This window comes from Pelophylax lessonae, assembly GCF_965119305.1.
Source record: "Pelophylax lessonae genome assembly, chromosome: 1".
In the NCBI taxonomy this organism is placed as follows: Eukaryota; Metazoa; Chordata; class Amphibia; order Anura; family Ranidae; genus Pelophylax; species Pelophylax lessonae.
In genome coordinates, this window is record NC_138768.1 from 69867965 (window position 1) to 70012143 (window position 144179).

At 44.3% G+C, this 144179-nt stretch overlaps 1 protein-coding gene across 3 annotated transcripts; it reads right to left on the reverse strand.

The window, feature by feature from the left end:
* Positions 1-567: 567 nt before the first annotated feature.
* ZFR (zinc finger RNA binding protein) lies at positions 568-106087 on the reverse strand. 3 transcript variants are annotated; one of them, XM_082251815.1, is made up of 21 exons: positions 105948-106087; positions 73287-73416; positions 63447-63528; positions 54671-54950; positions 53893-54037; positions 50897-51118; positions 48614-48861; positions 45923-46114; positions 40007-40283; positions 36268-36455; positions 32429-32548; positions 25639-25784; positions 22263-22425; positions 21433-21638; positions 20394-20544; positions 17636-17777; positions 13166-13263; positions 12242-12337; positions 11828-11939; positions 10811-10908; positions 568-794 (listed from the first exon to the last, which is right to left on the reverse strand). In XM_082251815.1, the coding sequence occupies exons 2-21, from the start codon at positions 73321-73323 to the stop codon at positions 615-617; spliced, it is 3183 nt and encodes a 1060-aa protein (XP_082107941.1). In that variant the 5' UTR covers positions 73324-73416; positions 105948-106087; the 3' UTR covers positions 568-614. The 3 variants fall into 3 exon arrangements, with proteins under 3 accessions (XP_082107941.1, XP_082107940.1, XP_082107942.1); XM_082251814.1 differs by having other exon boundaries at positions 50897-51142; XM_082251816.1 differs by lacking the exons at positions 568-794; positions 10811-10908; positions 11828-11939; positions 13166-13263 and having other exon boundaries at positions 50897-51142.
* Between the last annotated feature and the right edge of the window lie 38092 nt (positions 106088-144179).

Here is a 144179-nt window from a genome sequence, read left to right on the forward strand (position 1 = left end):
CGAAAAAAAAAAAAAAAGTGTTTTAGTTTTCACACAATACATACATGTGTATCGATTTAGAGAGACAAAAACTTAAAAAGAATTAGTGAAGGCTCATGCCATATCTAATAAAGTAACTTACAACTAAAGGAAGCGGTCCCTTTTCCCCTGCCGCATTTTACTGTTATTTAGGCTTTATTTTAATAAAACTTAAAAACACAAAACCGAAGCACAACTGAAAATTAAATACTACAACTACAAGATAAAAAGACACTGCACAGGGAGTGAGTGGGCATCCCAGTTGCCCTAAAACTTAATCAAAAATTACCTATCCAGATCACAAGGGGACGGCAAGTCTAAAGACATGCACGGCCCTTAATGAACAGTAAACTGTGTTGGTTATATTCATCTGGCCAGGGGAAAATAGCTTCTAAATTTTAACAGCTATACAAATATTTAACCTATTAACAACCCCAGAGGTTCTACATCAGTGCGAAGCAAGGTAACAATGCAACAGTTGTGCCAGGACATGTAACCCTGCCGCAGACATGATGGAAGACCTCTATTAGTGGAAATGTATCTTTTGTGGGAAACGGAGCACGAGCTGTGCATGGGTTGGCATCTTTGTGCCCTTTTTAGAAGTTATCATAGTCTTTTTTGTCCTTCTTCCCTTCGGCTTCAAAACTGTCCACACCATCGCTGTCTCGCCTTCGCTTGCGATTATTGTGAATGTTAAAGCGCTGGTTCATCTGGGACAGTGGATCCATTCCAAGAACTTTGTGGATCTGTCTAAACGCAAGGAGCCTGAGTGCAAACTGGCAAGGAAAGTGAAAAAACAAAAAAAGTAAAGTATTAACAATAGGAAGGGAAATGAATCTATCGCAAATACATTTTCTGATGAGCTACGGCATATGTTTGGTTACAGAACTCTCATTAGCATTAAAAAATTAAATACTTGTCCATAAAATTCATGTCAAAATAGCCTTATTAGCTTTGTCAATAAAAATCCCTTAAGGATTTTTGAGTTACAACGGCTGAGCTCAGTTAAGGGAGCACCCTTGAGAGAGGGGCATGTCAGCTAGGGAGCTCCCATCCAGTTTTGCTTTATTGAACACTCTGCCATTTTCAATTTTCTAATAGGATGCAGGTGGTCCCTGACGCTCAGCATTCTTGGTTGTTAGGATGCAGGATGTTTCTGTTGCCTAGCATTCTTCATTTCCAGGATGTCTGCTGCCACCTAGGGGGTCCTTGGCTGCGAAGATGTGGGCAGTTCCTGTCACTTAGCATTCTTGAGTGATAGGTCACAGCCCAGCATAATTGGTTATGGTACAACAAAGACAAGACAGGGAAATATATATATATATATATATATATATATATATATATATATATATATATATATATATATACACACACACACACACACACACACACACACACACACACAGTGGGTACGGAAAGTATTCAGACCCCCTTAAATTTTTCACTCTTTGTTATATTGCAGCCATTTGCTAAAATCATTTAGGTTCATTCCTCTTCCTCATGAATGTACACATAGCACCCCATACTGACAGAAAAACACAGAATTGTTGACATTGTTGCAGATTTATTAAAAAAGAAAAACTGAAATATCACATGGTCCTAAGTATTCAGACCCTATGCTGTGACACTCATATTTAACTCAGGTGCTTTCCATTTCTTCTGATCATCCTTGAGATGGTTCTACACCTTCATTTGAGTCCAGCTGTGTTTGATTATACTGATTGGACTTTATTAGGAAAGCCACACACCTGTCTATATAAGACCTTCCAGATCACAATGCATGTCAGAGCAAATGAGAATCATGAGGTCAAAGGAACTGCCTGAAGAGCTCAGAGACAGAATTGTGGCAAGGCACAGATCTGGCCAAGGTTACAAAAAGATTTCTGCTGCACTTAAGGTTCCTAAGAGCACAGTGGCCTCCATAATCCTCAAATGGAAGACATTTGGGACAACCAGAAACCTTCCTAGAGCTGGCCGTCTGGCCAAACTGAGCTATCGGGGGAGAAGAGCCTTGGTGAGAGAGGTAAAGAAGAACCCAAAGATCACTGTGGCTGAGCTCCAGAGATGCAGTCAGGAGATGGGAGAAAGTTGTAGAAAGTCAACCATCACTGCAGCCCTCCACCAGTCGGGGCTTTATGGCAGAGTGGCCCGACGGAAGCCTCTCCTCAGTGTAAGACACATGAAAGCCCGCATGGAGTTGGCTAAAAAAACACCTGAAGGACTCCAAGATGGTGAGAAATAAGATTCTCTGGTCTGATGAGACCAAAATAGAACTTTTTGGGCTTAATTCTAAGCAGTATGTGTGGAGAAAACCAGGCACTGCTCATCACCTGTCCAATACAGTCCCAACAGTGAAGCATGGTGGTGGCAGCATCATGCTGTGGGGGTGTTTTTCAGCTGCAGGGACAGGACGACTGGTTGCAATCGAGGGAAAGATGAATGCGGCCAAGTACAGGGATATCCTGGACAAAAACCTTCTCCAGAGTGCTCTGGACCTCAGACTGGGCCGAAGGTTTACCTTCCAACAAGACAATGACCCTAAGCACACAGCTAAAATAACGAAGGAGTGGCTTCACAACAACTCCGTGACTGTTCTTGAATGGCCCAACCAGAGCCCTGACTTAAACCCAATTGAGCATCTCTGGAGAGACCTAAAAATGGCTGTCCACCAACGTTTACCATCCAACCTGACAGAACTGGAGAGGATCTGCAAGGAGGAATGGCAGAGAATCCCCAAATCCAGGTGTGAAAGACTTGTTGCATCTTTCCCAAAAAGACTCCTGGCTGTATTAGATCAAAAGGGGGCTTCTACTAAATACTGAGCAAAGGGTCTGAATACTTAGGACCATGTGATATTTCAGTTTTTCTTTTTTAATAAATCTGCAACAATGTCAACAATTCTGTGTTTTTCTGTCAGTATGGGGAGCTATGTGTACATTCATGAGGAAGAAAAATGAACTTAAATGATTTTAGCAAATGGCTGCAATATAACAAAGAGTGAAAAATTTAAGGGGGTCTGAATACTTTCCGTACCGTGTGTGTGTGTGTGTGTGTGTGTGTGTGTGTGTGTGTGTGTGTGTGTGTGTGTGTGTGTGTGTGTGTGTGTATATCTAAATGGATTTTTGTAAAATCTTACCGTAAAATCCTTTTCTCTTAGCTCATTGACAGACGTAGGCCACGGTGATACAGCACCTTCGGGTTATGTTGCCTCCACAGGAGCAGGACTAGACAGGAAATTAAAATGCTCTGGCCACACCCTAGGGGCAGTCCCAGAGGGTATATCCTCTCTCTCTGCCTCAGCAAATCAGTTATGTCAAAAAGCAGTCTTTAGAGATTTTAACCCAACCCAACTCAAAAACAGAGGGGCGGGGACTACGTCTGTCAATGAGCTAAGAGAAAAGGATTTTACGGTAAGATTTTACAAAAATCCATTTTTCTCTATCATTCATTGACAGACGTAGTCCTCGGTGATACAGCACCTTCGGGACGTCCCAGAGCAGTATCACAAATGAGGGGTGGGAAAATGGAAATCAAATCCCAATCTAGAAGGCCCAACCGGTGCCAACTAGAAGTTTACAATGCTCATCCTTAATGATGAGACTCAACAAAAAAGAAATTTTTCAAACAGAAAAAAAACTCTCGAGGTAGACCACCGGTCTCCTCAAATTGCGGCCTGCAAAACCTTGCGGCCAAATGAGGCATCCGCCGATGCCGTCACATCAATTTTATAGAATTTTGTAAAGGTATGTACCGACGACCAGGTGGCCGCCTTACATACCTGGACCACTGACGCCTGATGGTGAAAGGCCCAGGAAGTACTGAGCGCTCGAGTGGAGTGCGCCCTAACAGGGAACGGAGGACTCGGACCCTTAATAGAATAAGCCTGTACCACCGTCTGTCTAATCCATTTGGCAATGGTCGCGGCAGATGCAGGCAAACCCTTTCTGGGGCCATCCGTGATCACAAAAAGTGAATCCGTCTTACGTAATGATTCCGTAGCTTTCAGGTATACTCTGATTGCCCGAACCACATCCAAGGAATGCAACGCATGTTCCCGATGATGCTTGGGCTGAGGACACAAGGAAGGTAGTACAATATCTTCATTCAGATGAAAATCTGAAACCACCTTAGGAAGAAAGGATGGCTTAGGATGAAGTACTACCTTATCCCTATGAATCACTAGGTATGGGGACTGGCATGATAATGCAGCCAGTTCTGACACCCTGCGAGCAGAAGTGATAGCCACCAAGAAGGCCACCTTCTGGGATAAAGTAAACAAGGGAATCTCCCTGATGTTTTCAAAGAGAGGTTTCTGTAGAACCGACAAAACTAAATTAAGATCCCAGGGCGGTAAGGGCGCGCGGACTGGTGGAGCCAGGTGCCGCACCCCCTGGATGCAATTCCGCACCAAGGACTTGGTAGCTAAAGGTTTCTGAAAGAAGATTGCTAATGCTGAAACTTGACCCTTGATGGTGCTCAAGGCTAGCTTCTGCTCAACCCCTTGTTGCAAAAAAGCCAATATTCGAGTCACCGAATAGGTACGTGGAGGAAATCCTAAAGATTCGCACCACGCAATATAAGTCTTCCATGTGTGATATTAGACCTTGCTGGAAGTCGCTTTCCTTGCCTTAATAAGGGTAGGAATGACTGAAGCTGACAAACCTCTGTCCTTCAGTACTTGGGTCTCAATGGCCAGGCCATTAAAACCAGCGACTGTAAAGCACGATGGTAAATTGGTCCTTGAGACCACAGACACCCCCTGAGACGAAGTTCCCACGGAACGTCTGCGACTAGCCTGTCCAAGTCGGCCAGGCCGGCTTGACGAGGCCAGCCTAGAATTTCTAGGACCACTGGTGCTGACTGGATCTGAACCAGGCGTCCCTAGAGCTATCTGGCCCCGACCATCCGAGAAAGTCTGGTCGTTTTCTGTTCCCACACATTTATCAGATACCTGATTGCTATCAGGAAGGGTGATCTTTTCTGGTTGAACCTCAGGGACCGAAGTCACCCGGCTAGAGGCTTCTTGGCCTGTCTGGTCAACCAGATCCGATTCCTGTGGGGAATTGAGACTAATCTTAGGAAAAGGTAAAGGAAAAGATCTATTCAGGGAACGGTGACTACCGCTCCCTGTAGTACTTAAATGTTGGAAGGGAAGAATCGCACCGGTAGTAGTAGTTGATGTTCGATCGAATGTCCTGAATACCGGTGAAAACGTCCCCCCACCCTCAAACCGGGTGGGGGCGCACCTTCAGGCTGTGTACTCCTTTGCTTCGGGTTTGGCTGAGTTGGTCCTCTGTTTGTCCGACCAGCCTTTCTTGAACCCTCCTGGAGTCTTGCCTTTCCCGCTTGTTCCAGCCGGGCGTGCGAACCCTTTATGGGCGGTAAAGAAAGGTCCTCGCTTGTTGCGAGGTCCCTTAGCTTTAGCAGCCTGTGGCAAAAAAGTGCTCTTGCCCCCAGTGGCATCCTTAATGATTTCATCTAGGGTGGCCCCAAATAGACGATTCCCCTGAAAGGGGAGATTCGTCAAGGTCTTTTTGGAACCTAGGTCAGCTGACCAGCATTTTAACCACAGCACACGTCTGAGGATTACCGCTGACATAGATGCATGCCCTAATAGGGGAGTAGTGTCCAAGGCTGCGTCACAGATAAACTGTAGCCCTTGTATAATCTGTTCCATCAAATCAGATGTTTCCTGGGGAATATCTTTTCCCCTAAGGTCTTGGCGTACCAATCTCGCCCATTCCGTAAGTGTCTGGGAAACTAGACCAATAACAATTACTGGTCTAAATGCTGACCCTATCAGAGAGAAGATGGTGCGGGACTCTGCTTCCATCTTTCGATCCACCGGATCCTTAAAGGACGAAGTGTCCTCCACTGGGATAACCGTGGCTTTATTCAGCCTGGAAATAGGTGGATCCACCACTGGTGGTACCGTCCATTTCTTAATGATGGATTCCTCAAACGGATAGCGTATAGCAATACGCTTGGAAATAGTAAAGGTACGTTTAGAATGCTCCCATTCTCCTTTAATCTTATTACCAAAACACTTGGGTACAGGAAAAACCTTCACCGTTTTGATGGGCTTGTTAGTACCAAAAGGAATCTCTGTATCAGTTGCTTCTGCCGGTAAAACCTCAAGTTTTAAGGTTTCCTGCACTGCCACAACTAGTGCGTCCACCAATGCTTCTTCCTGAATTATAGCGGGAGAAGAAACGTCCTCCTCACTGTCTGAGGGAGCTTTACCTGAGACAACAGCCCTTGCAGAGGGACCTGCAACTGCAGTGACCATCTCTGAATCTGAGTCAGAGGTGTCAGATAATATAGGGGTAGGCGGGGGTCGCTTCCTTGACCCTCGTCCCTGACAGGCCGCCTTCACCCGAGCCACCATAGACTCCAAAATTGCTGTAAATGCCTCTACACTCTGTGCACCGGCGGGTCCCGTGGCCCCCTCGAGGGAAACAGGTGGGGGAATTTGTGTGGCAGGGTCCATGATTATTCCAGTAACTTCCCGGATAATATAATTCAAAAATAAAAAAACTTTTTTTTTTTTTTTTTTCACAGACCCCCAGCGCCACAAAAGCCCCTTAGTGTTACCTGCTAGGGATCCCTATCGATCGAGAGAGAGAGAGAGAGAGAGAGAGAGATAGACCCCCAGGCTCACCACTTGATGCTCAGAGTTTAACTGCAACAGGTTACAGCGCTGTCTTGACAAACAGGAAGTCTTTTGGCTGGCTGCCCAGGAAGAAAGGAGGCGGCTCCGCCCCTCTGCACGCCTTCCGGCGCCTCCCCTAGCTCCACGAGGTGTTTGGATCACCTCAAACATGGCCGCCCCCATGCTGGAGACACGAGGCTACGCCAAAATGGCGGCTCGTGCAATCCAGCAAAAAAAATGGCGGCGGCCTGTACCGAATAGCGGTGTGCTGCAGGGCACACAACACTATCTCTGCATGGGGATTTTTGGCGTGGTTGGCGGTACCGGCCCTGGCGGACCTCATGGCCTTCGGAAGGCCTGCTATAGCTGGAGATTTGACTAGGAAGGCAGTCTACATGTCCGTGGCTTCTGACTGGTAGGTACCTTATTCTTATCACAGTAAGATTCCCAGACTGCCACTGATTACAATCTTTTAAACATGTATACAATTAGATTGTTAGCTCCCAAACCAAGCCTCCTGGCTTTTTGCACATAAAATCACACTCAAAGTAGGGGGATCTGTGCCATGTTATAGGATAGAGGGGGACTCTATCTTACCATACAGAGAGGGGCCCGCGTTCACCACAAGACCCGTCAGGGGGAAAAGGGGGAACATACTACTCACCATACCGGAACCAGGCGGGCACCAACTCCTGACAGTACCCCTCTCCACCGGGGCGGGAGGGCTGTCGACCAATACGGAAACGCCGTGACTCATGGTCTTTGGCGTTTCAGCGAGACGTTTAACTCGCGGGGTCAGTCCCTTAATGGGACTTTGTCGCGGCCGACCCAGCGCGGAGCTATGGCCTGCACGCGCTCGTAGGCTGAACTGGGGTGACCACCGGATCTCAACATCCAGCCCGTCGCCCAGTTCAGCTTTATTGCTTGAAGATCTCACAGGAACACTGGAGAAAAAAGCTGTCTAAAAAATCTTAAGAAAAAAATCTTGCCAGGACCGAAGATCCCAGCAAGGTATCTAGGTCCTTACTCCTAACTAGACAGAAAATAACTGATTTGCTGAGGCAGAGAGAGAGAGAGGATATACCCTCTGGGACTGCCCCTAGGGTGTGGCCAGAGCATTTTAATTTCCTGTCTAGTCCTGCTCCTGTGGAGGCAACATAACCCGAAGGTGCTGTATCACCGAGGACTACGTCTGTCAATGAGCGATAGAGAAATATATATATACACACACACACACATATATACATATACACATACACACACAAAACACACACTGTGTATACAGGTGCATGTCAAAAAATTAGAAAATCAAAAAGTTAATTTCAGTAATTCAATTTAAAAAGTGACACTCATTATATAGATGTGTTACACACAGTGATATTTCAAGCATTTATTTCTTACATTTTCATAATTATGGCTTACAGCTAGTTAAAACCCAAAATTCAGTAGCTCAGAAATTTTTTTTTTTTTGGTCTAAAAAGGATTAATACAGAAATGTTGGCTTACTGAAAAGTAGGTCAATGTACAGTATAGTATGCACTCAATACTTGGTCAGGGCTCCTTTTGCTTGAACTGCTGCATAGCGTGTTGCGTAGCGTGGCATGGAGGCGATCAGCCTGTGGCACTGCTGAGGTGTTATGGAAGCCCAGGTGGCTTTGATAGTGGCCCTCAGCTCATCTGCATTGTTAGGTCAGGTGTCTCATCTTGCTCTTCACAATACCCCCCCACAGACTCTCTATGGGGTTTAGGTAAGAAGAGTTTACTGGCCAACCAAGCACAGTGATACCATGATCATTAAATCAGGTATTGGTGCTTTTGGCAGTGTGGGCAGGTGCCAAGTCCTGCTGGAAAATGAAATCAGCATCTCCATAAATCTGGTCAGCAGAGGGAAGCATGAAGTGCTCTAGAATTTCCTGCTAGAGGACTGCGCTGACTTTGGACCTGATCAAACACAGTGGACCAACACCAGCAGATGACATGGCTCACCAAATCATCACTGAGTGTGGAAACTTCAACACTGGACCTCATGCAACTTCGATTCGGTGCCTCTCCACACTCTGGGACCTTGATTTTTACATAAAATGCAAAATTTACTTTCACCTGAAAAGAGGACTTTGGACCAGTGAGCAACAGTTCAGTCATTTTTCTACTTGGCCTAGATAAGATGTTTCAGACATTGTCTCTAGTTCAGGAATGGCTTGACACAAGGACTGCAACAGTTGTAGCCCATGTAGTGGATACGTCTGTGTGATGGCTTTTGAAGCACCGACACCAGCCGCAGTCTACTCCTTGTATATCTCCCCCATAATCCTTGAATGGCCTTTGCCTCACAATCCTCTCAATGCTGCAGTTATCCCTATTGCTTTTGCACCCATTACTACCACACTTTTTCCTTCCACTTAACTTTCCATTAATATGCTTGGATACAGCACTCTGAACAGCCAGCTTCTTTAGCAATGACCTTTTGTGACTTACCCTCTTTGTGGAGGGTGTCAATGACTGTCTTATGGACAACTGTTAGGTCAGCAGTCATCCCCATGATTGTATAACCTACTGAACCAGGCTGAGAGCCAATTTAAAAGGCTCAGGAAAACATTACAGGTATTAATTAGCTGATTAGAGTGTGACACCATAAGATTACAATATTCACATTTTCTGAGCTACTGAATTTTAGATAGTCACTAGCTGTAAGCCTAAATCATCTAAATTAAAAGAAAGAAATGCCTGAAATGTATCACTCTGGGTGGTGTCTAATGAATCTATATATGCGTTTCACTGTTTAGAATATCAAAAATGCATTTCAGTAATTAAATTTTGAGATATATATATATATATATATACATACACACACATATACACACACACACACACATATATACTCACACCTCAAAAAAATTAAAGGAACACTTTGAAAACACATCAGATCTCAATGGGGAAAAATATCATGCTTGATATCGATACGGATATGGACTGGGTTATGTGTTAGGAACTAAAAGGATGCCACATCTTTTGATGGAAATTAAAATTATCACCCTACAGAGGGCTGAACTCAAAGACACACCCAAAAGTCAGTGAAAAAATTATGCAGCAGGCTATTCAACTTTGCTGAAATTTCATTGCAGCAACTCAACATGCTACTCAGTTTGTATGCCCCCCAAGTGCTTGTATGCATGCCTGACAACATTGGGGCTGGCAGGAGTTGGACTGCTTGTGCAACCTCTATAGGGTCCAGGTATCGCCTCATGCTACCAGTAGTGACACTGACCCTAGCCAAATGCAAAACTAGTGAAAAACAGTCAGAAAAACTGAACAAACCCCTTCCCCTACTTAATTGTCCAGATTTCAATATCCTTTAACTGACTTCATGCTGTACTTAATTACAAAGCAATCCTTAAATTTTTTTTGAGCAGTGTATACACACACACACGCACAATATATTAGAAGCACCTAGAGTTGTGGGTTGATATTGGAAGCTGCCATGTGGTGGAAACCCTTCTCCTGAACAAATGTATTTGGGGTATGGGTGGGATGGATATTTTAGCAATGACCGCCTAAAGCAGAAGTAAAATTTATTGGTTTAAAAAAGACAGTTACATTCCCAAACACGTTTCGGGAATGTAACTGTCACATTGGTTGTGCTCTCAACCAAACTGTCAAACCATCTAATGGCTGGTGTCGTAACTGATCACATGTGCAGCATCATGGCAGTTGATTAACCCCTCCACGATGACGTAACGCAAACATACGGCCTTCTTATTCAAGAGGTTGTACAGGGGTGATGCCAGCAGCTGTGGGCATCAGCCCAGTAACGTTTTTAGAGCAAAGGATTGGCGTTCTTGTAATAACTACCAATTCAGCTAATCAGCCGCTCGGCTATTATTACAAGCAGCAGTCACTGATTTCACCTTGTAAGCAACAAGTGTCAGAAAAAGGCTTAGTCTCCAAGGGGTTAAAAAGAGGCCAAGCTATCAGCTTCCATGGCTGAAAAGGATAGGTTTACTTCCATTTTAAGACCAGTGGACCTAGGTCTCTTCTGTAGTTAGCACCTTTATTCTGAGACCCTGCCTTGGAGCTTTCATGTATGACTGATCACATGACCATGCTGTGACAGGCTCCCTTCATGATTAAGCCTGTTACCTGTGCACTGGAAGTTATATCCTCCCGCTGCTGTTCATTCATTGTAGCAAGAGTGTCATAGGGATCCTTTTCACAAGGGTCAAGTAAGCCTGGACCACCTGTCAGAGAAAAGAAAGGACAGAACATGTTGACATGTGTGCAACTGTACTTTAGGCTCTTAAATCATTCTTCAGACTTTCACACTGAACAGTCAAGCTGGAAATGACATTTTATACGTTAATGCTCTCACTGACAGCTGGGATACAGTAGATGGATCTGCACAAGGTGGTTTTACAACATACACTGAAATATGCATTTGTTTCAGGAACAGATAATGGTATCTGACAAAATCATGATCAGCTTTTACCAGGAGTATACCAATAAACACAGACATTATCTATGGATGCATTTAGTATTATTGCTTTTCTTAAAATTTGACAGTGTAAGGGTACCTATATGAATGCGCTGAGTCACCCAATATTTTTGGCTGAATTAAGTGACAATATTATATGGTTCCACCTAAAGCCTTTTGAGAGGATTTTGAGTATTGGATTTCAACACTTGAACAGGTTAAAGGAGAAAAAGAAAAAACACCTGATCACCATTTCTCTTACAGTACATAAGCCCATTACTTGTATACTCTGTTTTACCAAAGAAATGTGTGGGATAATTTTAAGAAAGCGGACAAATGCCTTCTTTCACAGCGCCACTCCGCCACAAAAATGCCACCAGCCCCCTAAGATTATAGGATCATTTTTTTGTGTAAAGAAAGGGAAGGCGATTTTAATCAAAACCCACATCTGGAGGTTTTTTCCCCCCCCTTTATATAACCAAAAACAAAAACTCCAGTGGTCCTCTTTACCAAAAGAAAGCTTCTATATAAAACTAATTTTGGTAGTGTTGCAAGTAAGCTAGTCAAACTATCATATCTATAAAGTCTGAAAAAAAGGCCTGAGGGGGAACATACAAGCTTTTGCTCAAGTGTTCTATAATATTGTCAATTTTTACACAAATAGGGCTGTTAAAATCAGAACTTACCCTTCAGAATGATACCGGAGGATATGCACTCGAAAACTCTCCTTAAGGCATCTCCTGGACTCTGGGGACTAGAGGCACTGCTGATTGCCTTCTCCACCAACAGCTCCATTGCCTATAAAATGCAGAGTTCAGGCATTTTCCAAATAAATGTACAGTGTATGTAAGCAGTAAATCCAATAATCAACAAAAGAGATTGGTAAATGTGAGGCCCACTTTTCTTTAGTTTTAGGGAGGGTTAGAACCGGTCTCCAAAGATGTGAATTGAATAAAGACATTATTGCATACAGGAAAGATTCTAGTTAAAGGGTTCTCTACACACCGATACCTTAGTAATTCATAAGGCCAGACCAAATTAACATGAAACCAAGCTACAGTAAACAGCTTACACTTCAAAACAGGATTTGGAGTACATACCCAGCTTGGAAAGTCAGACCACGTTGGCACACGCTGGCACAGGTCACGCAGGATACGGATAATAATGACGCAGGACTGCAAACCATTGGCTCTAGCCTTGCATACAAGAACAGCAACAAGTTACCATCATCATCAAGCCAGCAGGCGAAAGACTAAAATACCACTTTTGGAAGCACAGCACTGTGCCCACAAAATTATGTGGCATTTTAGAGAAAAAAAAAAAAAAAACTACATTTTGTGATTTCCTGTTAACTTTGACTTGCAAGCCTTGTAGACAAAAAGGAATTTAATCACATTTACATTTGAAAACAACAAAGTTCTAGCTAGAAAAAAAAAAAATAAACCAAAATAAAAACATGAAAAAAACACAAGTAGGGACTGGAAGGTGGCCAGAATCTGTTTGGCGTTGTACTGTGGCTTTGCGGGAGAGCAAAGTCACAATGCCAAATGGGTTCTTGGTACCTTTCACTTCCTACGCTAAAAGATTATAAAAAAAAAATAAATAAATTAAAAAAAAGGATTAAAAAAAAAAAAAATAATAATTTAAAAGCTAAACAGGAAGCAGTTTACACATTTCATCTGTTAAGCAAAGATACTCTGCAGCCTTATGGAATAATACAGATTCACAACACAGTCTAGGATGGGAACACTGATAAAAACGAGTCAGTCTTTAACGACTACTCGATGACCAGAAAGAAAAAAAAATAAATGGAGCAAAACAAAATAAAACAAACAAAATTGGCAATAAAAACAGGATGTAAGTCTTTAAACATTTGAAATGTTCTTGTTCCATGCTTCTGGTCATTTAATTTATTTTTTTTGTTAAAGAGGAACAAAACAAGCGTGTAACTATACAACAAATTAAACAGTGATAGTGCTAATCTCTCATAAGGCTACAAGAAGAAAGTAAAATGATGTGCGAACCTGGAACCACTTAGCGTGGCGGAGAGCAGCCAGAGCGTCAAGGCATTTTTGCCTGTCCAAGACGTCCGGTGGGTCTTTCACCATACCCGAGGTTACATCTAAAATGGATTGAATTGGCAAAAGTGCAGTGAGGGACGGGTGTTTGACCAGGTGAGCAAGACAAATCCTTCTATACAGCTACAGTGTCACACAAGCCATTCCCATGACAAGTACCAATGTTGTCTGACAACGCAACGAGCCCCATACATGATGCTTAATTGACATTAAAAAGGACATATAAACAGGTTACCAGACCAGATTTCCTGTTGCCGGTGACGTGTCCTTTACTGCAACAGCAAATGATTTGTAAATGTAATATCATTAAGGAGGAGGGTAGGTAGACTATACCTGGTTGTTCCAACAACAAATGTTTTAGGGTCATTTTAAAATGCCATTTTAAGGCCTAGGTGCCTCCACTGTTTTCTCTATAACAGATAGCAGATTAGCTTTTTGGAAAAGTGTGAGAGGTCAATCTGTCCAGTTGAACTTCACCGACATCAAACTCACCCATAATATAACCTCCATAAAGTGGAAAAAGCCCAACTGTGTGGGATGCAGGGACACCCTGTCAAGGCACCTTTAAAACATAACTATGGTGGGGGACATGGAGTGGGGGAAAAAAATCCAGTGCCCACCTTTAACCTCCTCTTTGGTAAAATACATGTGCCTTTTTTTCCTTTTTCAAAACTACAGGTGCGGGTTTTCGCCTAAATTGGTTAATCCTACATGCAGCGGCCTTGGATAGTTGAACAAGTCTCCCACTACATTGTGTGATTAAAGGAAGGATGGTTGGCCACAATGCACTAGCAAACTAGATCACAAGACAGAAGGGATGCAGAAATCCACTGCAGCAAACTTACACTAATGGAAGTGCAAGAAAGGCATTTCAACTAGTCATGCTAGATATGACTACCAGCAGAGGTGACTATTGTATTTGGCCAGGCAAACCTGTAGAGAAGTCTCAACTACTCTCACTGCACAAGGCATTCGCCAAATACCTGGATGTAGACATCAGAAGATGTAAGAGATCAGATAGATTCTAATCAGGACTTGGCCAGCAGAATATACTTTCACTAAATTTATTAGAGGATTGCTAGTAGAAGAGCTGTAAATATGGCTTAAAAAGGTAATTTCACCCAACATGGATACTTCAGTTTCACAGATGCTCAAGGATTGCAGCACCCACTGCATTCTTTTTTTCTCTTGGAAGCTCCAGCACAGAGATAACTTTACTGTAACTTTCTCCTTGCGCTACACTGTCCTTCATATAAAAGATGAAACTATCAGGAAAGTGAGCCCTGCAGATTGATATACCTGGGAACTGGGTGCAAAAGAGCAGCCTGCAGATGAAATCAACTCCTCAGCATCTACCTAAAACTGAAATTCAAGTTTGGGTAGACTAACCCTTTATCTGTTTTCAGAATGGCCACATACATGGGCAGGGAACAGTAGCTACCTTAACCAAACCCTTCCATGCTATATGAACAGAACGCACACACTATATTGGAGTGTGGATTTTTGCATCCAATTTGAATGGTTTTGGATCAACCCCTTAGGAGTCAAGTTCAAGAACACTTTAGCAGTGGAGAATCAAGGAAATCCAGCTGATAATATAATTTGCCAACCTGCTTAAAATGTTCTACTGTCTGCTAAAAAGGAGATTGCACAAAAAAAAAAAAAAAAAAAATTTGTTTTGGTCTTGAACTTGTCTAAGAACGTGAGATTTCGGTTACTAAAGTCAAATCGGTTTTCAGGATTTTTCTCACTAGTTGCATTATCCCTGCATTTTCCAAAAAGCAAAGGCACGAAAACACAAAAATCTAGCTTCGACTGGCTCCTTTTTTGTGAATGCATTTGAGAGAATTAAGGAACTGGGGGTTGGAGGGGTGCCCTGCATTTTTTTTTTTTTTTTAAACCGCAAGTCTCTCTGCGGTAAACAAGCAAAGGAAAGAGGATAATCTGGTAATTCACCACTCTTTACTGAGGAGTTCAAAAATAGTAGTTCACTGTTAAAAAGTGCAGCTATAAAGGAAAGCAGTCGATGTTTGCAAATCATATTATCACTGGGTTGACATTTAAACAAGAAATTTAAAGGGCTCAGAACGTTTGCTTTTATGAGCAGGGAGATTAGGGACTCATGTGAAGCTACACTTGCCTCCTCTTTCTGCTGTTCTCAATCCCTTTCTGATAAGTCTGTTCAATTTTCGACTGAACTTTCCCAGCACAATTGTTCGGGAAAGCCTAACAGAAAACATTAATAGCAGTGATCAGGCAGCAAGTAATGCTTGACATCAGTGCACCCTAATAAACCCAAATTAAATCATTCCCCATTAACTGGATTTCCAAAATGCTCTTGAAATAAGAGGTTAATCAGTGAAAAGATTGCTGTGCCCACACTATTTCATGCTTAGCTTTGGGAGAAAAAGATTTTCAGAAACGTATTAGCTGAGGGTGGTGGTAATTATAAGTCTCCGCCCATGAGGAACCAATTTACCAATGCTTAGTCAATTTCCTGCATCTTGCACTCATAACTAACATTTCCTTATGCTTCAAACAGTTACTATATCCTGTAGGCAATAGCGAAAACATGAGAAAATATGTAAAACCATCAGAGAAAATAGTGTGAACACTGCATACATTTGAGAAGAAACAGGGAAAAGGGAAGGAGTAAAAGCAGATGCCTGCACTATGCAACCAAACCCCCCTATGTAATATATTAACAAGGCTGGTGTGACACTGAGCTAGAAAAACCTTGGTCAAAAATCCTTCCGTTGTCTTGGCAGAAATTCCTGGCTGGAACCAAATTCTCAGCTACAAGGCTTTAGAGGAACAGCTGAAAGGATGGAGAAAAACACACACACGTATACTTGCTGGTGGAACAGCTCAACAGCAAGGTTAACATATTTCAACTAAAAGGGTCACTCTAGTAGACTTTGGTTTTCATGTAACAGCGCTGTCACATCAAGAATCAGGAGAACATGCAACAAAAAGGGAAGCCCCTAACCCATTAGTTACCCTATAAAACAAAGCAATTTTGAGGTTAGGTGACAGACTGTGCACTGCAAAACCTTGTTATTTATGCAGAAGGTAGGAAAGCAGGAGGCACAATGGTCATTATAGACAATGTCAACTTAAACTGAGAAGTGGACTTCTACTTAAGACCAACTAATGTAGCAACACAGATGATTTAACCAGTTCCAGAGGTTTGGCCATTCGTTGTGGATATCAGCCTGAGCACACGTCAATAGGCTCACCAGATCTGACTTATGCTAGGGACTGAGCCCACTGATCTTGAGAGATTCAACCATGGAGGGAAAAAAAAAAACTCCTATCATACTTAGTGGGATATAAAAACCAATGAACATCAGAATTTATTCATGATACCACCAACAGGTGGAAAAAAAATGGTATATCTCAAGAGTAGCATTAGCAGATAAAGAAATGGTTGGGCTTAGCTGACAAAGGCAATACAAATAATTATTAGGGATCTAAACCATGCTGCCACTGGGGGAGGTCTAAAATTGTGGTCCACATATCAGTTAAATTGGAAAAAACCCTTGTTTGTAAAAAGGAGAAATTCAGCAATGTATTTCAGAAAAAAAATAAACAGAACCTGGATTGTTTAGTGTAATGCAGGATTTACACCAGGTCAGATCAACGACTGCTTTGTTTCCTTTTATAAGAATAAAGCATGCAAAAGGACAGCTATAAAACATTTCCTTCATGTCTGTAAAAACTTAGTATGAGACAGAACCAAGGAAAGAGGAATGTACTACCATACTTGTAAATACAAATGATGGGACTTGAATAGCTCATCTAACAAACAATTAAACTTTTACTGCAGACTGGAACTTGCCCGTATCACAGTGAGCAGTTTCCTTGACACTAGTAAGGAAACAAATGTCATTCTCTGACCTACATAATGACAGAACCAACAAACTGCAGACACTGCTTCCGCTTTAAAGCAAGTAGATGATCGGAAAGGGGTATGTAAAACACCATGACAGCAACACTGGCGTCACATCAGTTCTTTTAAGAGATGCAAACTAATCATAATACAGCAGCCATCTTTATGGAAAATGCCATATTTATCCTGAGGAAAACATACTGCTCAGCTGGCAATATTAAAAAGGAGGGGGCTAGAACTCTTGCTATCAATTCTCCTTAAACCCATATGAAGTCATAAAATTAAAAAAGATAGCTAAAAAAATGGGAAATGCATAACGGATAAAATAACGGACTATTTGATATTCACTTTAAATTAAGAAGGAAATATTTCCCTAAATGTGAACTGATTAAATTGAAAAAGACAGTATGCATCTTGTAGGAAGTGTGACACCATGTTTGTGCTAGAATCTGTCATCCCATTAAGAAAAATACAAATAAAATATATACAATTTTTCATGGGAGTAATGTTAAGGGTTTTCCAACCTCCATCCCTCAGGCTTTCTTCTCTCATGATCGGAGAGGTCAGCGTTATTGTGACCTGCATTTTAGGTTCTACGCAGGAATTCAAAATAATCGCTGCTTCCGGGATGGAAGACACCACCTCATATTTCTCAGGGCTGATCACCTGTAGAAAAAAAAAAAAAGACAAAAGGATTTTAGAAAGACAGACAATGTAACAAAATTCATTAAAATATGAGGAGGGGGGGGGGGGGGGAACCCACAAACAGGGTTTGCTTATCACCAACAGTTTGCGCAGTACAATTACAATACAGTTCAATACAGAAGGAATAGGGAGGTCCTGCTCATGGAGCTTACAATCTAAAGAGACTGTTGGCAGACCATTCATTTCAACAAAAAACTTCCTGTAAGATTTATCTGTGCCCTTAGCAGGTTATGCATAATACCCCGATAAGGAGACCCCCGCCATAACAGCCCCATCACCTTCACCCTCAGAATCAGAGGAAATAGAAACTCTGGGTCTCTTAGTAGATTGAGCAGCCACCAGCATCTGCACCTGAGCAGCAAGGCCAGCCACAATAGTGGCTAAATCCCCCCCTGGGGGGGGAAACAGCGGTCCCCTGGCTTTCCAACAAAGTGGCAGGAAATTTTCCCTCCTGAGAATCCATTGCCCCAAACAAATGCCGGATAATAAAGGGTTAACTGCCCCTTTAACAAGCGCGGCGAGCGCAGCCCACCGCACCACACACAAGCACAATGAGACCCCCACAGGGACAATAAAACTGACACAGGCAATGGATAAGAAGGATATAACCTGAGGAGACCCTCGCCGCTGCTGCTGCCTCGATCGGTGTACCCAGGAGAAGAGGAAGTGATGAGACCAGGGCGCTCTATTACAGCCTATGGGAGGCTACAAGAAAATGGCCGCCATGCATGCAGAACATGCGGCCGGAGCGAGTGTAGGCAAAATGGCGCCGTTTGGCGCCGAAACCGCTGCTCCACAGTACAGTAATGCACACATATCCATATGTAAAAAAACATGGCAGATCGCCGCAGCGATCACTGTACAGTGCCCAAACATGCCACAAAACATGTCCCACAGCACACAGCTTCTCTCACTGACAAGGCTGACAGACAGTGTCACACAGTTCTCCCCCCCCCTTGCAGCCCACAGCATGCAGCCGAGTGATAGGGAGACAAACAGTGAGAACAGAGGCAGGTTACACAGTCCCAGACTGACACCCCCCCAGACAGACAGGTCCCCACATAGATACACTTACCTCACAATGGCGTGGGGGACCCGCACAGGCGAACAAGCCGCTGCACATGAGGCAGGGAGAGTCGCATACAAGACGCACAAAATGGGGGTTAAGAAACCGCACAGCGTCCAGTGAGGTGGCCACCTCACCAATCATCCCTGCACCGAACAGGGATGGGTCGTTCACTGTGCCAGGAGCGTTACCTGGCTGAACGCTCGATGGCAGGCTGGAAAGCCACTGACCCACGACCTGCGACCAGCCCGAGACCCAGCCCGCATGATCCTCTTCATCCGAAGAACTAACTAATGCTGACAAAAAGAACAGCTAAGTAAAGGTAGAGAGAAAACTCAAACAAAAAATCAAAAAAGAAGACAGAGTCTGGGGCACAATGCCCCAGCACAGAGAGAGCCAGCCACTCCTGACAAGCTAGACATTGAAACTGAGATATGGTTGCAGGAAGTAGGAGGGTATTGACTGAGGGGACCACCCCTTGAGGGTGGGATATGTTAAAAGCTTTAATGTTAACATATTCTGTTGCCTAGCTACTCCTTCGGAGCAAAGTCTAATACCCCATATGTGACGAATATGAAGAGGCGGCGACTGTCGGAGGACGTAAGAGAAAATAGCTTTGTCTTTTTACATAGAGCTGAAGAAAAAAAAAACCCCTGAACAATGCTACAATGTTGGTAGTAGGAGGGGGTAATCCTGGGCTGGCCTACATGTTCGCCAGGGTCCAATCCTTTAGTGGCTGTACAACAAAAAGGCAAAAACACTTCCTGTATGCCTCAAAAGACATGGAGGGGAAAAGAAGAGAGAAAAAAAAAAAAAGGAGGGCCCACTAACTCTCGTCTTGAATTACAGTGAAACTGTATTCCCTTAACAATGCGATGCGCTAAGTAAATTGTTGGCACTATATAGATCATGAATGATCAATCAGTGAATACCATTACGGATAATAAGCACAACAGCTTCATTTAACACTTAATATTGTGGTGGCTTTCATTAATGCAAATTACAATAGTAATTTAGTACATAGTTACATAGCAGGTGAGGTTGAATAAAGACAATAGTCCATCCAGTTCAACCTGTGTAGGTGTGTGTGGCTGTAATCATCTCACATACCCCTGAATGTGAGACATTACATTCGACCCGACTTGTTCTGTAATGGTAAAGACTTTTTACAGCGTATTCAAGCAACTTCATCAGTTCCAACAAGTGTCAGGAACATAGCCCAGCATTAGGTGGTGCAAGGTCTTGTTAGTACAAAGTCTATATAACTGCATATCCATTTCTGTGACCTCAATTAAGTCTCAACAAAAAGCAGCATAAGCAGCATGACATTTACCACAAGAAATCTTTAATACTCTTAAGATCCTAAAGAACGCATCAAGAGAAAAGGGACCCAAGATTCCCAAGAGAGATTACTGCTGATTAACATAACTTGAATGCATTCTACACAGGGGTGTTGAATGTACCATATAGTGCTATTACAGAGACATTGTGATCCAAAGCACATCACTTACAGAAAGCTGTTTGGGAAGATTCTCCGCTATACGAGTCAGCAAAGACTTGGTTGGTTTTTCGGCACAGAGTAAAACCAGGCTGACATTTCTATCACCACGCAAAAGCAATCCTTTAGCCAGTACACCAACACGCAGGACTCCCTTCAGTGCTCTGAAAAAAAAAACACCAGTTATACACAATACAGTATTCATTATGCATTGGTTTATGGCTAGAAAGTTTTGGATTTTATGGTTTCATCAAATTTGGAGTTCTGTGGGACCACAATGGAGGAGAAAGGTATGTTGCCACCAACATAAGCTTGGCATTATTGACAGCTTAAAGTGCCTCTATGGCGTCAGCAGGCAGGGAAGCCATCCCGGCCAGTAAAAAGACGGTGATTATAGCTAGAGACTATAGCAATAATCACAAGAAAAACTGTCAGGCTGGTTATCAAGTTGATCGATCAATTTGGTAAATTCAGCCTGCCCATTAACTATTTAAATCTCTGGTCAGTTAACCATGTATGGCTGCAATAGTTTTAAGCTTATTTAAGTTTTCACCTTGTGATCCTACCAGTAACACTTCCAGTTCTAGGATAAGGTTTACGTCCCCTAGGCTGCTCTCCAGAATTAAATTACAAAAACCTCTCCTCCATTACACAGGATCAAGGCATTATATAATTGACAGAAACTAGCTGGTAAAGCAGATATTGATTGAGATTTTAGTTCAGTGCACAGGAAGTTATAAAGGTCTTGGATTTCAGATAGGGTCAATAGGTTTTACTATACTTGTAGAAAATCTTAGCCCACAAAATTTAAAACTAATGCAGCCACAACATATAAAGGACCAGTAGGCCACAATATATTACATTTTTGTTCTTGCACTTGTGTGGTTCAGCTTATAATACTGAACAGCAAAATTTTAGAAAGCTCAAACAGAAGGGGGAGCTTTATACTAGCGGCACACTATTCTTCCCCATTATGTTCATGCACACATACATATATAAAAATAAAGGCAGATATAAACACTATGAAATTGAATCCTATGAGCTGTCTATACCTCTCTTTGCCAAGATCCTTCTTCTCTTCAGTCTCCTTCACCTTACTCTTGTCTTGATCAGCCATGGTGTCAGAGACTAGTTTCAGTGCTCGTTCAGTCAGAGATACTATTTTCTGAACAGCCTGCAGTTCCTCCTCTGTTGGGTAGATGGTGGCATGTTTTGTCATAACATATCTGTCATCAGAGGAATCTGGTCGCCGTAGAGGCTGCAAGACACAAAATAGGTTAGTGTGAAATGAAACAAGTAGATTGCATACATTAAAAAAAGCTTAGAGAGGCTTAAGGAAAACATTTCCAGAGATAAATTTGCAGGCTGCCCTTTATCAGAAAATACTAGTGGTTGGGTTGTTACGTTGACCCACTTGCTTCAATAAATTTAAAGAGCTACCAAGGAGGATCCATATGTGTATTTTTCTGCTGGGTCAGAATCTCAAACTATTACAGCAAGAGTATTGGCATGTCAGCTAGGCAACTAGCATTTTCAGAATTAGAAATGAGCAATACAAGCTTACACTTTCTCAGGAAAAGCATCTTTTAGCAAGTATAAATTTATACTATGCTCCATAACAAAAATGTCGCAGATTTTTCAGTGAGAACACAAAAGATTTGTGATGGGCATTTCTACATTTCTAAAAATGAAAAATATAAGTCAGGTTGTTATAGGAAACCGCTCCACATTTTAATTTGTGTCAAACTCATGCAACAGCCAAGAACAATAGATGCGGTAGCTGACCTTTGACAAGACTGAGTAGAGTGACAATTGCACTGCAGTGACCTAAAAATCCAGCGGCTTTAACAAAGATCAGCAGCAACATTACTGCTGTACTTACAGCTGGTCCTTGTGGTTGCGGTGGCATCCCTGGTCTCACTCCCAATAATCCAGGAGGTCCTGGAGGACCGTGGTGATAGCCTCCGTCTGGACCTCTCCGTCGGTCATCCCAATGATGCTGCTCCTCCTCCATTCTCCTCCAGTACATGTCTTCTTCATAGCGCCTGAAAACAGTACAAATTCGACTATTTCCAGCATCACTAAAACAGCTTATGCAAAATTAAAAAAACAAAATCACTGCTTTTTAAGAACGGTTTGACAAAATCAATGTACTAATTTATATAAACTGCAGCAAGCGAAAAGGGTAAAGAGGGTTAAATACTATAGATTTTAACACCTCAAGTCGGACAGATAGATATATATATATATATATATATATATATATATATATATATATATATATCTATGATCCAGTGATTATACTGATTGGACTTGATTAGGAAAAGCCACACACCTGTCTATATAAGACCTAACAGATCACAATGCATGTCAGAGCAAATGAGAATCATGAGGTCAAAGGAACTGCCTGAAGAGCTCAGAGACAGAATTGTGGCAAGGCACAGATCTGGCCAAGGTTACAAAAAGATTTCTGCTGCACTTAAGGTTCCTAAGAGCACAGTGGCCTCCATAATCCTCAAATGGAAGACGTTTGGGACGACCAGAACCCTTCCTAGAGCTGGCCGTCCGGCCAAACTGAGCTATCGGGGCAGAAGAGCCTTGGTGAGAGAGGTAAAGAAGAACCCAAAGATCACTGTGGCTGAGCTCCAGAGATGCAGTCAGGAGATGGGAGAAAGTTGTAGAAAGTCAACCATCACTGCAGCCCTCCACCAGTCGGGGCTTTATGGCAGAGTGGCCCGATGGAAGCCTCTCCTCAGTGTAAGACACATGAAAGCCCGCATGGAGTTTTCTAAAAAAAAAACACCTGAAGGACTCCCAAGATGGTGAGAAATAAGATTCTCTGGTCTGATGAGACCAAAATAGAACTTTTTGGCCTTAATTCTAAGCGGTATGTGTGGAGAAAACCAGGCACTGCTCATCACCTGTCCAATACAGTCCCAACAGTGAAGCATGGTGGTGGCAGCATCATGCTGTGGGGGTGTTTTTCAGCTGCAGGGACAGGACGACTGGTTGCAATCGAGGGAAAGATGAATGCGGCCAAGTACAGGGATATCCTGGACAAAAACCTTCTCCAGAGTGCTCTGGACCTCAGACTGGGCCGAAGGTTTACCTTCCAACAAGACAATGACCCTAAGCACACAGCTAAAATAACGAAGGAGTGGCTTCACAACAACTCCGTGACTGTTCTTGAATGGCCCAGCCAGAGCCCTGGCTTAAACCCAATTGAGCATCTCTGGAGAGACCTAAAAATGGCTGTCCACCAACGTTTACCATACAACCTGACAGAACTGGAGAGGATCTGCAAGGAGGAATGGCAGAGGATCCCCAAATCCAGGTGTGAAAGACTTGTTGCATCTTTCCCAAAAAGACTCCTGGCTGTATTAGATCAAAAGGGGGCTTCTACTAAATACTGAGCAAAAGGTCTGAATACTTAGGACCATGTGATATTTCAGTTTTTCTTTTTTAATAAATCTGCAACAATGTAAACAATTCTGTGTTTTTCTGTCAGTATGGGGTGCTATTCATGAGGAAGAAGAATGAACTTAATGATTTTAGCAAATGGCTGCAATATAACAAAGAGTGAAAAATTTAAGGGGGTCTGAATACTTTCCGTACCCACTGTATGTATGTATGTATATATGTATATGTATATGTATATATATATATATGTATATATATATATATATATATATATATATATATATATATATATATAAACTTTGCCCTCCAAAAGCCTAAAACTATCAGAAAGTTAAGTAGACATCTATAGGCTGCCTGCAATTCACACCAAAACAAATGCCACCTGCATGCAATGTGGGTGCCATCATCTGCTTGAACGGGACCTTGAAACCTTAAAAGTAGAACTATAGGTAAAACTTTTGTTTTAATTTTGGATAGAGTAAGGGAGAGCTATAACCTAAGGTTTATGTTTGCCGTCTGTCCCATTGGGGAGATTTACCTTCACTTCCTGTCCCATTGCCAGACAGGAAGTGAGAGAATTCCCTGAAAATTGAGAATTTCTTGGGGACCCCCCCCCCCAGGTCACCAGAACTAGTGTCCCCATTGGAAGATTTCCCCTCTTACCTTCCTGGGGAGAACCCAAATCTTTTAATGATAATGGTAAACAGGACAAAAGAGGGTGAATCTCCCTAATGGGGGCACAGACCGCAATAAAAAAAATTGACAGGTGTTCTAATCCCTTTCCACTATCCAAAACTAAAAAAAGAATAAGTATTCTCTCCATCAAATATAGAAGATGCAATCCAATTGTTGTTCCAAATATCATTTACTTCTGATCTTCATGCATACAAGTAAACACATTTACAAGCAACTGGACAGTTTCGGACATGCATATGTCCTTCATCAAGCTGCATGTGTAGCCCTAATCCTCAGTACAATCTTTTAGCACTATTCCCTCAGTGAGTCCAGCCTCATACTACACAGGTGTACCTCCTTAATCCACCTTAGTATGAGGCTAGACTCCCTGAAGGAATAGAAATAAAAGATTGTACTGAGGATTAGTGCTACATATAAAGCTTGAAGGACATATGCATGTCCGAAACTGTGCAGTCGCTTGTAAAATGTATGTTTACTTATCTTTTACTTGTGATCTTCATGCATTAATAAGTAAACATACATTTTACAAGCGACTGCACAGTTTCGGACATGCATATGTCCTTCAAGCTTTATATGTAGCACTAATCCTCAGTACAATCTTTTATTTCTATTCCTTCAGGGAGTCTAGCCTCATACTAAGGTGGATTAAGGAGGTACACCTGTGTAGTATGAGGCTGGACTCACTGAGGGAATAGTGCTAAAAGATTGTACCGAGGATTAGGGCTACACATGCAGCTTGATGAAGGACATGTGCATGTCCGAAACTGTCCAGTTGCTTGTAAATGTGTTTACTTGTATGCATGAAGATCACAAGTAAAAGATATTTGGAACAATTGGATTGCATCTCCTATTTGATGGATACTTTGTGGTGCGTATGTGTGTACATTTATTTTGCCTTTAGCAATTCTTTCATTAATTTGTAGTACCCTAGTACCCTATAGAGAGGCTTCCAACAAACTTGTGTAAGCTACTTCTTGTGTTTTATCAGGCCATTTTATTTAAACTAGGGTTAATAACACCAAGATCCGGACTGAGTGTAGCTATAGGACAGAAAAGTAATAAATCAATGTAGAGCATCATATCTTTAACACCAACTACAAAACACGACGATGTTAAACACTTCTTCAAAGCAATCCACACACCTCATCTCCATCCTCCACCGCTCCTCCTCTTCTCGCCTGCGCCAGTACTCTTCCTTTTGCATCTGTTTCCGCATCTTCTCCTCTTGGATCTTCCTGGCCCGAATGCTTGGCTTCACTTCGACCTGTAAATCTGGGTTTACCTTTTTCTGTTTGTAGAAGAAAAACGGAGAAAGCAATTCAGTAAGGATCTTTTAATGCTTCGATTTCTGCAGACCATACAATTTAATCAGTAGTAGGAAAAAGACCTTAAGGCCTCATTCACACTATGTGCAAAAAAACTGACGAAAAAAACAAGCACATTTGACTTGCATTGGCATGTTTACACCATGGGCGGAGACATGCATATTAACTACATAGGTCTCTGAAAGGACACAAAGAAATCCATTGTTTTCTATGTGCTCTGTTCACACCATAAACACAGCTGTCACGTGAGCTTTTTCTTATCTATAGTAACAAATATAAATATGTAATAAAAATTCTCTGCAAGGGCACAAAGAACATAATTGTTCTGTATGTGCCCTGCTCACAGCACAATGTTGATGTTACATCAGGGGGTTTTTTTTTTTTTGTTCCCAGGGGGTATATCCCCACTTCCTGCAATAGACACTCTGTTTAGTTGCAAGCAGTGTCAGAAGAAAAAAGAACCCAACTCAATAGAGGGGTGGGTGTTGTGTCCGTCAAAGATCACAGAAATGGATTTTACGGTAAGACAAAAACCCAATTTTCTCTTTCGTTCATTGACTGACACCGCTCCAGAATCTTCGACCATTGGGATGTCCAAAGCAGTGTCAAACATGAGGGGTGGGAAAAAACAGCAGAAAAATTCCCAAAAGTCAAAACCTAGCCAAGCAGGTAACATGGAGCTCAACCAGGAACAGCTGGAGCTCATCTGGAAAAAAAAAAAAAAAAATACAACCTCAAAGAGTACTAAGAAGCTTGAGAGGAGGGAAGGCTTAAATCAGAAGCTACAGACCCCACGTGGCCACCAGCGTCTGTGGCATCCGCCAGGGGATCCCATGACCAAGCCAGAAACCACTGCACCTTTCTGTTGAGCCAAGACGCCAACAGATCCACCTCAGGGATGCCCCACTGCACCTCTGGATGAAGGGACCACTCCCCTAGGTCCAACGGCTGCCGACTGAGTTAATCCGCCTCCCAGTTTTCTAACACGGGAATGTATAAGGAAGACCGGGCTGGAACAAACCGTTCTGCCCAACTTAGAATGCAGGCTACCTCCAGAGACGCCAGCACACTTTTTGTGCCCCTTGGTGAGTGACATAAGCCGTGGCATTGTCCAATTGAATGCGCACTGGACATCCCACCTGCAATGGTCCAGGCACAGTCTGATTGCTGGGAGTTCCAAGACATTGATAGGAAGGGTCTGGACTCTTCCAGTGTCCAGATCCCCAGAGCAGAAAGCTTGCCGAGAACGCCTCCACAGCCCGACAGGCTGGCATCCGTGGTGACCACTGTCCAATACAAGGGGAGGAAGGATTTTCGCAGCCGATGCGCCATAGAACTAAGCCACCATATCAGAGACTCTGTGCCCCACCTCAGCCAGATCAGATTGTCCAGAGACTGCAGAGTCTTGTTCCATTTGGCAAGAATCTCCCTTTGCAGGGACCTCATATGGAATTGTGCAAACAGAACCGTCCCAAAAAAAAAAAAAAAAAAAAAAAAGGTAGACACCATCAGGCCCAGCACCCACATGCAAGTCCAGAGGGATGACCATCTGCTGAACAGCAGAAGAATTGCAGCCTGCAATTTCTGGAGTTTGTCCAGAGGAAGGAGCACTTTGTCCAGAGTCAGGCCCAGATAGTTCAGCATTGTGGATGGAACCAGCGCAGACTTCTGAAAATTCAGAATCCAGCCGAACTCACAGAGAGGTCGTATTGTGATCTCCAGGTTTTCAACCAGAGCAGTAGGAGACACGGCTCGCAGGAGATTGTCCAAGTAGCCCAGCAACGTGATCCCCCATTGGCGTAACAAAGCTAGCACCAGGAACTAACACTTTTGTAAAGACCCGAGGAGCGGAGGAGAGACCAAAGGGTAACGCCACACACTGATAATGCTCCTCTCCCACGGCAAAGCGGAGAAACCGCTGGTGACCGACACATATTGGAATGTGAGGGTAGGCATAAAGGAAACCCGACGCAGGGATGCAACCACCGTGAAAATTAACTCAATTCTGAACTTCTGCACCCGCACAAAGCAGTTTAGCATCTTGAGGTCCAGGATTGGACCCAGTTTGCCTTCCTTCCTGGGAACTGTAAATAGGTTTGAGTAAAGACCCTAAAAACGTTCGGAGCCGGGACAATCACCCCTTGAACAGGTCTTGTGCCGCCCCAAACAGACCCTGTAAGCAGTTCGGGGACAGGCGCAAGTTGGAAGGTAAAAAAACCTTGCCGGGGACAAGAGCGAAACTCAATCTTGTAGTTGGACCGAATGACTGTGGACACACTTGTCTGGTACCAGGGAAGTCTACGGGTGCGGAAACCAGGAAAGACATCCTTCCACCCCCGATACAGGTGAGAGTGCACCTTTGTGCTGAAAGAGCCTTGTCTGCGGGCCTGGAGAAGCACGAGCTTGGTTTGACAGACCAGGTTCATTTAGATCCTCCAGAGGAGGCCCTGAAAGGTTTCGAGCCGTTGTCAGTCAACCCTGAGGGACGAAAAAAATAAAAACTTATGAGCTGAGAAGGAAGGCCTACGTCTACAACAAGGTTCCTTGCCTTTAGTAGCCTGTGGAACAAAGGTACTCTTTCCCCGTGTGAGACCTTTTATGATGTCATCCAGGGTAGCTCCAAACAGCCAATCTCCTTCATAAGGAGGATTAGTCAAGGTCTTTTTTAGAAGTCTGGTCTGCAGACCAGACTTTGAGCCAAAAGACACGACGAAGAACCACTGCCGATATAGAAAGCCGTGCTACTAGGGGTGCCGCATCTAGGCTTGTGACGGTATCAGATTTTCATGCTGCGATTAATTGATTAAGGTTTTGCCACGGTATACGGTATTATCACGGTATTCTATTATTAAATTTAAATTATTAAATTTCCACCTCACTTCAATTTCATTGCTGAATTTAGGGGCTTTGGTTCACTTATGCACATTATTATATAGTCAGTCAGTACAGACTCTGAACCAGGCCTAAAATAGGTCATCAAGCAGTGTCTGGCCTAACTGGTGATAACTGGTCCTGGCGCTCGGCTCCGATCCGATGGCCTGGTCATTAAGAGGGCAAATCCTTGTGGTCAAGATGTGGTTAAACCTGAAGGAGGTGTTGTTTATAAATTACTTTACTATTGCTTTAGGCCTGGTTCACATGTATGCGGGTTGGTGGTTCACATGTATGCGGGTTGGCGGCCCACATTTGCACAGGCATAGCAGCCCATTGATTTGAACGGGCTGCTATGCCCTCATTTTCCGCAGAAAAAAAGGTGCATGCAGCATTTTTTTTAAAATTCAGTGGCCTTGAAATCCATCCTGCTTTTGCACCATGCGACTAACCTGCAGTTCCTGCTCTGGCAAGCTTTCTGCATTTTTTGTATACGTGGGCACGGCATTTAAAAACAGTTTGCGTGTGCAGCAACGGCAGGTAAGTCGCATGGTGCAAAAGAAGGATGGATTTCATGGCCGCTGCATTTTTTTAAATTCTGCATGCACCTTTTTTCAGCTGAAAACGCAGGCATAGCAGCTCAAGCCCATTCACATCAATGGGCTGCTATGCCTGTGCAAATGTGGGCCGCCAACCCGCATACATGTGAACCGCCAACCCGCATACATGTGAACCACCAACCCGCATACATGTGAACCAGGCCTAAAGCAATAGTAAAGTCATTAATAGATAAAAACACCGGTCCTCCTGCAGGTTTAACCACTTCTGGATCGCAAGGATTTGCCCCTTTAAAGACCAGGCCATCGGATCAGAGCGCCAGGACCAGTCATCACCAGGTAGGCCAGACACTGCTTGATGGCTATATAATAATGTAATGTGGGCTGCTAGGCGTTTGTGTGTGTATATATATATATATATGTTAGAGCTGCACGATTCTGGCCAAAATGAGAATCACGATTTTTTAGCTTGGAATAAAGATCACGATTCTCTCACGATTCTCTGTGTAACAAAAAAAAAAATTGGGATAACTTTACTGTTACGTTTTTTTTTTTTTATTCATTAAAGTCTATTAATTGCGTTTGAAAGACTGCTGCGCAAATACAGTGTGACATAAAATATTACAACAATCGCCATTTTATTCTGTAGGGTCTCTGCTAAAAAAATATATAAAATGTTTGGGGGTTCTAAGTACTTTTCTAGCAAAAAAAAAACTGATTTTAACTTGCAAGCAACAAGTGTCAGAAAAAGATCCAGTCTTTAAGAGGTTAAACTTCCTTTCTCTCTGGCAGAGGGAAGGAAAAAATACAATGTAATCATTTTTGTTTATAGTTAGGAGACTTTGCTGATAGGCATTAGCTGTGTGTGAATGAGTCATCCAGCTCACTGAAATGTATCAATTCACAAGTCAGGCAGACTTGACAGAGAAACTCGGTATTTTAAAAATGCCACAATAACAATACCGTGGCTATGCAATACCGCGATATATCGAATTACCGAAAACCGGCATATGTCTAGCCGCATCCAAAGAGGCATCACAGATAAACTGCAGCCCCTGGACCAGCTGGTTTGCCAGCTCAGCAAAAGCTGTTCTCCCTCCAGGTCACGGCATAAAAGCTTAGCCCACTCAGTCAGTTTGCGACATCAGGGCAATGGTGAATACTGTTCTCAGTGCTAAACGAGAAAGAGTATACATATTGCGAGGCCACCGCCTCCGTGTCAGCCAAATCCCTAATGGCCAAGGACTCTTCAACTGGAATCATGGTTGCCATGTTAAATCTGAAAACTATAGGGTCCATCAGCAGTGGATCAATCAACTTCTTAATAAGGGACTCCTCAAAGGGGTAACGCCTAGAATAGCACTTAGGGACCCCAAGGGGACACTTTGGTCGTCCCCACTCTTTAGCGACAATTCTGTCAAAATAGGCGGGAAGGAAACACCTTTGCCGCTCTGGATGGCATGCGAGTGCCAAAGGGAACCTGCTCCTCCGTCACAGCTACGTCCTCCATTTTCAAGGTCTCACGCACAGATACAATCAGTGCTTCCACCAGCGCCTTTTCGTGCACGGTTGGAGACGTGGAGGAATTATTCTCACTATCAGAGAATTCCGGGCACGTGGTTGGGTGACCCACATCAGTGGCGGCCACATTTTATTCAGGATCAGATGAGGCAGGGGAAAGCAGGAGAAGCTTTTTGCTAGCCTGTCGCCCAAAGAAAATAACTCCTCCACCCGGGACACAAAGGACTCCAGAACCACCGCCAGTGCATCGATGGATCGGGATCAGGTGGGGGGGGGGGGGGGGGGATGTGCTCACCAATACTCCAGGAGTCACTAGGACAGCTCCAAAAAACATGTGACAAACACTGCAAGGGACAACCCCATCGCGCTGGCAGCACCACAGTCTCCAGGCACAGAGCACCAAGTGATCCTCACCAGAGAGGGAGAGAACCCCACCAGACTCACCACCCCGCAGAAAAAGAAACCTGCAGCCACCAGGATAAACTACACTGCACGTGCAGAGATCAGGAAGTAAAATAATCCAGGAGTCAGCACCAGGGGATGAGGAGGGGCTCCCACTGCCGAAATCGCTACCCACAGGGCTCCACTGTCATGGCCGCCACTTTCTTCAATGGCAAACCACTGCAAAATGGCCACCAGACTACACAAACATGGCTGCCATTCGCAGAAACACAGGCTACAACAAAATGGCGGAACCACAAGGCTTCCAGGGACCCAGGAGGGATCCCTAGGCCTCAGGGACAGACCCAGGCAGGACAGAAGGCCCCGTCAGGAGCCCCAAACACGTACAAACCCCCCCCCCCCCAATCGCCAGTATAGCTCCCGGCCCCAACCCATGGAGGTAGACCAGACCACCCAAACAGCCCCTGCATAAGTGGGGGACCAATGAAAGGGGGAGCCTGACCGGAAAGAGGGGGAAGACAGGGGTTTGACCATCCCCAGGAGGGGCCCATATCCACCCCAAAACCCTCCATGGGGAGAGTGGGTGGAACAGCTACTCACCCTACCAGGAACCAGGTGGGTACCACTCCAAACAGAACCCCTCCAATTGAAATGGGGGGCAGTTGGCCAGGAGGAATGCTGCGACTCAGGCAGAGACCCGGTCGTATGCGACCTCACAAGGCATTTACCTTCGCAGGCCAACCACTGTCTAGGAGTTATGCCACGGCCGACCTAGCGTGGAGCTGATGTCTGTGTGCGCTCGCTGGCCAGACTGGGGTGACCATTCAATCTAGATTATCCAGCCTGTCGCCCAGTCCGGCAGTTGATTGTATATTTCACAGGAAAATGTTTTGTTTTTTTTTGCTAAAAAAGTTGCCAGGACCAGAGATCCCAGCAAGGAACTAGGTCCTTACTCCTGACTAGGCAGAAAAAAAAAACAAGTACCTATAGCAGAGAGATGGAGTTTACCCCCTGGGACTGCCCATAGGTGTAGCCAAACTTTTTCTGCCTAGTGTCCTACTCCTGTAGGGGCAGTATAACCCAATAGTTAAGAATATCAGGAGCTGGGATACCAGAGTTGTGGTGTGACAAGGAACAGAGGACAATTGCTTTCCTTGTGTCCTTGCAGAGATAGGTGCAGAAAAAAAAAAAAAAAAAAATCTCTGCACATAGTGTGAGCGAGGCCTAAAGGAAGACATTACTAGTCTAGCACTCACCTTGTACTGCAGCCGATGCCTCCTCCCTTTAAGGTGCATTTCTTTAGCATTTGGATCATTAAAGCTGCATTCGCACAGCTTACAATGGAATCGAATAACTTTTCCTTCATCATTCCGTACCTGAAGGGAACAGTTGTAGGTAAAAATGCTTTGATTTGACAGTTTTGCGCAATATACGTTCCAATATAGGACAATGCTTTCATACACATGGGTGTAATGAGCAATCTAGGTATATGACAACTACATGTAGACTACTACTCACTTGCCAGTGGATGGATACCCAAATCAACTTTTTGTGGAATTCTACCCAAAAAGTTTATTCTTCATTACTACATAGTTAAATACAAATAGTGAAAGCAGTAGACTGAGGTTTGCTTTGGGCTTCTATGCTACCTTTTCATGACAAGGTTGAGCTCAGTTAAATCAGAACAGTCAATGGATTAATTGATCTGTAAGTCTGAATACTTGGAAACAGTTTAGGCATTTAGACCACTTCAAATTACATCAATCTCTACTAACAATGGTTCAGTAAATCAAAAGATAGAGGGAAAAAAAAAAAAAAGTCAACATTTTCTGTGACCTTAAGCTTGGCCCTGTAACTCCATGTCGGTCCTTTAACCACTTGCCGACCGCCGCACGACTATCTACGTGGGCGGTCAGCCCCTCACAGGCAAAGTGACGTAGGTCTACGTCGCTCGCCTGTGAGGGTTTAGGGAGCGAGCGCGCGCCGCCGGAGGCGCGCTCCCGCTCCCGCGTGGTCACGGACCCCCCCGCGCGCGTGACCGGCGGACCCGATCGCCGCCGGCCACTCTGCGATCGGCGGGGGAGAGGGAGATAGTCAGGCAGCTTGTGTAAACAAGCTGCCTGTCATTCTCCTCTCTGTATGAGAGCTGATCACATGGATCTACTATGTAGATCCATTGATCACTCTGCATACAGTTGAAGCCACAGCCAATCACAGTTAGAATCACGCCCCTAGGGACACACACAGCCCCTCCCTCTCAAATAAAGTTAACCCCTTCACTACCAGTGCATTTTTACAGTAACAGTGCATATGTATAGCACTGATTACTGTAGAAATGTCACTGGTAACCCCAAAAGTGTCAAAAATGTCAGTCAAGGGTCCGATCTGTCCGCCGCAATGTCGCAGTACCGCAAAAAAAATCGCAGATCGCCGCCATTACGCGTTAAAAAAAAAAACAACAAAAATGACAAAAATCTTTCCCTTTGTTAGTAAACGCAATAACTTTTGCGCAAACCAATCAAAATACGCTTTTTGCGATTTTTTTTACCAAACATAGGTAGCATAAAACAAATTGGCCGAAAATATTAAAAAATTTTGATTTTTACATTTTTTTTTGGGGGAATTTCATATAAAAAAAAGGGAAAAATATTGCTATTTTTGCAAAATTTACGCTCTTTTTTTGTTTATAGCGCGTGATCAAAAAATCGCACAGGTGATCAAATACCACCAAAAGAAAGCTCTGTTTGTGGGAAAAAAAGGACGCCAAATTCGTTTCGGTACAGCGTCGCACGACCGCGCAATTGTCCGTTAAAGTCACGCAGTGCCGAATCGCAAAATGCCCTCTGGTCGTTTAGCAGCCAAATCCTCCGGGGCTTAAGTGGTTAAGGTTATAGATAAGAGTTGAACAGTAAAGGGGGGAAAAAAAAAAAAAAAAAAAAAAAAAAAAAAAACTTTTTTTTTTACAAAAGTATCTTCTCCTATGAATTTCCCACCCAGGCTTCCTACCACAGTTATTTTCTTACTCTCACTGGCTCTCATTCATACAAGATGTTACACAAGATCTTTGTATTGCCTGCCTTTGATGAACACGTGAGAAGAATTGGATTATAGTGGGTTTTTTTTTTTTTCTATGAAAAAAACACTTCGCCTTGAATAGGTAAGATGGAAGGGTCTGTAAGCAGCTTGTCCCAGCATGAGACTTTTGCTGGACAGCTTGACTTATTTGTAAATGTGAAAAAAAAAAAAAAAAATGCATTAACCACTTAAGGAACAAGCCTATTTCTGACATGTTTACCAGTTAAAATCAGTATTTTTTGCTAAAAAATTACTTAGAACCCCCAAACATATATTTATATTATTTTTTTATTTTTTAGCAAAGACTATGGAGAATAAAATGGGGGTGTTTGCAATATCGTGGTATTTGTCCAGCGATCTTTCAAACGCACATTTTTCTTGGAAAAAATACAATTTACATAATTAAAAAAAAAAAAAATACATAATTAAAAAAAAAAAAAAAAAAAAAACTATAAAATAAGCCCAATTTTATTGTATACTGTGAAAGATGTCATGCCGAGTAAATAGATACCGAACATGTTATGGTTTAAAATCTTCATAGGCGAGGCTTTAAAAATTAACGGTTACCAGTTTAGAGTTAAAGAGGAGGTCTTGCTAGAATTATTGCTCTTGGCTATGGCGATCGCGTCGATACCTCACATGTGGTTTGAACACCGTTTTTATTTGCGGGCGCAACTTAGATATGCGTTTTCTTTCATGCACGAGCTCATGGGGATGGGCGCTTAAATTTTTTTTTTTTTTTTTTCTCAATAATCTGATCACTTTTATTGCTGTAAATATCCCTTGTGACAGTAAGAGGCAGTGACTGGTACACTTTATGGAGGAATCGGGGGGGGGGGGGGGGGGCTTGGGGGTGGGTCGGTCTGGGTCGGTAAAAGAACCAAGACCCCTCCACTGCACTTCATAGTATTTAAAATGCTGAAAGTGGCATTTTTGAATTCTGATTTTTTTTTTTTTTAAATGATCAGAGACCCAATCTAAGCCAAGTCCGGCTTTGTTCGAGACTCTAACCAGCCAGCAAACGAGACTCTGCAGGCATCATCCCGGTACAACCACTTCTACAAGCCGACGTACAGGTACATCGGTTTGCGGGAGGGGATTAACCGGTATTGCAGGTGTTTTTTTTTTTTTTTTGCAATAGTGATCCTTGATGCTTAACCTAGAAAGTACTGTAAGCAAACATGTACTGTATTATATATATATATATATATATTATATAAATATAAGTATATATATACACACACTCCAAAAATTTGTAGAGCTGAACTTTAGTCAGAAAATGAAGTCTCACTAGATCACCTCAGGCTGGCTCGTTTTGCAGGTATAGCTATATAAAACATTGAAAACTTGAGCCAATATGGTTTAATATCCGGTAATAAGCTGTCTCACAATGCTCTGCACAAGCCATTACTCTTTTTTTAGGCACTGACGAATTTGAAGAGGCCGATCTGCTTAAAGCAGAATTACACCCTCCTTACAGCCAAGGAAGCTGCATCTGTTTGATCTGCAATTGACATGGTGCTGCACATGTGACCATGTAAAAGTTAGTAATCCCAGCTTTCCAGCAATGCAACTGATTTTTGAAACCATTAAATTGATGGATTTAGTTTTGCTTAATTTACTGCTGTTCAGGAGCGCTGGGCTTCAGAAAAATGGCAGCCTCCAGCAAGAAGAAACAGGAGGCAATTTACATAACACATTAATTTTGGGAGCATAATTATTAATGTGGAATGTATGTTCCTTGCTAAAGAACATTTTTTCATCAAGTTATTGATAAAAATCTGCTTTAAGAAGCATTTTTTCCCTAAACACACTATGCTAAATTGCCAAGCAGTGCATGGGGGAATCGAGACACAGCTGTCATTTATCATAGCGGATACGTGGGAAGCGAGCCGAGTGAGAAATTAGTACATTCTGGTGTTTTGAAAGCTTAAACACTGCTTAAAAATGAATCAACCCTTTAAACCTTAGGGCAGTCATGTATCTTCCAATTTGTATTTTAGTCAAATTTTCAACACACCTCTTCAACATAATCATGACCCACAGGCTGGACATCACTCTGAAGAGCAGCGAGGGTCTGAGCAGCTTCGGACATTGCATCCATCTTGGATTCTGGTGACTGCACACTGGAACCAGGAGTAATCTTAACACCGTCACTCATTTTGCTGTCTTCAATCTTATTCCCAGTGGACTGCAATTTATTACCACCTACGAAGGAGAGAGTAAATAAGACCTTGAAAGCTACTGTGGCCAAATTTGACCATAGGTGACACATTAAAAAAACCTTTACAGCTTATCAGTTTATAGTTAAACAGTGAATGATATGTGGAATTTGTCATTGTGGGTCTTTACCTTCCACCCCCAGTGGATACTGCCTTATATTTTATAATGTAACAGGTGATACAATATGGAGATTCTAACGTGCTAGTCACAGGTGACTTGAACTTAACACCCACTAGGGACATGGACAGGCTCCACCCCTCTGCTGCCTGGATGAAGACTATCTCATTGAGCATTCCCTTTCTCCCTTAGTGATGTATGGCACCAATTCCACCCTTCGGACAGAGAATTTACCTGCCATTCTGCCACATATTGTACATTTTCCTGTAATGATTTGTGTTGCAACTCCCCATTAGCATTACAAACGGGTGCTCTCAGCGGAAATCCTCCCCAGGATCATGCCCGGGGTATGTGGAGGCTGTCCAGGTTCTGTAATTACTGGGTAACAAAAGAAGACATTGCTGACTCCCTCACTGTCTGGGACACCTTTAAATCTTGGCTAAGGGGTGAATATACATCTTAAATTATAGCAGCTAGCAAGTCTGGATGCAATCTGGAGCATGTAGAAAAGAACTTCTGCCAGGCTGAGACGATATATGTGGCGAGCCCTGATCGAGCTGGTTATGATGCATGGAGGCATGCCCTACGGGAGGTTTCCCTTCACAGAGTTGAAATGATACAAAAATCTCTGCTCACTATGGCCCAAAGAGTTTTTGAATTTGGAGATAAAAATAGTTGACTACTAGCATGGCTGGGTTAATGGCCAGTTTAAGGTCACGCACATTGGGAGGATAGGGGATTCTGATGGGCAGTGGCTGACGGCACCGGAGGCCATTAATCAGCGATTCTAAAGCTTCTATGCCTTCCTATATTCCACTGGAGCTACCTATGCCACCTCTGAACTTTGCAACTACCTATAATGGAATCGCCTTCCCATCCCTTGACTCCGACTCGGGAACGTTTGGACAAAGACATCACTCTAGAGGAGGTCCAGATTGCTCCTTGTCGTATGCAGTCGGGTAAAGCCCCGGCTCCTGATGGGACCCTGGACTCACTACCCTTCTTAAACAGTTTACCTCCCAGAACTATGTCAGAGGCACTCATTGTGTTTGTGCCCAAACCCAGTGAGGTACCCTAAGGATAGTGCCTCCTACAAGCCGATCTCACCGCTTAATGCGGATGCAAAGTTACTGCCAAAAATATTGCACCCCCCCCCCTTTTCCCATCCCTACCCCCCTTTTTTTCCTTTCCCCCCTTACCTTCTTTTCTTTCCCCTTCCTATCCCCCTCCTGGCTCCATGGGTGCATTGTGTGTCTCCTTTGAACCTGGGGTTAGAACATAGTGTCCAACTCTAATTAAAATTAAAAAAATGAACCATGTATAATTCTCATCTGGGATATTTTTGAATTAACTGGTGGACATTCCTGCAGTCAGCATGCCAATTTCACGCTCCCTTAAAACCTGTGACATCTGTGGCATTGTGCGTATAAGTATATTTTAGGCCCCCTTCACACAGGCGGATCGTTCAGATCCGCCTGTCCGTTTTTGCGGATCTGAACGGATGCCCCGTGCATCTCTATGGGTCATCGGATGTCAGTGGAGACATGTTCGCTGACATCCGATCCCTCAAATCTGGACGGATGGAAACCCCATTTTCCATCCGTCCAGAGGATGGGATCGGATGAGAACGGACAGACGGTCCTTTCCCATCCGATTCCCCCATAGAGAACAGCGGGGACCTGACAGTTCTGTCTCCGCACACAGCGCAGACAGAGCTGCCATCCGCCTGCTTAGCAGGGGATCGGCGGATCGATCCCCCGCTGAGATAAACCTAGTCCGCCGCCGGACTCCCCTGTGTGAAAGGCCCCTTAGAGTGACTTATTGTGGCCAGCCTAAGGCACACCTGTGCAATAATCATGCTGTCTAATCAGCATCTTGATATGCCACACCTGTGAGGTGGATGGATTATCTCAAAGGAGAAGTGCTCACTAACACAGATTTAGACAGAAATAGGCCTTTTGTGTACACAGAAAAAAAGTCTTAGATCTTTGAGTTTAGCTTATAAAAAATGGGGGCAAACACAAGTGTTGTATTTATAAGTTTTGCTCAGTGTAGTTACCGGGTTCAATCGTATCGATTTTCACATACACTCCCGAGGAAGATCATCCAAAAAGTGTTGGGTTTACATGTATATTTTTCTTTGAAATCATTACATCTATGCAAACTTTAAGGCAGGCATTTTTCTTATTCTTTATGTTAAGGTTGTTAAAACAAAAATGTCTCTCATATCAGTGCTTTTGCTTTTCTCAATGTCCCTCAAAATGTATACAGCCTTATAAGGATGAGGGCATATAGCACATGGTGGCTTCGGCATGTGCTCGACTTCTGAGATTGGCCGTTAAGGGGGTCACATGATCAGAAGTCCATGCCTGTAAATTTTCAGGAGCTGTCCACGACAGCTTGAGCACTGTACTGGGAGAACGCAGTACACTCTTCAGGGGATATTTATTCAATGTGCATGCATAGTGAATGCTACACACACCCTCAGCATGCAGCAATTGAAAGTGTGTCTATTAAAGTGTTACTGAATCAACAGTAAAATCAGTCTGTATATGCAGTAAAGCATTCTTGTTACACTCGCTGAAGAACCTAAGGGGTTAATCCTCTGCATGGTGTAAAAAGGTTTTATGCCATCTTATTTGATCCCCCCCCCCTTTTACTGTCCCCAATCTATCTGCTGATAGTACAGAGTATAGAGCCTGGGAGGCACTCTGCACATGCGCAGTTCGGTTTGTATTGCTAGCATGTGACCAGCAAAGAGCCAATCAGCGGGTCAGGGGAAATGTAGCCTCATAGGAGAGTCACAGAATGAAAACTCCCCCTACAAGTTTTAACCAGTGCTTTGCTGGCCACTGAAGTCATAAGACTGCTATATACTGTTGAAGAGAAAAGGTATTTAGCAGTTTACTAAGATAATTGCATTTCCATGTTGTGTACTGTGGGAGACCAGATATAGTGAATGAAGGGTCCTGGGTTTAGGAACACTAAGATGCATCTAGTGTTACGGCAGGTTTATTCTTTTTAAATGGGCTGGTAGCACAATTTAACATGCAAAAAAAGCACTTGGAGTAATGTTTGAAATGGACAACTTTGTGTTAAAGGCTTTGGGAAATGCATAGTGGCCGTGAGCACTGTGTATGTGTAACAGTAAATGTATGACTATTTTTGCACCCATTGCCTTATGTAGTTCACAAGCCTGACCCTCTTACTGCTTGTTAGGTTGCAAGACAAAAGTTATCTGTTGCAATACATTGTAATACAGAATTCTTTGTAATTGCTTAGGTGTGTTCCTCTACTTTGCAATTCTGTATGTACACCTGTTGCAATAAAAAGTTAAAAAAACAAAGTTGAGAAAGGCTGTTATGGGCTATCCACAGCACTCATTACACTACATACACATTAAACAGAAATGTACTTGCCTACAAAAGTTATTTTTGGTGTGGTTATTTTCTTAACGATGTTGTTAGATGAGATGGTAGACATTTTGCTTGCGCTCATAGTGCCAATAGATGAGCCGGATGTAGACGTGGACAGTTTTGAAGCAGGTGTGGTGACAGAGGAGCTGCCGTTCGAGCTGGATGTACTGTTTGACGAGACAGCTGACTTGGAGACAGCTGCGGAGGTGACAGACTGGTTCACGACATTTGGTTCTGTTGACGGAATGGGTTTGCCAAGTTTGGTGTGCAACTTCACAACCTGATGGAAGGAAATAAAGTTAAATCTAACATCAAGCCCAAAAGTAATATCATAAAAGGTTTGTGCTCCATCTGAGGTGTACCTGTCACAAGGTAACAGGTACAATTTTGCATATTGACTGCAGTAATTGAAACAGGAAAATATGAACTGTTCACCATTACGTTTTAATTACAGACTGTAAAGGAAAACTAGAATCCAGTCCCATAAGTAGACATGTGCAGAAGAACAGTTCCACCAGTTAGGCCCAGGGGGCCACTCAAGCTTGAATGGTCTTAATGTCAGAAGACCCACAATATCTGATATGTCGTATAAGTGACCCAATTTACTCATTCACTCGGGACAAGGAATCGATATCCTAGCCAACCAAGCCAGAGCACTTGCACCTTCCAATCGTGAAGAATCACTTGCACTAAGGACATTATCTTGAGCACAAATTTACCGCCTATTATTGGACTGTCTTTTATTGCTGAATTTTATTACAATAATTTATATTGCTGATTGCAAAACTGTTTACTGTGATATTTTTACCTGGATTTTTTTATGTCACAGTCACTTATGCACAAAGGACTATAACTTGAGCACATAATCACCGTTATTGCTCTTTTATTGTGGATTTTACATGTCATATATTAAGTCATTTATGCACTCTAACACAGGTCTAATCAAATATTGGGAATCTCTACATACATAATTTTATTCATCCTAATTTAAAGATTAGCATTGATAAATGCTATCCAATTAGTTATCCAACTAGCAAGCGCTGTATTTGGCCTTTTTCGAAAGACCATTCTTTTGACACAATTACCTTTATTGTACAGCAGCTGCTTTATTTCTATTTTTAATTTTATTTTTATCAGATTCCTTTACATTCATATCCACCATATACCCCATCTTTGGCGCGTGGAATATACTTTTTTTTATATTTTTTCAGCAAAGTTAAAGTGCCTATGCTCTGTAGTCATGAAACATACTGTGAAGAAAAGATAGTAGGAATATACGGTGCTGGTTCTCTAAATACGGAAAACTAGTGCTTGCGTGTCTACATGCCGATAACCAGCCACCCTGGTTTGCCCATGGATCACTGTAAAAGGCTTAAATATAATTCGGTACGCCACTGTAAAAAGTCAAACCACTGCAAATCAGTCATAGGAAAGTTGCAGCGTTTGTTCCACCTTTTACACCTATTTAACAACAAAGTTGAACTCCAGCCAAATCCTCTCGTTTTGAGCAAATCATTCCACACTGTCTGCAGCAGAAGTGTTTTAAGACCCACTTAGATTGTTAATAAAACGTAAATACTTTAATATCCATTGTCTGGCCACAAAGTTTACATTATGCTGCGTTTTCCCATGCAGGGTCAAAAAACGATATAATAAAAAGGGGAAAATGTATAACAACCAGCCACGCATACATGAAAATCTGTTCAAAATGACTGTTCAAAAGTTCACAAAAACAAAAATTCACATTCAATCTACTGTAGTTGATAAAGTGACTAGTGATCAGATAGGAGTCCCGTTTTAGGATGGGTTTAGAAGTAACAAACATTTTAAGAACATATTGCACTAGTGTGGCTCTTTCTTTTCTATGTATATGAGAGAGGAGGCGCTGGTTAAATTGAACTATCCAAGGAGGATTCCCCTTGTTACAACGGTTGTCTTTAATGCGCATTGAGCCCCAACCATGAAAATGGCGAGCTGCCAGCTGATGGGAGCGGAATCATGAAGGTGGTGGATTTTGTGGTGACCCAATTTTCAGCACGGGACTCCCAACTATCTGATCACTAGTCACTCTATGAACTACAGTAGATTGAAAGTGGATTTTTGTTTTTGTGCACTTTTGAACAGTCACCTCTTGTCCATTTAATAATTATTCATTTTATTTTCATGTATGCACGGCTAGTTATACATTTTCACTTTATTATATTACGTTTTTATTTTAAAGCCGCAGCATGATTAATTTGTGATCATCACTTTGATTACCTTATTGGATACACACATTGATTTTTTTTCACTTGAAGCGCAAGAGCTTTCTCATTAGGGTCAAAAACAATCTAATTTCTGGTTCTAAACTAATTTTGTGCAATTTCTTTGGTTATATGCCTGCAATTCTCCTTAACAGCTCATGTTCTGGGCTGGGATAAGATTCTGAATATCATATGTCTTGGTGACGTTCCTTTGACTTTTTCACGCCCCCCCTCAGTGGTGTCACCAGGACATGTGAAGGAGTTGAGGCTTGGCCCAGCCTGTAAAAGGAGAAGCGCAGTCATGTGACTTGCCATGTCTAGGAGGACACAGCTTGTATAAGACAGGAAATGGAGCATGCCCACTGTGGTGGCAACGCTGCAGAGGCTCTATGAGACAACAGATCATTGCCACCATGAAGAAAAAATGGACTACCAGTTACTTGCAATGTCAACAGGCAATTTGTTTTAAGCAGAGCTCCATCCAAATGGTCAAGCACATTTTTTTTTCTAGTTTTCACAGGAACCCACTGCCTAGGCCAGGGATTCCCAAACTATGGCCCTCCAGTTGTTTAGGAACTACATTTCTAGTCATGTACGTGAATGTCAGAGTTTTACAATGCAACAGCTGCAGGGCTGCAGTTTGGGAATCCCTGGCCTAGGCGATCCGAGCAGAAGTTCTTCTCTCCATCTCCCTCAAAAATTTCTGCATAAATACCTTTGTCAGCTGCAGTGTGGTCATGTGATCTGTAAGAACTGAATCCCCTGTGGGGAGTTTCGCCCCCTAGCAAAGCAACATTTTGAACCTAAATTTTACTAATTATGACTTCCACTTTTAGGTGATATTTAAGTGGTTCAAATCCAATCCAGCAAAGTTGACAGCCAGAGACACACTGCACAGAGCAGGCAAATGTATCCAATAAAAAAAAAAAAAAAGCTTTACATTAAAACATGCCATGCTAACCTGTTGTGTGGTAGTTTTGCACAGAGTGGAGCCAATTCTCTTCTCGGGTCCTCCACCGGCACTCCTGGCTCTCCCATTTGCGCCTCCCCCCCAAATAGAAAACCACTCTGAGGGCACCCTTACGGGCTCGTTCTCGAGCCTCTGTCTATGGCCATTATCATAGGAATTGATTGAAAGGAGTGGGAGCCAATGGTTGCCGCTGCTACAAATTTGACCAGTGAAAAAGGGACAGAGCCAGACAGCCACTGCTCTTGCGCACAGCGCTGGATCAGGATCAGGGTTAAGAGGGGCTGGGCCGTGCACTGCTAATTTTACACCAGGAGCACTTGGAGTGAAGCATGCAGCACTTTTGATCACGTTCACAGATGAAGATTTTGTTTATCAAGTCACTTTATATATTCACTGTGAATTGGGACTTCTTATTATCACTTGATGTCACAGTTTATTCATTGGTTTTGATAAGATTGAAGTTTATCCGATTTATATTGATTTATGCACTTGGCGCAGCAATATTTTTTTATCAATTTTGTCACAGGTGTTTTGTGCTTGACACTAATTGTTTGCAGCTTTGTGTACACTATTCTATTATTTCATTTAAGGTTTGCGCTGATTACCACCGTATTTTTGTGCACTGCATACAGTTCTTTTGAGTGAACACCTTGGCAGCATGCATAGTCCTGCGATGGGAGTGCATCTGGTCCAAACAGACCCTTTAAATGAGATTTCTCCACAATGCTCATTGATGGAAATGAGAGCTTGTTTCAAAAAAAGTGTTTTTAGTGCTTGTTAGCATTAACACTTTCGTGTGCATATTCTGGAAACAGATTTACTTTACGATATGGACTTCTTAGGAAGAACAGTGACTGTTGTGTGTAGAAAAAGGATAGCAAAAGAAACTGTACTAACGCAATTTTCTTTTTCTACATCAATTTATATAGCAAACGTGTTCCCCTTGCTTCTGCAACTGCATGCAGAGCTAGTGATCTAGTTTGCAAAAGGAAAAAAAAAAAAAGCGCAAATGTTCACTTAAGATTTTTTTTTTTTTAAGGGCTTTGCAAGAGAAAAGCCAAAAATCTGAATGTTACAATGTGCACCACCCCCACTTTTCTTGTTCAAATAATATTTCATTGAAGACCAGTGAGTATAACAATCTGTACATAGCTTAAGTATACCATAGACACAAGGATACACAGTGTTGCAGAAAGACCGCAAAAACATATCCCAGATGCAATAGAAAAGTGGGTATAAGAGTACAAGGTAACCATAAATCATAGTAAAGTTATTACAGACAAGGTCAGTCACGCTCGCCCAGTTAAAACTATAACGCTGAGCATTTGATGAATGACCTAGGGCAGAGGGGTTAGGGGATACAGGGTTATAGCAAATGTCCCTAGAGCTGAGTGGCATTTAAAAAAGTATATAAATAATTGTTAGACTTGGCTATCTCAGGGTATTGTGGGTATCTCCACAAACTGACCTTATGGGAACCTAATCTAGTATATCAAGAGGGACTTGGAGAGGCAGGCGTAGTGGCTGGAGCCCAAAGAAGGCAACTGAAGCAAAGAACAGGGCGGGAAAAGATCAGGGAAGGACAGGTGGACCCCCCAGGGGAGGGGCACACAGAGTACCAATGTTAAATTTCAGCGGCACGTGCCAACATGGAAGTCAAGATCAGCATCATACGTCACTTCTGGTTTAGTAGACCTTGGCCGTGGAACGCGGAAGCGATACGGCAAGAGAGATCCCGCTGACTAGTGAATATCAGAAACTAATAGGGCTGGGCGATATGGCTGAAAACTGTATCACGATATCAGTGTTTCATATCGGTCGATATCGATAATTATTGATATTTTTTATTACCCATTTAAAATAAGGACCCTAGGGTGAGAATGCAGGGCGGCTGGCAAGGTACAGGAGAATGCAGGGTGACTGGCATGGTGCAGGAGAATGCAGGGCACTGGCATGGTGCAGGAGAATGCAGGGCACTGGCATGGTGCAGGAGAATGCAGGGCACTGGCAGGGTGCAGGAGAATGCAGGGCACTGGCAGGGTGCAGGAGAATGCAGGGCACTGGCAGGGTGCAGGAGAATGCAGGGCACTGGCAGGGTTCAGGAGAATGCAGGGCACTGGCATGGTGCAGGAGGATCCGGGGTTGTGGGCATACTACAGGAGATGCAGTGCTGTGGGCATGGTACAGGTAGACCATGCCCGCAGCACTGCATCCCTTGTAGTGTGCCCGCAGCCCTGCATAATGGCAGGTAGTGAAGCTGTTTCACTTACCTGTTCCAGAGGCGCCTTCATTTTAAAAATGGCGCCGCCACCGCTCGTGTAATTTCGGCTATTCCCGGCCTCTCCCGAGCGGCGGCGGCGCGTGCGCGGTGACATGTATGTGACGGGCGGCGCCATTTTTAAAGCTTAAACCCGTCGGAGCGGACTTTTCGTTTTGTCGTTCAAAGTCTTTTATTGCTATCGAAAATGTCACTATCGCGATACATATCAGTATCGTTTTATCGCCCAGCCCTAGAAACTAAATTTACTGAATTTTTCTCAACAGGTTAAAAGTACTACATAATGGGGTATTCTTTTCTTCCATCGTCTAAACCCCACCAGAGAGCGGATACCAGAGGGGGGGGACATAAATTATGTACACAGACATAAATTACACAAACATAAATTACACAGACTGGTTATCAGGTTTATACAATCAAATACATACCTTTTGGTGTTTAGCACCCCTGATATGGGCAGCATAGGCATCTGCCCCTGTGCAAGACACATCACAGAGCTCACAGCGGAGTTGGTTCTGGGTCCCACGGACTGCTGTACTACTGCTGGTCGTGTTTTGGGAGGCTTTTAAGGCGGCTTCTTTTTTCTTGTGCTTTTGGCCTTCTAAATGCTCCTTGTACGTCTGGTGTGACACAAAGATAAAAAATGACTATACCCGCATTATGAACATAAAAATCTAACAAACTGATGACCCATTCAGACACAGCAGTCTGTTAACTTGCAAGTTAGTGCTCACTTCTTTAGGCAGCACAGGAGTTATTTTCAAACAAATGGTTGCGGTCCCACATGTATAGACAAAACTTAGAATGTGGCTGTGCCACCATACAATTAAATTATGCAATGTATTATGCAAATAAAAAATTAAACTTGTTTGCATAATACATCGACACCGTTTTTACTTTTTTGTAATTGTGATATGGCATTTGCTATATGTTAGATTTTTTATCATGACTTGTATAGTAGAGCAGCAATATTCGCCATTCTAAGGATACACTTCAGATAACACTAGTGTTAACCGCTTGCCGACCGCCGCAAGTAGATATACTTCGGCGGTCAGCCCCTCACAGGCAAAGTGACGTATATATACACACGTCACTAGCCTGTGAGGCTCTGGGGGGAGGCGCGGTCACGGCCCCACCCCGCGCGTGTGACCGGCGGACCCGATGTCCGCCGCTCACTCTGCGATCGTCGGGGGAGAGGGAGAGCGCTGCCTGTCATTCTCCCCTGTGTAGAAACACTGATCATACAGTTCTACTATGTAGGACCGTTGATCAGTGTAACTACAGCTCAAGCCACAGCCAATCACAGTTAGAATCACACCCCTAGGGACACACACAGCCCCTCCCTCTCAAATAAAGTTAACCCCTTCACTGCCAGTGTATTTTTACAGTATATATATTTATATATAGCACTGATTACTGTAGAAATGTCACTGATAACCCCAAAAGTGTCAAAAATGTCAGTCAAGGGTCCGATCTGTCTGCCCCAATGTCGCAGTACCGCAAAAAAAAAAAAAAAAAAAAAAAAAAAAAAAAAAAAAAAAAAAAAATCGCACAGGTGATCAAATACCACCAAAAGAAAGCTCTGTTTGTGGGAAAAAAAAAGGACGTCAAATTTGTTTAGGTACAGCGTCGCACGATCGCGCAATTGTCCGTTAAAGTCACGCAGTGCCGAATCGCAAAATACCCCCTGGTCTTTTAGCAGCCAAATCCTCCGGGGCTTAAGTGGTTAAAGTAGAACTATAGACAAAACATTTTTTAATTTTGGATAGTGCAAGGGAGGGTTATAACCTGTCAGGTTTTTTTTTTTTTGCCATCCGTGTCTCATTGCAGAGACTTCAACACACTTCCTGTCCCATAGCCAAACAGAAATTGAAAGGAACATACCTGTATATTAACCATTTCCGGATCACCCGAGTATTTACATCGCTACTTTGATGTTCAATACCAGAGTTATCGCAGCACATAGCTGCCATAACCAGAGTATTTTCTTACACGGCGGGCAGTCCACTTTCACATAAAAGTGGTCCCAGCAGCAGATTCGCCACAGGATAATTTTTTTGGGCGGCGGGAGAGGTGCCCACCCCACTTCCCAGTCACTTTCCCAACTTACCGGAGCAGTCGGTAGCGGGGAAAATGATTTGATCGCCTGATGGGCAAAAAGTCGAGTGAGGGCAAGATGGCCCCCACTCAACTATGCCCTTGGAGGACCGTAAACGTCACTTCCACCCAATAGACTTAAAGGGCCAAATTTAAAAAAAAAAAAAAAAAAAAAAAGATTGCTTTTTAGTGTAAACGAGAGATCTGAGGTCTTTTGACCCCAGATCTCACGTTAAAGAGGACCTGTCCTGCTTATTTCCATTACAAGGGATGTTTACATTCCTTGTAGTAGGAATAAAAGTATTCATAAAAATGTTATTTTAAAAGTGACAGTGTACAAATAAAAAGGAAAATAAGAACATTTTTTTAAAGTGCCCAGTCCCTCGGTGCTCGCACGCAAACGCATAAGCAAGTCGCACCCACATATGTAACCAGTGTTCAAAACACACATGAAGTATCGCCACGATAATTCCAGCACTAGACTTCCTCTGTAACCTGTGGAAGTTTCTAAAGAGTTGGCTATGGAGATTTTTTAAGTACCAAAGTGCCGCCATTCCACAATCATGCGCAATTTTGAAGCATGATATGTGTATCAGTTTACACTGCGTAACACTATCTTTCACATTATAGAAAAAAAAAAAAAAAACGGACAAGCATTATTCCTCTCCACTCTATCCAAAACAAAAAAAAACGTTTTTTACATTAGTTGTATTGTAACAGAAAAAGGACATAGCATTTTATTGTAGACAAACTGGAACTGGGTGTCACTTTAGAATGGGGGCTTTCAGAAAAATTAATTTCATTCATGACAGCTGGAAGTAACAGACTTTCTACAAAGACTGCCCTAGTGAAAATTCTCCATGTGCATTAAAAACAATCGGCACTCTCAGGTCACAGGCAAGAGCTACCATTACCTTTTTTTTTAACCTACAGTAACAGATCTAAGATATAGAGCTTAAATGACAGACAACACAATTTATTAATGATATGCATTATCAGCCAGAGACAATCAAGAAGTGTACCTGAGGTCCAGCACAGCTAATCTTGCAGACATCACAGTAGTGGATCTGAGGTGGTTTGGGAGGCTGTTTAGGCTTCAGTTGCTTATTCTGAAAAGTTGTTTTCTTAGTAAAGTTGGTCCCAGTCCAGGCGGCAGAGGCAGCCACGGCTGCAGCAGCTGCTGCCTGTTTTTGCTGTTGCTGCTGCTGCTGTTGATAATAGGAAGAGGCAGCCGAATACACTGCTGCTTCATAACCAGAGTAGGTCGCACCTGAAGAAAAATGACAATGGTAAGCATGCATCCCAATATTTATATGACCTATTCAAAACACCACAAGTTTAAAGTAGAACTCCAGAAGTTTGTTTTTTTGGACCACCACAATGTAAGTAAGGTATCTCTAAAGACTTGATTACTGTACTTTGTTTTACACACAGCGCTCTTCTTACGCTGTTTCCACCATAAAGTTCTGCCACTCTTACAGTAAAGCATCCTGTTGTTGACCTGTCCCCTTCTTTCTTCAATTCACAAGAGAGTTGTATTCTTTTCTCAGAATGCAAGGGGAGGAAAAACACAGGATCCTTTACTGAATGAGTGGGAACTCTGATGTGTGTAGTATCCAACACGTGGGAAACTAAGATTTGTACAGTAATCAACATCCGGCGATGGATAGTCTTCATTAGCTGTAACCTATCTACATTGTGTTTTTAAATCTGAGAGTAGATCTGTGTTCTTAGTGCAGTTCAGAAGAGATACATCCAAATGCAATTCATGCACCGAATTATGCGAAAGAACACTCAATTTGCCTTTGAATCTCAAAACGTGGCCAGGCTTCAAAAGGGCATCCAAATAGGACTGCAGCCTCTCGCCACATTTTTCATCTAGGAGTCAGTATAATTACACTGTATAAAAGACAATAATGGGAAGAGTTGGGGTTTTGTTCTATAAAGATTCACAGCCTTGATATTTGGCTTTTCCAGAACACAAGTTTGTACTGGGTAAACTCTCTTGGGTGCTGTCAATCTTTGATAAAGGGCAAACTCTAGGAATACATACAGGTAACCGACTACTAAGGCACTTGCTCAACTAGGCATTGTGGTATGGCACTAATTCACTCCATTGCTACCGTCTATTCTGTAAAACTCTTTTACTTGTTTGAAATGTTAGAGAAGTACATCCCCTGACCCCATACAATTTCTCACATACAGACAACTGTCTAACTCAATACTGAAGTTACCCACAGGCACTAGTCTGATTCCAACCTGTCATGGAATCCAGTTATAATGCATAATAAAAAAATTATTTGAGACAAAATTTCAGCAAACAGGCCACATATACCGTGTGAGGAGCATCAGGAAATGTGTCTTCAGGGCATTACAAAGAAGTCATTTGGGCAGACAGAATAGACTTTCCTACTAGTTACAGCATTAACAGCAGAATAAACCAAATATAAGAAACTTATGTGCTGGGTAGGCTTATTTCAATTAAGAAAAATAGACATTGCTGATCAAGTGCAAATAAAAAAAACCCAACATTCTCAAGCTAGCACTCTGCAGCGACTATATTAAAGAGGTTGTAAACCCAAATTTTTTTTTTTTTCAACCTGAAAGAGAAACACATTATGAGCTAGTATACATCGCATACTAGCTCATTATGAAATACTTACCTTAGAACGAGCCCCCGCCGTGCCGCCTGCTTACCTCTATGACGGGCGACATGTTCAGTCGCCCGTCTTCCGGGATCACGGCATCCGGCCATCTGATTGGCCGGAGCTGCAGTGACGTCACTCCCACGCGCAGGAGCCGACGTTCACGGCACCAGCGGCCGTTCCTTCAGAGCGCATGCACCAGTGACGTCACTGGCTGCATGTAAGGTAAATATCTCCTAAACGGTACATGTTTAGGAGACATTTACAGTACCTATAGGTAAGCCTTATCATAGGCTTACCTATAGGTACAACTTGCAGAGGAGAGTTTACTTCCTCTTTAAAAAAAGAGGAACACCGCTTGTGTTAAGAAATATGGGAATCGTCATAGCAGACTTGCATACATCAAAAAGGTGCATGCTTCAGGGTTCCCATCCTAAACTGGGCTTTACTACCTGGCAAATAATTAACAGTGTAGGCGAGAGACAAGTTAGTGAAGAGATAAGGAAGACCATCCCAGAACATGCATCTGCAAAAATAAACAGTAATAGCAACTCCCAACTTTTACAATCATAAGAGCAATTCCTTTATTTTTATCAATTCTTCACAATTTTCTGATCAAACTTTGAAATTACATAGAAAAAGAAAACAACCAGTAATTACCAGAGTAAGTAACAGCAGTTGTGCTGTAGGTGGCGCCCTGTGTGTACGAGGGAACCACAGTGGCAGCGGCAGCAACAGGTTGCACAGTGGAGGACACGGGATATATGGAGAAGGTAGTTGTTGCTGGATTTGGGTTGGCAGGCTTGATGGCTGTCACTTGCCGAGTCTGTTGAGCTTGAGTGTACTGAGCAGCACCCTGGCTGTAGCCAGCCTTGGGGGCAACTGGAAGAGACAATGCGAAAGGAGCTGGTACACAGGAGGAAGAAAAGATGTATTGCAGAAAACAATGTGATTTAGTTGCACAGTTTTGGGTAATGTTTTATAATTCTATAACTAAATGACTATACTTAGTATGAGCAGCTCCTTCTGGAGAACATGGCATGGCCTAAAAACAAAATATGCAAGAGCACTTGACTGTTTATACAGGTTAAACATTAACAGGAACATTTATAGCAGGTATGGATAGCCAAACTCCACTGGAGCCAATATTTTATGTCCATTCATAAATGTAGGCAATGGTGTATATTCTGCAGTGTCCCACTGAGTTTTCTCTGATAGGTACCCCTCCCCCCCCCCTCAAATGTAGGCAATGGTGTATATTATGCAGTGTCTCACTGAGTTTTCTCTGATAGGACTAGACCGCATTACTACCCCCCCCCCCCCAATTTACTGTGGTGCTTTATGCATGGGGTTTAAGAAGCATATTAAAAAAAATATAAAAAAAAAGTGTAAGGTGCTAAATAAAAAGGTGACTGAAGACAGCACACATTCTCTATAGTAAATGAATAGCTTATCTGTATAGTGTTTTGTCATCTACAAATAGTAAAATTGAAAAGCTCATTGGGGCCAGTAGCTAAAAGTGTAAAGCTACATTCCTTATCGAAAAACCCCAAAAACTAGCATTCCTAAATACAGCACAAGACAAGAGTCCAAAGGGTGAATGACCGTCTGACTGATCATTTAGTGCTTTATAAATACACCAAACTGCCTAAAATTGCATTTAAAAAACACAGACCTTCAATGTGCGATTATAACTTTCTATACCAACAACAACTCCCCTCCCACCAGCTATCCCCCCCCCCCCCCCCCCAGTGAACTGAGGGCCAATTCTCACACTGGAGAAATGCTAGTCATTGCAAGCACACACAGAAAACAATTGTTTTCTATGCATCCCATTCACACTACAGTGATCCATGGTAAAATGCAGACATGTGCACTTCAAATAGATTGATTTGTACAAAAAAAAAGTTGAGTGGTCATCAAACCTCTTGGCAATTCCAAATTTAAAGATTAACCACTTCCAGACCGCCCACAATGTACTGCAGACCGTATAGGCATACCCCCATGTTGCTTTTTACGCCTCGTTTAGGGCACATGCATGATTGAACGCAGCTGAAGCCTGTCGGCAAGTCCCAGCCAATGATTCACAGACGGGACCTGCTGATCAGCTGAGTACAATCAGAGCCCAGAGCTATGTGTTGACAATCACAGAACTCTGTATAGAGGGACCGATCTGATCCTGCTTTGCAGGGATGAGAAATTTAGAGATTAGTAAAAAAGCAGCACATACTACACATAGTTAGGCACACATTTAACCCTTTAATCACCTTAGATGTTAATCCCACCCAAGTCAGTGTCATTAGTACAGTGAATATCACTGAATTAGTGTCACTGGTGATGTCAGGGTCAGTCAGTTCTCCCCCAGTGTCAGACTGCCATTATAAGTCGCTGATCACAACCCATTAGTAGATGGAGAGATAGATATACATACACACATACGTTGATATTTATTTTTCATGTAACTGAAAACATTTTTACCAAAATTTAGGAAGAAATTCGATTTTTTTATTGGATAGGTTTTATTGCAAAAACTTTTTTTTTTATTCAAAAAATTCTCGTTTAGATCTCAAAAATGTGTGAAAAAAAAAAACGATGTAGACTTTTTTTTTTTGGGTACAGTCAATGCACAATTGCCAGTTAAAGTAGTGCAGTGCTGAAAAGCAAAAAATGGCCTGGTCATGACTGGGGAAAAATTCTTCTGGAGCTGAAATGGTATCAGGTGGTAAACCATGAAAATGAGTCCAGCAAATACCATCAACAAAGCCAATCAAGGCAATCTATTGTTGGGGGTGAAGCTATAAAATACATTTTGTTTAATGTGCAAGTTCACCTTTCACCCCTCTCTCCATTCCACCCGTCCTATTGTACCAGTGTCCTGCGATCCCTCACTGTCAAGCACCAGGATGCCGCTTCACCAGTCCAGGTATTTGAAATCCCTGTGGCTTATTCTCTTATCCGTACCTCTCAGCGTGTATGAACAAGTGCCATTCTAATTGGTCAGCACAGTAACATGGATGGCGCTTGACTGGTCAGAATCTGTCTAGCTGGTCCTGTCTGCACTGCAAGGAGAGAGAAAGCAGGACTTCATATACTCGAACCGGTGAAGCAGCATTCCGGTACCTGACAGCGGGGGAAATCACATGACATGGGGAGGGAGCCCAATGTAAGCGCACCTTTTAGACTTACTGTAAAGGTGAAATATCCCTTTAAAGTAAGGCTATAGAAGGACTGTCAATGTTTTTAACAGGCTACTGGAGTACAATGAAGACCATGAGCAGTATCTTTAGGTGAACAGGAGCTCCCTAAAATCTTTTTCATGTGCTTTTTTCAGTGCCTTATAACCTCTTAGGCTAGCCTACCTCTACGGGTCCTAAAGGCGAAAATAAAGGGATGGAGAGGAGAAAGTTGGGCTAGATTTCCATCCTAGAGAGAAAAGGTAAAGATATGTGCAGGTACTGCTTGGTGTCAGCACTGTACTGCCACAGCCTGTTGAGTAACCACAACTGGTAATGCTATGCCTGCTTGAAGGATATTTTCATAATTTGGAACAAATGTTATTGACTTAGAAAATGACAGGATTTCCATAATTTAATTTTTTATTTTTTTTAAATTGATGTAAAAATGTTGAAACCCCAAAATTATTATTAGACACCTACCTGTCTGATAGTAGGATTCAGCCACAGATTGCTGAGGCTGAGCAGCTGCCGCTACAGCTGCTGCAGTTGCTGTTGGCTGCTGGTAGTAAGTCTTGTTGTCATATGCTACAGCAGGAGCTGTGGACCTGACGTAGGAGTACGAGTCCTGGTAAAAGTTTTAGCAAGGTTACCAACTAAGGAAATACAGCATTGGTACAAGCACAAGATCTAACAAATACAACATTATTATTTTATCAGTATAGAACTGGATCCAACATCTGTAAAATACTACTGAACATTGTATATGCATTAAGAAAAATGTATTGGTATACTTAACGGGACAATCCCCTTAGACCCACTTAGGGTTACTGTAGCACAGAAGATGTGGGCCGCATTTTACAGATGGACCTTGGTGCTGTAGTGTGGATTTACATATAGCTGGATAAATGTATACAACAAAGCCCTCATTTTTTTTAATGTGGATATAGTTTAGTTTTATTTTCTGACTAGCTAGACTGAAGTTTTTTCTTACTGTTAAACAGAGACCTGAGCAAAAAAAACAAACAGTTCTCTGACTAGGAACATATGTCGCAATTCAAATCAAACAGGAAGCCTCATTTAACACAAAATCTTCAAGGGGTCACACCTAGATTACAAATGTTACAGTAACAACTACATTTTATATTGTTTCCCAGAGAAATATATTTCTGAAACCGGTCCATAAAAAAAAAATAGTCGCAAGTTTTTCTTCTTGGGGAAAAAAAAAAAAAAAAAGTAAACAAAACCTTGCAGAAGTTACCTGGTAATTCTGTGTTGTGACTGGAGGTGGAGGCGGAGGAGCTTCTTGTTGTCGTTGAGTGTAGCCGTAATCTGTCGCTGTATGACCTGTTGGGTAGCCCCCGTAAGCTGCTGCAGTCGCAGCAGCTGCCACAGCAACGGGAGCGGGCCGAGCTACAACTGTGGCCGCTGCTGGAGCGTAGGCTGCTGTCACAGTGTGAGCCGCCACTGGAGCCTGATGAACAGTATAGCTACCCACAGTGGTTGGATGCGAATAGGCTACTCCTGAGGCTGGTTGCTGGCTGAAAGTAAAAAAGTGGAAGCAAAGGTTAGGCATTAAATTTATGGTTACCATGCGTGAAGAGCTACCCTACTGGTCAAGGTGTAGCTCTAAGGGAAAGGAAAAGATTTTACCTAGGGGCAAGAAACATTTGGACACTGAATTTTGCCTAAGGTGGGGGCCTCCCATAAAAAAAGAAAATATACAATAGGTAAAGAATCATCCCCCTTTTAGGTGTTAATAAACCCACAACAGTAAAATCAGTGTGTATATGTAGTAAAGCATATAACAAGGGTTAATCCTCTGCATTATGTAAAAAGGCTGCTTGATTCTGTATGCAGTTCCTCTTCTAGCATTGTCCCCATAACATGTCCGGTTAATACAGTTACTGGAGTGAGGCTACACATGCTCAGTTTGGAGTGAATTGCTACAGTTTTTTTTTTTTTGGGAGGGTGCATGTGATCAGTACAGGGCCAATCAGCACTGTCCAGGGTCAGGGGTCCTACATCCTGATAGGACAGCTAGTGCAGTATGAAAACTCCTCTTACAAGCCTTAACCAGACACTGGTTTGTTTAACCACCTCAATACCGGCCCATAGTACATATACGTCCTGAGTTTAAAGCTAAATACCGGTGTTATGGCAGCAGATAGCTGCCATAACCCTGGTATTTTTTTAAACTGCAGGCGATGGGCTTTCTGATAAGGGTGGTCCCAGCAGCGGATTCGCCGCGAGATCACCCTCCGGGATGGCGGAAGGGGTGCCCCCCCTCCCGCCGCGTCCCGGTCCTTTTCCCTGCTTACCGGACCCGCCGGCAGCGGGGAAAACGATCGGGTCCCGGATCCTCACAGACAGGATGTCGAGTGAGGGCAAGCTTGCCCTCACTTGACTCTATTGTCTTGGAGGACTGGAGCGATGGCAAACATCGTTGCCGAGCAACCGACTTAAAGGTCCCTTTTTTTTTTTCCTTTCCATCTTTATTAGTGTACTTGTGAGATCTGAGGACTTTTTGACCCCAGATCTCACAAAAAAGAGGTCCTGTCGTGCCTATTTCTATTACAAGGAATGTTCCTTGTATTAGAAATAAAAATGATCAATTTTTTTTTTTTTTTTTTTTTTTTTTTAAACGGTGTAAAAAAAATAAATAAAATACTAAAAAAAAAAAAAAAAAAAATTAAAGCGTCCTGTCCCCGTGAGCTCGCGCGCAGAAGCGAGCGCACACGGAAACCCCGCCCACATATGTAAACGGTGTTTAAACCACACGTGAGGTATCGCCGCGATCGTTGGAGCGAGAGCAATAATTTGAGCCCTAGACCTTCTCTGTAACTCTAAGAGGGCAACCTGTAGAAATTTTTAAAGTGTCGCCTATGGGGATTTTTAAGTACCAAAGTTCGTCGCCATTCCGTGAGCGTGCGCAATTTTGAAGCATGACATGTTGGGTATCTATTTACTCGGCGTAACATTATGGAAAAAAATTGGGCTAACTTTACTGGATTCTTATTTTTTAATTCAAAAAGTGATTTTTTTCTAAAAAAAATTGCGTTTGGAAGACTGCTGCGCAAATACGGTGTGATAAACAAATATTACAATAATCTCCATTTTATTCTCTAGGGTCTCTGCTAAAAAAAAAATATATAATGTTTGGGGGTTCCAAGTAGTTTTCTAGCAAAGACAACTGATTTTAGCTTATAAACACCAAATGTCAAAAATAGGCCTAGTAGGCAAGTGGTTAAAAATAAAAATATGTCCCACTTACCTGCTCTGTGCAGTTGGTTTTGCACAGAGCAGCCTGGATCCTCCTCTTCTCAGGTCCCTCTTTGGTGCTCCTGGCCCCTCCCTCCTATGTGCTCCTGGCCCCTCCCTCCTATCAAGTGCCTCCACAGCAAGCAGCTTGCTATGGGGGCACCCGAGGGGAACTGCAGAACAGTGTTCGTTCTCACAAGGAGCTGCGGTTCGGCCCCGCCCCTCTCTCCTGATTGGCAGATTTTGACAGTTGCAGGAGCCAATGGTGTCGCTGCTGTCTCTCAGCCAACTGCGTAAAAAAGTACACAAGCGAGAGACCCAGATGGCCAAGGGACTCCTGGACATCGCTGGACGGAGATGGGGCTCAGGCAATTATTAGGGTGCACTGGGGAGGCTGCTACACACAGAAGGTTTTTTTTATCTTAATGTATAGAATGCATTAAGAAAAAAATCCATCTGCCTTTACAACCCCTTTAAGTCTGGGCTCTGACTAAGCCATGCAAGGACATTCACTTTGTTCTTCAACCACCTTGTGGTCATTTTTGCTGTGTGCTTTGGGTTGTCATGTTGGAAGGTAAACCCCCTTCCCCATTGACAACTTTCTGGCAGAGGGCAGCAGAATTTCCTCAATTTTATGGCATTTTGCCCCATCCATTTTTCCCTTCTAACCTGACAAGTGCTCCAGTCCCTGCTGCAGAGAAACCCCCATAACAGGATATTACCACCTCCATGCTTTTATGGTAGGAATGGTATTTGAATGGTGAGTTGTATTGGATTTCCGCCAGATACATCGTTTGGTGTTGAGGCCAAATAATTCAATTTTAGTCTTCTGACCATAACACCTTTCCATGTGGCCTCAGAACCTCCAAGGTGTGTGTTGATAAAGGACGACGGCATGTAGATTTTCTTAAGTGGCTTTTTACTTGCAACTCTCCCATACAAGCAACCACATTTGTGGCGAAGTTGTGATATTGTTGTCACATGCACACAATGACCAGTCTTTGGGATAAATTCCTGCAACTGCTTCAAAGTTGCTCTAGGCCTCTTGGTAGCCTCTCTGACCAGTTCCCTCCCATCTCTTTCATCCAGTTTGGAGCTTCATCCTGATCCAAGGAGGGTCTGTGTTGTACCAAATACCTTTCACTTAATAGACTTCACTGTGCTTCTAGGCATTAAAAAAAGCCTTTGAAATGGTTTTGTATCCATCTCCTGACTTGTGCCGCCCACTTGATCACGGAGAGCCCGGTGACAGTTCCTTGCCACTCACAGTTAAAGGTTTGCTTCAGCTGCACTACCAAGGACAAATGCTCCAGGAAAGCTTTTTTTCATGCTGAGCCAATCAAAATGACCACAGCTGATCACAGTTTAAAGTCAAATGGCTTTGTGTGCCATTGAGAAGATGATTAGCTACACCTGATTGAGTTTACAAGTCTTTTTTTTTTTTTTTTAAGGAGGGGTGTGATCATTTTTCCAACTTGGATTCTGTTTTTGAATTCTTTCCTTTCTGACATGTTGGGGTTACAACTTTCATTTGTATTGAATTAGTTGCACTGGGTAAAAACATCTGGATAAAACAAAAACTGTCTTCATTTCAGGCTGCAAAGCAACAAAACGCGATTTTAAGGGGGGTGATTTTTTTTTCTATTCCCACTGTATGTATTACTGCACTTACAGTTTTCACTTAGTCCCCCTGCAAAATCCTACATTTACCAACTGAAACCCGACAAAAAAAAAAAACACAAAAATTCAGCTTCCTGCTGATAGGATGGCAACAATGCTGCACTGCACCTGGATTCAGGACAGAGTTGCCACTTTCATGTAATGGGGTAGGGGGTGTGGCTATCTGCATTGTCATTGCAGATTTAAAAGTCAGCATCTTGGAAATCTGCACTTGGCCATACCCCAGTGCTGCTATCTACTTTTCTAGATTGGCATCCCTGCCTCTGCTGAAGGGCCACTCTTCACTCCATCATGAATACTGCTGCCAGACTCATCTACCTTATCAACCCCTCAGTGTGCCACCCCTCTCTGCCAATCCCTCCATTGGCTTCCAATTGCCCAGCAAATTAAATTCAGAATACTAACATTTACAGCCATTCACAACTCTTCTCAGAGCTACACCACTAATCCCATTTCTAAATAGCACCCAAACCAGCCTCTACTCCATTCCAAGACCCGCTCTTAAGCGCTCGTCTCTTCCTCCCATGCTCATCTCCTGGACTTCTCCAGGGCCTCTCCAATCCTCTAGCACTCTACTTCAACCTGTTTGGCGATCTTCTACTCTGGCCACCTTTAAGCGATCCCTGAATACTCCTATTTAGAGAAGCCTATTACATCTCCAACTGAACTATCAATCTTTTCCATCAGCTCACAAGCCCCCCCCCCCCCCCCCCATTATTGCCTTTTGTACAACTTGCCCCACCCTGTTAGATTGCTAGCTCTTATGAGCAGGGCCCGCTTAACCCCCTTTTATTTTATTGTGTTGTAAATGTACTGTCTTACTTTAGATTGTTAAGAGCTGTGCAGAGTGTTGGGTGCTATATAAATCCTGAACTATAATAACCTCCCAATGTACACTGCAGTGTCTGGGAAAGGGAGTGCGAGACACAAATTAAAGGACTTGGCTCAGTCATGGAAGGTAACGCAAGTATTGGTGAACTTTATGTGGCTTATACATTACATGCTAACTGCTTTTAGTACATGTGTAAATGTTATGCAGGAACCTTCAAATTTCTTTGGCCATGTTGGCCAAACTTCCACTTGACTGGAAAATTATTCCAAGGTGTTTTAAAACAGCTATTGTGGTACACAACACAATTTTAATGAACAGTCTGGTATATGTGAAAGAAAGACATTAAAAGTAATCAAGTCATAAGAGAAACAAATGCTGCCATTGGAAATCTCTCCTTGAAGTGCAAGCTACCTGGCCGTCTGGTTGACCATTTTGCTTCAATCCTTTGAATAAGATCTGAACAAGTACATAAATAAGAACTGCTAGGCTCCTAATCTGTGCACTTGTTTTTGGGCAGTGACTCAAAGTACTGAAGGCAGTGGTTCTGCATAAAATAATTTTCAGCATGTCAGCAGTCACCATACTACTTTTACAACAAAATTTACCTTAAAGCGGAGTTCCACCCATTTTAATAAGTTTAGATGCATGTAATCCCTTTAAAAATACTTTTACCAATGAAAACGATTTTTTGCAAGGAAATACATTTTTTTCTTCTTCATCTTATTCATCCGCACTTCCGGGTCCGGTCGCCTATAGGCGATTACGTCACTCGGCGATGTATCCCAGCAGCCCTTGTGAATCGCCTAGTGACGAAACCAGCTGTACTCCGATGTATTGGATTGAGTCCGTGCTCCGCCCCGCCTCCTCTCAGTGAGCTCTACGGGATGTAATGCTTTCAGTCCACACTCAGAGGCGGCGGGGTGGAGGTGGGGCGGAGCGGAGCGCAGACTCAAAGCAATACATCCCGTGGAGCTGGCGCAATAATGCAAGTGTTTTTAAAGGGGATTACGTACATCTAAACTTATTAAAAATAGGTGAACTCCACTTTAAAGTGTTACTAAACCCAGGCAGGACCCTGCATTCACTACATCTGGTCTCCCACAGTACATAGAGCATGGAAATGCAATTATTTTAGTAAATATAAACTGCTTAATGCCTTTTCTCATCAGCAGTAAATAGCAGTCTTGTGACCTCTATCAGAGTCCAGCTGAGCACTGGTTAAAGCTTGTAGGAGGAGTTTACATTCTCCTCCGACAGTCCTATAGGGATGCAGGACCCCTCAACCTCTGTCTGGACAGTGCTGATTACATGCACCCTCTCAAAAAAAAAAAAAAAAACCCTAGCAATACACCGAACTGAGCATGTGCATAGTGTCCAAGGCTCTGTACTATCAGGAGACAGCAGAAAATGGAGGATCAAAAACAGACTTAACACAATACAGAGGATTACTACTTTAAGTTCCACAACGAGTAAAACAAGCATGCTTTACTGCATATACATTTTACTGATGTGGACTTAAACATGTGAAGATGTGTACAGTATCTCACAAAAGTGAGTACACCCCTCACATTTTTGTAAATATTTTATTATATCTTTTCATGTGACAACACTGAAGAAATGACACCTTGCTACAATGTAAAGTAGTGAGTGTACAGCTTGTATAACCGTGTAAATTTGCTGTCCCCCGCAAAATAACTCAATACCTAGTCATTGTCTAAACCGCTGGGAACAAAAGCGAGTACACCCCTAAATGAAAATGTCCAAATTAGCCATTTACCCTTCCCGGTGTCATGCGACTTATTAGTGTTACAAGGTCTCAGGTGTGAATGGGGAGCAGGTGTGTTAAATTTGGCGTTATCACTCTCACTCTCGCATACTGGTCACTGGAGGTTCAACATTGCACCTCATGGCAAAGAACTCTGAGGATCTGAAAAAAAGAATTGCTGCTCTACATAAAGATGGCCTAGGCTATTAGAAGATTGGCAAGAGCCTGAAACTGAGCTGCAGCACAGTGGCCAAGACCAACAAAAAGCAGTTTAACAGGACAGGTTCCACTCCAAACAGGCCTCACCATGGTCGACCAAAGGCGTTGAGTGCACGTGCTCAGCGTCATATCCAGAGGTTGTCTTTGGGAAATCGATGTATGAGTGCTGCCAGCATTGCTGCAGAGGTTGAAGGGGGGGGGGGTCAGCCTGTCAGACACTACGTCGCATACTGCATCAAATTGGTCTGCATGGCTGTCGTCCCAGAAGGAAGCCTCTTCCAAAGATAATGCACAAGAAAGCCCGCAAACAGTTTGCTGAAGACAAGCGGACTAAGGACATGGATTACTGGAACCATGTCCTGTGGTCTGATGAGACCAAAATAAACTCATTTGGTTCAGATGGTGTCAAACGTGTGTGGCGTCAACCAGGTGAGGAGTACAAAGACAAGTGTGTCTTGCCTACAATCAAGCATGGCGGTGGGAGTGTCATGGTCTGGGGCTCCATGAGTGCTGCCAACACTGGGGAGCTACAACTCATTAAGGGAACAATGAAAGCCAACATGTACTGTGACATACTGAGGCAGAGCATGATGCCCTCCCTTTGGGCACTGGGCCGTAGGGCAGTATTCCAACATGATACCGACCCCAAACACACCTCCAAGACGACCACTGCCTTGCTAAGAAGCTGAGGATAAAGGTAATGGACTGGACAAACATGTCTCCAGACTTAAACCCTGTTTAGCATCTGTGGGGCATCCTCAAAAGCAAGGTGGAGGAGCGCAAGGTCTCAAACATCCACCAGCTCCGTGATGTCGTCATGGAGGAGTGGAAGAGGGCTCCTGTGACAACCTGTGAAGCTCTGGTGAACTGTGCTCAAGAGGGTTAAGGCAGTTCTGGAAAGAATGGTGGCAACAAAAACTATTGACACTTTGGGCCCTATTTGAACATTTTACCTCCCTTTTGTTCCCAGCGGTTTATACATTAATGGCTGTGTGTTGAATTATTTTGAGGGGACAGCAAATTTACACCGTTACACAAGCTATACACTCACTACTTTACATTGTAGCAAAGTGTCATTTCTTCAGTGTCACATGAAAAGATAAAAAGATATAATAAAATATTCAGAAAAATGTGAAGGGTGTAATCACTTTTTTTGAGATACTGTAACTCGCCGTGTTTGGAGGAGCAGGAATGCTGCCCATGGCCCCAATAACACCATCTCCACCGTCAAACATTATGCTTTGGGGGTGTCTCTCTGCTAAAGGACAACTTCATCGCATGAAAGACGATGGACAGGGCCATGTACCGTCAATTCTTGGGTGAGAACCACATTCCCCAAGCCAGGGCATCGAAAATTGGTCGTGGATGGGTATTCCAGCATGACAATGACCCAAAAAACACAGCCAAGGCAAAGGAGTGGCTCAAGAAGAAGCACATTAATGTCCTGGAGTGGCCTAGCCAGTCTCAAGAACTTAATTCAATATAAAATATGTGGAGGGAGCTGAAGCGTCGAGTTACCAAACGTCAGTCTCAATACCTTAATGACAGAGGAGTGTTACAAAATCTCTCCTGAGATGTGGGCAAATCTGATGGCCAACTACAAGAAACGTCTGACCATTGCGCTTGCCAACTAGGGTTTTGACACCAAGTACTAGGTCATGTTTTGTGAACGGGTCAAATAATTTCACTCATTAAAATGCAAATCAATTTATAAAACTTTTTTGAAATGCGTTTTTCTGGACATTTGTGGTTGTTCTGCCTCTTACTGTTAAAATAAACCTACCATTAAAGTTATAGACTGACCATTTCTTTGTCAGTGGGCAGATGAAGAAAGATTTAACACGATCTGCACTTCTGAAAAGGTGTAGAAAAGGGAGCAGCAGATATACAAGTAAAACTTATGTAGGAGGATTTGTTTCATCTCTGTATCATCTGAGGCTGTTCACTTCGGGTTTATGTCCACTTTACGTGTAAAACGCTTTGAACTAAACTGTACAGGTTAACTGTGCAAATGACACCTTCACCCCCCCTCCTCTGTTGCCTCATAATATCTAAGCACAGACTGGTCATAGCCTGAAAAGTAATGTATTGGCTTAGAAGCTAAGGTCACAGTCACATTGCCGAGGACCAGGCTCTTCTAGGACAATCCTTTTTTTAGCAAACATGTTCCCCTCGCTTCAGCAACAACATGCTGTGCTAGTGATCTTGTTTGCAAAGAAGAAGAAGATAAAGAATTATGCACGCCAAAAAAACTACAATACATATTATGCACACACTTACCTGTACTGAGCTGCAGCACCATGAGTAAAGCCAAAGTAGTTGCCAGTAGCCATTTTGGCCTCTTCACCAAGCCGGCTGGGCACTGACAGAAGAAAAAAAAAAAAAATAGTAAGGACTGATTGATCATGCAAAACTTATTTTTAAACCTTTACATTTTTCAGGAATTTATTATAAGATAGATTTAAGAAATCAAAAAGATGACAACTATTTATTCATGACTTAAAACGCATTTAAAGCCTCAATGCGTTTGGTCTTAACTCCCACTCTTAATGACACTTTAAATAGTTTGTTTGGGCCAGGTTAGCCCAAAAGAACCATTTGCTGCACTAACAGGTGCACACTGTATAAACTGTATGTATACAGTGCTATGTTCCTGCAGTAGAACGAGAAGTTCCCGAATCTTTGCATTCTTTGAATGAATACAAAGCTTCCTCGGACTGGCTGAGGCAATAGGATGACATTACACTCCACTTCAGCCAATCAGAGGGAGCTATGCATTCATAGGCTACAAAAGCTTCCCCTGAATAGCCAAGCATCACTTAGCGTATTTTGTTCCGGGTGTGGGATTGCAAGTCCTCGTCCTAGAACACAGTGCAGTATACTACATGTAGCTAAACCTACATAGAGTTAATATAGTGCCTCTCAGCAAGCACAACCGGGCCAGTTTGGCTCAAACTACTCAAAAGGGACATTCAATATGGAGTCAGGCTTTAACATTAGATTCATGTTTTTTATAATAAGCAACAATGTAAAAGCACAAGAAACAAAAAAAAAAATGGCATGCAAGATAAAAATGCCCAGAGAAACATAAAATGTAAATCTGTCACAGATTTGGGGACATCAAAACAGAGCACATCCACAGATATAGGCAGCTGATGTTATAGGAAAAATCCTGACCTTTCCCAGTAAACTCCACACTGGTCAAAACTGGTTTTGGAGAACTGAGGAGGGATAGAACCTGTGTCATTTTTTAAAGGGTTATTCCCTTATTTCCTGTGAGGACAGGAAGTGATAGGAAGTCTTCAGCTGGGGACACAAGTACATATTTTTTTTAGTAGAGTAAGAAAAGGGTCAGAACTTCAGACAATGTTATCCTGTCTTTTCTTTCCCCATTCTGGTGATCACACGACTCCTTTGTATAGGAATCACAGGGACAAGAAGGGACTAAAAACACGACTCCCCCTCAAATATATATTTTTCTGTTGCAGTGCATTAAAAAGTTATATTATACTTGTGAAAACATTTTTTTTCTTTTAATTATAAATTTAGATTATAGTTCGAAATCAAAATCAAAGCAACATTCACATAAGCAGCAATTCCCTCAATTTTCCGTTATATAAACTGTAATTAAACCAACAATATTAAAAAGCACCACCTTAATACTTAACCTCCCTGGCGGTGATCCCGAGCGTGACTCGGGGTTGATTTTTTCTATCAGGAGCGGTAACCCCGAGTCACGCTCGGGGTAGATGTGCAGAGAGCGCAGCGGTGTCTCTTACCTTCTCCTGGCGATCCAGCGATGATCTCTCATTGCTGTGACCGCCAGCCGAGATCCCCGCCACTCCTCCGTCGGTGTGATGACTTCCTAGTTCAGTTCCCTGCAGCAGCAATGCTGCATGGGAGCGGAACTAGGAGGGAAATTCAAAAAAAAAAAAAAAAAAAAACCACGTTGCACAAAACACAAACATACACACATACAAAATATATATATATATATATATATATATATATACACATATACATATACACACACACATATATATATAATAATTCATGCAAAATATATACACACATATATATATATATACACATATATATATAATAATTCATGCAAAATATATACACACATATATATATATATATATATATATATATATATATATATATATATATATATATATATATATATATATATATATATACACACACACACACACACACACACATATTATATATATATATATATATATATATATATATATATATATATATATATATATATATATATATATATATATATATATATATAGCATGAATTATAATCTAATCAATAATATAATTTTATTATATATATTATATATTAAATAATAAAATAATATTATTGATTCGATTATAATTCATGCGTTTGTGTTTCAAATTTATCACATCTGGGATGTCTACTAGACTCTTGTTTTGGTCAGGTTTAAGTCAGTAATTACTAAGAATTGTAGGCCTATAATACACAACGCCAAATTTCCATGAAAAGAATTGTACCGCTTTTGGTATGTAATTCCTGACATAATCATACCGCCAGGGAGGTTAAGAAACATTAAAAAGGAGGATTATAAGTGACACCCTAAATAGAATAGACACAAAAAGAAAGAATTCAAATTTTCTTCTTTTTTACCCTGGCCCCCTGCTGGTTTATGCCATAACGTGATAGGGGCTGAGGGGCTGAACTCCTTGACAAGAACTCGGAACGCTACTACTAACAGAGCATATGCAGCACAGCAAGTTATCAGCTTACTAGATTTCAGGAAACTTTTTTTTCTCACATTTTCAAACAGACAGAACATGTGCAGTGTACATTCTAAAGAAGGTGGTGAGCAGGCAGGGAGATTTAATTTTATTGCAGAAGAGCCTCCTGTTTCTTTTTCACACTAATTAGAGACTTAAAATTCACCTAAACCTCCTTTAGCCCCCGTTCACACCGGTGCAACTTGTCATGCAATTTGACTGTTCCAAATCACATGACAAATCGCACCCAATTGTGAGCAATGGTTCAAAATTGGGGTGATTGACTTTGCGGTTCCCGAACTATTGTTTACAACTTCAGATGCGACTTACATAGATGTCTGTGCATGAAGTCACACAGATATCACGCAAGTGGCACCGGAAATAACACTGACCTGCAGCTTTGAAATCATGCCAATTCAAGTGAAGTAACCCAATTTTAAAGTCGCATTCAGTGTGAACCAGGGCTTATAATCCATCAGGTTAATGTTGGACTTTTTATAATTTCCCATTTCCCTCCTTAGGATGGAAATGGAATCAACGTGGGCTATGTGCATTTTGTTCCTTGTCCAGTCTAACAATAGTATTCATTCCATTCCCTTGACTTGTATTACAGCTATGGAAATCACATTGTTGGAAAAGTTTTGTACCTGTGGCTAAATGTGTCTGGTCACACAGAATAATCTGGAAAATGCTTTTTCTTTAATTTGAAAAAAAAAAAAAAATCCACCTGCAATCAATTTTTCATTAGTTTATTACTGTATTTTTTTAAATCAATTTCCTTTAAATTTATCTTCAACTACATAGTGCAGGGGCCTGCCTGACTGCATTCAAATTGAATGAAAGTGTTTAGGTATGACCTCATTATATGGTTTTGATAAATCTAAAGGAAAATTATAAAGATTCTTTAAAATAAATGGCCAGCCTTAGTTGTGGTCATGTGCAATTCTCTATAAACACAGCAAATCCCATAGCCCATCTCAGGAGGGAGCAAGAGAGGGTGACTACGGAAATTAATGTATCCCCCCCTCTTACATGAAGTGCAATCACAGCATTAAGAAGGGAAAAAAAAAAAAAAGAATCAGAAAATTTGGGAGGCCACCGAGAATAGAAAACTGGACAGACCTTTTGTTTTTATGGTAAAGAATGGGTCAATCCTGCATTTCATATTCCTGATATGCGCCTGCCGTACCATGTACTTGTATGGGGGGGGGGGGGGGGGGAGTCTCCTGTTCTTTGTGTTGCTTCCTTTGTGTGAAATCCCTGGCGTTCCTGCCAGTCCCTCTGCTGTCCTATTAAAAACTGACCACACTAAGCAGGAAAACAGTGTGGTCAGTCCTCCATCTATGCTGGGAACTCAGCCCGCTCTCTTCCAATGATCAGACTTGTGGGGGCAGTGCATTTGTAATATGTTGCACCCTGAACATGGCTGTTAACATGTTACAAAAAAGGTAAACATATCCTTTAACCCTAGCTCCCAAAAATACTGACTGCTGCATTGTCACTGAAGTTGAATACGCTCTATGAGCAGCACCATCTTTGGTATATTGTTAAAGTGAGCACAGCAGAAGATAGGCACCTAAAATGTCTCCTGAAGTACAATGTTCAACAATGTGTTCAATATCAGGAGAAAAAAAAAAAGCCGTAGCAGAAGACGGGTTAGCTGTAGAAGAAAAAAGTACAAAACTGGCAAATGGAGAATTTTAAACTCCTCATATAACAAAAGGATAAGATCAGCTTCCATAACATGTTACACTCGTATCCAGGATCAAACAAGTAACATCTTACTAAACGAGCAGCCCCTAAACCCCCACCAACCCCAAGTCCACACTGTGACAGCGGGCCGAGGATCTTTTCCCCGCAACCGCTGTGAAAAAAAAAAAGAAAAACCCCTCTGCTGTGCGGTGCTCCACCCACTCAGCCGCATCATTCACTCACAGAATTCTCTGAATGGGAGAACTACAACTACTTGTCTCAAGTAGTTTCTCAATGAACTACCAGGGCGCTGAGGAGTGGCTTCAGGTAGTTCATTGATGCTTCCTGTCATTTAGTAACTGCATAGATACACGGACAGTCTTAACAAGCCCAAGATTGCACCTGTGATCTCCTGATTGCAAGTGCAATGCTTTAAAAAATAAATAAATGCACTTTTTTTCTTTAAAAGGTGAACTTATTTATATCCAGTCGGGCTAAGTCCCATCATTTACACCTTAAATAAAATCTGACACCCAGAGATAATCCTTGGACATGCAGCAAGTCACCAATTAGTTTAATCAACATGTCTCTGCTGAGGCGGAATAGCTGTCAGCAGTGTCAAGTTCCCAACTCCACACACCTTTTATGACAGAGCCAGATATTTAAAGTGGACCCACCAGTAAACCACTGCTCAACTCCTCCTTCCAGACAAGAAGTGGTTAAAGGCTTAGTTCACTTTGGGGGGTCTGCAATGTGAAGCTCCGGCAGCCACGTCCTCACCTAGCCTCGGGCTTTCAGTTAGGAAGCGGGAGGAAGTGTCAATGGTCAGAGCACTTGTAGCACATTGAGAACTACAAGCCATCTGTCCCATTGGTAGCTGAGACTTGTAGTTCCTTCATTCACAGATCTCTGAACAAATGAGCTGTGCGGGCAGGGCCTGGTACCATTGCACGGTTTTAAAATGCGACAGCGGCTGCAAGGAACCCCTACCCACTAGCAGGAGGGGGGCTGGAATAATTTACACCCAAAATACATGCGTAACATGTTCTAAAAGGTGAACTTTTCCTTTAACTGATCTACAACCTAATACAGCACTATGTAGCCATGTTGATGCAAAATGAGGGGCATTTTTTTGCCTTAGAGCTGGTTTACATCTCTGATGCATTTTAGGTGATATTATTTAACTTTTTTTAGTAAAGCGCATCAAAGACACAAAACTGGACTTTTTAAACACATTGCACCTTAAACGGACAATTGTGAACACTGCCTTAAAGCGGAGTTCCAGCCTAACACACTCACCTGTCAAACGGTCCAGCGATGCGGCCGCCCGAAGCCTCGCTATTCTCCCTCTCTGCTCTCCGGCATCACTGGTGTGGGCACTCGGCTGTGACAGTTTGTGGCTTCACAGCCGGGTACGCACTGCACATGCGCGAGTTGCGCTACGCGTCGTGATTGGCTGGCAATCTTCTGGGACCTCCGACATGTCCCAGAAGATTGCAGGGAGGGAGGGGGAGAGGAGAACTTCCGCTCAGGGAGCCACGGCGCTCCAAGCGGAAGTGGGAGCGGATACCTGTCAAAACTAGGTACCCGCTCCCCCCCCCCCCCCAAAAAAAAAATTACATGCCACATAGCACTACCTAAAGCGGAAGTTCCAATTTTGGGTGGAACTCCGCTTTAAGTGGCAAAGTAGCACTGCGCACACCCAATGACATAAAATGCTTTTATGTGTTTATAGGAAATTTCTAAATGGAGATCTCCCTTCACAGCAAGTGAGTGACCATACAAAATGTAAGATTTTTTTTTTTTCACGTTTGGGGAGAACAGTCACCAGGAAAAAGAGGGTGAATATCCCCAATAAGGGCACAATAAAAACCTGACAGTTCTAATTAGGAGGTGCACCAAATGGAAATTTTGGTGCCGATACAAAAAACTCAGCATGCACTTGGCCAAAAACCAAAAATGACAGGTTTTTAAAAATATATATTTTTGACTTTAACAAATTATAGTCTCCCATTATTGGCACTTTTAGCGAAATAAAAGCTAAAAAAAAATAAAAAAATGTATCCCTTTAAATTCTATGCTCATCTTCACACTGGTCAGTTGCGCTTTCGTTGGGGTGTTAAAAATCTTGCTTGCTGCATTTTTGGTCAGTTAAAAAAAAAAAATGCACCTCCCCCTTAAAAAGCATTGAAAATGCAACAAGAACACATCAATAAAAGGCACCAGTGTTAAGTTTTTGATGCAGTTTCAGTCACATGACCTGTAAAAACAAAAACCAATAAGCACAGTAAAATCGCAGAAAAATCACGTGCATTTTCAGCACCTTTCTTTTATCGGCAAAATGGGGATAATACAATTTTTAGCCTCCAAATGTTCGGTGCATCTCTAAACAACACCCTATCCAAAACTAAAAAAAAGAAACAAGGACAATAATTGATAATACACCATAGGTAGCCTGCATAAATCCATGCATTATGACTACAAGCCCTGTACTGTATAATTAGGATAAGGTTTTGCACTCAGTTAGGGCTCTTTCACACGGTTCGCCTCCGTAGGCGGATCCATGCTGCTCAGCGGGATCGATCCGTGATCCCCGCTGAGCCGGCGGATGACAGCTCCGTCTCCGCTTGCGGTGCGGAGAGGGAGGTGTCACAGCCCCCGCCTGTCCGCTCTCATCCGATCCCATCCCCAGGACGGATGGAAAATAGGGTTTCCATCCGTCCGGATTTCACTGACAGGATCGGATGTGGATGGCAGCGGGTGTCAGTGGACATGTCACCGCTGACATCCGCTGCTCCATAGGGCTGAATGGGGCATCCGATCAGATCCGCCTAAAAAACTGACAGGCGGATCTGATCGGACCGCCCGTGTGAAAGAGCCCTTACTGTATGTGAATGAAGCCTTAGGCAAAGCTAGGATCAATATGTGAAGAACTGTAAACACTTCTGAAATCCATTCTTGAGAAAGTATTTACAAGTTATGTTTGTATATAGTGCTTTTCATTTAAAAAAGGCTAATTTTCTGCACTTGTTTTAAATGAGGGGTTAGCATGCGTTACACCTCTATAGTCGGCACACACCAGCTTGTCCTCAAAGTACCAAGCAGACTGGATAAAAGAGTATTTCCACTTCTGCAGTCAATTTGAGAAAATCCACTATGTTTGTGACATGTTCCCATTCACACAGCATACCTAAAACAAATTAGAGGTTTATTTGGAACAGACCTCTGGGCAGACTGCAAACTACTATATTATCTGCATAGTTTCTGCTCCCACTGACAAAGAGGGACGTAATGAGCTTTCCCCTCCATAACATACATCAAGGGTGGAATACTCCATTTTAATGCGGGCCGCATGAGAATTATCAATGCCCTCAAAAGCCTGGTTATATCTTTAAGACTAGATGTCCAGAGCTACCCACTGTTCCCTACATCAGATGTCAAGAGTCCCCACCATCCCTTACAACACAAAGCTGCTGATGGGAAGAAGCTAGTGGTATAAATGGAAAGCAGAAAGTGCAGGGTCTGGAGGACGACCAGAGTAGGTCTGGAGTCAGCTGTTCGAGTCTGCAGAAACCAGGGGAGGCGGAGACCAGGGTTTCTGTGGCTACATGGAGAGGGATCTGGTGGTTGAGTTCTGCCCTACTGCTGAGGGCGGGGGGGGTTGGGGGGCAGAGGCCAAACTTTACATGGCTGCAAGGAGAAGTTCTGTACTCCTCTCTGCTGCCAACTGCTGAGACCGGGTGGGGGCAGAGTCAAGGTGGGTGCTACAGCTGCTGGAGAGGTGCGAGGGCCACAAGAAATGGCCTGGTGGGCCATTTTCAGCCTGCAGGCCTCATGTTTGACACGTTTTCTAGATCTTCAACCTTTTGCTAGGACAGTGTTCAAATCTAGTTTACAAATTATAATGAGACCTGCCAGCATGGTACAGACAGGGTAAAACTATGATTACCTCCACAGCACCTTCTAAAATTGCAGAGAAATGAAAGCAAAGCAGGTTTTTTTTTTAGTCCTGGAGTTGTCAGAAAATAACAGGTTAAACCGTAAGTATCGCATTTAAATATTTTTTTAATGTTATGCTATGTGAATGGGAACATGTAACAAATATAAAGGGTTATCCCAAGCGACTGCAAAAGTGGAAATACACATTAAAGTGACCTTCTAAAAACACAAAAGCAAGCCAAAAAGCAGAAGAGATCAGACTTTATACTTACCTGTCTGAGGATCCCATTCGTGAAATCTTTGTTCTCCTGCACAGGAAAGTGGCCTAAATATCTTTGGATCACTTTCTGCTACATTTGATGCCTGCACCCCCCAGTGCACTCTCCGGATTTTCCAGCTGGTCCCCACTTTTCTACAGAACACAGTAGCAATAAAGAGGCCAGAGGGCGTGCCATACCATGGCGGGATGCAGGCATCAGACACAGCCAGAAGTGTTGGGAGTAAATTCCTTGGTTACTTTGTGCAACAAAATTAAGAGGCTACAAAAGGGAGTTAATACAGGCAAGCATGAAATCTTTTACATTTTTTCTAATTTTTAATTCAGCAGCACAATCACTTTAAAGCTAAACTCTGGTCACTTTCTTTGGGGGGTGGAGAGAAGAATACAGTGCCAGTGAAATAATTTACCTCTAATGAAGAGTATCCTATGCCCAGCAGGCTGATGTTTACTCTACAAATCCTTCCTTCAGTGATCCTGGATACTACTAGAGTAGTACTGAGCCAGAGATCCTGTCTCTGCCTTCCCTTCCTTCCCCCCTTGTCCATTCACAAAACTGTCTTTCACTAAATGAAAGGTATTCTGTGAATAGGCAAAATGAAGACCCTGTTCACCTTCCCCTCTATTTCACTGTGTATCCTGAGAAATGAACACAAGGCTTTTTGTGAATAAATGAGGTGAGAGGAATGGTAAAACATGATTCTTTATAGCAGGGGTCTTCAAACTATGGCCCTCCTGTTGTTCAGGAACTACAATTCCCATCATGCCTAGTCATGTCTATGAATGTCAGAGTTTTACAATGCCTCATGGGATGTGTAGGGCCGCAACAGCTGGAGGGCGGTAGTTTGAGGATCCCTGCTTTATAGTCACAGCTTCTCATCCCTGCAGCGTTAAAATGTCACCACTCTGTACAGTACAGGATCACTGAAGGAAGGGTTTGTACAGTAAACAGCAGCCAGTCAGACATGGGATGCAGTTCATTAGGAGGTAAACATGACTGGTGCTGTGCCCCAAAAAAATTTACTAGCGCTCAGTTTTAATTTGGGCCAGTTTAGTGCCGATTTGTTCTTTTCTTCCAAGCGTAGCGACCCTTTACGGTACTCAAAAAATAAAATATTACGTTAAGCATGCGCCAGTCAGATCAGCAATGGCACCACAAGAAAAACATACAAATGCTACTTTCTAACAACTTACAATCTTTCAATTTTAATGGCTTAACTTTAAACAATTTAATAAGAGAGTGAGAAAATGATTAGCATATAGGCAGGGTATGGCCAAGCAATCTGCACAACATAACCTCTAGGTGACCAGCCAAAGGTATTAGTAGATTATGCAGTACAGTGTTGATCAGCGTTCCAGGAAGAGCAGAGTAAGAGGATAGAGGCTCACAGAACACAAACATATAGATTACAACTCAATGACTAAATGATACTTACCATAGGTGAATGAAACTACAGGGCATATAGGAATCATGGGTTCTTCTCTTAGCTGGCGAATCAAACAACTTCAGTTCCTTGTCATAACTCACACATGCAGGTGCAAGTAGTTATGGTTCCCGTGTAAAAGCTGTAAAGAAAGGCACAGACTTTTACTGAAGAGAAACGTGATGCTTTAGGCTGCAAGCTGCTTACTTTAATCTGCTGTCTTATTACTGTCTGCAGGGGCTGGAGAAATCTGTAGATGCAGCTATCCCTTATCAGAGCACAAGAAGGTCACATAGCTCTCAGTTTCAATCAAGAAACCAAATGCTCAGTGTGAAAGCAAATGACAAACAGCTTGCTGCTCTCACTAACCATGCAATCAAAAAACACTGTATTTAAACTGAACACAAAAAGGTTAGACAAGCAAAAGCTCCGACCTAGCAAAACAGAATTAATAATAGGTAAAACCAAGATGTACTAAAGCACAGTGCAAGGACTATTACCAGAAAGGCCTCACAAATAATGCAGGAGTTAAAGTGGAGTCCCACCCATTTTTAATAAATTGGATTACATAGATGTATGTAATCCCCTTTAAAACGACTTTTACCATTGGAAAGTTTTTTTTTTTGCTAGTAAATACCCGATTTTCTGCTTTATTTATCCTCTTCTCACTTCCGGGTCTGGTCGGCGATTACGTCATTCGACGATTCGCAGTGTGTGCTGGGATGGCACGAAATCTCGCATTATTACATAGGAGATGAGCTGCACTGCGTGCTCTGCCCCGCCTCCTCATAGTGAGCTGCATGTAGTGTATTGAGGCCGTGCTCTGCCCCGCCTCCTCTCACTGAGCTCAGTGAGGATTAGGGATGCACCGAAATGAAATTCTTGGCCGAAGCCGAATAATAATAAAATGCTTGGCCGAAGGCCGAATACCGAACGCGGTGTTTCGCATTTTTTAACATAAAATATGCCCATTAGCGTGCCCCTTAACATAAAATATGCTCATCAGAGTGCCCCTTAACATAAAATATGCTCATCAGAGTGCCCCTTAACATAAAATATGCTCATCAGCATGTCCCTTAGCATAAAATAAGGGGCACGCTGATGGGCTCATTTTATGTTAGGGGGCACTCTGATGGGCACATTTTATGTCAGGGGGCACATTTTATGTCAGGGGGCACGCTGATGGGCACATTTTATGTCAGGGGGCACGCTGATGGGCACATTTTATGTTAGGGGGCACTCTGATGGGCAAAACAAAACATTTAAATCAGCATTGCTCTTAACATAAAATATGCCCATTAGCGTGCCCCTTAAAATGAAATATGCCCATCAGAGTGCCCCTTAACATAAAATATGCTCATCAGCATGTCCCTTAGCATAAAATAAGGGGCACGCTGATGGCCACATTTTATGTCAAGGGGCACTTTATAGGGCACTGTGGCAACAACATATGGCAGTCTGCACACTAATGCTTGTGCAGCTGCCAGCAACTGTATTCTTCTCTCCCAAATGTGCTCAGCTGCACATCACATACCTCTATAACTGCAGCCAGAGCCAAATGCCGCGAACAGGGGGGGCGGGGCGTGGACCAAGTGTGAAGGAGCCGCCAGTCAGGAGCAGGGGGCGGGACGCGCGCGTGATGTCACACCCCCCTACGCGGCCGGACAGGACACCAGCGGGAAGGGAGCCGCGGTCAGGGCGGAAGCTACAGAGAATGCATACATATGAGAGGGTTACTGCAGAGGACATAATAGAGGACCGCGAGCCGCAATGAGGTGAGAGACATTGTTCGGCTTAAATTATTCGGCCTTTTGATTTATTCGGCCGAACACCGAAAGTGCCATTTTCCCTATTTTCGGCCGAATAATGTTCGGCCGCCGATTATTCGGTGCATCCCTAGTGAGGATATAATGCTTTCAGTCCTCGCTCACTGAGAGGAGGCGGGGCGGAGCACGGCCTCAATACAATGCATACATACAGCTCACTGAGAGGAGGCGGGCAGAGCACGGCCTCAATACACTACATACATACAGCTCACTGAGAGGAGGCGGGGCAGAACACACAGTACAGCTCATCTCCTGTGTAATAATGTGAGATTTCATGCCCTGAGATAAATCCCAGCACACACTGCGAATCGCCGAATGACGCAATCGCCCACAGGACCCGGAAGTGAGAAGGAGAGGATAAATAAAAGCAAAAACTTTCCATTGGTAAAAGTTGTTTTAAAGGGGATTACATACATCTAAAGTGACTAAAATGGGTGGAACTCCACTTTAAGTCTCCTGGTGATTCTATGGGCACCGTGTCAGATACATTGGAAAGCCTTGAGAGAACATGCAAACTCCATGCAGATGGTGCCTTGGCTGGGATAGGCAAAGGATCTCAGTGCTGCAAGTAAGAAGTGCTAACTACTAAATTATTATTATCCTAATATATTGGACTGAACAAGAGAACCAGATGCTTGTACAACTGAACCCTAACGGCCCACTGACACCAGTGACTGCGCATTATGGTGCACATAACTTGCGTCTGCTGGTAAGTGTTGTGCACATGTGCTAAAATGAATTTTTAAATTATATTTTACAGTTTAAATAGAAAAAAAATACAAATTTACATACAAATTATTGCTCAAGAGGCTGGTGTGAAATGACCCTAATACAGTTAAAGTGGTTGTGCAAGGAAAAGGTAATTAAGGCAAAAAAAAAAAAAAACACACACACCTTTTTAAAGTAGCACACCTCTGCACCCCCCACCCCCAAATATTCACCTGAGCCCACTCTCCACCCAGGGCTGTGCACATCTGCAGCAGCTCTTCTCCCCTATCTCAGCTCTAACAAGCTTGGCTGAGAACAGTGGGAATAATTTGTTCCTGCTGTTGTCAGTCACAACCCGAGAGCAGAAAGAGGGGCCAAGCCAGACTGTGTCTGAATAGCCGCTAACAGCTCAGAGTTTGCACGCACAAGTGCCCCCCATAGCAAGCGACTTCCTATGGGGGCACTCGGCATGGAGGGGGAGGAGCCAGGAGCACCGGCAGGGGACCCAGTAAGGGGGGAGGATCAGGGCTGCTCTGTGCAAAACCAAGAGCACAAATGAAATGCTGGGTTGGTCTGCCAATGTGTTAAGGAACCACAGACAATAGATTGTACTTTACAAACTTGACTTTTACTTCCATTTTAAGCTGAATGGGTCCTTTCACAAGGTGATCGTTTATAATCGCTTTAATTGCAGACAATAAAAAAAAAAAAAAAAAAAAAAAGGCACAGGAAACAAATAAAATTAAAATCCTAAATTCAATTACCACATACAGGTATCAGGATTAAAATCATTTTCAGAACAGTAGCCCTTTAAGGGCCCATTCAAATGTGCAGGCTTTGCAAAACACATGTTATCGTCCACAAGTAGGTGTAAATGTGTACCCAATAGCTTTCCTAAATAAAAATTAAACTGCAGAGCATAGGTATGAAACATCCAAATAGCAAAGAATGAGATTTCTACAGCAAATGCATTTTAATGCGCTAGAATTTGTGTTTTGCTGAAGGAAAATAGACAAGTGTGAATAGGCCCCAAGACTGATCTGATACTTTATTGTGTATATTCAATCCTTTCCAACACTGCTGACTCCGCCAAAATAGGAGGAATGGGAGAAGGGCCGTGACTGCTGAGCACTCCACAGCTACAGCAGGCAAAGGTAAAAGGAAGAGCAGAGAGATAGGTTGGTTTAATATGCAAACTTAAACCCGAGTTCCTGGAAAGTGAGGGAGGTAAGAAAAATATAAAGACCTAAACCGATCCATTATAAAAATATTCAAGCTCAGTTCACATTGGCAAGATGTGGGAAACTCTGCAAATCTACTCAGGGTTCCCGCATCGCACCTGACTCACAGGCAGTTCACACTGCCATATGCGAACCGCTGGGAGTGTCAATACAAAGTTAACACCCCCAGATCGGTTCACATATCACATTGTGAACTGTCAATTCTGGCAGGAATCGGATCGCATAGGTGTGAGTGAACATCTATGCAATCCAATTCTGGTGCAGACCAAAAAAGGGTCCTGCATAGGTTTGGTCAAAATGTGATGCAAATTCAGCCATCCAATTAGAGCTGCACAAATCATTGTTAAAGTTGCGATCTCGATTCACCCCCCGAGTTCTTGTACTCGTGCAAATGTTCCAATACTTTTAAGCAGGGCCGAGTTCTGGGGTCCCTCTGACCATTCCAGGCTGTCCAGGGTACCCTCAGACACTGTCCTCTGCCCTCTACTTCTCCCCTACCCTGTGCGGGAGCCCTCTCCTCTTCCTGCACCTCCCAACTACCCTGCACTCCTCACCCCATACTGAATTGTCACAACACTAAAAATACATATAGGTAAATGGTACCAGCAAGTACTTGAGAAAAAGTATTGATACTTATACTCTGTCCATTATCGGTGCATCCCTAGCACATAGCAAACGTTTGTTTCCCATGAGCCTTTGCACTGCAGATCAAAGTAGCCCAAATGATAGTTTGAACAATCCCTAATTGTTACTCTAAAATTTTTAGCCACAACTGCACTATACAACACAGGAAGACACCTATTGGTATATAGGGGGCACTCGTCTGCTCGTATAATGGGAGGGTTTGCACGGCTCAAGATTTAGTTAGTAAGGAGTTAACATGAGCTCATGACATGAATAATGAACACTGGAGACATACAAATAAAACATGCAGTGAGCTGAGCTTATCTCAAGGCTACCAGAAACTGAAACCAACCTCTAAAAGTTCACTACCACCAATTCTGGTGAAAAAAAAAAAAAACTGGTTTATGCTGTCCAGAGTGGGAAAATGGTTCTAATAGATACACAAAATAGAATATTTCATATTTTAAAGAAGCTGTAATAAAGTAGGGAAAGTATACAATAAATTGGCAGTGCTCCCCAGGGCTTATTCTGCACACAATGGTCATGAAAAGACATCTGATGTCACACAAGCAATCCTGTTGCTAAACAAGCACTTTTCCTTATAGGAGTTGCTCTCCTGTAGACATTCCTGGCTAGCCAGAAAGTGACTACATAAGCGCAAAAGCCATTTAGGATTTTTTTTGGGGGGAAAAAAAATAAATAAATAAAAAAACAGATCCCTCTCATCCATGCCACACAGAACGGATGGACAAATTCCCCTGCTGGGCTTCTGCATCTTGGCAGCTGCTACCAGCGGCTCTCAGAATAGCCAAACTGGTTGCATCCACTTGAATGCAAGCTGCTGTTTGGCCCACAATTTTCCATCAGGCTCCTTCAACTTTAACTGCAATCACCGTTTTCCCAGCCGGGAAGGCTCCCCCAGGGAGAACACAAAGAAAGAAAAAAAAAAAATCACATCACATGGGCAGCTTAAAGTTTAGTGCTGAATACACTCCATACGCTTGCCCTCAGGTGCAGACTTTTCCATTTTGTTTCTACGCAGTTGAAAAATAAAAAAGTGGGGGCAGGGTGCTAACTGGCGATGGGGGTGGGGGGCTGCGCCAGCAACAGGACGATTGACTGGCGAGGGGGGAGGGTTGTACCTGGTGGGGGGGCTCCTACCAGGGCTCTTTCCTGCATGGATCTGTCTTGAGGCCTGGTCTCATGATTTCTGGGTCCCTGTAGGCCTTGTGGATCCATGCTGAGTCACCATTTTGTTGCAGCCTTGTGCATTCCTATACACCGCAACCATGTCGGTGTAGCGCTGCGGCCATTTTCTTGTGGTTTGCACTACAAATAGCTGCAGCCATGACAGGAGCCTCGTTGGCGGCGATGAGAGCCCCTCCTTATCCCCTGGTGCTGACTCTTGAATCATTTAGCCTGATCACCGCACGTGTATTGCAGATTCTCCTGGTTATTGCAGGTGGTTGTGTCGGCGGGTGGGGAGTCTGGTGGGGTCCTCTCCCTCTCTACTGAGGGTCGCTCTGTGCCTTGTGCTTGGCAACCTGGTGGTGCTGCCAGTGTGGTGGGGGTTGTTACACTTTTTTGTGGGGTCCCTGATGACTCAAGGAGTCTGGAGCACGTTTCCCCACCTGATTCCCGTCTGAGGCTGCGGGGCCCTCCGAGTCATGGGTGGAGGCGGCTAGATTATCCAGCCCGTCGCCCAGTCCGGCAGTTGATTGTAGATCTCACCGGAAAAGTCCAGGACCAGAGATCCCAGCAAGGAACTACCGCAGGTCCTTACTCCTGACTAGGCAGAAAAAAAAAAAAAAAAAAATCAATGACTGACTATAGCAGGAAGAGGGTGTATACCCCCAGGGACTGCCCATGGGTGTAGCCAGAAGTTTTTTCTGCCTAGTGTCCTACTCCTGTAGGGGGCAGCATAACCCAAAGGTCAAGAATGACAGGAGCTGTGTCTGTCAATGAACAAAAGAAAACAAGACTTCGCTTTAACTACTATGTGTAGCAAGCAAATTGGAAGTTTGTTTGTTTGGCTAGCAGGTTCACCCACATTGTAGTGTAATGTTAGTTGACATAGGGTGCATCAACTGGGATTGAACAAGTTCACATCAGTCTTTAACCACTTGCCGACTGCTCACTAGAGCTCTACTGTGGCAAAGTGGCTCGTTATCGTCTGGCGACGTAGACCTACGTCGTCAGACACTCCCCTTTCTCGGGGGCGCGCACGCCGCCGGGGTCTCGCTCCCGCTGTTTTCAGTCACAGCGGGAGTCGGGCCAGGGGAGGAGCAGCGGCGATTGCCGCTGCTCTTCCCCGATCGTCGGAGAATCGAGTGTGGAGATCCGCCTGCTTGTGTAAACAAAGCGGGCGGATCTCCTAAGTGACAGGCAGGGTCAGATTGCAGGGTTCAGCATAGCTGAACCCTGGATCTGTCCCTGTGTCACTCAGTCACCTCCCCCCACACATGTCAGTAAGCACCAGGCATACATTAACCCCTCCCACCCCAATAAAATTAACCCCTTCCCTGCCAGTGTCATTTTTAGAGTAACAGTGCATATTTATAGCACCGATTACTGCAGTAATGTCACTGGAACCCCCAAAAGTGTCAAAAATGTCAGTCAAGGGTCCGATCTATCCGCCGCAATGTCGCAGTCCCGCAAAAAAAAAAACACCAAAAATGACAGAAATCTTTCCCTTAGTTAGTAAACGCAATAACTTTTGCGCAAACCAATCAAAATACGCTTATTCTGATTTTTTTACCAAACATAGGTAGCAGAAAAATTGGCCAAAAATTGTAAAAAGAAATTTGATTTTTAAATTTTTTTGGGGGGAATTTCATATAAAAAAAAAATTGAAAAATATTTTTTTCAAAATTTACGCTCTTTTTGTTTATAGCGCAAAAAGTAAAAGTCGCACAGTTGATCAAATACAACTAAAAGAAATGTCTGTGTGGGGAAAAAAAGGACGTAAATTTAGTTTGGGTACCACATTGCATGACCGCACAATTGTCAGTTAAAGTCGCACAGTGACAAATCGCAAAAAGTGGCCCAGACGTAAGACAGCAAAATCCTCCGGTGGTAAAGTGGTTAATGAAAGGACTGAAAGGGAACCTATAATGGATTTGTACTAAGGTTGAGATTACATTATAATATAGAATTTCTTTTAAACAGATTATGAAATTAGAATTGATACATTGCATTAGAATGTAGGTAACCCCCTAACAAACTTCTTACTTTTTTTCTGGTCTTTTTGAAAAAAGTGTTTTGTTACATCAGTTTGATAAACAGATACCTGCCTGTTGATCCTGACCAAAATGGTCAGCTGAAAACTTCCTGTGCTCTCTGCCTGGGATGCATTCTTATCAGTTAGATTATTGAGACCTACAGGACACCGCCCTATCTAGGTTAGGATTATCTCAAAGCAGCACTACCCACAAAAATAAAATATTACATTTTCAGTACAATGTAAATTACTACAAGAGTACAGGGAGAATTTCCTGCAGTTCTATCCTGTTGTCTCAACACAGTAGGGCAAGTTAAATATACTTGGAGAGAGATCCAGTGATTTCTTTACATAACTCATTTTAGATCCAGTAATGTCAGCAGAAAATTAAAAAAAATGTGTTGCATATTGTAGCATATTGAGGAGAAAGGAAAGCCAAATATAAGCAGGTTACGTACAGGCCATAGACGATTCGAATCTCAGCCGGTTCAGCAGGGACCAGATGAGATTTAAACCATGTATGGGCAGGCTGATTGGATCGACCTGGGTAAAACCAGCATGTCGGAATTTTAGCATGTGATTATTGCCAGCAGCTATAGCCACTAGCAATCACTGTTCCCCCAGCTGGGACACCTGCCCACTAGAACACAATAGCTTTGTGGGAGGGATTCCCCCCCATCAACACCGATTTTGTTGATGGGGGAAAATAACTAATTTATTTCCTTTCACCCGTGGTTGAAGGAAAGAAAATAGATACATCTATGACTTGTCTTAAGCTGGGTACACACAGGTCGAATGTCCGGAGACATTTTCCAGTTCAAAAAAAAAAAAAAAAAAGATCCGACATTCAGCCCGTGTGCATGCCGATCTGTCCAACAGAAGCTGCCCGTTTGGCCACCTTCTGTGAGACGGAGGGATTAGTGTATCCCCATCAGAACACCACAGCTCAGCAGGGAGATCCCTGTACTAATGTAGGATGGTTAGTACAGCGGCTCCGACCGGAGCGGTCAGTTTTTTTTTGTGCAACCCAAAGTGTACAAGGCTTTAGTTCACCTTTATCAAAAAAAAAAAAAAATCACCTATGCTGATGTGGTATCTGCAGATAAACTGTGCAGCTCTGACTAAAGTTGAATAATGTCCTTGCTATAGGTGCAAGTCATTTATGCATCTCATGAAGCCTGACTTTATACTAGTCATCACTGCTCACCTCTACTACTACTGCATCAGGGGAGAAAGTATGTGAGGGTTTGAATAAGGGAAAAAAAAAACAAACAATCACTCCTGCGATGGTGGAGGGGAGCAGTAACGACTAGGCCTTACTTAGCAACGTCCTGGGAGTATTCCAGTCAGGCTTCAGGGGGTAGGTAAATGGCCTACACCTATAGCAAGGGATTATTCAACATCAAGTGAGAGCTGCACAGTTTTTACCTAAAACAACCCCTTATCTGCATAGGCCAAGGCACAACAAATCCCAGGCGCCATTTGTCAGCCCCAGTGATCCAGCGTGGGCAGGCAGCTGGGCGCAATGGGAATCACGGAACAGGCGCCAGTGCCGTTATTGCTGGGCAGCCAGATGTCACTGTGCTAGTGTGCGTTTAAGACTGAGGGTGGGGGGGGGGGGGGAGGGTGCTGTGAGGGCGGGTAAAAGGAGGAGAGGGGGCAGGACTGAAGAGGGGTTTAGGGGAGATGTTGTGCGGAGCAAAGGCCCCGGCAGGAACTTTCCCCTGTGTGGCTCTCAGTGAGACCATGGGGGTGTAGACTCCAACCTCCTGCTCCGGGATTCTGGAGCTTCTCCTACAGAATTCAGTGGGTGGGGGTCCAGGCCCAGCTGTCCAGGGGAGGCTCAACCTCACCTCGGAGTAGTAAACGGTGGCGCTGAACGGGGTCAGCAACGGCTGTGATCCAGGCACCCCCTTGCAGGGGACCCCCGGGCACTCCGGATCCTCCCCGGACAGGCTCCGACTACGTCCGAGTGAGTTTTGGGAAGCCCAGGCGCCCGTGCAGCCTCATTAGTAACTCCTCATCACTGCACATCAATTACTTATTTGCAAAGTTTTATAACAAATTAAGTTTGTTTTTTTTTGTCCAATTTTATGTATTTAGCAAAAAATTAACCCAGTGATGACTAAATACCACCAAGAGAAAGCTCCGTTTGTGTAGAAAAAAAAATTGATAAAAATTTCATATATATATATATATATATATATATATATATATATATATATATATATATATATATATATATATATATATATATATATATATATATATATATATATATATATATATATATATACACATATACATATATATATATATACACATATACACATATACACATATACACATATACACATATACACATATACACATACATACACACACACAGTGGGTACGGAAAGTATTCAGACCCCCCTTAAATTTTTCACTCTTTGTTATATTGCAGCCATTTGCTAAAATCATTTAGGTTCATTCTTCTTCCTCATGAATGTACACATAGCACCCCATACTGACAGAAAAACACAGAATTGTTGACATTGTTGCAGATTTATTAAAAAAGAAAAAAACTGAAATATCACATGGTCCTAAGTATTCAGACCCTTTGCTCAGTATTTAGTAGAAGCCCCCTTTTGATCCAATACAGCCAGGAGTCTTTTTGGGAAAGATGCAAAAAGTCTTTCACACCTGGATTTGGGGATCCTCTGCCATTCCTCCTTGCAGATCCTCTCCAGTTCTGTCAGGTTGGATGGTAAACGTTGGTGGACAGCCATTTTTAGGTCTCTCCAGAGATGCTCAATTGGGTTTAAGTCAGGGCTCTGGCTGGGCCATTCAAGAACAGTCACGGAGTTGTTGTGAAGCCACTCTTTCGTTATTTTAGCTGTGTGCTTAGGGTCATTGTCTTGTTGGAAGGTAAACCTTCGGCCCAGTCTGAGGTCCAGAGCACTCTGGAGAAGGTTTTTGTCCAGGATATCCCTGTACTTGGCCACATTCATCTTTCCCTCGATTGCAACCAGTCGTCCTGTCCCTGCAGCTGAAAAACACCCCCACAGCATGATGCTGCCACCACCATGCTTCACTGTTGGGACTGTATTGGACAGGTGATGAGCAGTGCCTGGTTTTCTCCACACATACCGCTTAGAATTAAGGCCAAAAAGTTCTATTTTGGTCTCATCAGACCAGAGAATCTTATTTCTCACCATCTTGGAGTCCTTCAGGTGTTTTTTAGCAAACTCCATGCGGGCTTTCATGTGTCTTACACTGAGGAGAGGCTTCCGTCGGGCCACTCTGCCATAAAGCCCCGACTGGTGGAGGGCTGCAGTGATGGTTGACTTTCTACAACTTTCTCCCATCTCCTGACTGCATCTCTGGAGCTCAGCCACAGTGATCTTTGGGTTCTTCTTTACCTCTCTCACCAAGGCTCTTCTCCCCCGATAGCTCAGTTTGGCCGGACGGCCAGCTCTAGGAAGGGTTCTGGTCGTCCCAAACGTCTTCCATTTGAGGATTATGGAGGCCACTGTGCTCTTAGGAACCTTAAGTGCAGCAGAAATCTTTTTGTAACCTTGGCCAGATCTGTACCTTGCCACAATTCTGTCTCTGAGCTCTTCAGGCAGTTCCTTTGACCTCATGATTCTCATTTGCTCTGACATGCATTGTGATCTGGAAGGTCTTATATAGACAGGTGTGTGGCTTTCCTAATCAAGTCCAATCAGTATAATCAAACACAGCTGGACTCAAATGAAGGTGTAGAACCATCTCAAGGATGATCAGAAGAAATGGAAAGCACCTGAGTTAAATATATGAGTGTCACAGCAAAGGGTCTGAATACTTAGGACCATGTGATATTTCAGTTTTTCTTTTTTAATAAATCTGCAACAATGTCAACAATTCTGTGTTTTTCTGTCAGTATGGGGTGCTATGTGTACATTCATGAGGAAGAAGAATGAACCTAAATGATTTTAGCAAATGGCTGCAATATAACAAAGAGTGAAAAATTTAAGGGGGTCTGAATACTTTCCGTACCCACTGTGTGTATATATATATATATATATATATATATATATATATATATATATATATATATATATATATATATATATATATATATATATATATATATATATAGCATGACTGAGCAGTCATTAAGTGCGACAGTCCTGAAAGCTGAAAATTGGCCTGGGCAGAAGAGGGTGAAAGTAACCAGTAAGCAAATAGTTAAAAAAAAAAAAAACTGGCTCCTAACTTCTTTAGCTGGCTACTAGATTCAAAGCAGATTTGTCAAGCACTGACATATGCATTTTTTTCTGGTAAAGGTCAACTAACCCTTCAAAGTTTAACTATAGACAAACATTTTTCGCCATCTGTGTCCCATTGTAGAGATTTTTCTTACTTTCAGTTCCATAGCCAAACAGTGAGAGGAAATCCTTGCAAATTAAGGGAATCCCTTTGGGCCTACCAGGTCACCAGAACTAGTGTCACAATTGGACAAATTCCACTCATTTACTTTTCTAGGGACAACCCAGATTTTTTTTTTTTTTTAAAGCGGAGTTCCACCCAAAAGTGGAACTTCCGCTTTAGGTGGTTCTAACCCCCTGACATGCTACATTTGGCATGTAATTTTTTTTTTTGGGGGGCGGGTACCTAGTTTTGACAGGTACCCGCTCCCACTTCCGCTCGGAGCGCCGCGGCGCCCTGAGCGGAAGTTCTCCTCCCCCCCCCCCCCCCTCCAATCTTCTGGGACATGTCAATAGGTCCCAGAAGATTGCCGGCCAATCACGGCACGTAGCGCAACTCACGCATGCGCAATGCGTACCCGCCTGTGAAGCCGCAAACTGTCACAGCCGGGTGCCCACACCAGTGATGCCGGCGCCGCAGAGCAGAGAGGGAGAAGAGCGAGGCTTCGGGCGGCCGCATCGCTGGACCGTTGGACAGGTGAGTGTGTGAGGCTGGAACTCCGCTTTAAGTTTAAATAAAAGGCAAAAAGAGGATAATTAGAGGGTGAATCTCCAATTCATGCTGGCACTGTTGCACGTAGCTTCCACCAATAGTACATGAACTTTCAGGTGAATAAACGACCTTCATGGCAGGATCACAAAGTATTCTTTAACCACTTCTGCTCTGGAAAGTTTTACCCCCTTCATGACCAGGCCCATTTTATGCTATTTAGCACTGCGCTACTTTAACTGACATTTGCACAGCCATAAAATCTTGTACCAGAACATTTATCTTTTTTCACAATAGACCTTTTCATTAAGTGGCATTTGACCTCTGGATGTTTTATTATATAAATTATATAAACTAAAAAAGGCTGATAACCGTAAAATCCTTTTCTTTGATGTCCATTGATGGACACAACTTCATATCTTCTTTGACCCTTAGGTTATGCTGCTCTTTATACAAGTAGGACTAGCAGAAAAGGAATTGACTACGCCAATAGGGCAGTCCCAGGGGGTAAACTACTTCCTGCTATAGGACTTCAGTTTTGTAACAAGCAGTTTTAGAAGAAAAATACATAATCCCACACACAGAGGGGTGGGTGCGGTGTTCATCAATGAACATCAGAGAAAAGGATTTTACGGTAAGACAAAAATCCAGCTCTCTCTTTCCTTCATTGACGGATACAGCCCCATATCTTCTTTGACCCTTGCGACGTCCCAAAGAAGTGTCAACATGAGGGGTGGGAAAACAGCAATAAAACATATTTCCCAAAAGGGGCTTAAACTTAGCCAACCAGGAACAACTGGAGCTACCCTACCAGGAAAAAAAAAAAAAAAAATTACACCCTAAAGAGGCAGGAGCCTCTGCAACAGCAGCCTGCAAAACTTTGTGGCCAAACGCAGCATCTGTAGATGCTAGTACATCCACTGCAAAACTTTAGGAATGTGTGCACAGACGACCAGGTGGCCGCCTTGCAAACCTGTCCCACTGACGCCTGATGACGGAAGGCCCAAGAAGCACTAAGCGCCCTCGTAGAATGCGCATTAACAGGGAAAGGAGGAACCTGACCCTTAATAGAATAGGCCTGCACCAGAGTCTACCTGATCCATCTGGAAATGGTAGCCGCAGATGCGGCCTTGCCCCTTATGAGATCCATCCGGAAGAACAAATAAGGAATCCGATTTTTGGAACGACTCAGTCACCGCCAAGTAAACCCTGATTGCCTGAACCTCATCCAAGGAATGTAAAGCAATTTCTTTAGGAGGTTTTGGCTCAGGGAACAAGGAAGGCAAACCATATATTCATTTAAATGGAAACCCGAGACGACCTTAGGCAGGAAGGACTGACAGGGACGAAACACCACTTGTTCCCTTTGAACCACCAGGTAAGGGTGATCAACAGGACAACGCAGCCAGCGCCGACACCCTGCGCGCTGAAGTGATAGCCACCAAAGAAGGTCACCTACTGTGACAGGGTTGAAAGAGGAAGTTAAAAAAAAATAAAAAAAAAAAAAATAAGAACAGACAGTACCAGATTGAGGTCCCATGGAGGCATCGGAGACCTAACCGGAGGAGCCAGGTGGCGTACCCCCTGAACGAAAGTGTGAACTAAGGAATTGGAGGCCAACAGCCATTGGAAAAAGATTGCCAAGGCGGAAATCTGACCCTTGATGATGCCCAGGGCCAAACACTAATCTACACCTCGTAGAAATTCCATCAGAAGGGACACCAAGTAATGTACGCCCTCCAAACCTCGATGATATGATCTTTCTAGAAGTAGATTTCCTAGCTTTTAACAGCATAGGAATTACTGAATCCGTCAACCCTCTGTCCTTCAGTACCTTGCTTTCAATAGCCAGGCTGTTAAAACCAACGACCGTAAAGCAGGATGGAAGATCGGTCCTTGGGACAAAAGATCTTCTCTGAGAGGGAGTCTCCAAGGGGCATCGGCTACCAGCCTTACTAGACCTGCGTACCAAGACCGGCAAGGCTTTGATCCTGCGTAGAAGTCTCGGCAGAAGTAATAAAGGAAAGGTGTATATGAAACGATACCGGCCCCAAAGGGCCACCAGAGCGTCAGCGACATCAGCCAGACGATCCCGAGACCTTGCCACAAAGCTCTGAACCTTCCGGTTGAGACGAGAAGTCAACAGGTCCATGTCCGGAGTCCCCCACCAGAAACAGTTGTTGAAACACTTCCAGGTAAAGAGACCATTTGCCCGCATCCAGCACCTGTCGACTGAGGTAGTCCGCCTGTCAATTTTCCACCCCTGGAATGTGCACAGCAGAGCTGACTGGAACAAAACGTTCTGCCCACCTTAGAATGCCGGCCACTTCTCTGGCCGCTAGGGCACTTTTGATGCCCCCTTGATGATTGACATATGCCACGGCCATGGCATTGTCCAACTGAATCCTTTACGGCACCCCTGCAGACTTATCTGTCCAGCAGGACAGGCAAAGCCTGATTGTCCGAATCTCCAGTATAATGAACGGCAGACTGGACTTCTTCCGAGTCCAAACCCTTTGAGCCGAATCTGTGCCCAAGACACCTCCCCATCCGGCCACGCTGGCATTTGTGGAAACCTCTATCCAGTACAGGGGAAGAAAGGACTTACCCCTGTTGAAGCACCGGGGAACTAAGCCACCATATCAAGGATCCCCATTGTACCCCGGCTCAACAGGATTGTCCAAAGATTGTGAATTCTTGTCCCATTTGGGAAGAACCTCCTTTTGTAAAGGCCTGGTATAGAACTGGGCAAACTGAACCACCTCGAAGGTGGAGACCACCACGCCCAGCACTTGCATACAAGTCCTGAGAGATGACCGACAGTTGAACAGGAGCCGAATCGCATCCTGAAAACTTCTGGAGTTTCCTCTCTGGAAGAAGCACCCAGGCTGAATCCAGAGTCAGGCCAACACCTTTGTGAACACCCGAGGAGCTGAGGTGAGACCAAAGGGTAACGCCATGAACTGATAGTGCTCCTCGCCCACAGCAAAGCAAAGAAACCGCTGGTGCCCGACATATGGGATATGGAGTAGAGCTGCACGATTCTGGCCAAAATGAGAATCACGATTTTTTAGCTTGGAATAAAGATCACGATTCTCTCACGATTCTCTGTGTAACAAAAAAAAATTGGGATAACTTTACGGTTACGTTTTTTTTTTTAATTATTAAAGTTTATTAATTGCGTTTGAAAGACTGCTGCGCAAATATAGTGTGACATAAAATATTACAACAATCGCCATTTTATTCTGTAGGGTCTCTGCTAAAAAATATATATAAAATGTTTGGGGGTTCTAAGTACTTTTCTAGGAAAAAAAAAAATGATTTTAACTTGCAAGCAACAAGTGTCAGAGAAAGGTCCAGTCTTTAAGAGGTTAAACTTCCTTTCTCCCTGGCAGAGGGAAGGAAAAGATACAAATGTAATCATTTTGTTTATAGTTACTGGGAGTTTTCCACAGCTGTTTTCTCTGCAGAATATGTCAGGTTTAGATCGTCAGGGGGGGTGAATCGAGATCGCGATTTTCATACGATTAATCGTGCAGCTCTAATATGGAGGTAAGCGTCCTTGATATTGATAGAGGCCAGAAAATCCCCTTGATGAAGGGATGCCACTACCGTGCGAATGGACAACCAAAATTTCTGAACCTGCACAAATTGGTTCAGGGCCTTGAGGCCAAAGATTGGACGGACCTTGCCTTCCTAACCGGGAACAGTAAACAGGTTTGAATAAAACCCCTGAAAACGGTCTCATTCTGGAACCGGTACAATCACTCCTTGCCACAGTAGATCCTGTACCATCCCCAAAAGACCCTACAGCCAAACTGGGGACAGGCGCGAGTCGGAAGTAAAGAACCTTGCCTCCGAAACTCGATCTTGAAACCGGAAAGAATCAGCTCGTGGACCCATTTGTCTTGAATGAAAAAGGTCCACAGGTCTGGAAAAAACAAAGCCCCCCCCAGATACGAGTGAGGGCAACCCTTCATGCAGAGGACTTGTTCGGGGGGGGGGGCAGCGGAATCTGCTTTTGGCTTACCAGACCAGGGTCTCCTGGAACCTCCTGCGAAATTACAGGTGGATTTTGATCTTGTGCTACGACCCAGCAAGACGAAAAGCCCGTTTGTGGGCCAAAAAGAAAGGACCACATTTATGACAAGGCTCTTTGCAACCTGTGGAAGCAGAGTTCTCTTACTTCCCTTAAGACCTTTTATGATCTCTTCCATAGAAGCGCCGAAAAGGTAGATCAGTCAGCACCTTTTTGAAGCCTGGTCCGCAAACCAGTATTTCAGCCAAATCATGCGGCGAAGGGTCACAGCTGTCACAGACACTCTGCAGGCTAAAGGGGCTGCAGCCAGAGAGGCATCACAGATATATTGTAACCCCTGTACTAACTGATCCGCCAGCTCAGGAGGATGCTGACCCCCTTTCAAATCCTGACGCAGAAGCCTTGCCCATTCCATTAAGATCTAGGAGACCAAGGTTATGGCAAACACTGGCTTCAAAACTGAACCTGCCATGGTAAAAAGGTATCAGACCAGAGACTCCGCTCTCTTGTCCACAAGGTCTTTAAAGCCCTCCACCGATAGTGTTGCCTTATTCAATCTGGAAACCTGAGAACCCCCCACCGGAGGAACTGTCCCGTTTTTTCAAAAGGGACTCCTTAAAAGGATACCTCCTAGCGAAACGCTTAGGTATCCCAACCATGCGTTTTGGGGAACCCCACTAACTTGCGACAATATCGTCGAATTAAGCAGGAAAGGGGAACACCTTAGTCATCTTGTATGGTTTGCGGGTACCAAATTGCACACCCACAGGGACTCCCCACCACTGACTCAGAAGGGACAGAGCGCCAAGCTGCATGCCGTGCGGCGATCAGAAGAGAAAAGGAAGTGCAGGCACCGTCATTAGAGACCCACCGCTAAACACAGCTCCGCAGATCTACAAGAAAATGCTGCATTGACTTTATTGGGAAACAACAAAAAAAATGGCTGCCAAGCTCAATAGCAGCCATCCACAAGAAAATGGCAGCAGCCACGTGACTCCTGGGACCCCCATTGGCCCCCCAGGTAAATGTAGCCGCCCAGGGGGACCCTAACAGGGAACCCCCCCCCCCAGGACATTTTTCCTCAGAAAAAACCTCAATGTGATCCTCCAGCGCCGAGTCCCCCCCCTTCCCCAGTCCATCGCCACATAACACCCCACACTGAAGGGTAGCCTGAACAGGGCTCTGCGTCCTCACGAGACCTTTAAATCACCGGCCAGTCCCCATCCATTGGGGCTACGTCGCGGCCAACCTAGCGCAGATCTAAAGTTGGGTCATGCTCGCTGGCCAGACTGGGAAAACCGTAAGGATCTAGAATATCCAGTGCGTCACCTACTCCGACTGTAGTTCTCTGAGGAACAGAAAGTAATAAAAGAAAAACATTCTGTTTAAAGAGGAAAAAAATGCCAGGACTAGAGATCCCAGCAAGAAACCAGGTCCTTACTCCTGACTAGGCAGAAAAAAAAAACTGAAGTCCTATAGCAGGAAGTGGGAGTAAACCCCCTGGGACTGCCCTATAGGCGTAGTCAAGTCCTTTTCCACCTAGTCCTACTCCTATGGAGAGCAGCATAACTCAAGGGTCAAAAAAGATAGAGCTGTGTCCATCAATGAACAAAAGAAAAAAAGCAATATTTTTTTACTTTCTACTATAAAACATATCCCATGAAAATGGATATTCTGCTACATGTCTTTGGTAAATAAAAAAAAAAAAAAAAATGAATCCCAATAACTGCATATTGATTGGTTTGTGTGAAAGTTATAAACTATGGTATATATCCTGATTTTTTTTTTATACTGGTAATAACTGATGCTTAGCATGACAAAATGAGATCCCTTATCACTGAAAGTGAGTCAGTGAAAAAAACAAAAAACAAAAAACAAAAAAAAAAAAAAAAAAAAACACAAAAATGTTATACTTACCTACTCTGTGCAGCGGTTTTGGCTCGGCCCTGCCCCCCCCCCCTCCCTCTTTCAGTGGCTCAATGACTGACAGCAGCGGTAGCCAAAAGGCACCCGCTGCTGTCATCCAATCAGAAGGGAGAGTCCAGGAGATCAAAATGGGGCTCAGGCAAGCATTAGGAGGGCTACTATACACAGGTTGTGTTAATGCATAGAATACATCAAGATAAAAACCTCCTGCCATTAGAACCATTTGAACACAGCTCCGTGTTTACATTCACAGAGCTGTGTTCCGTGAAGCTCAGGGCTGGTCAATGGGTGACAGCAGTCAATCATTGACTGGGACCTGGTGATCAGCATGTGCTGTCAAGTAAATCCCAGCACAGCTGGGTGCACACCCTACCCGGATATGCAGAATCTGTATAAACACACACAATTCTGCGAGCCGGCCCCACTGTAGCAGTAAATGTACAGTGTGCGGTCAAGCAAGTGCAGTGGTAAAGAATGATCCGGAATAAAAAATAAACAATGAAAAACAACTGAAATTACTAGAACATTTTAGGTTTTGAGATTTCAGATGCTGAGTTTAGTAGTAGAATCAGATACATTTTTTTTTTTCATGTGTATGCATGATAAATAATCCTTGAGTTTAACATTCACAAATGTCTTTTGTCTCTCGGAGAACTCAGTACTCCCACTGACAATGCCTCCCACCCATTTTCTTTTCAGAAGGCCAAGGCCATGTTAGTCCAGGCACTGTGATGATTTGATTCACTATCTCCTTGTGCGAAGATACCGCATGAGATAGAACATAATCATGTACAGTTGTTAGCTGTGTTCACAAATGTCGGACACAGATCAGTCCCCACTGCAGCCTACCAACATTTTATTTTAATTGTTTTTTATTGGATTTTTAAAAGAAGTTTGGGGTTTGTGAAGAAAAAAAAAAAAACAAAAAAAACAAAAAAAAACACCTACATACTCAACCCTATACTGCAGCTCTTCCATGTCAGCTCTAAGCCTGAGAACTAAGCTATTACATGGTTGGCACCGGATTGCTCAGAGGTGAGAGCAGTGACTGCCAGTAACCAATCTGTTCTGGTGCTCACTGGAGCACTGGGCAGGGGAGAGGGTGGGCAGTGGGCACAGCTGACTTTGGCTCTCAGATGTGCACTGAGAGGCAGAGCCAGCCGGGTGGATCATGACAATATTGCCAGGATCCTTCCAGACCCTGGACTAGCTCTGTCAGATCAGCCGATGGCCAACAACAGACCTATGCCAGCCAACTCTGGGTCACATGAGTGCAAAAAGATAGCACAATTTGCTTTTTACATTGGCCCTTCTCTTTTATGGCCCCTTTCACACCAGCAAAATGATCACATCTACCTGTCCGTTTTTCAGGCGGACCAGATCATCCATTGTGCTCAATGGAGCGACGAATGTCAGCAGACATGTATTGTCTGACATCCGCTGTCAACTGGTCCAACATGCGCCCCCCATAGAGAACAGCAGAATGTGTTTATGTACACTCTGCATTGTGAAGCAGACCTCTCATCTGCCTGCTCAGAAGGGGATCAGTGGAGAGATCACCCGCTGAGCAGGTGGATCCGCTTGACCGATACTCTTGTCTGAAAGGGGCCTGAAAGTGAATTAAACCCTCCTATCCTTTTCAGGCAAGGAAGCTTCAAACTTAGCCTCTGATCTGCAATTGCCATGGTGCTGCACATGTGAGCTAATGTAACAATTCGCATTTTTGGCATCCTGGGAAGTTTATTTTAAACGGTTTAATCGATGTGTTAAGTTCTGCTTCAAGTACACCACTGCTATATACAGTGGGTACAGAAAGTATTCAGACCCCCTTAAATTTTTCACTCTGTTATATTGCAGCCATTTGCTAAAATCATTTAAGTTCATTCTTCTTCCTCATGAATGTACACATAGCACCCCATACTGACAGAAAAACACAGAATTGTTGACATTGTTGCAGATTTATTAAAAAATAAAAACTGAAATATCACATGGTCCTAAGTATTCAGACCCTTTGCTCAGTATTTAGTAGAAGCCCCCTTTTGATCCAATACAGCCAGGAGTCTTTTTGGGAAAGATGCAACAAGTCTTTCACACCTGGATTTGGGGATCCTCTGCCATTCCTCCTTGCAGATCCTCTCCAGTTCTGTCAGGTTGGATGGTAAACGTTGGTGGACAGCCATTTTTAGGTCTCTCCAGAGATGCTCAATTGGGTTTAAGTCAGGGCTCTGGCTGGGCCATTCAAGAACAGTCACGGAGTTGTTGTGAAGCCACTCCTTCGTTATTTTAGCTGTGTGCTTAGGGTCATTGTCTTGTTGGAAGGTAAACCTTCGGCCCAGTCTGAGGTCCAGAGCACTCTGGAGAAGGTTTTTGTCCAGGATATCCCTGTACTTGGCCGCATTCATCTTTCCCTCGATTGCAACCAGTCCTGTCCCTGCAGCTGAAAAACACCCCCACAGCATGATGCTGCCACCACCATGCTTCACTGTTGGGACTGTATTGGACAGGTGATGAGCAGTGCCTGGTTTTCTCCACACATACCGCTTAGAATTAAGGCCAAAAAGTTCTATTTTGGTCTCATCAGACCAGAGAATCTTATTTCTCACCATCTTGGAGTCCTTCAGGTGTTTTTTTAGCAAACTCCATGCGGGCTTTCATGTGTCTTACACCGAGGAGAGGCTTCCGTCGGGCCACTCTGCCATAAAGCCCCCAATGGTGGAGGGCTGCAGTGATGGTTGACTTTCTACAACTTTCTCCCATCTCCTGACTGCATCTCTGGAGCTCAGCCACAGTGATCTTTGGGTTCTTCTTTACCTCTCTCACCAAGGCTCTTCTCCCCCGATAGCTCAGTTTGGCCCGACGGCCAGCTCTAGGAAGGGTTCTGGTCGTCCCAAACGTCTTCCATTTGAGGATTATGGAGGCCACTGTGCTCTTAGGAACCTTAAGTGCAGCAGAAATCTTTTTGTAACCTTGGCCAGATCTGTGCCTTGCCACAATTCTGTCTCTGAGCTCTTCAGGCAGTTCCTTTGACCTCATGATTCTCATTTGCTCTGACATGCATTGTGATCTGGAAGGTCTTATATAGACAGGTGTGTGGGTTTCCTAATCAAGTCCATCAAGCCCAATCAGTATAATCAAACACAGCTGGACTCAAATGAAGGTGTAGAACCATCTCAAGGATGATCAGAAGAAATGGAAAGCACCTGAGTTAAATATATGAGTGTCACAGCAAAGGGTCTGAATACTTAGGACCATGTGATATTTCAGTTTTTCTTTTTTAATAAATCTGCAACAATGTCAGCAATTCTGTGTTTTTCTGTCAGTATGGGGTGCTATGTGTACATTCATGAGGAAGAAGAATGAACCTAAATGATTTTAGCAAATAGCTGCAATATAACAAAGAGTGAAAAATTTAAGGGGGTCTGAATACTTTCCGTACCCACTGTAAAAGGTGAAATGTCTAGCATGTATTCATGCAGATTTGCAGAGTTACTGAAAGGTCCAGTTTGATAAATTTATAGAATTCTTTTTACACTGACAATTTAATATTTGTAGCAATAGTTCATTTAGCCCTGGTTCAGCAGGATTTCAAAGCCGTAGTTCAGTGCGATTCGCACCTCTGATTTCATTGCAGTTTGCAACTTCATTTAAACAGAAGGCTATGCAAGTCGCAATGAAATCCCAAAAAACTAGTGCAGGAACCTTTTTCGGAGTCCCAATTTGAACGGTTCCACTGCCGGTAATAGGGCACAACTTGTAATGAGATTTTGAACTGCTAAAATTGCACCAGTGTAAACCAAGGCTTAACAGAACTAAAAGTATACATACATTTATACATTATCTTGAATATTCTGACTTTATTTTAATTTTCTAACCTAGAAAGATTCTGCAGGACAGTGCAGCGTTTCTGTTCTATCCGTGGAAAGGTTTCTGATAGAAACTTTACAATAAACACTCTGTTCTTGCGTGTGTTGCATTCCATTCATCCAGTCCACTTTTGTTTTGGAGTCACAGGCTTCTCAATTGTCCCATTGTGCAAATGAAAAGTCCCTACTTTCTAGCTTTGTAGCAAGTAAAACAGGAAGCATTTTGTTACATGCATCACTGAAAAACACAACTGCAAATAGCTTTTTAACTGTTCCTGTTACTAGCAAGTCTGTAGCGCACATTCGCAAGTACCATTAACGCAGAATGGTAATTCCTATGCTTTTTTTTTTTTTTTAACCACTTCAATACAGGGCACTTTCCTCCCTTCCTGCCCAGGCCAATTTTCCCCTTTTAGCGCTGTTGCATTTTGAATGACAATTGCGCGGTCATGCAACACTGTACCTACACCAAATTTATGTCATTTTCCCCCCACAAATAGAGCTTTCTTTTGGTGGTATTTGATCAACTCTGGGTTTTTTCCTTTTTGCTAAACAAATAAAAAAAGACCGAAAAGTTAAACAAAAAAACTTTTTTTTTTTCAGTTATACAATTTTGTAAATAAACACGTTTTTTCCTGCACTGATGAGACTGCACTGACAGGCACTGATGAGGAGGCACTGATAGGCGGCACAGATATGCGGCTTTGGTGGGCACTGATAGGCGGCACTGATAGGTGGCACTGCTGGCGGCACTGATGGGGAGGGCAATCGGCGCTCCTTTACTAGTGCCTGTAAGGCACGAACTAAGGAAAGCCGATCAACGGCTCTTCCTATTTACTATTCGACCAGCCGTGATTGGACACGGCTGATCACATGGTAAAGAGCTACGTCAGTAGTCTCTTTACCGAGATCGGAGATGCAGGGTGTCAGGCTGACACCTCGCATCACTGATCGCCGCTCTGATCCATCCAGGGGGGATAGTAGGAATTATTTTAAATAGGAATCAAACTGTCCTAATAAAAGAAACCTGAAAATGCTGGAGTGGATAAGATGAGGTTTCAGATTCACGACATGCTCCTGCTGCCTCACCAAAGCCAATGGGAGCTGGAAATGAATGGAGACGAGTGCTGAATCAAATGAGAGATCAATTAAAGCTGAGTTCTGGCCTCAAATACCTTTAACTAAAAATACCCCTATAAAATACTAATCCATCGCCCTTAACAGAACTGCTATTCTCATACTTACAAGGTGTACAGTATTGGATTTTAGTCAAAAATCTTACTTTTAACCACTTGCCTACTGTGCACTTAAACACCCTTCCCATCCAGGCCAATTTTCAGCTTTCAGTGCTGTCACACTTTGACTGACAGTTGCGCGGTCATGCTACACTGTACCCATATGAAATTTTTATCATTTTTTTCACACAAATAGAGATTTCTTTTGGTGGTATTTAATCATCTCTGGGTTCTTTATTTTTTACAAAAAAAAAAAAAAGAATAAAGACAGAAAATTTTGAAAAAAAAAAACAAAGTTTTTATTATTTTCTGCGAGTAAATTTTGAAAATAAATTTTTCTCCTTCACTGATGGGCACTGATGAGGTGGCACTTATGGGCACTGATGAGGTGGCACTTATGGGCACTGATGAGGTGGCACTAATATGCCGCACTGATGAGCACTGACGGGTGGCACTGATGAGCACTGATGGGCGGCACCATCAGTGCCCACCCACATGGCCGATCACAGATCGTGGTGAATGGCCAATCACAGCGGCCATTCACCACGTGATCAAGCCGTCCAATGAGAGATGATCTCATATGTAAACATATGAGATCATCTCTCATCGTCGGCGCTCCTTCCTCACACGGAGCCTGCAGTGTGAGGAAGGAGGGGGAGCCGTCAGCCGCCGGGGACACACAGCAATGTAATCAGGGCACTGATCACCAGTGCCCTGATTATTAAAGGTAAAAAAAAAAATACACAAATTGCCCCCCCCATCACTGCCCGCCATCAGTGCCCCCCATCAATGCCCACAGTCAGTGCCCATAGTGCGGCCAGTCAGTTCTCATCAGTGCCTAGATGAGCAGGCACTGATGGGCACTGACTGGCAGCACTATGGGCACTGACTGTGGGCATTGATGGGGGGCACTGATGGCGGGCAGTGATGGGGGGGCAATTTGTGTATTTTTTTTTTTTACCTTTAATAATCAGGGCACTGGTGATCAGTGCCCTGATTACATTGCTGTGTGTCCCCGGCGGCTGACGGCTCCCCCTCCTTCCTCACACTGCAGGCTCCGTGTGAGGAAGGAGCGCCGACGATGAGAGATGATCTCATATGTTTACATATGAGATCATCTCTCATTGGACGGCTTGATCACGTGGTGAGTGGCCGCTGGGATTGGCCATTCACCACGATCTGTGATCGGCCATGTCCAAGGGACACGGCCGACACAGATTCTCCCCGATGCGCGCTTGCGGGAGCGCGCGGGGAGACTCTTTCTGGCAGGCCATATAAAAACGGCCTCCCGAAAATTCAAGTCCGCGCTGCAGCCGTATATAGGCCGTAGCGCGGATGGCAACAGGTTAAAAACGCTGTCTGGGCGCGGCCATCTTGGATGTGGGCATCTGAAGCCGCAGTGTAATCTGCTGTGTCCTTCCTGATTGCAGGGAGTGTTCTGGGAGTTCTTCCCGATTACAGCCTCCTGGGAGTGATGACAAACAGTTCCCAGGATGCAATGCAAAGGCGGAAGTGATGTCGGTGGCCGTGGCCACAGAGGGGGGAGAAGGAGGAAGTACAATCAAAAATGCCCTGAAAATAAGGTACCCCCGAAAAAAATTGAAAATGCCCAATTGTTGGTCAGCATAGCGAGCACTCCAGGAATCACTAAAGTTGCAAAATAGGCCGGAACTCCACTTTAATTGTAAACCCTCGTACACACGATCAGATTATCGGACGATCTTTCATCCATTTGTTGCATGCTAGTCTCATATGGAAAGTGAAGAGGATTATTTCGTACGAAAATTCCCGTATGACAATTCTACTTCAGAAGTGAGGTCATGTGTTGAATTGTTTTCTATGTGTTCTCTTCTCTCGTTTGAGCATGCCTAGTCTTGCTCTTACGATTTTTTTTACGGACGAAAACTGTACTAATTAAAACGTAAATCGGACGTTGTGTTGACGCACGATAAAAATTTTATAGCCTGCACATCAGGATTTTGTCGTCCGAAAATTCGTAATCAGCTGTCGAAAGCACCATACTAACAATCCGAAAGTCAGCAGATCGTTCGGACGAAAATTTACTTCCAATTTTCATATCGTGTGTACGGGCCTTAAGTGGGGTGGGCACAGAGCAACCCGGATCTTCTTCTTCTTGAGTCCCATAGTGGCACTCCTTCCTGCCGGATTCCCCCACAGAAAACAGCTTGCTCCCAAGGAACCTGAGCAGGCGCACTCCATACTCGCGGCTCTGTATGTCCATTCACACATGGAGCCACGTCTCGGCCCTGCTCCCCCGTCTCCTGATTGGCTCACTGGCTGAGATTGGCAGCAGCAAATGGCTCTCACTGCTGCCAAAAGCCAAATCAGGAGCGAGTCCCCAGAGAGGCAAGGCTCTCGTGAACATAGCTGGATTGAGAGGGGGCTCAAGTATTGAATAGAATGCATGAAGGAAAAAAAAACCTTGTGCCTTTACAACCACTAAGTTGAAAATCTTTATAACCACTTTAATACACCAAAACGAATAGGGAATTTATTACTTCTCACAGAGGTCTTAGCGCTCTTCCTGATAATGCTATTATCCCACCCCCTTTTTCCCCAGAAAGAGGGCACCATCTTTGTTCAGGCATAATCCAGACATCTACTTCCTGGACTAGGGTGGTGAATTGGAGATAACCATGTAAATCCCGATGCCTTTGCTGCGTTAACAAATGTCTCCCAATGATTTGCCTTTGACCTTGTGATTTGCTACAATGTTGCAGTCTGGTCACAGCTCATCCAAAGTCATCTGCTGGAGCTCAAGGCTTTTCAATGACAGACGATATGGCTTATTTTTTTTACTGTACATTGTGACAAGGCACAAATGTATTCATGCAGACTTGTAAAGCTTCTAAAAAAGGTCCACTTTAATCAAAACAAGGGAGGAAACTTGCCCGTAATGGTGACAAAGTGCATGCATGGGCAGTCATGCACACAGATATCACTACAGAGGCTTTCAGGGAAAAACAAGAAAACTGATACTATGTGCATCTACAAGCAGCCTGCTACTACCGCCATCGCAAATAGAATCCATGGACAAGAGGAAACATTTACAGCAGGGTTTGTTTATACAATGTGCTGTGGTTGAGGGTATTGGAACCCAAATCCCACATAAACCCACTTCAGAGCGATTCCCTTCCCTCAGTCTATGCCAACAATCTTACAAAGAATAGCTTTACAACTTTGCCTCAGAACGAATGTTAACATAGAAAAAAAAAAAAAACACACAAAAGAATTGGAGATCCTGTTGATTTGTTAATGTATTACAGATGTGCCCCACAGCCTCATCATCTATTCAAAGCAAACAGTGAATGGGAAAACACCCTCCCCACCATAGGCCTTGCTGTGCTTACCTAGTGAGTGATGAGCTGTCAGTGCCCATTCAGCCGATGCAGCGGCCCTGGGTTCTGAAATCCCAGCTCTTCTCCCTGCAGAGCTTCCAGGATAGATCAGAGTGATTCTGATTGGCCAGGGAAGGCTAAGAGCATTGCTCTGTCACTTTAAACCAGCCTCTCAACCTTTTCAATACAGAGGAAGTCTTGAAATAAGTTTCTGGTCTCGGGGAACCCCTGCTAAAAATTTAAAATCTACAACTCATGACACATTAGTGTGACAGTCAGTGGGAAGAATGCTCCTTACTCTTGTCATCATTGGGAAGAATTACCCCCCTACAGATAGCTAAAAAGGAACAATGGTGTCATTGGAAACTTATCTGAGAGGCAGAAATTGCCCATTGCTCAAGGAACCTTGGTTGAGAAACTATTCATCCCAGAAGCACTGCAGAGAGAAGTGGGGGAGGAGCATGGATTTCAAATCAGTTGTTTAGGAACTGAAACCCCCCAACAATTTAAAAAAAAAAAAAAAAAAAAAAATGTGGCTGAGCAGGGCTCAGCCCGCCCAAGGGTGTCACTGATTGACAGGGCTCTGTGCATGGAAAACTACAAGGTCCAGCAGCCTTTGCGGCTGTCAGCTTGTAGTTTTCAATAAACTACCAAGGCACAGTGGAGCGTTGTGGTAGTTCATTCATGCTTCCTGTCAGATTGCATCTGCTTACCCGTGCAGGATGTATGGACAAGCAGATACACTGACAGATCTGCTGGAGACCTGCATGGCACAAGCGATCCGACAGCTGGTGCAATACTTTACAAAACCAAAGAATAAATAAATGCACAATTTCTTTACCTGCAAAAAAAATGTGCATTTATTTTTTTTCCCAAAAAAGTGAACTTATCCTTTAAAGATGGCGGCGTGTGAGAAGAGGGGACAAAAGCAGAATGTTTGTTTTCAAGTACAACTAAAGGCGCAACCTTAGTTTTGGATGGAGTGGAGAGGGAACACATCAGTTTTGATTGGATGGAGTGGAGAGGGAACACCTATCAGTTTTGATTGATTGGATGGAGTGGAGAGGGAACACCTATCAGTTTTGATTGGATGGAGAGGAGAGGGAACACCTATCAGTTTTGATTGGATGGAGAGGAGAGGGAACACCTATCAGTTTTGATTGGATGGAGAGGAGAGGGAACACCCATCAGTTTTGATTGGATGGAGAGGAGAGGGAACACCTATTAGTTTTGATTGGATGGAGTGGAGAGGGAACACCTATCAGTTTTGATTGGATGGAGTGGAGAGGGAACACCCATCAGTTTTGATTGGATGGAGAGGAGAGGGAACACCTATCAGTTTTGATTGGATGGAGTGGAGAGGGAACACCTATCAGTTTTGATTGGATGGAGTGGAGAGGGAACACCCATCAGTTTTGATTGGATGGAGAGGAGAGGGAACACCTATCAGTTTTGATTGGATGGAGTGGAGAGGGAACACCCATCAGTTTTGATTGGATGGAGTGGAGAGGGAACACCTATCAGTTTTGATTGGATGGAGTGGAGAGGGAACACCCATTAGTTTTGATTGGATGGAGTGGAGAGGGAACACCTATCAGTTTTGATTGGATGGAGAGGAGAGGGAACACCTATCAGTTTTGATTGGATGGAGTGGAGAGGGAACACCCATTAGTTTTGATTGGATGGAGAGGAGAGGGAACACCCATTAGTTTTGATTGGATGGAGAGGAGAGGGAACACCCATTAGTTTTGATAGGAATGCGCCGATACCAAGCATTTGTGCGAGCATCAGTACTTGTGCAAATGCTCCCAATACCAAAACCGATACTTTGCGGTGTGATTTTTGTCAATACAAAATGAATAGGTGCAAATCGCACTGCAAAGAATCCAATGCATAACAGGAATGCGGTGTGATTCCTATCCGAATCGGATGCGACTTTCCCAGAGAGACAGGGAAAAGCTCGATCTAGTGGGCAGTTTGTTAAACATGTTAGAACTCACAGCACACATCAGGCCAAATACAAAGTCTGTGTCCCAGTCCCGCTGATAACAGCAAATCAGCGATGCTGGAAGTGGTCACAGGGCTGGAGGAGATCTAGAGGTGGTCCGGCTCCAAGCTGATATCACCTCCACCCTATACCCAGGGGGTCCCGGAACTCCAGCAGCCATGATTTGTTATCATCGGCGAGACAGATTTTGCATTTGACCAGATACGAGTTCTAACATTTAAAAAAAAAAAAAACTGCCCACTAGATGGCGCTTTTCTCTTTCCACACACGCACACAGTGTTGGGGGAAATTGCACCACATTCCTGTTCAAATCTCATGCAATCCTTTGCAGTGCGATTTGCGCCAATTTTACTGCTTTGACGCAAATTGTACTGCAAGGTATCAGTACTCACTATCAGCGAATACTTGGCCAAACGCATTGGTACTCGCCAATAAAAAAATAAAGTTTGAAAGATTTTGAGGGGAGGGGGGGGGGGGGGGGGGGAGGGGACCGGGGGGCTGACAATCCAGTGAGGGGCCCACATCCACCCCAAAACTCTCCAGGGGTATTGGGGGGGGGAGACGAACAGCTACTTATCACACCAGGAACAGGGTGGGATCCACCCTGGACAGGACACCGCTCCATCGTAATGTGGGTGTTGTCGGCCAGGAGGAAATGCTTCAAATCAGGCCGAAGCCAGTTTGAATGCGCCCTCACGAGACGTTTAACTCGCAGGCCAGACCCCATCCAGTGGGGCTATGTCTTGTCCAACCTCTCGCAGAGGTCTAAATGGGCTCGCTGGTCTGGGGGGGGGGACCCTAAGAAACTATATTATCCAGTTTGTCCCCCAGTCTGGAGCTTGATTGTAGTTCTCACAGTAACAAAACAGTAAAGGGCCATACACACTAAGATTTTCTGAAGACTTTTTCCTTTAGACTTACCAAAACCAGATAATATGAGGTCAAACCTAAACACTTTCAATTTGTATGCAATCTGGCAGGCCCTTGCACTACATAGAAAAGGTAAATCTGAAGGAAATCGAACCACAAAAGTTGGATAGTGTGTATCCAGCTTTACAAAATAATAAAGAGAGAGGAAAGAAAATTCTCTGACAATTGAACATTTTGGGTTGTTGTGGAAACAAGGATTGGTGATAAAGCTTCAGTGAAGACACCTTTTTCCCATGAGAACTCTTACAGGAGTGAATTTTCCTTCCTCATGGTAGATTTCCTCACTTCCTGTTGTCTCCCTCTGTCGGATGTTTGTAACCCGGGGACCGCCTATATTGCTTAGAATTGTCATTGTTCCATTTTTAAAAACCTTCTCTAAAAATTTTGAAACAGAAAAAAATCCAATATATAACCCATAGTTTGCAGACGCTATAAATTTTGTGCAAACCCATCAACTTTTCTTTTTTTTTTTTTTAATTAACCAAAGACATGTAGCAAAATATATGCTGGCCTAAAATTATCAAGAAATTTGTTTTTACATTTTTTTTTTTATTGGATAAGCTTTATTGGTTTTTTGTAATTTTTTTTTTTTCAAAATGGTTTCAAAAATCTGTCTTTTCAGGGATATATTGCAAAAGGGAACAAAAAATGTAAACAAAATAAATGATAAAATATCACTTATGGCTCGTTTCCACTGAGTTTTCTGGTACGGTTTGGTACGCTATTTATGCCGTTTCCATTATGAATGGTACCCTAATTTCCGTACCGTACCACTTTTTTGGGACCCTTTCGTTGGGGTACCAAGCACATTAGTACCGTACCAACAGGGTGGAGCTACACTCTGCAGAACTTTGATTGGTTGACAGAGAATCGTCTATCACAGCTTTCCTGCTACACCACGCCTATCATGAAAGGGTAATATTGGCAGTGGAAACGCAATGTGTACCATTCCGAACCGTACCGTACTGAACCGAACCGTACCGTACCACTCAGTGGAAACGAGGCATTAGGCTACGTTCACAACTTAGCGGTGCTATTTACAGGCGTTTTTAGGTTGACAGGTGACCAATGGAAAAAAATTTAAAACGCCTGCAATCTGCTCAAAAAAGAAACATGTGCTTTTCTGAGCGTTGGGCGTTTTGCTTAAAGAGGTTGTAAACTCCGTTAAATTTTTTTTTTTTTTTTACAAGCTGAAAGATAAACATAATGAGCTAGTATGCATTGCATACTAGCTCATTATGAAATACTTACCTTAGAACGAGCCCCCGCCGTCCTCTCACCTCTATGACGGGCGACATGTCCAGTCGCCCGTCTTTCGAGATCGCGGCATCCGGCCAACTGATTGGCCGGAGCCGTGGTGACGTCTCTTGCGCACGCGCAGGAGCCGACATTCACGGCACGGGTCTCTGAAGAAACGGCACCAGTGGCCGTTCCTTCAGAGCGCATGCGCCAGTGACGTCACTGGCTGCATGTAAGGTAAATATCTCCTAAACGGTACATGTTTAGGAGATATTTACAGTACCTATAGGTAAGCCTTATCATAGTCTTACCTATAGGAAAAAGTGTCAGAGGAGGGTTTACTTTAAAACGTCAAAACGCTCAGGTGTGAACAGGGGCATTGAAATGAATAGGATTTGTCTTGTTGGGCGTTTTTTTGAGCTGATCCTAGAGCAGAAAAAATCCCCAAAACACCTACATGTGAACCTAGCTTTAGGGTCCGTTCACACGGCCCGCATCCGCCGACGGAGCCATTCTGTTCAGAGCGGGGGATCGATCTGCCGACCGCTCTGTCTCTGCTCTGTGTGCGGAGACGAAAGTGTCAGATCCCCGCTGTCCTCTATGGGGGGAATCGGAAGAGAACGAACCGCCTGTCCATTCTCACCCGATCCGATGGGAAGTAGGGTTCAGAATCGGAAGCGGATAGCAGCGGGTGTCAACGGACATGTCTCCGCTGACATCGGCTGCCCCATAGGGATGCATGGAGGATCTGATCAGGTCAGCCTAAAAAAAAAAAAAAAAAATGACAGGCGGATCTAATCGGATCATTCGTGTGAAAGAACCCTTAAGGAAAGCTATTTGTGGGGGGGGGGGGGGGTGACAAATTTTATTTGGGTACAGCGAACTGTCAGTTAAAGTAACGTAGTGCAGCCGCAGATTTAAAAAAATGGCCCGGTCATGAGGAGGAGGGGGGAATATTCTGGAAATCGTGTGGTTAAAAAATAAAAAAAAATGTAAATTCTTGCAAAAAAAAAAAAAAAAATGGAGTAAAAAAAAAAAAAAAAATCCCCATAAAAAAAAAAAAAAAATTATGTGAAAAAAAAAAATCTTAGTAAATAAATGATTGTATAGGAGGAGTATTGTGATTTGGTTATTATTACCCATATATAAGACTAGCAGTGTCGGTGTGTAGAGTGCCCGGGCCGCCGTGCTCCCTCCTCTCCTCGTAGCAGGGGGTGAGATTCCTCCTCCTCCTCACTGCATGCACCCAGGCTGCCCTCTAATCCCAATACATAGGCCTCCCTCCCCCAGGACTGCAGGCCGCATCCAAGCCCACACAGCGGCCTGTGTACAGAGCAGTCTGGGCTCACAGAGGACACAGCGCCATAGTGCCAGGCCGAAGAGGCGCTTATCACTAGGCCGCAGCCTGCTCTCCTCTCCCCGCTCTCCTCTCCTCCCGGAGACCTCCATCCCCCACCTCCTCTACCGTCCCCCGATACTCCCCCATCCCACCTCGTCACACAAGCCACACACACCTGTCCAGTACGCTCCGTTTTCCTCTGCAACACCGGGAACAGACGTCCTCCGTTCCACACACTCGCCACACTGATGAGGGCGGAGCAATACGTGACGTCAAACACCGGCAGTGCGTAAGGCTGGCTAGAACCGACGGACGCCACCTTGCGGCTGGCAGGGGGAACAGCGCGCTCTGGTAGAATTACACTGAGACGTTCTGCCCGCTCGCAGCGCCACCTGCCAACCAGCGACGTCACGACGCCCTGAGAAGAGGACGTAAACAGGGGCTTCACTGCTGGGAATCTTCTGGAATGCGCAGTGTTGCGCTTTGTGGCCAAGTATAGTGCTTCCTGATCCTGTGTTAGAGGCAGTGTTAGTTTTGGCAGCAAATTTGGATTTAGTTTTAGTCATAGTGTTTTGACTAAAATGCTATTTTAGTTTTAGTCGCATTTTGGTTATCCGAATTGTTTTTAGTCATATTTTAGTCGACTAAAATCTCCAGTACATTTTAGTCAACTGCAAATCAAATGGGTTTTGGTCAATTTTAATGTATTATTTATTATTATTATTATATAGTATTTATATAGCGCCGACAGTTTACGCAGCGCTTTACAATGTGAGGGTAGACGGTACAAATACAATACATTTTAATACAGTAGGAATCAGTGGACCCTGTTCGTTAGAGCTTACAATCTATTTAACCACTTCAATACTTTAAATTTCACCCCCTTCCTTCCCACACCAATTGTCATCTTTCAGTGCTCTCACACTTTGAATGACAATTACTCAAACATAGCATGTACATAGCAAAAATGACACCCAAAAATACATTCTGCTACTCTTCCTGAGTATGGCGATACCACAATTTGTGAGACTTTTCCACAGCCTGGCCACATACAGAGAGCCAACATCCAAGAAGCACCATCAGGCGTTCTAAAGGCAGGCATTCCAACCTGAAAAACTAATTTCAGGGAGGTTCACTCCGCACCGCCGCGCCCTTCCCACGCCGCCGCCCCCCCCCCCCCTCTCCACACTAATTTAACACAACTAGAGGATGATCAAATGAAATGGAATCAGTATACAGAGGTTTACTTCTTCCGAGAGATATTAACCACTTTACCACCGGAGGATTTTGCTGTCTTACGTCTGGGCCACTTTTTGCGATTCGGCACTGTGCGAATTTAACTGACAATTGTGCGGTCATGCGACGCCGTAATCAAACAAAATTTACGTCCTTTTTTTTCCACAAACAGAGCTTTCTTTTGGTGGTATTTGATCACCTGTGCGATTTTTACTTTTTGCGCTATAAACAAAAAAAGAGCGACAATTTTGAAAAAAATAACAATATTTTTCACATTTTTTTATATGAAATTCCCCCCCAAAAAATGTAAAAATCAAAATTTTTTATTATTTTAGGCCAATTTGTTTTCTGCTACATATTTTTGGTAAAAAAAAATCGCAATAAGCATATTTTGATTGGTTTGCGCAAAAGTTATTGCGTTTACTAACTAAGGGAAAGAATTCTGTAATTTTTGGTGGTTTTTTTTAACTAATAATGGCGGCGATCTGCGATTTTTTTTGCGGGACTGCGACATTGCGGCGGACAGATCGGACCCTTGACTGACATTTTTGACACTTTTGGGGGTACCAGTGACATTACTACAGTAATCAGTGCTATAAATATGCACTGTTACTGTAAAAATGACACTGGCAGGGAAGGGGTTAATTTTATTGGAGAGGGAGGGGTTAATGTATGCCTGGTGCTTACTGACGTGTGTGGGGGGGGAGGTGACTGAGTGACACAGGGACAGATCGCATGTTCAGCTATGCTGAACCCTGCAATCTGACCCTGCCTGTCACTTGGGAGATCCGCCCGCTTTGTTTACACAAGTGGGCGGATCTCCAGACTCGATTTCCAGACGATCGGGGAAGCCGCCGCTCCTCCCCTGGCCCGACTCCCGCTGTGACTGAATACAGCGGGAGCGAGACTCCGGCGGCGCGCATGCGCCACCGAGAAGGGGGAGTGTCTGCCGACGTAGGTCTACGTCGTCAGACCTACAAGAGCCACTTTGCCGCAGTAGAGCTCTAGTGAGCAGACGGCAAGTGGTTAACCACTTCAATACTTCCTTCCCACACCAATTGTTATCTTTCAGTGCTCTCACACTTCGAATGACAATTACTCAGTCATAGCATGAACATAGCAAAAATTACACCCCAAAATACATTCTGCTACCCTTCCTGAGTATGCGATACCACAATTTGTGAGACTTTTCCACAGCCTGGCCACATACAGAGACCCAACATTCAAGAAGCACCGTCAGGCGTTCTAAAGGCAGGCATCCCAACCTGCAAAAACTCATTTCAGGGAGGTTCACTCGGCACCGCCACGCCCTTCCCCCCCCCCGTAACACCGCCACCCCCCCCCCCCCCCGAACTAATTTAACACAACTAGAGGATGGTGAAATGAATTGAAATCAGTATACAGAGGTTTACTTCTTCTGAGACATATTAAAGGAACACTCTAATCACCATGACCACTTCAGTGATTTGAAATGGTGATGGTGGGAGGAGTCAGAAACACTGCATATGCTGGGATATTTACAGTTATGTGCAGGGGATAGTTGCTGTCAGGGTCCGGACTGGTAGCAGGAGCAATGCAGGGAGTGGATCCGCTGTGTCAGTGAGGGATTGGCGTGGACCGTACCGGAGGATCGGTTCTAAGTAGTTACTGGTTTTCACCAGAGCCCGCCGCAAGGCGGGATGGGCTTGCTGCGGCGGTAACTACCAGGTCGTGTCCTCTGGTAGCGGCTCAACCTCACCGACTGCTGATATAGGCGTAGTACAAAAGGGACAGGCAGAGGCGTAGTCAGACGTAGCAAAGGTCAGGGCAGGCAGCACAGGTTCAGAGGCGATAGTCGTTAGCAAAGGGTTCGGCAACAGGCAAAGGATTACACAAATAACGCTTTCACTAAGGCAACAAGGCAACAAAGATCCGGCAATGGCTGGAAGGGGCAGGTCACTTATATAGGAAACAGGTCACAGGAAACAGGTCACAGGAAACAGGTCACAGGTCACAGGAAACAGGAAACAGGTCACAGGAAACAGGAAGGGAGGTTTGGACCAGGCACCAATTACTGGTGCACAGGCCCCTTAAATTTCAAACGACCTGCGCACGCGCGCCCTATGGTGCAGGGGCGCGCGCTCCGGGAACCATGTGAGCGGGGAGCGGAGGAGGGAGCCGGAGCGGGCACAGGTGAGTGGATCTGGAACGAACGTTGCGAGCGCTCCGGTCCAGAAGCAGGGACCGGAGCGCTCAGTGTTACAGTACCCCCCCCCCCCTTTGGTCTCCCCCTCTTTTTGGTACCCAGAAACCTGAGGATGAGGTTACGGTCCAAGATATTCTCCTCTGGCTCCCAGGATCTCTCTTCAGGACCGCAGCCCTCCCAGTCCACCAAAAAATATCTTCTCCCCCTGACCAATTTAGAGGCCAATATCTCCTGAACGGAGAAGACATCCGAGGTACCGGATACAGGCGTGGGAGGAAGATTCTTGGGGGAAAAGCGATTAAAGACCGCAGGCTTGAGGAGGGGGACATGAAAACAGTTGGGAATTTTAAGGGAGGGAGGGAGATGGAGTTGGTAACACACAGGATTGATCCTCTTCTTGACCTTGTAGGGTCCCAAATAACGAGGACCAAGCTTGTAACTAGGAACCCTGAAGCGGACGTACTTGGAGGAGAGCCAAACTCTGTCCCCAGGAACCAGGACAGGAGGAGACCGACGTTTCTTGTCCGCTTGGATTTTTATGCGGGATGAGGCCTGTAAGAGGGACAGGCGCGTCTCACGCCAGATGGCAGAAAAGTCTTGCACCAGGTCATCCACTGCAGGTACACCGGAGGAGGAGGATAACGGAAGAGGAGGCAGAGGATGACGACTGTAAACTACGAAGAAGGGAGACTTGTTGGTGGCGGAAGAGTCTTTGTGGTTATAGGAGAACTCCGCCCACGGGAGGAGGTCGACCCAATCGTCTTGACGGGAGGAAACGAAGTGGCGAAGGTAGTCGCCCAAGATTTGATTGACCCGCTCTACTTGTCCGTTGGTTTGGGGGTGGTATGAAGAAGAGAAATCCAGCTTGATTTTAAGCCGTCCACAGAGAGCCCTCCAGAACTTGGACACAAACTGGACTCCTCTATCGGAGACAATATGTGAAGGCAGGCCGTGTAACCGGAAGATGTGTCAGAGGAAATGCTTGGCCAACTGAGGTGCGGATGGTAAGGCTGGCAACGGGATGAAGTGCGCCATCTTCGAGAAGCGATCTACGACGACCCAAATTATCATTTTCCCGTGAGATGGTGGTAGGTCCGTAACAAAGTCCATCGCGATATTGGACCAAGGGGTCTCTGGTATGGGAAGTGGCTGGAGAAAGCCGGCGGGTCTTTGGCGAGGGGTTTTGTCTCTGGCACATACAGAGCAGGACTGTACAAATTCAGAGATGTCCTTCTCCAAGGATGGCCACCAATATCTCCTGGAGATAAGTTGTAGAGTCTTTCGGACGCCAGGATGTCCTGCGAGAAGAGAAGAATGTCCCCACTTAAGAACCTTTAGGCGAAGACGGGGAGAAACATAGGTCTTTCCGGGAGGGAGGTTACGCAAGTCTATAGGTGCCACGGTGACCAGACATTCCGGGGGCACAATGTGCTGTGGCTTGACTTCCTCTCCTGTGACATCAGACGAACGAGAGAGGGCATCGGCCCTGAGGTTCTTGCTCGCTGGACGAAAGTGGATCCGGAAGTTAAATCTGGCAAAAAATAGAGACCAGCGAGCTTGGCGGGGATTTAGTCTCTGAGCAGACTGGAGGTAAGATAAATTTTTATGATCCGTGTAGATGTTCACGGGATGTACCGATCCTTCCAGTAAATGCCGCCACTCTTCCAAGGCCAGCTTGATGGCGAGTAATTCTCTATCCCCAATAGAATAATTTCTTTCAGCGGGAGAGAAAGTCTTAGAGAAAAACCCGCAAGTAACCGACTTGCCTCTCGTAGTCTTTTGCATGAGCAAAGCACCAGCACCAACAGAGGAAGCGTCTACTTCCAGGTAGAACGGCTTAGTAGGATCCGGTCTGGACAGAACTGGGGCGGTGGCAAAGGCAGACTTAAGAGCGCTGAAGGCCTTCTCGGCCTGGGGCGGCCAAGATTTCGGGTTAGCCCCCTTCTTGGTTAGGGCTACAATTGGTGCCACAAGGGTGGAGTAATGCGGGATGAACTGTCTATAATAGTTTGCGAATCCGAGGAATCGCTGGATGGCCTTAAGGCCAGAGGGACGAGGCCAGTCCAGGATGGCAGACAGTTTGGCAGGATCCATTTGTAGTCCCTTGGCAGAAATGATGTAGCCCAGGAAGGGAAGGCTGGTACGGTCGAACAAACACTTTTCAAATTTAGCGTAGAGACGGTTCTTTCTGAGACGGGAGAGTACTAAGCGGACATGAGCACGGTGTTGATCCAAGTTAGTAGAGAAGATGAGGATGTTATCCAAATAGACCACGACACAGGTATAGATCAGGTCTCGGAAAATGTCGTTAACGAACTCCTGGAAGACTGCTGGAGCGTTACAGAGCCCGAAAGGCATGACTAAGTACTCAAAATGCCCGTCTCGGGTGTTAAAAGCCGTCTTCCACTCGTCACCCTCTCGGATGCGAATAAGGTTATAGGCCCCTCTGAGATCCAACTTGGTGAAGTACTTGGCGCCTTGTAACCGGTCAAAGAGTTCCGTAATCAGGGGAAGAGGGTAACGGTTCTTTACAGTAATGCTGTTGAGACCCCGAAAGTCTATGCAAGGCCTAAGGGTACCGTCCTTCTTCGCAACAAAGAAGAATCCTGCTCCGGCAGGAGAAGAGGATTTCCTGATAAACCCTCTCTGCAGGTTCTCCTGGATATACTCTGACATGGCTAGAGTCTCTGGAGGGGAGAGAGGATAGATTCTTCCCCTAGGCGGCATAGTGCCAGGTTGCAAGTCAATGGGGCAGTCATATGGCCTATGTGGAGGCAACACCTCCGCCTGTTTCTTGCAAAAAACGTCTGGAAAATCTGCATATGGTTCAGGCAGACCGGGAGGAGGAGAAATAACAGGTGCAGACTTGACTCGTACCGACTTGAGACATCTGCCGAAACAAGCCGAACCCCAGCTTCGAACCTCTCCGGAGGTCCAATCCAGAACGGGACAATGGCGCTGGAGCCAGGGCAGACCCAAGAGGAGTTCTGAGGTGCAATGGGGTAACACAAAAAACTCCAATCGCTCAGAATGCAGGACTCCGATGTCCATCTGGAGGGGTTCTGTACGGAACTGCACCATACCGTCGAGTCTCTCTCCATTAACTGTGGAGATGAAGATGGGCTTCAGTAAACGAACCACAGGGATGTGGAACTTGTTCACCAGCGAGGCGTCGATGAAGTTACCGGCTGAACCGGAATCCAGAAAGGCAGAGGCAGCAAAGGAGATCTTGGCGGACACGGAAATCCGCACGGGTACCGTAATGCGTGGAGAGGAGGTATTCACACCTAGCAACGCCTCTCCCACGTTGACTAGGTGCGAGCGTTTCCCTGACGCGGTGGACGGAGAGGACAGTCCTTTAGAAAGTGCTCAGTACTGGCACAGTACAAACAGAGGTTCTCGTCTCTACGGCGGTTCCTTTCTTGCGTGGTCAGGCGAGACCGATCCACCTGCATGGCTTCCTCGGCGGGAGGCCCAGAAGAGGGTTGCGGTGGAGGCTGGAAGATAGGCGCCAGACGAGGAAAGCGTCTGGGATGAGCACTTCCCTTTTCCTGTAGCAGTTCCTCTCGTCGCTCAGCAAAACGCAGGTCAATCCTGGTGGCCAAATGGATGAGGTCACTCAGGTTGGTAGGGACTTCTCGTGCGGCCAGGACGTCCTTTATGGCGCTGGACAAGCCTTTCTTAAAGGTAGCACAGAGCGCCTCGTTATTCCAGGAGAGTTCCGAAGCCAGGGTGCGGAAACGGATAGCATAGTCTCCGACAGAGGAACTCCCCTGGGACAAGTTCAATAACGCAGTCTCTGCTGAGGCAGCCCGGGCTGGCTCCTCAAAAACACTCCGGAATTCCACAAAGAAACTCTGGACACTGGCAGTGGCAGGATCGTTGCGGTCCCAAAGTGGTGTAGCCCAGGCCAGGGCCTTCCCCGAAAGCAGGCTAACGACAAATGCCACCTTGGCTCGCTCCGAGGGGAACTGGTCAGCCGACATCTCCAGGTGAAGGGAGCATTGGGATAAGAATCCGCGGCACAACTTGGGATCACCGTCGTACTTGGCCGGCATGGACAGACGGACTCTAGAAGTGGCGGCGGCCACAGGCTGCGGTGGTGAAGCAGATGCAGGCGGTGGAGGCGGCTGCTGCTGTGCTGGAAGAAGCTGCTGCAGCATGGCGGTCAACTGTGCCAGCTGTTGACCTTGCTGAGCGATCTGCTGCGACTGCTGGGCCACAACTGTAGTAAGGTCCGCAATACTAGGCAGAGGCACATCAGCGGGATCCATGGCCGGATCTTACTGTCAGGGTCCGGACTGGTAGCAGGAGCGGTGCAGGGAGTGGATCCGCTGTGTCAGTGAGGGATTGGCGTGGACCGTACCGGAGGATCGGTTCTAAGTAGTTACTGGTTTTCACCAGAGCCTGCCGCAAGGCGGGATGGGCTTGCTGCGGCGGTAACTACCAGGTCGTGTCCTCTGGTAGCGGCTCAACCTCACCGACTGCTGATATAGGCGTAGTACAAAAGGGACAGGCAGAGGCGTAGTCAGACGTAGCAAAGGTCAGGGCAGGCAGCACAGGTTCAGAGGCGATAGTCGTTAGCAAAGGGTTCGGCAACAGGCAAAGGATTACACAAATAACGCTATCACTAAGGCAACAAAGATCCGGCAATGGCTGGAAGGGGCAGGTCACTTATATAGGAAACAGGAAACAGGTCACAGGAAACAGGTCACAGGAAACAGGAAACAGGTCACAGGAAACAGGAAACAGGTCACAGGAAACAGGAAGGGAGGTTTGGACCAGGCACCAATTACTGGTGCACAGGCCCCTTAAATTTCAAACGACCTGCGCACGCGCGCCCTATGGTGCAGGGGCGCGCGCTCCGGGAACCATGTGAGCGGGGAGCGGAGGAGGGAGCCGGAGCGGGCACAGGTGAGTGGATCTGGAACGAACGCTGCGAGCGCTCCGGTCCAGAAGCAGGGACCGGAGCGCTCAGTGTTACAGTTGCACCCCTAGCACATATGACATAGGCAGCCAGAAAATGTCATATCCTTATTCATTCATGCATGAACAAGGACATGACATATTATGACAAAACACAACTAGTTATTAAAAAAAAAACACATTACAACAATTTACACACACTAATACACATACTTTTTCTACTTGCAGACTGCTGGTGGTTACTGCTGGCGGGTAATGCTGGTGGGTAATGCTGGTGGTTACTGCTGGTGGGTAATGCTGCTAGTTACTGCTGGCAGGTAGTGCTGGTGGGTAGTGCTGGCGGTTACTGCTGGTGGGTAGTGCTGCTGGTTACTGCTGGCAGGTAGTGCTGGCGGTTACTGCTGGTGGGTACTGCTGGTGGGTACTGCTGGTGGTTACTGCTGGTGGGTAATGCTGGTGGTTACTGCTGGTAGGTAGTGCTGGTGGGTAATGCTGGTGGTTACTGCTGGCAGGTAGTGCTGGTGGGTAGTGCTGGCAGTTACTGCTGGTGGGTACTGCTGGTGGGTAATGCTGCTGGTTACTGCTGGCAGGTAGTGCTGGTGGGTAGAGCTGGTGGGTACTGCTGGTGGGTAGTGCTGGCGGTTACTGCTGGCAGGTAGTGCTGGTGGGTAGTGCTGGCGGTTAATGCTGGCAGGTAGTGCTGGCTGTTACTGCTGGTGGTTACTGCTGGCGATTACTGCTGGCAGTTACTGCTAGAGGGTAATTCTGGTGGGTAATGCTGGCAGGTACTTCTGGCAGTTACTGCTGGCTGGTAATGCTGGTGGGTAATGCTGGTGGTTACTGCTGGTGGGTACTTCTGGCAGTTACTGCTGGCTGGTAATGCTGGTGGGTACTGCTGGCACTGCTGACAGGTAATGCTGGTCATGTGGGTGCTGCTAGAGGAAGCAGCGGCTGCAGTAGAGAGCAGAGCCGCTGCTTCCTGTATGGATCCTGTCACAGGCGGAGTGCATTTCATATCACTCCGCCTGTGACAGAGCCGGAACTATACAGAAGGCAGCGGCTCTGTTGCTGACTGCAGACATCCTAAGCCTCCCGCAGCAGCCGGGAGATCGCACGGCACTTGCGAGTGTCAGTGAGCCACCGGCCAAAGGTGGGAGACTCCCGCAATTCACTGGAGACTTGAGATGTCTGCATTACTTTCCCCTCTGGAGCCACCATAAGGAGTTTAGCACTACAATTACTGATAGAGTGTATCCCAGTCTGGGGAGTATTTCTGGTGTGCTACTCACGGTTATGTTGATGGCAGAGGTCGCTACAGTGTGCAGGACCACCTGGACGGGGATCTCAGGGCTAAAGCTAGTGGCATGCCCAAATCACCCAGTGCTAGCACTCGATGTTGCTGCTAGTATCGTGGGACAGTCTGTGTCTCTCCAAAAGCGCGTTTTCCTCTTAGCTGTGAAGAGTATGCCTAGAGTATAGGAGCCTTCATTGGGCCGGTAGTAGCCTCAACTCTCACAGGCGCAGGTGTGGATCCTACCTCGCTCCCTTTCCAAGCTGAATATCGCACGGTAGCATGCAGGTACTGCTGGAGGAAGCAGCAGCTGCAGTAGAGAGCAGAGCCTCTCCTTCCTGAATTGCTCCTGTCACAGGCGGAGTGCATTTCATATCACTCCACCTGTGACAGAGCCGGAACTATACAGGAAGCAATGGCTCTGTCACTGACGACTGCAGACATCCTAAGTCTCCCTCGGCAGCCGGGAGATCGCACGGCACTTGCGGGTGTCCGTGAGCCACCGGCCAAAAGCGGGAGACTTGGGATGTCTGTACTGTAAAGGCAAAAAATTACACAATTCATTTCCTGAGCACCTATCACATTTTTGAAGGACCTGGAGCACCAGCACAATGGAATTACCCACAAAATGACCCAATTTTTGAAAGAAAACACCCCAATGTATATTCTACGAGGCATAAGGAGTCTTTTGAACATGTCATTTTTTTTTTCCACAAGTTTTTGGAAAATGTGGAAATAAATGAAACGTATTTTTTAACACAAAGTTGTAATTTTTTAAAATATTCCTAACACATAACATGTACATACCAAGAATGACACCCTAAAATACATTCTACTACTCCTCTTGAGCATGGCGATACCACAGTGTGTGAGTCTTTTCCACAGACTGGCCACATACAGAGGCCTAACATGCAAGTAGCACCTTCAGGCTTCTAACACATAGCATGTACATACCAAGAATTACACCCCAAAATACATTCTGCTGAGCAAAAGGTAAAAAAAGGATTACCTGTGGTTTTAGCAGGCAGGATTACTGTTCCAGCACAGGAAAAGCATTGGTCCAGAGAGCCAATGGAAATGTCCAGGAATTGCCTAGCCAGCAGGCAGAGATATGCCAAAGTGTTGGTCCTGGCAGTAGTTCTGGTAGCAGGCAGAGGCATTGCCAGTTCAGGTAGCAGGCATAGGCATGACATGTTGAGGTGGTAGGCAGAGGCGTGGCCAGTTCAGGTGGCAGGCAGAGGCATAGCCAGTTCAGGTAGCAGGCATAGGCATGACCAGTTGAGGTGGTAGGCAGAGGCGTGGCCAGTTCAGGTGGCAGGCAGAGGCATGGCCAGTTCAGGTGGCAGCAGGCAGCACTATAAGGCTTAGGGCCTTGGTCAGGGAAGACCTGAGGACACGGGTAGAGGCTTCTCCCACCCAAATCTCTTTGAAGCCTCCGAGTCTCCAGACCCTAATCCAAGAAAACCCGGAGAAAAAGGTTTTCTCCACTCGGAAATTCTATTTTGGAGTCTCTCACACATGTGAGACCCCTGTGCTGTCTTGAATCCCACTAATACAGTGGCAGGGCAAACGATCATTTCAGGAGGCAGACAAAAAATACTGTCATTTAACAGGCCGAGGTCAATTCATGTGTAAGGCAGAAACATGGTTAGCAGAGGCATTGTTGAAAAAAAGTCTGGGTCATACACAGAAATAGCGGAAACTGGAAAAATATCTTCACATCATAGTATAGAAACAGTCCAGGTCATACACAGAAATAGCAGATAGTGGAAACTGGAAAAATGTCTTTACTTCACTAATAGTGTAGTGAAGTGGGATAAATCCGATAGCACTCTCCAATACAGAGGCCTGGCTGGGAGGGACATTGGGGACACGGCAAATTCCTCTACTTGAACATACACAACATTAGTTGTGCGGGGTTTGCGGCCTGTGAGTGGAGGAGGGAGGATATCGGGGAAGTGCCTTTCTTGAAGTCTGGCTAATGTATCAGAGCAAATTTGTTTAGGGACATGGCCATGGGGATAGAGAAGGGCTGTGCTAACGTCCTCTTGAAATTTTAGATAGGTTAGGGATCTTTGGGTGCACTTGGAAAAAATAACATATGAATTGAACAGGACTAGTTGAATCAAATAAATGGCGACTTTCTTATACCAAAAAAGTGATCTCCTGGGGGCCAAGTATGGCTGCATCAGCTGGTCATTTATATCCACCCTTCCCCCCATGAATAGGGGTTATATTCATGTATACATGTTGGCTTTTGGACAGGACCTCATCTTGTTCCACCAAGGTGTCATGTATTGTGGAAAGGATGTAGACGTCTCTTATTTCTCCACTTTAGGGCTAGTACCTCTTCATTCCGCATACTGGCTTTTCCCCCCCGATTCAATTTCTTGGTGACCAATCTTTGTGGAAAGCCCTTGCGGTTGGACCGTGCTGTCCCAGAGGCCACAGTCTTCTTTAGGTAAAGATGGTGGAAAAGACTCGTGTAGAAATTGTCTACATATAGAAAGTAACCCTTCCCAAACAGTGGTTCTGTCATCTGCCAGACGATTTTGCCACTTGTCCCCATATAGGTAGGGCATCCAGCATGGCTGTCCTTTCCCTTATACATTTTAAAATATTATGTGTAACCCGTGGCCCCCCATTTGGCCTGTTTACTGGGGAGGTATTGCTTGATGCCAAGTGTCTTCCAGGAAAGTGGACTAGGGGTTCATCTCCACAATATTTATATCGGGGGTAAACATTTGATTGAAGCTGGAGCAAAAAAAGTTGATATGGGGCAGAATTTTGAATAATTTATCATGATCAGGATAATTTCGAGGGAGGCACTGGCCATTGTTGAAATGTAAAAATCTTATTATCATTTCGTAACGGGTTCTGGGCATCAAAGAGGAGTAGATTGGCATATGATGGATAGGTTGGGTAGACCAGTAGGAATGGAGTTAATTTTTTTTTAATGTCAGCTCCATGTTGAGGGTTAGTCCACGGAAAATTTTAAACTCTTCCACGGTGAGGGGTTTCCAAACAAAATGGCGGGCATAGGAAGAATCGGGTTTCCTGGCAATATGTTGGCTGGCGTACAGATTACACTGCTCCACTATGTAGTTCAGCAGATCATCCGTAAAAAAATAAAGTAGGGTTACATTTTCTAATTGTATTTTAGGGCCTGGCTTTGCTGTAAAAGGGGGAATTACAGGGTCTGCCGAAGTATCGGGCAGCCTCGAGGGTATAATAATACATTTGGGAGGCTGGTATGGGCCTGTCAGAGTGCCAGGAAACCAGGCCACACAGGTATAATAAAGCAGATTATTGGAGCAAACAACATTAAACGCACAGCAAGAGTGAGGAAGTGGGAGCAGGAACAAGCCGGGGTTGAATCCAGAAGTGGGTAGTCTGCCGATGCCGGGTTGTCTGCTGATGCCAGGTCATACACAGAGGAACACAGAGAACAGAAGACTGCTAGCAGAGATGTACCTTGGAGCACAAACACAAGGGCAAGGACTGCAACCCATCAGGTGATAGATAGAGTCAGGTGTGCAGCATCATCATTGTGCGACGCCCAGGCAGCAGGCAAGTGATGATGCAATCAGAGTCTATAAGAGGCAGCAGTCTGCACATGTCCAAGATGGCTGCCAACAGGAGGGCAAGGTAAGACCTTGACAGGGCTGCCTCATTGTGGATGGGACGCCCCAATACTATCTGAACCAAATAACCTAATACTATCTGAACCTGACACCATCTGAACCAAATAAGTTTATCTTGGTTCCATCAGATCACAGGACATGGTTCTAGTAAGCCATGTCCTTAGTCTGCATGTCTTCAGCAAACTGTTTTCGGGCTTTCTTGTGCATCATCTTTAGAATTAGCTTCCTTCTGGGACGACAGCCATGCAGACCAATTTGATGCAGTGTGCGGCGTATGGTCTGAGCACTGACAGGCTGACCCCCCCACCCCTTCAACCTCTGCAGCAATGCTGGCAGCACTCATACCTTTATTTCCCAAAAGCAGCCTCTGGTTATGACGCTGAGCACATGCACTCCACTCCTTTGGTCGACCATGGCGAGGCCTGTTCTGAGTGGAACCTGTCCTGTTAATCTGCTGTATGGTCTTGGCCACCGTGCTGCAGCTCAGTTTCAGGGTCTTGGCAATCTTCTTATAGCCCAGGCCATCTTTATGTAGAGCAAAAATTCTTTTTTTCAGATCCTCAGAGAGTTCTTTGCCATGAGGTGCCATGTTGAACTTCCAGTGACCAGTATGAGAGAGTGAGAGCGATAACGCCAAATTTAACACACCTGATCCTCATTCACACCTGATACCTTGCAACACTAATGAGTCACATGACACCAGGGAGGGAAAATAGCTATTTGGGCCCAATTTGTACATTTTCACTTAGGGGTATACTTACTTTTGTTGCCAGCGGTTTAGACATTAATGGCTGTGTGTTTAGTTATTTTGAGGGGACAGCAAATTTACACTGTTATACAAGCTGTACACTCATTACTTTACATTGTAGCAAAGTGTCATTTCTTCAGTGTTGTTACATGAAAAGATATAATAAAATATTTACAAAAATGTAAGGGGTGCATTTACTTTTGTGAGATACTGTATATATATATTGTGACAGGAGTCACTTTGGGCATGGGGGTTGTGGACCCCAAATTCCTTTAAAGAGGTTGGGAGGCACTAAGTCCAGCCTTGTGTGGCTTTCTTATGTTTAAGTCACCCTTCATCTGTTATGGATGCAGGGTGACCAGGAGGGTGGTGAACACTGAAAATATGGTTTGGACTACTACAAATGGGACAGTCATATTCAGGAATAATGTCGCCCTTGTAATATGAAGATATTTGTTCCCATTTGCCATGAGGTCTCTGAACAGGAAGTCAACTCCTAATATGGTCATTACAGGAAGTTCAATGTGGAGACAGGCTGTCTAAACAATGTTGCTTTTGGTCTGAGGTGGCTTTCCATTCAGCTATTGTCAGGTGTGCTAATGACCTCACCTGTTGTCTACTAAGGGATGTATTGACACTCAGAGTAATGTGTATTGAGGGCTCGTTAGGGAACCATTGTTCGGTGTCTGACTATTGTGTACATTGATTGCCCCCTGGGGCTTCTGTCTCCTTGCACATGGCAGTCCTTCTGGTCACGCTATCTGATCAATCACTGCTGACTCATTTTCAAGCCCTCATTTGCATGGCTGGAGAGGACCTTATGGGGAACTGCAGGTACTGTGCAATTGACCAATGGGAAAGCTGTTGTTGGGGGAAGGATGTTCCAAATTCTGTATAAAAGTGTGCTGTGTTCTTCCAATAAATGTTGTTCCTGTTTTACCCTCAACTCGGAGCTTTGTCTCGTTATTGGGGGGATTTATTGTATGCTGTTCCAGTTTGACTGCTAGGAGTGTAAACCCTTCATATGGTTTTTCCTATTCAGCTGTATGCAGCGTTCATAAGGTTCCAGCTACACTGTTTGCATCATTCTTTGGTTTTCAGTTCGGGAGTTTGGTGTCCTGCAAGTAGCTGTGCCTGTAGCTCTGGAAGAGGAAGATCTCCTAAACGGTTTTAACCCTTTTGTGTCCGGGGTGCCGTAACATATATATATATATATATATATATATATATATATATATATATATATATATACTGTATATGTCCTCAGATGGGAAGGGTGATATCTCGGTCATCACTGCAGCTGCGGCAATGATTGAGATATAATTTTTTAGGGTCAGGGATTCTGTACATGGTAAAAGTGATCCAAGTGGCTTTATAGCCATGTGCGGTATGGATAACATTTACAGGCAGCAGAAGGGTGTCCATCCTCCACCGCCGGCCGCCTTTGCCGGGCTCTCCCGAGTGTACATACATAACATACATTTATGTCACCCAGCCGAGGGGCAGGGCGCTCTTGACAAGGAGATCCTGTCCAGCCCTGCAGCTAGCAAGACCATCAGGCACTCGTACCACTCTGCACTCCTGCGCTACCTCTCTACTCTATCTACGTTAAACATAATGGGGGAGGGATATTAAGTGTAGATTAACCTACTGGGCACTTTTACCCCTTTCACTGCCCAGGCCAATTTTCAGCTTTCAGCACTGACATTTGCCCAGACATGCAGCACTGTACCCATATGAAATTTTTGTAGCACTGCCCCCTTAAGGACTGCTGGATTTTCACACTTTTGGGTTCCCCCTGGGTTACCATTGGCAACTATCACTTTACTTCTTGGCTCAGTCAATAATTAGTCCAGGGGTATGTAGTTGTTTTGTGTTTTACTTATAAGTTAGGGATGGGAGAAGGGAATAGTGGGATACTCCAGATTAATTATGCACAAGACGTTGGAGGACATCTATCTCTTGATACAGCTGTTGATCCACCTTACCACTTAGGTGGATTTAGGATTAAGTCTCTTTCCAGAGGACTTGATGAACTAAAGTTATCTTCAGGACACTCTCCTAGTATCCTCTTTCTTGACCACTGACACCCGTCCACTGACTATCCTACTCCAGGGTGCCCCCCCCCCCAGGTCAGGCCCCTTGACACAATCCCCTGTACCCACCATACTGTTTTTCTAGGGTCTCCAGTGTCCCCCCTCAGTCATCTTTCCTGGACCTCTGGGTTCAGCTCTGTTCCTCTGGCCCTCAGGACAACCTCCTTATGCCACATTCCACTGCTACAGAGGAGGAGGCAGCCACCACCCTCCCTCCGGGACTCTGCTCACCAGCCAAAGACCCCGCAACACATGTGCTCCTGGCTTTTTTATAGTATCTCAGAATGCAGGAGACAGCCTGTGTCTGCCAATCACCAGGATTGTATCAAAGCCTATGTATCCATTGGTCAGATTTCTTCCCACTGTCCAACATGCCTCCCTATTGGACCAGTGTGAAACACTCTCTAGACTCTGTAAGCTGGGGAACAGGTAGCGGGTACAAAGCTCCCTGGGATAACCAGACCTTCATGCACAGATATCAAATCCAGTGAGGTAGTGACAAACAGTGCAGTGTTTATTGGTGCTATATAAAAGTCTTTATACAGGTGCTGTACAGTGCTTTAAGGAAAACAAGCAGGAATAATAATAATAAAAGAAAAGCCTAGCCGTGTCCCGGCGCTTACTACACACAAAGCAGGCCCTCACTAACACAGGCTGAGCAAGCCTACAGCTTGTCAGCTTCCAAAGACACAAACTGGTAGCTTTACTGACCTTCTGCTCTCATAGACAAACATCTGTTTTCCCAGGCTGAGAGAGCCCTGGCTGTCTGTCTCAGGTGAGTTTAAATTGGCCTCGGGGAGAGGACCGAGATCCGAACTGGATCATGGATAAGTGATCCCTAAAGATCCCTAAATATGAGAGGTGCCTGGGGGATGTATAAACCCCGAACAGGACTTTTCCCGGCTCTCTCTGGGACGCTCTGCTACAACTCAATGAATCACACACTGAGCAGATCTCACTCACAGATCCTGCTCTCTGGTAGTCCGAAAGCAATATAGATTTGCCTGCTGCTCCTCTGATAGGCAGACAGAGACAAAAACTATACTCTCTCATTAGCAGGGTGCTACATTTTTATCATTTTTTTTTTTTTTTACACAAATAGAGATTTCTTATGGTTGTATTTAATCACCACTGGTTTTTTTTTTATTATTTGCTAACCGACCAAAAAAAGCCAAAAATTAAAAAAAAAAGTTAAATTTTTGTTATAGAATTTTGCAAGCAGTTCATTTTTCTCCTTCATTGATGTGCGCTGATGAGGCTGCACTGATTAGGCTGTACTGATGGGCATTGATAAGGCTGCACTGATAAGTGGCACTGATGAGCACTGATGAGGCAGTACTGGTGGGCACTGATGAGGAGGCACTGATGAGGCTGCACTGATAGGTGGCACTGATGGGCACTGTGTTATATTCTCCGTGTTGTGAGAGACACAGGACTCTGATCTGGAACAACGGTTGTCCATCTTCCAGGCAGACCCTATACATTTTGGGTCCCAAAGTCTCTGCGACGATAGCAGGAAGCCAACGAGTGTTGGAAGCGCCATAAGATCGAGCCCATACCTTTTGCTGGGGTGTAAACCGGGGAATCTCGTCGTGTTCGACCCTCTTGTCTTGGGACTGCCGTACATGTTCCTGGACCGTTTGAGGACGGAGCATGTCCAAAACAGTCCATGGCTGCCGACCCAAAGGAAGTTCAGCTGGAGTTTTCCCAGTGGTTGCATGTGGCGTGGTTCTGTAAGCAGAAAGGAAGGAGTCCAGCTGCTGGGGTGACAGGGACTGTTGTTTACTTGTAGCCACAGTAGCTTTGAAATAGCGTTTGAAGGTCTGGACAAACCGTTCTATGTTTGTTCTTGTGTTTGATGTTGTGGGCAGTCAGGAAACTCTGAAACTCCTGGCTTGTGAATTGTGCACCGTTGTCTGTGACAATTTCTCTGGGGTATCCAAACGTAGCAGCGAGATGTAACAGTATGGAAATCGTCGCCTTAGTCGTCGGCTGGGTAACAGGAATGACCTCAGGCCACTTTGAATGTGCATCAATAATGAGCAAAAAGGTGTGTCCTCTGATCGGGCCTGCAAAGTCCAAGTGTAGGCGAAATCAGGGAACCTTGGGCCAAGTCCAGGGCTGGACGCACCCTCGAGGAGGGTCTCTTGCAGTTTGTGCACATCCAGCACACGCATTCACATATGTCGTGATATCTGAGTCTAGGTTCGGCCACCACACATAGCTTCGGGCCTTTTGTTTCATACGTGTGCCCCCGGGATGACCAGTATGTAGCAAGTCCAGAATGTGTCTCCAGAGGGTCTGTGGAACGATCACTCTGCCTCCCCATAAAACACAGTTGCCAGCCACAGTTAATTCCAGACTCCTACGGAAGTAAGGTTCATAATCCTGTGTGACAGTTGCAGGCCAACCGTACCGTACCAAGGAGAGTATTATCTTAAGGAAGGTATCCTTGGCTGTATGGGCTGCTACCTCCACAGAAGACAGAAAGGACAGGCTGGTGTAACGACAACTCTTGACTGGTGGAGAAGAGTCTGTTAATGTCCTTGTTAGACTGGACATGGCGTCCACATTAGCATTGGCATCATGGCTGCGATATTGGATTTTGTAGCTATATGCTCCCAAGAATAGGGCATAGCGTTGAAGACGGGCCGCAGTAGTCTGGGAGATGCCTTTGTCAGGGCTAAAGATCTGAAGGAGTGGTTTATGATCAGTCAGTATGGTGAATTCCCTACCATACAGGTAAAGATGAAACTTCTTAATTGCCCATATGAGCGCTAGAGCCTCTTTGTCAATGTGAGAGTAATTGCTTTCTGCTTTTGTCAAGGACCTGGAGGCGAATGCCACTGGTTTCTCTGACCCATCTGGTAAAATGTGAGATAGCACAGCCCCTAGACCATAGGGTGAGGCATCACAAGCCAAGGTGAGAGGCCTTTGGAGGTCATAGTGCACGAGCATGCGTGACGCCAACAGCTTTCGCTTAGAAACTTCAAAAGCACATTGGCATGCAGCCGACCAGTTCCATCTGGAGTGTTTCTCCAAAAGCTTGTTCAATGGAAACAAAGTGTGTGCTAGATCTGGCAGGAATTTGTGGTAATAGCTCAGCAAGCCCAGGTATGATCGCAGCTGTTGGACGTTGGTTGGGGCTGGAGCTTTTACTAAAGCATCAACTTTGGCTTCCGTGGTGTGTATACCCTCTGCATCCACAAGGTGGCCACAAAACTCCAATTTAGGTACCATGAATTGTAATTTCACCAAGTTCACTTTTAGACCCTGCTCCTGGAGTCTCGCCAACACAAGCTCCACGTTACACTTGTGTTCCTGGTCCGTCAGGCCCGTGATGAGCATGTCATCTAACAGGCACTGTGTAAAAGGAATGTCCGCCAAAATCTCATCCATTTTCCGTTGCCAAATGGGGGGGGGGGGGCAGAGGCTACACCAAACACCAATCCGATTGTATTCATACAGTCCCTTGTGAGTGTTGATGTTTAGAAACTTGCGGGACGAAGGGTGGACCTCAAACTGTAAATAAGCTTGCCTGAGATCAAGCTTGGTGAACTTTTGACCTCCTGAAAGAGAGGCAAAAATGTAATTTACTCTGGGTAGGGGATACTGGTATATCTCCAGTTGAGAATTTAGTGCCATGCGGAAATCACCACAAATGTGTAAGTCCCCATTCGCTTTCTTTACTGGTACAACTGGTGATGCCCACTCGCTGTGCTCTACCTTTGAGATGACACCTTGTTTCTCCAGCCGGCTTAGTTCAGCTTCCACACCTGCTCGGAGTGCGAAAGGTACCGTCCAAGCTTTGAAGAACCTAGGCTGGGTGTTGGGTTTCAGCCTGAGTCTCACACAGTCATGCTTTATTTTCCCCAAATGGTTATCAAAGACTTGTGGGAATCGCTGTTTCAGGGATTCCACCCATCCCTCGTTATCTCCTGATGGGATGGTCACGGTGTTGCAGGGGTTTATGGCGATGTCTGGCATGCCAAAGTGAACAATCCAGTCTCTCCCAAAGAGAGGGGGTCCCCCATGTTCTAGGATATATAATGGCATTCTCTTCGTCTGACCCTTGTAGGATACCTGTACTTTTCACGTACCCCAGTGGGTGGAGTATCTGCTTTGAGTATGTCTGCAGTTTGATTGGTGTTGGACGGACAGTTGTTCGGATCAGAAGTTTTCTCCATTGTTTCTGGGTGATAACTGAAACTGCTGCTCCTGTGTCTACATCCATCTTGAGTTTCTTTCCTTCCACGGTTACCTCTACAGTCATAGCAGAGGGTGGTGAATGCATATGATGTATGTCCAATCTGTGGAGCACTTCCTCATCCTCTGATTCAGATGACGATGTATATCTTCCCACCATATATGCCTTTGTCCTGGTGTTCAGAGGTTGTTTATTTCGCACCATCTTACTACGGCAGACTCGTTTCAGATGGCCTGCCTTACCACAATTATGACAGAGCTGATCCTTAAACCGGCAGACTTTGTGATCATGGTCTGTATTCCCACAACGGTAGCAAGCTGACTCCCGGCTTGGTGAGAGTCTATATTTCCAGTATGCTGCTGTTGGCTTGACTGCTGTTCGGAAAACTTCCTCTTTAACCTCTTCCCTTCTGCTCTGTGGGTTCAATGCCTCTGTATCTTTCACAGCCATTTCCATCACTGAAGCTATCTCAATTGCCTTTGTAAGGGTAAGGTCTTTCTCTGTTAACAGTCTCTTTTGGTTAGACTCACTATTTAGTCCCATGACAAACTAATCCCTCAGTGCAGTCAGTAAGTACTCCCCAAAAGAACAGGTTGAGGCTAGTCTGCGAAGGGCGAGCACATAAGCCTTAATATCTTCACACCTCTGCTGCTGCCACTGATAGAACCGGAATCTTTCTGCAATCTCTAGTGGTTTAGGCTGGAAGTGATTCCCTAACAGTGTCAGGAGCTCTGCCAAAGTCTTAGTTGCTGGTTTTTCAGGGAAAAGGAGATCCCTAAGAGTGTCATATGTCCTAGCACCAACCACTGTCAGAAATACTGCTACTTGCCTGTCGCCTGGGATGGCATTTGCACAAAAATACTGTTCCAGTCTCTCAATCCAGGAACTCCAGGTTGTCTGTTCTCCATCAAATTCACTTAATGTCCCGATCAATGATATTTTCCTGCTGGGCTCTGCGGGTGTTTGTATCCAGCTGACAATCCAGAGTTTTTTTTTTCTTCTTTTCTTTTCTCACACGGATAGTAACCTTGTAAATCCCATCCTCGTCGCCACTGTTATATTCTCCGTGTTGTGAGAGACACAGGACTCTGATCTGGAACAACGGTTGTTTATTGAGGACTCACCGTACACTCCAACATGCATTACAGGACAGCTCTGTATATCAATGCATCTCTTACATGTCTCTAAGATGGCCACTCTGCCCCTTGACCCTTGTCATCACTCCTGGGTGGAGCCAGCCTTAAAGTAACAGTACATGTGAAACCCTTCAGGTATAACACACTGACAGGCACAGGAAGGTGGCACTGGTAGGCAGCACTGATAGGTGACACTGATGATGAGGCATTAATTGTCAGCACTGATGGGCACTGATCAGTAGTACTGATGGGCACTGGTGGGTGGCACTGGTGGGCACTGGTTAGCAGCACTGGTGGTCACTGATTAGCAGCACTAGTGGGCAAATTTTGGGACCGATGTCCCTTTAAAAGAAGCCAGTTATCGGCTTTATTCCTCTCCCCTCATGCTCACTGGCTTCTGTTTACATTGTGTAATCAGCTGTCATTGGCTGACAGATGATCACATGGTAAAGGGCTGTGATTAGCCCTTTAGCCCGGTTTCCAAAGGACTCCGCGATCATAGAGCGCGCCACCCGTGTGTCACAGGGGGCACACGGGCAGCGCAAGCAGGGGAGGACATCTATAGATGCCCTCCTAGCATTTTAAGCCTGCGCTGTAGCCGTATTACGGTTATAGCATTGCCGGGAAAAGGTTAATGGAGGCTGCACCTCCCTCTTATTCTAAAAAACAGGCTGTAGGGGCATGACACAGCCTGTGACTGGCAAAAATCCACCCACACCATTTTATTTACACAAAATAATAAAGATTATATAATATATATTTGTATGCCAATTTAAACATTTTATTGATTTTGATATTATTTATTTATTTATTTTTACTCTATATTCCAAAAGCTGTTTTTTTTTTTATTTTAAGCATGAGACCAGCAGCAGAGGACTAGAAGCTCCTCTTGCCTATGCCCAATCTTCTGGGACACATCACAGGTCCCAAAAGATTGCCCATCCACTCAGGAAGCTCAGCACAACTCGCGCATGTGTAGTGCGCACCCGGCTGGGAAGCTGCAAGCTGTCACAGCCGGGTGCCCACACTAGAGATGCCGGCCCCGCGGAAAAAGAGGGAGAGCACCGAGGCTCCTACTGGCCACATCACTTGACCTTGAGACAGGTGAGTGTGTGTTTATTAAAAGTCAGCAGCTACACTTTTTGTAGCTGCTAACTTTTAATAATAAACACAAAAACAGGTGGAACTCCTCTTTAAAGGAGTTATAAAGTCAGAAGGCTTTTTATCTTAATGCATTCTATGCATTAAGATAAAAAACCTTCTGGGTTTAGCAGTCTCCCCAGCACCCCTAATACTTTCCTGGAAACCTCTTCTCTCTCCAGTGATGTCCACGACTTCCTCGGCCGTCCGGGACTCTCTCTTCTGATTGGCTGAGACACATTCGCCCCGGGGCTGTCAATCAAAGTCAGTTAGCTAACCAAGAGAGAGAGGGGGCAGGACCGAATGGCAGCTCTGTGTCTGAATGGACACACCGAGCTGCAGCTTGGCTCGGGTGCCCCATAGCAAGCTGCTTGCTGTGGGGACATTTGATGGGAAGGAGGGGATGGGAGCAGCAACGAGGGACCCGAGAAGAGGAGGATCTGGGCTGCTCTGTGCAAAACCAACTGCGCAGAGGAGGCAAGTATAACATGTTTATTATTTTGAAAAAAAAAACAAAAAGCAAGAGTTAATGCGAGCCACTGTGGGTACCAATGTTAAGTTGACCACATCCCAAAAACGGGTCGCAAAACGCAGTGCAATTGGCTAAATCAGATCGCATAAGTGTTCACACCCATGGGATCTGATTCCAGTGCGGAAAAAAAAATGTTAGGCTGGAGATGCACTTTAAATGCTGGTTCACACTGATGCAGACTCCTGCTTGAATCACATGCGGTTTTCTGCATTGCATCAGTGTGATCCAGCATTTAAAATGCATCTCCAGCCAAACGTTTTTAAAGTTTTGGATATAGTGGGAAGTTTAGACCTTTGTCATGGAATGGGACACAGACAGCAAACAAAATCTGCTCTAATCTAGTCAAAAACTATCTTCACTGAGCTATTCTTCTTATTTGTTATTTTTGTATTTGCACATATTTGCTGAAGTTTTCAAATCATACGTTTTTGAAATGTAGTGAATATAGAGTATATCAGATGATCTCTTCCTATAGGAAGTGATCCTCTCCACAGTCATGAATGACAAGCTTGTTGCAGGTTGAGAAGGTGACACTGACACAGGCCATTCAGGTAATTGGGTAAGTTTTAACCATGAATGTTTAAGTACTTACGGCTATTTTAATCTGCAATGCTGGCTGCAGGCAGGTGTAGAAACTGAGTTGTTTGCTCTGCCAGCTGTCAGCGAGTTCAGCACTTGACCCAGAAGCTGAATCAATCAGCTCCTCCACTTCTGATCCTTCTACATAGCACATTACAAGGCCCCCATGTAGGACAATGTAACCAAAATCCCAGTGAGATGATCTCTAATTTCATAGGATTTCTAAGTCAGCTCCAATGGGCATGTTGCCTCCCTGCCTTCCCTTACATGAACAAATCATTGAATAACTGTGGGCAACAGAACACTATTATGCATAGATTCTGTCACGTACCTGGGGATGGAGCGTGACGTGGAGAGGAAGGCGATCTCTTACACCTCCGGCCTCGTACCCCTGATAATGTACACAGGAGGCACGGAAGCCTAGAGTGGCATGAGTGCCTAGACGTTCAGATGGTGAAGGCTGCAGATGTGAGGTCTGTGCATACTTGGTTGCAGGCTGGATCGTGACGTAGGGCAGCAGGTACTTGGCAGACTGGCGGGTGGCAGACAGCATGTACTTGGCAGACTGGCTGGTCACAGGCAGCAGATGCTTAGCAGGCTGGCAGGTCACAGGCAACAGACACTTGGCAGGCTGGCAGTAAGCAGACAGCAGATATAAGGATGGCCAGTCACGCAGCAGGGTCAGACAAGCCGGGTTGGTAACTAGCAGGCACGACAGAAACAGAGCAGAAGGCAACAGAATAGTCAGGTTCAAGCTTGAGCTGGCAATGACAAACTAACAGACAGAGGGATTAAGCAGAGACGTGGTCGAAGAGCAAGCCAGAAGTCAGGCAGTGTACAAGCGTGGTCAGACGGATCAGGACGGCAACGGAGTTTTAATACCAGGAACAGGTAGCAGGTAGCAGAACAGTGTTGACCATAAGGCAAGGTCCTAGTGCAGCAGAGGTGTTTATATAGCCCACTTGCCACCATTTAGTGGTGGGCGTAAAAGCTGGTGCACATGCGGGTTTCGCGAGTCATGTGAACAGGAATTCTCTATCCATGGGTTTGGCTAAAAGGGCTTCCTCTGTTGGCTAACAGACATGTCTCTGTACATAACTATGTGCCTGGGATTACCCTGACAGATTCCAACTGGCCCTCATTTGTAGACAGTAAGGCTGAATAAAGGCATTTTTTTTACTCAGTAATATCTGGTAATTTTCACTTCAATAATTCAATCATGTGAAAAGCAAACCTTTTCACTCACCTTCACTTGATTGAATAATTGAAGTGAATATCCACAATTTATTGAGAACATTTTGAACTCCTTTAGTAAATTAGTTATACAGGTAATCCCTTTTATGGAGCCAAATCCACTGATCCCTGTTTTTGGTCTGATGTGAAAACTGCTAAAGAAATATATTAGTATGTTTTGGATAGAGTAGGAAAGGATTACACTCTTTGTGTGAATTTTATATAGCTGCCTGTGTCCTCGCTTATGTGATTCACCACACTATTTGTTCTGTTGACCGACAGAAAGTGCATAGGAATCCAAAAGGGAAACCTGTTCCTTTAACTGAGTCTAAGCCCAGGTTCACACTGAGGGCTGAACTCGCACAATTGCAAACCGGCATTTCAGTCTGACCTTGGGGGCGATTTGACAGACATTTGTGCGGGTTCTTGCACAGATGTCTATTGAAATTGCCCCCCCCCCCCAAAGTCACCAAAAGTACTGCAGAAACTACTTCTGGGAATGAGTGCAGCGCCACAAAGTCGGCGTCGCTCCGATTCGAATGGTGCCAGTGCTGGCAATATGCGATTTGACGTGTCAAATTGGCCCAATGTGATTGTGGGCTAAGGGCTCATGCACACTGCAGCTTTTTTTTTTTTTTGCATGTTTTTGAGCTTTTGTGAGCATACGTGTTTTTTTTTTCTTTCCACAAGCCCTCCCCATGGCTCATTTTTCCATGTGTTTATGCTTTTTTGCGGTTTTTCGCACATTTTTGGGTGCTTAGGCATCTTTTCTGCTCGAAAGCTTCTCTCAAAAACGTGGATTTGGTGTTTTTTTTTTCTGCCTGAAAGCTCATATGCCTGAAAACTCCTAAAAAAGCCATAGTGTGTATGGACACATTGGGTAACATGGAGGGGAGTTTCCAGGCAGAAATCTCAAAAAAGCTCAAAAGCCTGTAGGAGCCGCTTCTTTCAGTTTCTTTGAGATGTATCGTGCATGAGCCCTAAAACAGGAATTCTGCTAACATACACATCATGGCATTAGCCGCCCACTACAATAATGACTTTAGTTTTGCTTTAAACCCAGCTTGTTACTGCTACGTTAGCACAGCATGCTCATTACTTCCACCTGCATGCATCATGATGTACTGTAACATCGAAAGTGAAAAAAGCTCTCTGAAACTAACTCTGGGCTTTACTGCCCCGCTGTGCTAAATAAAAATTGCATCCTTGTACCTATTGATCATTATAGTGCTTTAGTATGTTATGCTAATTTCATTTAGAGAAAATCTCATTTTCTAAAGTAATTTTCAATCTTTTTCAGGGTTCATGCACACTGGACGCTCCTAGATGCCTTTCTCCTGGCAGCAGAAAACACTGGACGCTGGTAAACGTGTGTGCCGTGTTCACCCACATTTAGCAGAATCAAGCACTTGGGTGTTAAATAATTTCATTGATTAATTGAATTAATTAACTTAATTGGTGCTCAAGCGCTAAACCTGCCTCGTGTTAACGGGTGTTTGCCGTGTGGCGCATTTTTCTGCCAAAATTCTCCTCCTGCCTCTAAACACTGCTGCTGCTAAATTCTGGTAAAAGCCTATGTGTGCATGGACACATATAAAAACATACATACTGCATATATACTGTATATATACAATGCATTCAGAAAGTATTCACAGCGCTTCACTATTTCTACATTTTGTTATGTTACAGCCTTATTCCAAAATGGATTAAATTCATTATTTTCCCCAAAATTCTACAAACAATACCCCATAATGACAACAGGAAAGAAGTTTGTTTGAAATCTTTGCAAATGTATTAAAAAATACATGTACATAGGTTTTCGCTGACTTTGCCATGACAACCAAATCTGAGCTCAGGTGCATCCTGTTTCCACTGATCATCCTTGAGATGTTTCTACAACTTGATTAGAGTAAATTCAGTTGATTGGACATGAATTGGAAAGGCACAGACCTGTCTATATAAGGTCCCACAGTAACAGTGCATGTCAGAGCACAAACCAAGCCATGAAGTCCAAGAAATTGCATAAAGGCATAGAACTGGGGAGGAGTACAGAAAAATGTCTGCAGCATTGAAGGCCCAAATGAGCACAGTGGCTTTCATCATCCGTAAAAGGAAGAAGTTTGGAACCACCGAGACTCTTTCTAGAGCGGGTCGTCCAGCCAAACTGAGCAATTGGGGGAGAAGGGCCTTAGTCACAGAGGTGACCAAGAACCCGATGGTCACTCTCACAGAGCTCCAGCGTTTCCGTGTGGAGGGAGGAGAACCTTTAAGAAGAACAACCATCTCTGCAGCACTCCACCAATCAGGCCTGTATAATAAAGTGGCTAGACAGGAGCCACTCCTCAGTTAAACAGTTAAAGGCATATGGCAGCCCACCTGGAGTTTGCCAAAAGGCACCTGAAATACTCTCAGACCATAAGAAACAGAATTCTCTGGTCTGATGAAACAAAGATTGAACTCATAGGCCTGAATGTTAAGGGTCACGTCTGGAGGAAACCAGGCACTGCTCATCACCTGGCCAATACCATCCCTACAGTGAAGTATGGTGGTGGCAGCATCATACTGTGGGAATGTTTTTCAGTGGCAGGAACTGGGAGACAGGATCAAGGGAAAGATAAATGCTGCAATGTACAGAGACATCCTTGTTGAAAACCTGCTCCAGAGCACTCTGGACCTCAGACTGGGGCAAAGGTTCATCTTCCAACAGGACAACGACCCTCAGCACACAGCCAAGATTACAAAGGAGTGGCTACGGGACAACTCTTTGAATGTCCTTGAGTGGCCCAGCCAGAGCCCGGACTTGAACCCAATTCAGATCTGGAGAGATCTGAAAATGGCTGTGAACCGACGCTCCCCATCTAACCTAATGGAGCTTGAGAGGTCCTGTAAAGAAGAATGGGAGAAACTGTCCAGAAATAGGTGTGCCAAGCTTGCAGCATCATACTCAAAAAGACTTGTGGCTGTGTGTGGTGCCCAAGGTGCTTCAACAAAGTATTGAACAAAAGCTGTGAATACTTACTGTATGTACATGGGGTTTTTTTCGCTGTTGTTTTTAATAAATTTGCAAAGATTTCAAACAGTTATCTTTCTCATTGTTATTATGGGGTATTGTTTGTAGGATTTTGAGGAAAATAATGCATTTGATCCATTTTAGAATAAGACTGTAACGTAAAAAGATGTGGAAAAAGTGAAGCGCTGTGAATACTTTCCGGATGCACTGTGTATATATTATATATGTATATAATGGGGGGGGGGGGGGCACAGGAACAGTTCAAGCAAGTTTAATAGGATCCACCAAAAAAAAAAACATGTACATGTAAATTTTTAGTGTTCTGTCTGCACTCTGCCTTTTCACCCAGCAGCAGGTTCCCAGAGAGAGTCTTAAGCATCACTCAGCTCATATACGGCATATAAAGGTCTGTGGATAGCTGGGACTAATACATAATGTAAGGTCTGGCTACCAAGTAAGATGTGGACATGGTGGCTTTACCCCACCCAAAGCTTTACAAAGTCTTTGGGCTTCTGGACCTGGAAGAGAGCTTATGAAGATTCTGAGGAAACAAGAGGTTTATTTCCCCCATATCAGACACAGATAAAAATCTCCTGCCAAACAAAAACACTATTTTTGTGCAAGGTCTGTTTTAAAATGACTCTGTCCTAGCAGTTATAAAACTGACAACTAGTGGGACCTTCACTTCCTCCTTTATGCCCAAATGTCATGTCATTGTATAAAGGCAAAGTCAGGTCTCATCCTAGTCTTAGGAAAGTAGTACACCCTTGATTTATTTTTCCTAGGAAATATAACCCCTATTGACATTACACAGTATTTGCATCATTTTTATGTTCTTTAAACTTCTACATGCCTGCCTGAAACATGCTTGTTATTATTTACAACAGTAAGAAATGTGAGTGCTTACAGATATGGGGACTGAACAAAGATTACTATAGTTGTATCTATTCTTCTTCCCAACACTGATGGTGAATAGTTAATACCTTATTTTGCATTACTTTGCATGTTCATCATTTGCGTTCCTTTAACAGTGACAGCTGGTTAGGCTTTCTTCTAGTACATGCTAATTAGTTTTTGAGAGCTATGCCAAATATTATTAACTGTCAACATTTTTATTGGAGGAGCAGGAAGGCAGCTATTCCTCACTTGGAAGGTTTCTGAGCTCCTGGTAAGTCCACACATTTTTTTTAAAGGTCACCAACAAAGCATTCCTAAAACTGTTCTATTTAAAGGAAACCTCTTATGAGATATATATGGAGGCCATTGCTGACCTCCTGCTGCAAATGCTAGTTGGTTAGCTGTCAATATGACCCCTTGGCTTCTTTGCTATTGAAATAACTGGCCATTATATTGGGGTGGAGGAGTTCTACCACCTTTTTAGCTGGATATACACCAGTACAGTGGTCGCCAACCTTTCGAGCCTCACGGATCACTAAACTCACAATTTTGAATCCCGCGCACCACTAAGATGAACTTAACATGCCGTACACATACAATGCTTCAGCTCTCTGCAACCCCCCCCCCCCCTCCTGCACTCTGCATCACACTGCTGCCTTACACAGACTCATCATTGGTACTCACCTCCTTATCCAACCATGGGCTCGAGCTCCATGCTCCCTCCCAGTCTGTGATCAGCGTTGCCAGTGGAAGTCCCCTCCTTCTCCACCTCCCGCTCTCTGCACTACTCCCAGTGCCTCCCTCTGAGTTTACAGGGGAGGAAACTACAGAGGAGGCATTGGGTTTCAATGCACGCTGATGTATTGACCGTCAGCGCGCATTGAGAACAACATTGGAAACAATATTGAGCAGTATACTTGCCACAGTGTTGATATGCAGCAGAACCCCTGGGGACCACCAAGATTTTTTCATGGACCACTGGTTGGTGACCACTACACTAGTCAAACTTTGTTTGAAAATATAAGTGTTAAGGACATTCATTCTGTTTTCTAATCACTGGTGGGGTCAAATCAACATTCCTTTTTGAACACAGTGATGAACAAACTAGGCAGAATGGAAAATGTTTCTTCTATGAATGAGCAGTGTATGTGGTTTCCGTTTTAGTAAAGTCAATTTGTTCCAAAATCAAATGCTAAAAGCAAATTTATTTTGAAGTTCCTTTGAATGGATTTTGTCAAGCAATTGAATGTACAAAGAATTTCTGTTCAAATGTTCATCTGAAAATCGACTAGCATATGGCCAGCTTAAAGTGTTATTAACCCAAATCATTAAAAACTGCCAATACTTCCTTTATTACATTTATGCACACATATTGTAGATTGCAAAAAAACCTGGTTAAACCTGCTGTTCACTGTCCCTCTCTCCTTTTCTGTGTCCTTTGCTGCAGCCTGGGTTTGTGTAGACTAGGCATTGCCACATCTACTGAGCATTCTCCAGTTTCAGTTTAGTTCTAAATACTATGGGGGGGGGGATATAAGATGTTAATTGATGGAGGCTTCACCTCCCTGTTAGTTCTAGCACATACACACCATAGATACAGGCCAGAGGGGTGTGACACAGCCTGCAATTGGCAGAGCCTCCTCCAAATGTCTTTACAGTGTGAACAAAGTGAACGCTATTCTCAGTCAACTTAAACTCCACCTACAGCATGTTATTGCAAAAATAAAAAAATAAATATAATAATAATAATATTATATCATAAACAGTTGCTTTCCAATATAGATTTGAAATAGGCTTTGAAACACTTTTTATCTAATAATTATTTACTTGATTCTCTATTCTGAAAGGCTTTTTTAAGGTCATGTGACTGGCACAGCACCAATCAGCGCTGTGCAGACACAGATTCATAGTTTAGACATCCTGTGTTGCTATAGAGCAGGGGTCTTCAAACGATGGCCCTCCAGTTGTTTAGGAACTACAATTCCCATCAGCAGAGTACTAAACACTCCTCCCTCAGATCTGAGGATGGGAAAGACCTGGGAAATGTTATGTGACCTCTGAACAGCAATGATTAATTAAGGTACTTTTTTAATAATAAATAAATACAGTGACATGATCTTTATACATAAATAAATGCATAGACTAGCTATGCATGTTTAATTGCCATTAAATGGATCAGCTCGGGTGCCCCATTAGCAAGCTGTTTGCTGTGGAGGCACTCAACAGGAGGGAGGGGCCAGGAGCACCAACGAGGGACCCGAGAAGAGGAGGATCCAGGCTGCTCTGTGCAAAACCATTACACAGAGCAGGTAAGTATAGCATGTTTGGTAATTTTAAAGAGAGAAAAAAAGAGACTTTAGTATCACTTTAAAGCTGAACTCCAGGATAAGCAAATATTACCTAATTACAAGAATCTTAGTGTGTTTTTTGCCTGTGCTGTGTCATTTGGCCCCCTGTAACACCTGAAATACCTGGCTGATCCTGCCTGGCTATACCCTCCCCTCTTTAAACTGACAACAGTTTATCATGGTTGCTGAGCCCTGACACTGTAGTCAGTTTACGTGCCTCTGTCATCCGCAGACCTGCTCTGTCCTCTCTGTCCTCCTCTCCCTCTCCCCCCCTGCCTGTCTGCTCATGTCAGTGCCCGCCCCCTCCCCTCCTGCTGCTCTTACATTTAATATAAAATCATCCCTTCCCCTCTGTAATATAACAATAAGTGTCCCTGTCTCTGTGTTATAGAAAAAATATGTCGATCTGTACCTATATCAGAGCGGCTCCCGGAGATCACGTGACCGCTCGGCTCTCTCTCTCCTCTCATCCCCTCCTCCCTGGCTGACGTCAGCGGCATTGCTCGGCCCCGCCTGCTGGAGCTGTCAGCCGGGCAGAAGAGAGAGCCGAGGAGTTAGCTGAGCCCCAGGAGACCCTCTGATTTAGGTACAGATCGGCATACTTTTGCTATAGCACCGACACAGGAACACTTATTGTTATATTACAGAGGGGATGGGATGATTTTATATCAGTGGCTTGACAACCACTTTAAACGAAAATTATTAGTTCTGCTATCGTATGAGAAACATTTTTGTGCTTGTCCCTTCGGATAATTTCGGATGAACTGTCATAATCGGCTCTCGAAACCTGTGTACCAACAATCAGATTATCTGATGATTGCTCCGAAAGCGGTATTTTTCATCTGATTTTCTCATCATGTGTACTAGACATAACGACGGGGCAAAGCTTCAAGTTATGATGCAGCACAGGACCTCCCCATGTGTGTGTGGGAGTGTTTAAGTCTCAGCAGCCAATCACAGGCCCAAACACTGCAATGGGGAGGAGCCCATAACATCATTCCCCGGCCGAAGCTTCAACATCAGCCAACCCAAGAGGTGGTGAGTGGGATTATCCACAGATATTGATGTGTTGCCTAACTGATAGCTTCTCTTCAACACAAAAGAACCTTGTTGCTATGCTTTGAAAGAAAAATATTAGGTAAAATGTTAACATACAGCGTCTCCCATAGAGCTTATAAAATATTGGGTTTGTGAGTAACATAGAACATCTTCCACCAACGATGCCTCTATCTCTTCCTCCTCAGAGGAGATGGTCAGGGCTGGCCCTACCATGGGTCCCACTGGGTCCATTGGACCCAGGCAGCACTTTGAGCGGGGCAGCAAATTGATGCCCAAGATTTTTTTTTCCAGCAGTTTTGTGTGTCATCAGTTTGCGGCTCATTATGGGTGGCATTTCCCCATCTCTTACTGCCGCCCATAGTGCAAACTGATGAGTATGAGGAGGCGCAGGGTCTGCTCCAGGGAACGTTCCTTATGTGATTGTGGTGTGCGCAATGACATCAGAAATTCAGACAAACAAAATAATATTGGAGTTTGTGGTTTGGAATTGAATATAATGGTATGTCATATAATTGGACATGTAGACAAGGTGCTGTTGCATATACACTTGAATTCCTGATAAATTTAATTTTAGTTTTAATTATAATGATATAAAATAAAATTGAGTGGGCCTTTTGGTGGGCCTGATTTTTTTTCTTTGGGGGGGGGGGGAGCATTTAATTTTTGGACCCAGGCAGCACAATATCTTGGGCCAGCCCTGGAGATGGTATACTTCTTAACCACTTAAGCCCCGGAAGATTTTACCCCCTTCCTGACCAGGGGGTATTTTGCGATTCGGCACTGCGTGACTTTAACGGACAATTGCGCGGTCGTGCGACGCTGTACCTAAACGAATTTGGCGTCCTTTTTTTCCCACAAACAGAGCTTTCTTTTGGCGGTATTTGATCACCTGTGCGATTTTTTGATCACGCGCTATAAACAAAAAAAGAGCGTAAATTTTGCAAAAATAGCAATATTTTTCCCTTTTTTTTATATGAATTTCCCCCAAAAATAAATGTAAAAATCAAAATTTTTTAATATTTTCGGCCAATTTGTTTTATGCTACCTATGTTTGGTAAAAAAAATCGCAAAAAGCGTATTTTGATTGGTTTGCGCAAAAGTTATTGCGTTTACTAACAAAGGGAAAGATTTTTGTCATTTTTGTTGTTTTTTTTTTTAACGCGTAATGGCGGCGATCTGCGATTTTTTTTGCGGTACTGCGACAATGCGGCGGACAGATCGGACCCTTGACTGACATTTTTGACACTTTTGGGGTTACCAGTGACATTTCTACAGTAATCAGTGCTATATATATGCACTGTTACTGTAAAAATACACTGGTAGTGAAGGGGTTAACTTTATTTGAGAGGGAGGGGCTGTGTGTGTCCCTAGGGGCGTGCTTCTAACTGTGATTGGCTGGGGCTTCAACTGTATGCAGAGTGATCAATGGATCTACATAGTAGATCCATGTGATCAGCTCTCATACAGAGAGGAGAATGACAGGCAGCTTGTTTACACAAGCTGCCTGACTTTCTCCCTCTCCCCCGCCGATCGCAGAGTGGCCGGCGGCGATCGGGTCCGCCGGTCACGCGCGCGGGGGGGTCCGTGACCACGCGGGAGCGGGAGCGCGCCTCCGGCGGCGCGCGCTCGCTCCCTAAACCCTCACAGGCGAGCGACGTAGACCTACGTCACTTTGCCTGTGAGGGGCTGACCGCCCACGTAGATAGTCGTGCGGCGGTCGGCAAGTGGTTAAAGCCCCCACCCAACCTACAGCTCTATGAGATGTTTCCTCCTGCTGTCTAAAACTTGCCTGTCCACATTTTATCACCACAGCCTCTCTAAGGATGACTCTCTTTGTTCCCTGCTCCCTCTTCCACAGTCATAGAGTGTCAGTTCCTATCCCTTTATCTTGAACTTCTGGTCCTGCGACTCTTCCTGCCCACTAAGGACTTACTTTAACCACTTGCCGACTGCCTAACGCCGATCTACGTCGGCAGTCAGCCCCTCACAGGCAAAGTGACGTAGGGCTACGTCACTAGCTTGTGAGGGTCTAGGGAGCGAGCGCGCGCCCCCGGAGGCGCGCTCCCGCTCCCGCGTGGTCACGGACCCCCCCGCGCGTGTGACCGGCGGACCCGATGTCCGCCGGTCACTCGGCGATCGGCGGGGGAGAGGGAGAATGTCAGGCAGCTTGTGTAAACAAGCTGCCTGTCATTCTCCTTGCTGTTAGGATACTGATCACTCGGATCTAGTATGTAGATCCGTTGATCAGTGTCCATACAGCTCAAGCCCCAGCCAATCACAGTAGAAAGCACGCCCCTAGGGACACACACAGCCCCTCCCTCCCAAATAAAGTTAACCCCTTCACTACCAGTGTATTTTTACAGTAACAGTGCATATATATAGCACTGATTACTGTAGAAATGTCACTGGTAACCCCAAAAGTGTCAAAAATGTCAGTCAAGGGTCCGATCTGTCCGCCCCAATGTCGCAGTACCGCAAAAAAAAATCGCAGATCGCCGCCATTACACGTTAAAAAAAAAAACAACAAAAATGACAGAAATCTTTCCCTTTGTTAGTAAACGCGATAACTTTTGCGCAAACCAATCAAAATACGCTTTTTGCGATTTTTTTTACCAAACATAGGTAGCATAAAACAAATTGGCCGAAAAAGTAAAAAAATTTTGATTTTTAAATTTTTTTTTTGGGGAATTTCATATAAAAAAATGTGAAAAATATTGCTATTTTTGCAAAATTGATGCTCTTTTTTTGTTTATAGCGCGTGATCAAAAAATCGCACAGGTGATCAAATACCACCAAAAGAAAGCTCTGTTTGTGGGAAAAAAAGGACGCCAAATTCGTTTAGGTACAGCGTCGCACGACCGCGCAATTGTCCGTTAAAGTCACGCAGTGCCGAATCGCAAAATACCCCCTGGTCGGAATGGGGGTAAAATCTTCCGGGGCTTAAGTGGTTAAATATTTCCCAGTGTTCAGGTGGAAATGAGGGTAGGGTACCTTTAAGGCCCTCTTATACTCATTCTGTTAGCTTCGCCTTGCCCATTACATGGAAAGATATAGAAAGGGTCCCATACTGTAGTAAAACTTGCCAATCATTTTATTAAAACCATAAATGCATTTATAATTTTAAAACTTGAAATATATCATAAAATTGTACATGACTACCAGTGCTTCCGGTCCCATGTCTGCCTCCGCTCATTCCCTACGCGTTACGTCACGGTCACGTGACATCTTCAGGGGAGCATATAGTTGAAGTCAGCCTATAGAGAACACCAACAATGCTTGGCTTTGTCTGTGACTGGAGGAGAAAGTGAACTGGAGTGCAAACCTCAACCCGCTACTGCACTGGAAAAAAACAGAGCAAGAGCGTCATGTAACCACTACAAAAAACTGTTAAGGAAAGGTACTTTCTGCAGTGTTGTTTGGGTGTTAGTGTACTCTTCAACATGTACTACGTTGGCATAACTTTGTATGTGAGCATCTACTTCTACTTTAAAAAAGCATATTGCATGCCGTTCCACACAAGGCCTTTGAGATACTTTGACCCGACTGTGCATACTCAAATTACTCAAAAGAAGTATGAAAATACAAAAACAGTCATGAGAGCTTGTCAGCTATTTGGCAAAGATCAAGTGTAGTATCTGTTCTAATCAGTGTCCAGTAGGGGTTCTCTGTCATCATTCTGGCCTTTTGGTAGGAATGGCTGGCTGTAAAGTATTTCTGCTGGTATGATGGGGGCTCTGAAGGTTTGCCCTGGAGTAAGGTGGGGCATGGGAGTAATTCCACAATTGATGAACTTGAGGGGCCCAGTGCCTCCTGATGTGAATGAAGCTGGGAAGGCAGAGAACCTGTGGTGTCATTGCCCCCTGTAAGTTGGCCACCCCAGGGGTGCTCTTAGTATCACAATGGGCCTGGGAAACCCACTGTGAGAATGAGCATATGACCATGGAAGTTCTTGGTTTTTCTGTACTGCTTCTCATGGGCTGGGCCTTTTGGCCGAGATCAGGGCAGTTTGTGCTACCAGACTGCATTTTCTAGCCAATGCACATGCACTGGCACTTTTTATTTTTCTTCAAATGTGTGTCACTTGCACTTATGTATGTGTTTTTTTTCCTTTCATCAGGGTGGAGGGTGGCAGGCCCACCCTGAAGTCTAGGGGGAGGATGCGTGGCCATTAAGTTCCTTCATCCCCTGAATCAGGAGAGCCCCTCACCCAGTATTCAGTGTTTGGCTTAAGCTGACCATGAGGAGAGGGATCCAAAGGCCTTTTGGCTAGGTGGACCACTAGTGAGCCTTGGCCCTGTCAGCAGCATTGTACTCCGGGGAGTCATTGAAGGGTCCTACTTCTTTGGGAGGTGGACTAGAGACACACCCCTAAGTGCCCTTTTTTGTGTGTTTTTTTCACATGCAATTTTTTTGTTCACTTATAAGTGTTTTGTTTTTGTGCACCACCACGGGTAAAAAAAAAGGAGACACTTCTTCAAATTAACTAGCTGAGCCATAACTTATCCTCGACCAATAGATGGTGGTGGAAATATCCTACAGGTAAGGAATTTACCTGTCATCCAAACCACATAAATCGTTACCTAGGATTTCAATAAAGTAATATTGCTGCGCTAAGTGAATAAAAATATCGCTTAAAATATGTGACAAATAATACTGTGATAATCATAAATCAATACCGCTTGAAATAAGTGACATATAATGCTGTGATAATCATAAATCAATATGAATCAAACAAACACACTAAGTAAATGTCCCAATAAGTGAGCAGTGACTTAAAATAATGTGACGAAAAAGTCCCAATACACAGTGCAATCTCAGTGATATAAGAATAAACAAATCTTCATCTGTGCAAAATGTGCTGCATGCTTCACTCCCAGTGCTCCAGTGACAAATAGTGAGATTAGCAGCTCACCTCAAATGGAGACTCAAATGAGTCAAGACAGGCACATACAGCAGTATCCACTATCGCCTGGTGATCACCTCTGCCTTCACTTCCAACCAATCTCTCAAACTCTAGGGATGGGGTAGATGAAAAACAAATAAAGGAGATCTAGTGCTCTCTGTGTTGATTAAGGGGCTATTTATTTATCGGTATAAGTGTTGCACTTACATAGACAGGCACTTCAGCCGTGCCAGCTTACAATCACCTCCAAACACTTCCTGGTACCTCCGGACCAGCGTAATGACGTGCAGGCTCCTCCCCCGTACGCGTTGCGTCATCGACTTCGTCAGCGGGGTCGAGCCTAGCGTCACTGGCGGTCCTATATAGTTGAATTGCGGCCGTCATCCCGCCCCACTCCTGGCGTGGAGGCGGCGCCGTCATGCGCCATATTTAGTATGTCGCCAGCACTTACTATCGCAAATCTGGCTAATCTCAGACAATCTATGCATTAGAGGACCGATCAATCCTTTTTACCTAGGATTCACCTGGCATTTGTATCTAGTGATATGCATACACATCATAACTGTTATACATAGTGGAATATCAGACCATGTATTGCTTCAAATATAACTTGCAAGGTGCTATAAAAAACTTTTTTTTTTTTTGCATGCTGATTGCTGACAGAAACAAACACCCTGCCACGCTTCTCTGCTTCTTAGATGGCTCACCCCACCCAGGAGGTTAATTGTAGAAGTTAAATTTAGGTGTACGCGTGGGGTGTGGTAATTGCCATATATGTCTAACAATACAGTACAATGAATCTAACTCCTGTACTTAGACAATGAACAAGAAGGTGTCCACTTTGGGCTCCACCCCCACTTGCCACCATGGAATGTCTAAGCGTACTAAGAACAATATTTATTTATCTTTATCTTCTATGTCAGACCAAACACCCTATACATTTTTTGCAGATACCAATATACTGTAATAATGATCTAATTTATTTGGGCAAAATATACACCAAGAATTACAATAATCTTATGTAGCCTGGGTCTGCCATTGTTACCGGTTACCTCTCCAGCCCATGTGAGCTCTGACCCCAGGTGTGAGAACTGAGACAATGACCATTACGGCATCTTTGGTTTGGTTGTTTTATTGTATTTAGGGGATGGGAGAAGGGAATTAGTGGGATACTCCTCTGGCTCAACTAGGTACACTTTTGGGACTCTTTGGCAAAAATGCTTGTTAGCGCTGTCTT

What these genes read in the sequence shown, in the direction of transcription:
- ZFR (XM_082251814.1), bottom strand. Translation starts at nt 73,323, where the DNA reads ATGATTCCTATATGCCCTGTAGTTTCATTCACCTATG. An exon ending in GGGGTGCTAAACACCAAAAG is followed by an intron (nt 40,284 to 45,922) that starts GTATGTATTTGA and finishes TCCTTCCATCAG; the next exon opens with GTTGTGAAGTTGCACACCAA. An exon ending in GGTCTGACTTTCCAAGCTGG is followed by an intron (nt 11,940 to 12,241) that starts GTATGTACTCCA and finishes TGCATTTTATAG; the next exon opens with GCAATGGAGCTGTTGGTGGA.